The 114,705-nt window shown below is 48.9% G+C and overlaps 3 protein-coding genes across 10 annotated transcripts; 1 reads left to right on the forward strand and 2 right to left on the reverse strand.

The window, feature by feature from the left end:
* The first annotated feature begins 26,262 nt into the window (after nucleotides 1-26,262).
* NR2F6 (nuclear receptor subfamily 2 group F member 6) lies at nucleotides 26,263-57,607 on the forward strand. Its single transcript, XM_083594788.1, has 4 exons — nucleotides 26,263-27,518; nucleotides 42,735-42,829; nucleotides 48,707-49,231; nucleotides 53,517-57,607. Exons 1-4 carry the CDS (start codon nucleotides 27,244-27,246, stop codon nucleotides 53,789-53,791), a joined length of 1,170 nt encoding a protein of 389 aa, XP_083450914.1. The 5' UTR covers nucleotides 26,263-27,243; the 3' UTR covers nucleotides 53,792-57,607.
* A 382-nt stretch (nucleotides 57,608-57,989) lies between these two features.
* Nucleotides 57,990-86,941, reverse strand: LOC310753397 (occludin-like). 5 transcript variants are annotated; one of them, XM_083594681.1, is made up of 10 exons: nucleotides 86,780-86,941; nucleotides 86,440-86,517; nucleotides 80,165-80,917; nucleotides 76,318-76,476; nucleotides 66,934-67,085; nucleotides 64,196-64,405; nucleotides 62,041-62,212; nucleotides 61,065-61,106; nucleotides 59,506-60,369; nucleotides 57,990-58,548 (listed from the first exon to the last, which is right to left on the reverse strand). In XM_083594681.1, the coding sequence occupies exons 3-9, from the start codon at nucleotides 80,843-80,845 to the stop codon at nucleotides 60,268-60,270; spliced, it is 1,518 nt and encodes a 505-aa protein (XP_083450807.1). In that variant the 5' UTR covers nucleotides 80,846-80,917; nucleotides 86,440-86,517; nucleotides 86,780-86,941; the 3' UTR covers nucleotides 57,990-58,548; nucleotides 59,506-60,267. The 5 variants fall into 5 exon arrangements, with proteins under 5 accessions (XP_083450807.1, XP_083450805.1, XP_083450804.1 ...); XM_083594679.1 differs by lacking the exon at nucleotides 86,780-86,941 and having other exon boundaries at nucleotides 59,673-60,369; nucleotides 86,440-86,582; XM_083594678.1 differs by lacking the exon at nucleotides 86,780-86,941 and having other exon boundaries at nucleotides 59,586-60,369; nucleotides 86,440-86,582.
* Nucleotides 86,942-91,758: 4,817 nt separating this feature from the next.
* Nucleotides 91,759-103,138, reverse strand: OCEL1 (occludin/ELL domain containing 1). Of its 4 annotated transcripts, none has more exons than XM_083594558.1 (6): nucleotides 102,926-103,138; nucleotides 100,401-101,689; nucleotides 98,678-98,916; nucleotides 95,872-96,043; nucleotides 95,329-95,396; nucleotides 91,759-92,420 (listed from the first exon to the last, which is right to left on the reverse strand). In XM_083594558.1, the coding sequence occupies exons 2-6, from the start codon at nucleotides 101,556-101,558 to the stop codon at nucleotides 92,093-92,095; spliced, it is 1,965 nt and encodes a 654-aa protein (XP_083450684.1). In that variant the 5' UTR covers nucleotides 101,559-101,689; nucleotides 102,926-103,138; the 3' UTR covers nucleotides 91,759-92,092. The 4 variants fall into 4 exon arrangements, with proteins under 4 accessions (XP_083450684.1, XP_083450685.1, XP_083450687.1 ...); XM_083594559.1 differs by having other exon boundaries at nucleotides 91,760-92,420; nucleotides 100,434-101,689; XM_083594561.1 differs by having other exon boundaries at nucleotides 92,168-92,420; nucleotides 95,346-95,396; nucleotides 100,434-101,689.
* Nucleotides 103,139-114,705: the final 11,567 nt, after the last annotated feature.

A 114,705-nucleotide genomic window follows, 5' to 3' on the forward strand; every position in this document is an offset into this window, starting at 1 on the left:
CCTTCAGCGAAGTGGCAGGAGGCGCTGCGCAGAGAGTGGGAGAATTTTCCCCCTCTTGTTTTCCCGCTCTAAAACAAGGTGCCGTTTAAGGTGCGTTCAGGCGGCTACCTTGGAAGCCTGGAGAGCGAGAGGGGTCGGTGCGCACCGACCCCTCTCGCTCTCCAGGCTTCAGGTTCCTTTCGACCTGCTCTTTGGGGCTGGCGGGGGGAAGCCCACCACCAGCCCCAAAGAGCAGGTCAGGGAGCAGTGGAAAGGCGCAGCGGAGAGGCTGCTGCCATAGTCGCGCGTCACCTCTCCAGCTGGGAGAGGGTCGCGGGGCTATGGCTTCTTTAGCCCCGCGCGCGCTCTCCCGGGTGGAGAGGTGACGCGCGCCTATGGAGGCTCCTGCCATAGCCGCGCGTCACCTCTCCAGCCGGGAGAGGGTCGCAGGGCTATGGCGTCTTCACTCCATAGGACGCACACACATTTCCCCTTCATTTTTGAAGGGGAAAAAGTGCGTCCTATAGAGCGAAAAATATGGTAATAATAAAGAGAGGAGGAGGAAGAGGCCAGACTGCTGACATCCACCAGGGGGCGCCTTTGCACAAGAGTCATACTCCATGTAGACCTACTGAAGTCAATAGGTTTTTAAGCATTTTAATGAATGGGCCTTGAATGAATCCCGTCCTCCAATTTCAGTAGGTGGTTTCAGAGTGTGAACAGCCTTCTACGCAATCCAGTAGTTAACCAAGAACCAAAGATTGAGGTTGCTGATGAGGACATAGAGATTCAGGTTTACTGAACGTGTGAATCCCATAGCGATTTGCAATCAAGAGTCGGCAAGCAAAGACACAGAAATAAAACCGCACAAACGTTCGCAAATGCAGAAATACCGGTTGGAAGAGCGTGAGATTTTTAATCGCAGGGTTGTCGGTTCGAGACCCATGTTGGGCGAAAGATTCCTGCATTTCAGCGGGTTGGGCTAGATGACCTTTGGGTCCCTTCCAACACTGTGAATTTATTTCTCTGGCAACCATACTGAGAGAAAACAGGCTTAAACACAACACACACAAACACACAGGCCTAAGTCCTACGTAGAGTAGGCGCTAGAATTCTAGAAGCATAGAATTGTGGAGTTGCAAGGGACCCCCAGAGGCCATCTGTTCCAACCCCCTGCCACGCAGGAATCTCAACAAAAGCACCCATGACAAATGACTGCCTTAGGTCCATTTTTCTACTGCGAGTCAAGCTTTGCTGGATGAGACCCGATGCAAATAAAACCCTGAAGTCAAGAGAAGATAATAAAAAACAATATATAAATCAATCAAACCCTTGGTTTGATTTTTTTTCTTCTTGCTTCCTAGGAGCTGACCCTTACCCTCCCTTCATAGCTCCTGACCGTTATCATCTGAATTCTCGGACAACCCCCTTCTCCCCCCCAAAAAACAACCCTCTTTTTTGAAAAAAAATGTTCACCGCTGTCAGCAAGATCAAAGGTGAGAGCCAGGGGTTTGATAAATATTCGCTAGACAACGGAGTCAGTGACCCCCACAAAGGAGAAGTTTTCGAAACCAGACTCCTGGCTGGGGACCAAATCCAGGGGTCGTGGCCATACTGACCCCCCCAAAAAAATCCAGTCTGCCTTTCTGTCCCCTCCTCCCACGCTGCTAGACTCGATTCCCCCCTTTCCGGGCTGATTTATCTTATGCTAATTAAAATTCCACGCACACCCCCAAATATAGGGAATCTGATAGCAGAGGTCAAGCTCTCCCCCCTCCCACCCCCAAATTTGGAGGTCAGGTCGAGAGTGAAGGGGTAGGGGGGGTTGTGGAAGGGGGGAGTTGGAGCAGGATAGAAGTCTTGGGAAAGTGTGTTTAAGATCTCACGATAGGAACTGCCTTTCAGCCGAAAGAGATATTTCACATTCTTAAAACATTCCCGATTCACGTATTAAGAAGCCAAGCCTGATGAGGAACGGTTGAAGGAAGCTGGGTATGTTTAGCCTGGAATAGAGGAGACAGAGGAGATAAGAGGTAAAGGTAAAGGGACCCTTGACCATTAGGTCCAGTCATGGCCGACTCTGGGGTTGCGGCGCTCATCTCGCTTTATTGGCCAAGGGAGCTGGCGTACAGCTTCCGGGTCATGTGGCCAGCATGACTGAGCCGCTTCTGGGGAACCAGAGCAGCGCACGGAAACGCTGTTTACCTTCCCGCTGGAGCATTACCTATTTATCTACTTGCACTTTGACTTGCTTTCGAACTGCTAGGTGGGCAGGAGCAGGGACCGAGTGACAGGAGCTCACTCCGTCGCAGGGATTTGATCCGCCGACCTTCTGATCGGCAAGCCCTAGGCTCTGTGATTTAACCCACAGCGCCACCTGTGTCCCCTTTCTCCCACGGGTGAAGGTAAAGGTAAAGGGACCCCTGACCATTAGGTCCAGTCGTGGTCGACTCTGGGGTTGCGGCGCTCATCTCACTTTACTGGCCGAGGGAGCCGGTGTACAGCTTCCAGGTCATGTGGCCAGCAGGACTAAGCCGCTTCTGGCGAACCAGAGCAGCGCACAGAAACACCGTTTACCTTCCTGCCGGAGCGGTACCTATTTATCTACTTGCACTTTGACGTGCTTTCAAACTGCTAGGGTGGAAGGAGCAGGGACTGAGCAACGGGAGCTCACCCTGTTGCGGGGATTCGAACTGCCGACCTTCTGATAGGCAAGTCCTAGGCTCAGTGGTTTAACCCACAGCACCACCTGGAAAAGAGGAGACTGAGAGGAGATAGGAGAACCATCTTTAAATATCTCAAGGGCTGTCATGTGGAAGGGGGGGGGGGGACGAATGGCACAGAGGCTGATTGCGAGAGCATCATTTCCGGAATGCCCTTCCCCTCTTTTCGACTGCAAAGGGCTTTCTCCCTCTGATGCTCCTTTTTCGCCCCCCTCCAGTCCTGTGGGTCATTCCTGATTGTGCGGGTTGAGCTAAATGACCTTCAGGGGTCCCTTCCAACTCCACAATTCTCTGCTTCTACTTTAAGCCTCACAGGCGGCCTGAGCCCTGTCTGCCCATCCCCTGCCTTATTAAGGGAGTCGATATGTCTCTGTCCGTCTCCCCTGGGTGCGGCAGCGTAACGCAGATGTCAGGACAGACGGACTCTGCTCTCCCACCTTGAAGCCCTTGATCGCTCAGGGGCTTTCAGAAATGTAATAATAAGAATAAAATATACTTCTTCTTTATTGCAATCTAGTTTAGGGTGTTCCAGTGGCCTACAGGGGGGTCCCGGTGTCCCTATTTTCTAGGGACAGTCCCGGATTTATAAAAGCCATCCCAGTTCCTGTTTAATCCTGGAACATCCTGCTTTCCCTTAAAAGGTAAAGGTACCCCTGACCATTCTCCTGCCAACCTAGCAGTTCAAAAGCAAAAGCAAAAAAGTATATAAATAGATACCGCTCCGGCGGGAAGGTAAACAGCGTTTCCGTGCGCTGCTCTGGAGTTATGCGATCCCTGAGCCAAGGATATAAGTAATTAGTCAACCTTTAGAAGACATTTGAAGACAGCCCTGTATTTGTTGTTCAGTCGTTTAGTCGTGTCCGACTCTTCGTGACCCCCTGGACCAGAGCACGCCAGGCACTTCTGTCTTCCACTGCCTCCCACAGTTTGGTCAGACTCATGTTTGTAGCTTCAAGAACACCATCCAACCATCTCATCCTCTGTCGTCCCCTTCTCCTTGCGCCCTCCATCTTTCCCAACATCAGGGTCTTTTCCAGGGAGTCTTCTCTTCTCATGAGGTGGCCAAAGTCTTGGAGCCTCAGCTTCAGGATCTGTCCTTCCAGTGAGCACTCAGGGCTGATTTCCTTCAGAATGGAGAGGTTTGTTCTTCTTGCAGTCCATGGGACCCTCAAGAGTCTCCTCCAGCACCAGAATTCAAAAGCATCCATTCTTCGGCAATCAGCCTTATTGATGGTCCAGCTCTCACTTCCATACATCACTACTCGGAAAACCATAGCTTTTACTATACGGACCTTTGTTGGTAAGGTGATGTCTCTACTTTTTAAGTAGATCCCTACACGGATCACTGCCTTGCCGTGGCGAAGGGGCTTGAATAACTCAGAGAAGCTATGAACTATGCCGAGCAGGGCACCCAAGATGAACAGGTCATAGTGGAGAGTTCTGACCAAACGTGATCCACCCGGAGGAGGAACCGGCAAGCCACTCCAGTATCCCTGCCAAGAAAACTCCATGGACAAAGACAACAGACAGCCCTGTATAGGGACTTTTAAAATAAGGTTTAGTGTTTTATTTTATTTATATATGTTGGAAGCTGTCCAGAGTGGCTGGGGAAACCCAGTTAGATGGGCGGGGCAGTGGCGTAGCGTGGGGGATGCAGGGGGGGCCGGCCGCACCGGGCGCAACATCTGGGGGTTAGGGTTAGGGGGTGCAAATTACTTGCCTTGCCCCGGGTGCTGACAACCCACGCTACGCCACTGGGGTGGGGTATTATTATTAATTATTATTATTATTATTATTTATTTGATGACGCAGCTCCCCTTGCTTTGCCTTTCCACCCTCGAGGTGCAGCTTCTAAGTTTTGCAATTGCAAAACTGTTTCTAAGATTCTGCTTTAATATTAACGCCACGTTTTTTTAAAGGGAACTCTGGGTGAAGGGGCAGGTGATTGTTTTAAACGACGACAAATAATCAATAACGATCAGCAATAATAAAAGTTTCAATTATAAAATAAACCGCTTCCTTAAGGAAATGTAAAATGCAACACTCTTTCCCCCGGCTGCTGATGTTAGGAAAGGCTTGGGGAGAAATTCTTGGCTGTCGGGCCTCATAAATGCTTCATCTTTGCATTGTTTTGCCTATGAAATTTGCAAAACGTTGCACGACGGCGTTGGCAAAACTCTGTGTCTCTCTGGGATGTTTCTGTAGGCCATGAAATACCCTCGCCTCCTTTTTTCTTGCATTTGCAAATCCTCATTTATTTATTAATCAAAACCAAACAAAGAAACCCGAAAATTTGTTGGCCTTTTCCGAATTCCCAGGGCAGTTGTAAACTTTGGCATCGCCTGGGAAGGTAGAATAGTTAGGCGGCTTTTGGGAAAGGAATGCATGAGGAGGAGGAGTTGGGGAATGGAATTATACAGGGATGAACAGTGCATACAGGGGGAAATTGCACACAGACCATCATCCCTGCATGTTAGGATGGAATCTGGCTGCCGGTCATGTTTTCTTGACACTCCCTCTGTTTGGCTAGGGTGGCTAGAGAAATCCATCTTCGAGGAGAGAAGGGGGGACGGACAAAAAGCTATTAATTTTCCTTCCTGCAAACATTCTTTGAAGCTTCTCATTGTCGCCAGCCAGGGTCCAAGTGTCAAAGGGCAGCTGATTCGAGGATGGCGTGGCTTTCAGATGGAAATGTGGGCAGGGAAGCATGTGTGTCTCTGTGTTTGTGTGCATGTGTGGGACATGATTGTGTGGTGAACCATCCCTCCCCCCTTTGATGGTCTGCAGAGAGCAGGGCTTGTGGCAAGAGCAGGAGTGGGTTAGATTTCGTTTCTGAGGGAAGGTGCAAAAATGCCAGCGAGGCTTAACTTTGCCATTTCCCAAGAGCAGCAGAGAGCACCAGTTCTCCCTCTTGGCTCAGGAGAAACACACCTTCAGGGCCTGTATTGGTAACAGCTGCCTGGATTATACCCTTACAGATTAAACCGGTTTCAGAGACTTACACCTGTAACTTAAAAGCACTTAAAGTGTTCCAAGCAGTTATGTGCAGCGCTGCAATCCTGCAACAACAAGGCACCGCAGGCCCATTATACCCGTACTGCAGGTCGGAAGACCGAGGCTGGGAGAGGGAACTGCTGGGTGAGTGGAATGGTGGGAGGAACCAGCTGGGGAATCCCCAAGGGGAGAAGGCTCAGAGCCTGGGGATTGGTAGGGGGGGCCAACAATGAGTAGGCAGAGGGAAGAGGACGTGGCGGAAGCTGAGGAGGCAACGGGGTTTAGTGAGCGGGGAGAGTCTGTGGCAGAGAGCAGTCCAGAATCGGAGGCAGAAGCTGAAGCAGGAGAGGAGGGAGGCCAGGAGGCAGAGAGGAAGTCTGGCTGGTAAAAAGTCACAGATTTCTCCCCATCCTGCTGCAACCGGGATTTTTTCTGTACCGCGGTGCGTCCCAAATGCATCATTGAGACTGGAGGCAAGTCTCCCATCAGTAGAAGTATGGACTTGGCAAAGAACTCTTAACTTCTGGATCCGCCTAAACTCAAATCCCCCTCGGTTTACTATCCCTAGTACTTCAAGACTCCCATAAAAGTGCCTGGCTTAAAACCGTCTATCAAAAACTTCACTCTAGTGGCCTGTCCCCGCAACACCTACTCGCTATGGGCCCCACTAAAGCAAACAGTCTAACTGGGCAACGTCTAAAAGATATCGAGCATCAGAACAACCTGGCCATTCTGCCCTTGGTATGTTCATTTCCCACCTCTCCATTTTGATTCTCTGGCCCCATATCTGCACAAACTTATTATCCCAAAATACAGAGGTGCTTTTACACTTGCAAGACTGGATGTTTTGCCATCTGCGGTGCTTGAGGGTCGATTCCAAAAGATCCCGCCTGAGAAACATCTTTGCCCCGTGGGGATGGTAGCACCGAAGCAGCGGCACACGTCCTCCTGTCCTGTACTCTCTACAAAGACCTGAGGAACGAGATCCTCACCCCACTCGTACTAACCATCCCAGGGCGCTCAGCCACTGCCGCAATGTCCTTTCTTCTATCAGATCAAAATGAGCAGATAACAGCAAAGCTTGCTAGGTTCATAGCAGGAGCAATCAGAATAAGGGCCACTAACTGACGTCTGATTCAGGACTTTAAATTGTGCTCTTATATCAAATTTCCTTTTCTGCGTATACTGTAATGTTTTACTCTTGCTATGGCCATTGGCTAATGCAAATAAAGTTTTATCTCTCTCTGCTGAAACCAAGTCCCTTCCCCGCTGGTCTCCCAGAACCAGGAGAGGCATGAAAAGGGCGGAGGAGAGGTTGGCTGCAGGAAGGCATAGTCTCTGATTGCTTGGGGGAAAGCCCTGGAAAGCAGGGAACTTAGATGGATGTGGGGAGGCAGGGACTTCCATCCTCAGCAACTGATCCATGGCGATGAGCTGCTCTGCATGTGTGCAGATTGTACTTGCATGGTGCGATTTGCTGCTGGCTGGCTCCTGGCTGAGAGTTCCTGCCACACTGAACTGAACTCCTTGAGCTCTGACACTTGTTTGTTCATTTGCATTTATACCTCACCTTCCTTTCCAAAGAACTCCAGGTGGTGCGCATGGTTCGTTCCTCCTCATTTAGCCCCAGGGTTGCCATATTTGAGCTTCCTCTCCCCCCAAAAATCCTAACTAAATATATTTTTTTGAGCTATTTTTATTGAAATTCGCCAAAATCAACACTTACGACATGGGTTGCCATCCCTCCGGATTTTCCGGGACATTTCAGCGATTTCCGATGGGACACTGTTTCCGACAGTCGAATCCTGGCAATGTCTGGGGAATTCCAGGCGTATGGCAACCCTCTTTAGCCCCCCACAACAACCCTGTGAGGTAGGTTAGGCTGAAAGGCAGTGATTGGCTTCACCCAATGAGCTTCATGTCCAAATGTGGGGGTTGAACCCTAATCTCCAGGACCTAGCCTGATGGTCTAATCATGATGTCTTAATGGCTCTCTTAGCTATGCTGAAGATCCAGCACGGTGCTGTGACCAGAGAGCTGGATTGAGAGTCACTTGCCAGAAGCCATTGAACGGGATAGGGTTCGAATCCTGGTTGCTGATTTTCTGCAGACATCTCTTTGGTCACTGTGAGAAGAGTTTCCTGGGGATGTCTAGCCTGGGAAAGAGGAGACTGAGAGCCATCTTCAAATATCTCAAGGGTCTGTCGTGTAGAAGGGGGAACCAGCTTGTTTCCTCCTGCTCTGGAGGGCAGGACTCAAACCCGTGACAAGAAAGGAGATTCCGTCAAAACATTCGGAAGAACTTTCTACCGTGGCAGGAGCCTTTTGACAGTGGAACGGTCCTCCTCAGAAAGGTGTGGACTCTCCATCTTTGGAGGTTTTTAAGCAGATGTTGGATAGCCATCTGTCATGGATGCTTGAGTTGAGATTCCTGCTCAGCTGGATAGACTGCATCACCCTTGGGGGGTCCCTTCCTGAAGGAGCGTCTCCACCCCCATCGTTCTACCCAGACACTGAGGTCCGGCGCCGAGGGCCTTCTGGCAGTTCCCTCACTGCGAGAAGGGAAGTTACAGGGAACCAGGCAGAGGGCCTTCTCGGTGGTGGCACCTGCCCTGTGGAACGCCCTCCCACCAGATGTTAAAGAGAACAACTACTACCAGACTTTTAGAAGACATCTGAAGGCAGCCCTGTTTAGGGAAGCTTTTAACGTTTGATGTATTACAGTATTTTAATATTTTGTTGGAAGCTGCCCAGAGTGGCTGGGGAAGCCCAGCCAGATGGGCGGGGTATAAATAACATATTATTATTATTATAATTATTCCAACTCTACCATTCTGTGACTAGGTGGGCCATTGGACTGATCCAACAGCCATGCTTACTGTATGTCTTCCTCTATCTCTTTGGGGGTCTCCGGTCTCTGCATTCCCAACCCCCTCCATTCCCCAGATATCTGCCCCTCCTCTAATTCGCACAGCGCTTCTTTGTCTCCCTTCCTCCCCTAGACATCGGCCACATGGGCGCGCATCGATTGATCCCTGCCCCTCCGGCTATCTGTCTGTCTGTCCCACCCCCCCCCAGCGATCCCTCATTCCACCCCCTCTGCAGAAGCCAGGCTCCCTGCGGACTCCCCAGCTCAGACAGGACAGCCACCAATCCTTGGGGGCTTGTTGCATTCCCTCCCCCCATTCGATCCATCCCCATTCCCCACATCCTGGCTTTTGCGAGGGACGGAAGGGGGGGTTACCATTGCCCTTCCTCCCCCCATCCCCAGGCCCCTTCTCCCCCCTCCCCAAACAATGCCCCCCTTTCCGCAGTAGGTTTCCCAGGGGAACGTGGCCTGGGTCTCCCACCCTGCCCCATCCTGACAGCCGGGATGGAGGGTTTGACCCCCAGGTTGAAGGTCACTGCTCTCTGCTCCAGCTCCCTTTTCTGATTCAAATTGGGGGCAAGAGCTTTGTGTGGGGAGGTCAAGCTTGAGCGAGGGGGGGGGGCGCTGATGAAAAGGGGTTTGCGGTGGAAAAGGGGGAGGGGGGCCAGTCCCCCCCCAGCTTCTGCTCTTCATGGCTGTCAACTTTTCCCTTTTCTGGTGAGGAATCCTATTTGGAATAAGGGTGGAGGAACCCACAAAAAGGCCCCCAGTCCTTGTGTGGGATGCCCTTTAATTGTGCCCCCCCCAATACAAACATTGATGGGTCGCCTTGAAGAGCGAGGATTTCTCTCTGGAAGGACTGGGAATGCAGCCAACATTTGTCCAATGAAAATAATACTAATAATATTTTTATTTATTTATACCCTGCTCATCTGACTGAGTTGCCGTAGCCACTCTGGGCAGCTTCCAACAAATAAAAAAAAATAAGAAAACATGAAACATGAAAAAACTTCCCTGCCTTCAGATGTCTTCTAAAGGTCATATAGTTACTTATCTCCTTGGCTCGGGGGTCGCATAACTCCAGACCCTCCAACATTTTCCCGATGAAAATGGGGACATCCTAAGGAAAGAGCGACATTCCTGGATTAGACCAGAAACCGGGGTGGCTCCAGTGAATCTGGCGCTGCCCCTGGAAAATAGGGGCACCGGGAGAGTCTCTAATAATAACACCACACTGAAATAAAACAGCTACTTAGTCTGAAAAGGAACAGGGACAGAAGGAAGAAACGTAAAAAGTGAAAGAAGAGAAAGAGAGAGAGAAAGAGAGAAATATATCCGGTTCCCTGTCCTGCAGCTAAATATAGTATTAAAAGCCAACCATTCTGTCTTCAGCAAACCAGTATTTTTCCAAATCCAGGTATTAAGCCACTCTGGGAACTGTAGCTGTTGGAGGGCACTAAGAAACCTCCTAAGGGTCTCCTAAGGGACGCAGGTGGCGCTGTGGGTTAAACTACTGAGCCTAGGGTTTGTCGATCAGAAGGTCGGCGGTTCGAATCCCCGCAACAGGGTGAGCTCCCGTTGCTCAGTCCCTGCTCCTGCCAACCTAGCAGTTCAAAAGCACGTCAAAGTGCAAGTAGATAAATAGGTACCACTCCGGCGGGAAGGTAAACAGCGTTTCTGTGCGCTGCTCTGGTTCACCAGAAGCGGCTTAGGCATGCTGGCCACATGACCCGGAAGCGTCCTCGGCCAGTAAAGCGAGATGAGCGCCGCAACCCCAGAGTCAGTCACGACTGGACCTAATGGTCAGGGGTCCCTTTACCTTTAAGGGTCTCCTAAGAGCCCTCAGCACCCTGGACAAACTACAGTTCCCGTGGTTCCTTGGGGGAAGCCTGTCAAAAGCTGCATGATGGTGCAGACAGGGCTTTTGAGCCTGTCTTTCTGCTCCCCGACAAGCCGATTTTGCAAAAGGAAACCTGAGCACTGGCAGGCCTCGGTCTGCAGAAGATCGCTGGCTACTTGCCATTCCCCGTCCTAGTGCCTGGTGTGTCCACCCCCCCCCCCGCCCAGCAACTTCCCCTGCTTGGCAACATCCGAACAGATGTTTCTCCACAACTGCCCAGCCCGGTGGGTGGGTGCCCCCTCCCTTTATCATGTGCCTCTCACCCCCTCCCTTCGCCTGCGTTCCAGAGTCCAGGAAGGTCAAATGGCAACTCCGCTGGCAAGGCGAGAGGGCAGAGGTCGCCACACGCGATGGAGAAAGAGGCGAAGGGGGGGCGAGTTCAAACTTTGGAACTGCTGCTGGAATGAGAGCCTCTCTCTTTCTCTCCTCCCAACTCCTCCAAGCAGCTGAAATATTCTTGCATCCTGGGAAGCCACGAGTGACTGAATCCTCTGTGTTGCAACAGAAATGACTTTTTCCCCTGCTGGGTGTGTGTGTGAAGTGTGCTGTGGGGTCCCCTGAATGCGACGGATGAGAGGCAGTGTGTGTGTGTGGGGGGGTGAGATTTATTGTTTCATTTTATAATGCATATTAAAATAGATAATCATAATCACAACAACAACTTTTTTTAATTAAAGATTTTGTTCATTTACAAATGTGTGTGCAATGTCTCTCTCTCGTATTCCCCCCCCCCCATGTAACATTTTTACAAATCAGTTTCATTTGTTGAGACATTAGGAAGAAAAGGGGGAAAGGGGGGGGTCGGGGGCAATGTTTCTATTTTACTTAATATATGTAGGGTTTGGTGTCAGCGTCGCTTGTGCAGGTTCTCTGCTGTTCGCTTGTGTTCCTTTGGTGGTGAGAGAGGTTGGGGTTGGTCTAGGGCAGCCTCTCTCAACCTGTGAGTCCCCAGATGTTGTTGAACTACAACTCCCATCACCCCTTGCTAGCAAGGCCAGAGCTCAGGGATGATGGGAGTTGTAGTCCAACAACATCTGGGGACCCACAGGTTGAGAACCCCTGGCCTAGGGTGTGGCTGTTCCTTTGTGGTTGGCTGCGGTGGTCTTTGTTTTCACATGTGAGTGGGGTGGGAGGGTCTTTTGGATCAGGTTAGCCATATTGATTTGTATGCTGTTGGTGAATTTTTGTCATTGTCTTGTTGGGCTGTGTGTGTGATAAAGGGGAGCCATACCGGGGTGAAGGCGTCTTCTTCTATTTGTCCCTGTGTCAGTTTCAGTTTATTGGTTAATTTTTCTAGTAAGGCTGTTTCCCATGCTATTTGGTCCCATTGGTCCATGCTTACTCCTGACAGGTCTCTCCAGTGTCTGGCTATGATGCTTCTGGCTGCTGAAAGTAGAAGAACACCTTTTTTCAGCCAGAGCTTGGTTCCTGCACCTTTCAGGTAGGCGCCATTGCCATTATAAGAGATCCAGTGTGGGTGGATCCCAACGAAATATTAAAAACACAATAAAATATAAACCATTAAAAACTTCCCTGTGCAGGGCTGCCTTGAGATGTCTTCTGAAAGTTGTATAGTTGTTCATCTCCTTGACATCTGACGGGAGGGTGTTCCACAAGGCGGGTGCTATCACCACCTCTGCCTGGTTCCCTGTAGCTTCACTTCTCGCAGTGAGGGAACCAGCAGAAGACCCTCAGAGCTGGACCTCAGGGCTGAGGCTGTTTAGGTCTTTAAAGGTCAGCACCAACACGCTGGATTGTGCTCAGAAACATACTGGGAGCCAATGAAGATCCTTTAGGACCGGTGTTATATGGTCCCGACGGCTTCTTGCAGTCACCAGTCTAGCTGCCACATTCTGGATTAGTTGTTGTTTCTGAGTCACCTTCAAAGGTAGCCCCATGGAGAGCGCATGGCAGTAGTCCAAGTGGGAGATAACCAGGGCATGCACTATACTGGTGAGACAGGGAGCAGGCAGGCAGAGTCTCAGCCAGTGTACCGGATGGTGCTGGTAGACAGCTGCCCTGGATACAGAATTGACCTGCACCTCCATGGACAGCTGTGAGTCGAAAATGACCCCCAGACTGCGCACCTGGTCCTTCAGGGGCACAGTTACACCATTCAGGGCCAGGGAGTCCTCCACACCTATTTTTTAAAAGCAGGAAGAAAACATCCTGCCCACTGAAGGAGGCGACAGATGATTAAAAACCACAGTCCCAGCTGCAAATAAATGTTTTTGCCTGGCTCCCAAAGATATGTAACGATGGCACCAGGCAAGCTTCTCTGGGAGAGCATTCTGCAAGTGGGAGGTGCCACCAATGAAAAGACCCCATTCTTGTGTTGCCACTTTCCTGTGGAGGGGGTCCATGGAGAAGGGTGGGACCCTTAAAATGGAGACCCCTCCCCCAGAAGGCGGAGCTACAACTCCTATTTAAGGTTCAGTCGGAGACTGGCTGGTGCTGAAACAACACCTGAGCTCTGCTCTGCTGAACGGAGCTGTCCAAGGTACCGCTGGACCTGAAAACTTTTGCCTCCCCTCAGCCGCTGACTTGCCTCAACCCAGACCTTGCTGCACATTGCTCTAACGTAGACTTTGCCCAATTTTCCCTTGCTACCATCTGTTTGCCCCGATCTGAACTCTTCACTTGGGCCCAAAGCAGAACATCCATTCTCTGCCAACTTTAGCTTATGTCTTAAAAGTCGGATTCAGAACCTCTGAAGGTGCCACTAATCTGAGTGCCTCTCTGCATGTTGTGTTTTTTTTTAACCAACTTAAAGAACCTTCAAATCAATCCTTCATCTACCTAAACTTGAATTGGCAGACGTGAGGTGCTTCAACACAGCCAATTTCCCTTTTAGTAGTTTGAGAAGTGGGATGAAATTTATCTGAGCCACACCAGGACATCAATAAACGACCTGGTTTCCGTTCTGCAGCTAAGCTTTCATTCTCTGTGATATGCCAGGAAGTAGCAGGCAAGAGGTGGCCCACTAGGACCAGTTTTCCTTAGAGCTGGTGTTGGAAGTGGGATGAAATTTATTGGAGCAACACTGAGATATAAAAGATACGCTGGTTTTCTGTCTGCAGTGAGGCTTGAATTCCTAGTGAGAGTTCCGGGAAGTGACAGGCACAAGGTCGCCTGCCAAAACCAGTTTCCTTAAATTTGGTGTCAGGAGTGGGATTTACTGGGGCCACACTGAGTCTTAAAAGCGACCTGGTTCAGTGGCGTAGCGTGGGGGGTGCAGGGGGGGCTGGCCGCACCGGGCGCAACATCTGGGGGTTAGGGTTATGGGGCGCAAATCCATGGGTTAGGGGGCGCAAATCCACGGGTTAGGGGGCGCAAATTACTTGCCTTGCCCCGGGTGCTGACAACCCACGCTACGCCACTGACCTGGTTCCCCACATCTTGTCTTCCAAAGCAGAAAACAGGCAGGGGCCTGAAGGAGACCCATGAAATCGTGCCCTTCCATGCATGAAATGACGAAACGCTGGAGATGGAGGGGACTGGGCTGGGGGTGGGGAGTGAGAGAATGCAGACCTGTTTGAAAGCCAAAATAACAACAAGGACGGAGGGTTGGGGAGAGGGAGACGGTGGAGAGGCCCCTTTTGTATCTCTGAATCCAGCCAAGCAGGCCGGGGGAGAAGAGCCCCCAAATTCCTTCAGAGATCAAACGCCCTTCGCCAGCTGGATAAGAGATGTCAAAACAAACAGGGCGTCTGGCCAGGGAGGGGGGAGAGTCTTGGGGTGGGGGGGGGCAACTGGGCTCGCAGCGGACAGATCCAATATCCCTCCTTTGTGGCGCAGCTTCTGCGATGGGAAAGGAGTGGGAAGGAGAGGGAGAGAGTCATAAATCAGACTCTGGCAAGGCTGGGAGGAGAACAGCCAGATGCTGGGGGGTGGGTGGGGGTCCCCCCAGCCCCCCCTTTGCTATGCTCTTCCAGCAGAATTCTCCAGAAAGAAGTGGCCGTGGCATTGCTGCTGTGGAACAGAATCTCCCCGAGGCTCCTTCAGTCTTGGAAATCTCCGTAGTCACGGTCTTTGGGTGTCTTTTCCCCTCTGTGTATTTTATAGGATCGTGGAATCGTATGGGGACCCTGGGGATCATCTAGGCCAACCCTCTGCCATGCAGGAATATGCCGCTGTCCCGTACCGGGATCGAACCCGCAACCTTGGCATTATCAGCGCCATGCACTAACCGACGGAGCTGCAATTAATAATAATGAATTGTTGTTAATTAGATTTGCTTATTCATTCAATTTGTACGTTGCCCAATACCCACAGGTCTCAGGGCGGTTAGAGCATAAAACCGGAATACAGTGGTACCTCAGTTTACATACACTTCAGGTTACAGACTCCGCTAACCCAGAAATAGTACCTCGGGTTAAGAACTTTGCTTCAGGATGAGAACAGAAATCGTGCTTCGGTGGCGCGGCAGCAGCAGGAGGCCCTATTAGCTAAAGTGGTGCTTCAGGTTAAGAACATTTTCAGGTTAAGAACGGACCTCCGGAACGAATTATGTACTTAACACGAGGTACCACTGTAGGAAAAACACAAATTACATAATAAAAAGATTATGCATGCAGAATATTATTTGCACATACAATGTTATTGGGGCGTTTATACACCATCCTGCTTCCATTTCTGAGCTAGATGGGACTCGGTGGAAGACAGTCGCCTCCATCCCTTCCAACACACATGCACAAGATTTATTCCCACAGAGGATGGCTGCTAAAATATCCAACTCCTTCCTGAAGGCTGTGCACTGACGGAGACAGGATACCTTGGTCCACTGCACCAGAGCTGCCTTAGAAGTATTTTGTAGCACGTTCTCTATATTGTAGAGAGTAATAGTCCCTCTCTGTTTTTCCTTGGTCTAACCACACCTGGAGTCCTGTGTCCATTTCCAGGCACCGCAATCCAAGAAGGATGTTGACAAGGTAGAACATGTGCAGAGGGGAGCCACCAAGATGATCAACCAAGATGACCAAGGGTCTGGAAACCAGCCTTACGAGGAACGGTTGGGAGTTGGGTAAGTTTAGCCGGGAGGAGATATGAGAGCCATCTTCAAATATCTCAAGGTCTGTCACATGGATGATGGAGCAAGCTTTGTTTTCTCCTGTTCTGGAAGGTGGGAATTGAACCCAAGGCTTCAAGTTACAAGAAAGGAGATTCCTTTCAGCAGTGGAACGGTCTCCCTCAGAAGGTTGTGGACTGCCTTTCCTTTGAGGTTTTAAAGCTCTACCTCTCTTTTAAATCAGAACCAGTGAGGGCGGTGAAGGTCCTGTGTGAGTGTCTGGAAGCGGTTGGAGGATGGATGGCGGCTAACAGATTGAGGTTGAATCCTGACAAGACAGAAGTACTGTTTTTGGGGGACAGGAGGCGGGCAGGTGTGGAGGATTCCCTGGTCCTGAATGGGGTAACTGTGCCCCTGAAGGACCAGGTGCGCAGCCTGGGAGTCATTTTGGACTCACAGCTGTCCATGGAGGCACAGGTCAAATCTGTGTCCAGGGCAGCTGTTTACCAGCTCCATCTGGTACGTAGGCTGAGACCCTATCTGCCTGCGGACTGTCTCGCCAGAGTGGTGCATGCTCTGGTTATCTCCCGCTTGGACTACTGCAATGCACTCTACGTGGGGCTACCTTTGAAGGTGACTCGGAAACTACAACTAATCCAGAATGCGGCAGCTAGACTGGTGACTGGGGGCGGCCGCCGAGACCATATAACACCGGTCTTGAAAGACCTACATTGGCTCCCAGTACGTTTCCGAGCACAATTCAAAGTGTTGGTGCTGACCTTTAAAGCCCTAAACGGCCTCGGTCCAGTATACCTGAAGGAGCGTCTCCACCCCCATCATTCTGCCCGGACGCTGAGGTCCAGCGCCGAGGGCCTTCTGGCGGTTCCCTCATTGCGAGAAGCAAAGCTACAGGGAACCAGGCAGAGGGCCTTCTCGGTAGTGGCGCCCGCCCTGTGGAACGCCCTTCCAGCAGATGTCAAAGCGATAAACAACTACGTGACATTCAGAAGACATCTTAAGGCAGCCCTGTTCAGGGAAGTTTTTAACGTGTGATATTTTATTGTATTTTTGGTTTTTATGGAAGCCGCCCAGAGTGGCTGGGGAGGCCCAGCCAGATGGGCGGGGTATAAATAATAAATTATTATTATTATTATTATTATAAAGCAGAAGTTGGATGACCATCTGTCCTGGATGCTGAATTGCAGGGGGTTGGACTAGATGACCCCGGGGGTCCCTTCCAACTCCAGAATTCTATGTTTCTATTACAGTGGTACCTCGGGTTAAGTACTTAATTCGTACTGGAGGTCTGTTCTTAACCTGAAACTGTTCTTAACCTGAAGCACCACTTTAGCTAATGGGGCCTCCCGCTGCTGCCGCAATTTCTGTTCTCATCCTGAAGCAAAGTTCTTAATCCGAGGTATTATTTCTGGGTTAGCGGAGTCTGTAACCTGAAGCGTCTGTAACCCGAGGTACCACTGTACCGGAACTTCCGGGTCGCCATGGGACGCAACCAGAAAAAACGTAACATGAAGCAAACGTAACATGAGGAGCACGATTTCTGTTCTCACCCTGAAGCAAAGTTCTTAACCCGAGGTACTATTTCTGGGTTAGCGGAGTCTGTAACCTGAAGCGTCTGTAACCTGAAGCGTATGTAACCCGAGGTACCACTGTATTCCTTTAAGCCTCTTAAGAGTGGGTCAAGCAACTGGCAAGGCCATTGTGAGTAGGACTGTAAAATCAATGCAATGTTGACAGCAGATGGTGGTGAGATTCCTCTCCAGCAATGCGCAAGAATTTGGGAGTTGGTGTGAAAGTCCAGAAAAGTGTGTGTCATTTTTCTGACTCATCTATACAGCACACACACACACATACACACACACACACAGAGAGAGAGAGAGAGAGAGAGAGAGAGAGAGAGAGAGAGAGAGAAGGAGAAGGAGAGGAGGAGGAGAAGGAGAAGAGGAGGGGGAATAATTTTGCAGACTGGTGTCCAAATTAGTTTTAAAGGTGGCACACCAACTCCCAACCTCTGCCAAGCAAGAACAAGATTCCAAGGGGTTCCAGATGTTCATGTTTTCATTGAGAATCAAGACACAGCAGAAATTGTAGTGACTTTGAGATATATGTTTTGTTCGCATAGACAGTGGTACCTCGGGTTAAGAACTTAATTCGTTCCAGAGGTCCGTACTTAACCTGAAACTGTTCTTAACCTGAGGTACCACTTTAGCTAATGGGGCCTCCCGCTGCTGCTGTGCTGCTGCCACGCAATTTCTGTTCTCATCCTGAGGCCAAGTTCTTAACCCGAGGTGATATTTCTGGGTTAGCGGAGTCCGTAACCTGAAGCGTCTGTAACCTGAGGTACCACTGTATACATATAAACCAGGTAGGACTGGGATAAATTGTGTTCGCTGAGCCCGTATTTTATACAGTCTGTATATGATGTTTGTTTGATAATGTGTGGTGTGCTATGCCTAATAAAGGATTTTGAATGAATGAATAAACCAGGTGAGGGGAGCCAATGGGTGTCACACCCTCAGTGAGTGAGGAGCTTCCTCTGCATGTCAGACCAGGACCTGAGAGAGCCCATGGTTCAAATCCCACCACTCAGCCATGATGCTCACTTGGTGTGGCCTTGGGCCGGCCAGCCACTCACTCTCGGCCTGGCCAACCTCACAGGGTTGTTAAGAAGATTGAATGGGAAGAACTATGTATGTATGCCCCTTTCCCTGGAGGAAAGACAGGATATGCAGTTGATCAGTCAAGGGTGAATATGTATGAATCATGAAGGCCTCACTGGGCAGAGCCCTTAGAGAAACCACTGACCCACAGGCCTCACCTGTGATGGCCTGGGATTCGGACTCGGATGCTGAACCTGAGGGATCCCAGCCTGCACAGGATTCCCTGCCTCCAGAACCAGCTGAGCCGGGGCTGGCGCATGAGCCTGAAGGGTCCTCACCTGTGATGGGTCCTCAGGTGCAGGCACCAGCTGAGTCTGCTCTGGCTCCTGAGGTGATGGAGGACCCATTGCCTGCAGGTGCTCCACTCTCAGCCCCGTCAAAGGAAGCTGAGGTTGCCTCTGGGTCCAGTAACCCTCCAGCCTCTCCTGAGCTGCAGAGGCTCAGGGCAGAGAGGCGGAGGCAACTAAGTTCCCGCAGGAGGAGTGCTCGCCTCCAGGCCAGGAGAGGCGGGTCACCAGAGGATCGGGACCGCCCTATGCCTCAAGGCAGATAAAAGCCGGCCAGCCCCAGTCCCAAGTTGCGGGAGCAACATTGCTGGTTGCTAGTTCCTGCCTGAACCCTGTCCTGCTTTCTTGCCTGAGCTCTTGACCCGCCCTGGCTCCCTGCTTGCAAGCCTGTTCCTGACTTCTCCCGGCTCCCTGCCCTGCACCCAGCTTCAGCTACTACGGACTGCCTCCACGTTGCACCTTTGACCATGGACTGGACTTGGACCTCGCCTCTCGGGTAACCCATGGGACCAGCACATCACCTTTACCTACAATCATAGAATCATAGAATTGTAAGGGTCCCCAATGTCCTCTTTTCCAGGCTACACATATTTCAGCTCCTTCAACCATTCCTCATCAGGCTTGCTTTCAAGGCCCTTGATCATCTTGGTTGCCTTCCTCTGCACACCTTCCAGCTTGTCAACATCCTTCTTAAATTGTGGTGCCCTGAACTGGACACAGGACTCCAGGTGTGGTCTGACCAAGGAAGAACAGAGCGGGACTATGACTTCCCTTGATCTGGTCACTAGACTGCTGTGAATGCAGTCTAGAATAGCATTAGTTTCGCCCACACCTCACCCCTGGCTGTATCACACTTGTTTCCATCCCAGCTAATCATCATCATCATCATCATCATCATCATTTATTATTTATACCCCGCCCATCTGGCTGGGTTTCCCCAGCCACTCTGGGCGGCTTCCAACACAATATTAAAATACAGTAATGCCTCAAACATTAAAAGCTTCCCTAAAGAGGGCTGCCTTCAGATGTCGTCTAAAAGCCTGGTAGTTGTTGTTCTCTTTGACATCTGGTGGGAGGGCGTTCCACAGGGCGGGCGCCACCACCGAGAAGGCCCTCTGCCTGGTTCCCTGTAACTTGGCTTCTTGCAATGAGGGAACCGCCAGAAGGCCCTCGGCGCTGGACCTCAGGGTCCGGGCTGAACGATGGGGGTGGAGACGCTCCTTCAGATATACTGGACTGCGGCTGTTTAGGGCTTTCAAGGTCAGCACCAACACTTTGAATTGTGCTCGGAAACGTCCTGGGAGCCAATGTAGGTCTTTCAAGACCGGTGTTATGTGGTCTCGGCGGCCGCTCCCAGTCCCCAGTCTAGCTGCCGCATTCTGGATTAGTTGCAGTTTCCGGGTCACCTTCAAAGGTAGCCCCACGCATTGCAGTAGTCCAAGCGGGAGATAACCAGAAATGTCATTAGGGATGGAACTTTTTACATGCAAAGTTTGAGCTCTGCCACCAAGCTCTGGCCATTCCCCTTAAGGCAGAGTAAGATTCTGGTCCTCATGGATCTGCATAAATAGTTGCTTTAGGTAGGAATGCAGGACACTCCTTTATTCAGAGACCGAACTTTGTTCAATCTAGCTATGCAACGTCTGTAAGAAAGTGTCTATAGGAATTTTCTGCCCTCTTTAACTGGAAGCATCAAGGGTGTCCCCAAAAGCTGGCGTGTGTGTCAATGTCACATTGCCATGTTGCACACACCCTAGAAAACGTCTGGCCTTTCCACAGAGGCTACCTTAATATGACCACCTTAAAGTCTCAAGTGACTTCAGGGCTGCCTACATCTCCCTCCAGAATCTGAAGCCAGCACAGAGGTCACTCCCCCCTCCCTCTGCGGAAGCAGAGGCTTCTGGGTTGAGCTGACAGGGAATCTTTAAAATTTACGTTCTGGAGGCGTTGGGCGCATGGCTGGCCCGTCCCTCCTTTTGTCTGGCCTGCCCACGCCTCCAGATTTATTTATTTCCCCCCTGACTCAGCAGACTGTTGACCTCGTCTGTTTCCCAGCCGCGGATTTTTTCCTCCGAGAGGCGGATGAGCAAATACTTATATATGCCAGGGGAAAAAATCCAGGAAGTGGCTCAGATGTTTTTGTGGGAAATGGATGAGCTCAGAAGGAAAAGTGCTTGGGAAAGCAAGGAACGCATTCTTGGGTGCACCCAGAGCGTGGGGAGAACTGGTTAGGTGTACTCCTCACCCTGAAAACGATCATCGACTCCCATATTGTCTAGTACGGCTCATTCCATCTTCCTTATAAACTTCATACGTGTCTCCGGATTTTGTTGGGGTGTATCGCAAGAGCAAGGGAGATGGGTGGCGCGGTGGGTTAAACCACAGAGCCTAGGACTTGCCGATCAGAAGGTCGGCGGTTCGAATCCCCGCCACGGGGTGAGCTCCTGTTGCTCGTTCTCTGCTCCTGCCAACCTAGCAGTTCGAAAGCATACCAGTGCAAGTAGATAAATAAGTACTGCTCCGGCGGGAAGGTAAACGGCGTTTCCGTGCACTACTCTGGTTCGCCAGAAGCGGCTTAGTCATGCTGGCCACATGACCCAGAAGCTGTACGCCGGCTCCCTCGGCCAATAAAGCGAGATGAGCGCCGCAACCCCAGAGTCGCTCATGACTGGACTCAATGGTCAGGGGTCCCTTTACTTTACTTTAATATCACAAGAGCGCAATAATATTGGGGAAGCATCGCAGAACGATGAATCAAGCAGAATTATATGTGGATGGTCCAGAACAAATCTGCCACTAATGCATTATGGTTGGGTGGAATCATGGAATTGTATAGTCGGAAGATACCCCAGGGGTCATCTAGTCCAACCCCACAGCAACGCAGGAATCTCAGCTGAAGCATCTGTGACAGATGGCCAACCAACCTCTGCTTAAAATCCTCCAAGGAAGGAGAGTCCTTCACCTTCTGAGGGAAACCATTCCACTGTCAAACAGCTCTTACTGTCAGAAAATGCTTCCTGATGTTGAGTCAGAATCTCATTTTTTGTAAACTTGAAGTCACTGGTTCTCCAGAGCAGGAGAAAACAATATTGCTTCATCTTCCACACAACAGCCCTTGAGATGTTTGAAGATGGCTCTCCTATCTCATCTCAGTCTCTTCTTTTCCAGGCTAAACATACTCAGCTCCTTCAACCGTTCTTCATAAGGCTTGCTTTCCAGACCCCTGATCATCTTCGTTGCCCTCCTCTGCGCACCTTCCAGCTTGTCAACATCCTTCCTAAATTATGGCACCCGGAACTGGACACAGGACTCCAAATGTGGTGTGATCAAGGCAGTATTACTATTACTTCCCTTGATGTGGAGTTGTGGACACTAGACTTCTGTTGATGCAGCCTAGAATAGCATTAGCTTTTTTTTGCTGCTGCATCACACTGTTGACTCATGGTAAGCTTGCGGGTGGCGCTGTGGTCTAAACCACAGAGCCTAGGGTTTGCCGATCAGAAGGTCGGCGGTTTGAATCCCCGCGACGGAGTGAGCTCCCGTTGCTTGACAGATTAGACCTTGACAGATTAGACAACTGGGCCAAAACAAACAAGATGAATTTTAACAGGGAGAAATGTAAAGTATTGCACTTGGGCAAAAAAAATGAGAGGCACAAATACAAGATGGGTGACACCTGGCTTGAGAGCACTACATGTGAAAAGGATCTAGGAGTCTTGGTTGACCACAAACTTGACATGAGCCAACAGTGTGACGCGGCAGCTAAAAAAGCCAATGCAATTCTGGGCTGCATCAATAGGAGTATAGCATCTAGATCAAGGGAAGTAATAGTGCCACTGTATTCTGCTCTGGTCAGACCTCACCTGGAGTACTGTGTCCAGTTCTGGGCACCACAGTTCAAGAAGGACATTGACAAACTGGAACGTGTCCAGAGGAGGGCAACCAAAATGGTCAAAGGCCTGGAAACGATGCCTTATGAGGAACGGCTAAGGGAGCTGGGCATGTTTAGCCTGGAGAAGAGGAGGTTAAGGGGTGATATGATAGCCATGTTCAAATATATAAAAGGATGTCACATAGAGGAGGGAGAAAGGTTGTTTTCTGCTGCTCCAGAGAAGCGGACACGGAGCAATGGTTCCAAACTACAAGAAAGAAGATTCCACCTAAACATTAGGAAGAACTTCCTGACAGTAAGAGCTGTTCGACAGTGGAACTTGCTGCCAAGGAGTGTGGTGGAGTCTCCTTCTTTGGAGGTCTTTAAGCAGAGGCTTGACAACCATATGTCAGGAGTGCTCTGATGGTGTTTCCTGCTTGGCAGGGGGTTGGACTCGATGGCCCTTGTGGTCTCTTCCAACTCTATGATTCTATGATTCTATGCTCGGTCCCTGCACCTGCCCACCTAGCAGTTCGAAAGCACGTCAAAGTGCAAGTAGATAAATAGGTACCACTCTGGCGGGAAGGTAAACGGCGTTTCCGTGCGCTGCTCTGGTTCTCCAGAAGTGGCTTAGTCATGCTGGTCACATATGCCGGAAGCTGCACGCCGGCTCCCTCGGCCAGTAAAGCGAGATGAGCGCCGCAACCCCAGAGTCGTCTGTGACTGGACCTAACGGTCAGGGGTCCCTTTGTTGTTGTTTAGTCATGTCCGACTCTTTGTGACCCCCTGGACCAGAGCACGCCAGACACTCCTGTCTTCCACTGCCTCCCGCAGTTTGGTCAAACTCATGCTGGTCGCTTCGAGAACACTATCCAACTATCTTGTCCTCTGTCGTCCCCTTCTCCTTGTGCCCTCCATCTTTCCCAACATCAGGGTCTTTTCCAGGGAGTCTTCTCTTCTCATGAGGTGGCCAAAGTCTTGGAGCCTCAGCTTCAGGATCTGTCCTTCCAGTGAGCACTCAGGGCTGATTTCCTTCAGAATGGAGAGGTTTGATCTTCTTGCAGTCCATGGGACTCTCCAGAGTCTCCTCCAGCACCATCATTCAAAAGCATCCACTCTTCGGCAATCAGCCTTCTTTAAGCTTGTGGTCCACTAACACCCCTAGATCCTTTCATATGTCCTGCTAGTAAGCCAGCTGTCCCCCATCTTATATTTGTGCTGCTGACTCAGGGTTCTCATTGGATTATTAATCATTAAGGTGCAACTCTGTGTGTTTGTGTATCGGGAAGAGCAGCAGAGTTCTACGGGCCCTTGTCACCAGGTGCTGGGATGACAGGCCTTTCCCCGCCCTGAGTCCCCAGGGATGCGTTTGGCTCGTCTGGCCTTGTCTGGCCTCCTGGACGGGGAGACACTTCCAGGCCAATCAATGCGGGTCTTGATTGATCACCGCAAGAAGGGCTGCAGGGAGACAGAGCAATTATACGTACACACTCACAGGCGGGGAACCCTTTTCCATCCACGCCAAACGGTGGCCTGGGTGACCTTGTCCAACATCCTTTCTGGCTGCCGGATCTCATCCCACCTGCTCAGGTGCTTTGTTCCACCTAAGAACATCCTTCCATACCCCCAAGTACTGTTTTTGGGGGACGGGGAGGGCTGGGTGTGGAGGACTCCCTGGTCCTGAATGGGGTAACTGTGCCCCTGAAGGACCAGATGCACAGCCTAGGAGTCATTTTGGACTCACAGCTGCCCATGGAGGTGCAGGTCAATTCTGTATCCAGGGCAGCTGTCTACCAGCTCCACCTGGTACACAGGCTGAGACCCTCCCTGCCCATGGACTGTCTCGCTAGAGTGGTGCATGCTCTAGTTATCTCCTGCTTGTACTTCTGCAATGCGCTGTACATGGGGCTACCTTTGAAGGTGACCCGGAAACTACAACTAATCCAGAATGCGGCAGCTAGACTGGTGACTGGGGGCGGCCGCCAAGACCACATAACAGTGGTCTTGAAAGACCTACATTGGCTCCCAGTACGTTTCCGAGCACAATTCAAAGTGTTGGTGTCGACCTTGAAAGCCCTAAACGGCCTCAAAGGCCCAGTACACCTGAAGGAGCGTCTCCACCCCCATTGTTCTGCCCGGACGCTGAGGTCCAGCACCAAGGGCCTTCTGGTGGTTCCCTCATTGTGAGAAGCAAAGCTACAGGGAACCAGGCAGAGGGCCTTCTCGGTGGTGGCACCTGCCCTGTGGAACGCCCTCCCATCAGATGTCAAAGAGAAGAACAACTATCAGGCTTCTAGAAGACACCTGAAGTTCAGGGAAGTTTTTAATGTGTGATATTTTAATGTATTTTTAATCTTTGTTGGAAGCCGCCCAGAGTGGCTGGGGAAACCCAGCCTGATGGGCGGGGTACAAATAATAAATTATTATTATTATTATTATTATTATTATTATTATTATTATTATTATTACTACCCTCCAGTGCCCTCCTGAGAGATGTGAAGGAAATAAATAACTATTTGGCTTTTAGAAGACAGGGGAGTTTTTAATGTTTGATGTTTTGCTGTGCTCAACATGTTTAAGTTCTTGGAAGCTGCCCTGAGTGGCTGGGGCACCCCAGTCAGATCGGCGCCATATACATATAAACATCATCACCATCCATGCTGGACTACGTTCTTAAGGCCACCTTTGACAAATGAGATCCGAGGCAGGCCTCCCAAAGAACGCTCTTAATCTCGGGGCCGTGGGTTCGAGCCCCGCGTTGTGCAAAAAGAGGGTTGGACTAGATGACCCTCGGGGTCCCTTCCAACGCTATGATTCTTTGATTCTAGGTAGGCACAAAAAATGTGCATGCTTGTTCTACGCTAAAAAAACATCCAACCTGTGTTTGAAAACATCTGTGGTTGCAGTCCCATTTGTTCTTGCAAGCGTTTTAGAGGCATACAGGGCTGTCTGCGGACTGCCCATATTACAGTGTGTGCCAGGTAATGTGTGAATAGGGGACAGGTTGTGGCTCAGTGCTGGAGCGTCAACCGGACGCGTGCAGAAGGTTCTTGGTTCAGTCTCTGGCTTCCCCAGCAAAGACTTGCAGCCGTAAACATCAGAGGGCTTTGCTTTCTTGCCGAGACTCAGCGGCACAGCCCTTGCTTTGTCTGGTGCTGGGTTCAAGTCTCCCCATCTCCAGGTGAGACTGGCTAGCTATTATCTATTAAATAAAGCAAGAAACAAAAATATAGAGAGACGGCTTGCACTTTGGTAACACTTTCTTCCAGGCAATCACCAGCGACTATGGGATCATTATTTCCCGTTTCAGATGGGTGTGTGTGTGCCTCTGTGTCCAAAGGTCTTTTTACGAGATTCTCCAGTCTCAGCGCTTTCTGCTGAATCACCCAAGCAAGGAAACAAACCAGTTGACCCTTAAAAACAACACAGCAGGCTGAGGGGGAGTCAGGAACAGAGCTAATTTTTCTGGCCTTCCATTTCAGGAGTGATTTTCCTTTGGGTGCGCGGGTTTAATTTTTTAGAATTCTAGAGCGGGCACACTTTTCAGACTCCCCGCTTGAGCCTGACACCCTAGAGACGCCGCAGCCGGCCACAGCAGGCAGTCCTCAGCTCCAGCAACATTTTTTAAAAATGTTGTACATCGCCCTGGGATCTTTAGATAAAGGGCAGTATATAAATTGTATTAATGCAGGAGCAATAACTCCCAACTCTGTCGAAGGCAGCTCCTCCAGGCTTTGCCCATCCGTCCTGGCTGGGTTGTTGTTGCGAGGCTGGGAAGCGGGAGAGGCAAAAGCCCCCGGCGCGCCCTGCCGGCTGGGTGGCGACGCGGCCCTCTGCGCGCGCTCAGAGACCCTCTGGCGCGCCTCGGGGCTGGGCAGGAAGCGGCGGGCGAGAGGGAGGCGGCCTCGGCAGGCGGGCCGGCCGGCGGAAGGGGAGGGCCGGCGAGGGAGGAGCGAGCCAGCAGCCAGGCACGGAGCGAGCGAGCGAGCGCCGCCGCGCCAGCCGCTCCAAGTCCTTCCTCGCCGGGGCCTGAACTTTGCGCGCCGCCGCGATGCGCTAAGGCATTTTTGCGCACGGCGGGCGCCCCCTTGGCAGCCTCCCCGGCCACAGATCGGCGCCCCCCGGTTCTTCGCAGGAGACCAGCCCCCCACCTGGAGCCCCCGAGAAGCCCCCGCACCGCTTCGCGTCGCGCCCGCCCGCCCGCCATGGCCGCCGGGGAGCCCCGGAGCGCCCCCAACCCTCTCCGGAGCGCGCCAGGCAGGGCCCCCCAACCCTCTCCCCACGGGCGACCCTCCTGAAATCCCGCCCCGAAAAAAACTTGCCTGGCTTTTTTCTCTTTTCCCTTTTCCTCCCCTCTCCTGTTCTGGGGGAGTTTCTTTCCAGGACCCCCCTTTTAACAAAACCTTTCCAAAACTTGGATACCCCCCAACCCCTCTCCAACACTTTCCCCCCTCGATCTGCAAAATAACTTTGGGGAGGGTGTCTTTTTTCAGGGTCCCTGTTCTCCCTCTCCTAAGACTCTCCCCAAACGCCGCCCCCTTCTTGCCCCCCCCCATTTTAAGGAATATTTTTTACCAGCCCGAAGTGACCTGGATTTAACTTTTTTATCTTTTTCTTTTTTTACGCTTTCCACCTTGAGCCCCCTAACGTGGGCGCCAGGCTGGTGACCGCTGGCTCCCTCCTCCCACGAAATTGCTCCCCCCTGAAATTCCTCTTTGGGGGGGGAGCCAAGGCTTAATAACAACAATAATTATAATGCTGTTGGTGATCTATTAAGGAGACATTTTTGTGCCTGACTTGGCCGCCGTCTGGAAGGAGAGAGCGCCCCCAACCCGCGGCTGGCGGCCGGAGCCGTGTTTGGCCCCCACCCCGACCCCTCCTGCCCCCCACCACGGACACCCCCACCGCACCCCTCTTCCCCCCTCCGGGGCGCTATGGCCATGGTGACCGGGGAATGGGGCGACCCTAACGGAGGCGAGGCCAACGGCTTGGAGAAGGGCTACCCCCGGCACTCGGAGGACGACTCGGCCTCCCCCCAGGGGGGCACCAGCGACCAGGAGCCCCTCGACGACGACAAGCCGGGCATCCAGGTGGACTGCGTGGTGTGCGGGGACAAATCCAGCGGGAAGCACTACGGCGTCTTCACCTGCGAGGGCTGCAAGAGTTTCTTCAAGCGCAGCATCCGCAGGAACCTCAGCTACACTTGCAGGTGGGCCTGGAATTTTGATTTAAAATAAAAAAAATCTTTGGGGGGTGGGGGGGGGGAAAGGGGGCGCACCTGGGCATCACTTCCATCCATCCATTTATTTAACATCACGTTTCTCCCTGAATCCCCCCTAAACCCTCCTTTCTGTCCTGCCAGGCCTTTCCGGAGAAGTCGAGAAGTAGGGGTGCTCTCCCACGCATGAGACTGGGAGAAGGGGTGCTGCTGCACCCATGGGTGAGAGAGGGTGGTCTGCCTGTTCATGAGATGGTTGGGGTGCTGTGTCCGTTAGAGGGGGTGCTGTGCCCATGGGTGAGAAGGGGTGCCCTTTTTGTTGGTGAGAAGTGGGTGCCCTCTCCATGGGTGTGGAGGGGTGCTGTGCCTTCCTGTTCATGAGAAGGGCATCCTCTGTCCATTTGCGGGGAGAGGGTGCTGTGTCTGTGAGAAGGGGTGCTGGCTGACCCCCTTTTCCGCCTCTGGGGAGTCGGGGCCTTCTCTGCTCTCTGGCCTTACAGCCTTGGAGTCGCCTCAAAATCCAGGCCGCCTTCGGGGTCTGTTCCTCTGCCTGCTCCTTCTCGGATTGGGGCTTCTTGCTTTGAGATGGAGTCAGGGACATCTTTCAATTCCCATTGTTGGTGTCCCTCGAGGTGGGTGCCAGGAAACGTGCCCCCCATCTCCTGTTCCCAGTGCAGGGCTAGGCACCCCGCTCACTGCCAACACACACCCCAAATTATTTTGGATTTCCTTTCCCAAATCCGCCTCTGTATCCTATTTCATTTCCTTCGCTTGTATCCACCCCCTTCCTTCAAGGAGCTTGAGGCGGTGGGCACGATTCTCTCCCTCCCTATGCAGTCCTCACAACAAGCCTACAAGGTTGGAAGATGGGTGCATGGTGGAATTTGAACCTAGGTGTTTGATGTTTCTGCAGGCGGATTGGGTTTTATGCAGCAGTCTTGCATTTTAAGGGTCACAGAATTGCAGAATTTTAGAGTTGGAAGGCACCCTGAGATTTATATTGTATTGCGTCCTGTTCATTCTTATTTTTAAAAATTGATTTTCCAGTGTTAGAAACTCAAATATATAAGCTAGGGGCTAAGTGACTCCATCAACCAAGGTTGCCAAAGCCAAAACACAATGCCTGGTTGCGCTTTTGGGAAAGACGGCTCTAAAGTCCTATTTTCCAAATGATGGACTGACTGTGATGGATTCTCAGTTAAACATCTGGCTAGAAGACAACCTTGGGCCTGGTTAAGAGCTTTGAGAATTTAAAAGAAGGAAAGTCACTTAATCCAGGGACAGTATGCACATCTATTGGCCTATTCTGACCTCTTTTTCTTAATGGTGACATTCATAACGCAGGAATATTCTTCCCAACTCTGAGCAGGGCAGTGGGGGAAGCAAAGACAAGTGACAACGATTCACTATAACGCTCTTCACTGCTCCTGCTCAGGCTGCACTGAAAAAGCATTTTGGTTCCTGAAATTCATTCCCATTGTGCAGATAAAATATAACGGATAGAATTTTACAGGATGGAGCCTTAGTGTGTGTAAATGGTCTAGATCCAAGGATCCCCGGATGGAGGAGAGGTCAGGTGCCTTGCTCTCAGGCACCATCACTTAGTTAAAAGTGGCCGAAAGCCTGGTGCAAATTGTGCCTGGCTATGTTTGAACACTGGCTGGAGTGTGTTAAATCCCTTGCTTTACCTGAAAAGAGAAAGAGAGATCGTGTGTGTGTGTGTGTGTGTGTGTGTGTGTAGAAATTAGCAACTTTTAAAAATATATATTTTATTAGTTTTTTTAACGTATCATTTCGAACAATCATATAACATAACTTCTTATCTTATACTATACTTCTGTCAACACCTCTGATGATTTTCCGTTCTTTATAACTTATCCTGCATTTCTTAATTTCTCTGTTACATTTACCGGTAATTATCTTAACTCATAATTTTCCTCATGGTCTTCCTTGCAATATTTCAAAAAGTTCCCCTTACAAAACTTGTTGCAGTCCTACTAGCGTAATCTGTTCATTACAGTAGCTTTTCAAATAGTTTGTATATTTACTCCGGTCTTCTAAGAATCTCTGGTCCCGCAGGTTTCGAATCCTTCCTGTTAGTTTATCCAGTTCTGCATAGTCCATAGAAATCAGCAACTTTTTCCTGGCTTGAGTGTTGTCTCCTCAACAAAGGGGAGAGCCCCTTCTGTCCTCCCCCCCCCCAACTTTTTGCCTCCAGCCTTGCTCACTACGACCCCCACCCTCAGGAGGTTCCCCCACACCTTCCCTCGGTCCCGGGTGTCAGTGAAACCAGCTAGCCGCAGACTCCTCAGTCCTCCTTAAGAGATTCAGCTTTGAAATGGGCCTGGGAATGAGAGCCGGCAGTGGGGAATAGTGGTTAGAGCGCTGGACCAATACTTAACATGGGAAACCAGGGGTCAAATCTTGCTGCCCAGCCCATGAAATTCACTGGGCGACCTCGGGACAGTCGCTCCCAAGGACTCCCCTTCCTAGCAGAGGTCAGTTAGGGATTCTTTACCCGCCATTCCTGCATTGCAAGGGGTTGGACTAGATGACCCTTAGGGGTCTCTTCCGACTCTACAATGCTAGGATTCTGCAAGGATGTTAATGGTCTGCTTTGCAGGGCTGCTGTTGCAAAGATTTCAAACAAACCCCTGTGTTGCAAAAGAGAACATCAACAATGTTTAGGCAACACGTAATAGACAATCTTTATAGAATTCCTTCAGTGTGGTGGGAAAATATAGAATTGTTTCATAAACCCATCTTATTTCAAATGAATATGTGTGAATGAAAATATCAAATGCTGTGGAGCAGTGCTGACGAAGATCTACAAAACAGCAGTCAATATCCGGAATCTCTGTTCAGTGTTGGACATTATATTTGCTGAATACACAAAGCTTCACAGCTTATCTTTCATCGTACAAAGTTTGGTACCTCACTTCATTTAAAGATATTCGGAAACTAAGATTTCATTTTGAACTTGTTATGTTTGAAGGGTTTCTATAAGGATTGTCTATTATGTATGCATATGGTCATCGTTGTTGCCTAAATGTTTTTGACGTTGCAAAGATTTCAGCAGTGCTGAGGAAGTGTTTGGAATCATAAACAGGATTTGTTCTTTTCTCAGCTCTGCTTTCCAGGAATCCTTCGAATGAGATTTATTGCAAGAACTCTGGGACGGATCCTGAACTGGCGGGGGGGGGGGGGAAGGGTGCCTCGTCATCCCCTCTGTGACACCCGTGAGAGGTAGTCAAGCCGGGGCTTGTGTGAATCGCCCGTGTTGGGGCCTGTGGTGCTGTTGCGATAACCTTGGATTTTTGCTCCGTTCAAAACAAGCGCTCAAGTTACAAGCCCTCAAGGCTGTTGAGAGTTGGCCGCCTCCACCGCACTCAGTGCTCTGCCCTTCCCCGTGAGTGGGAAAAAGCAGACGATCCGTTGCCAAATCCTTGCCAAATTTGCTGCAGCCCTCGGGGAAGAGGGGTTGGGTGTGAAATATTGGCTGCCTCCTTTCACACCTGGCCAGTTTTCTCACTGGGAGTCGGGTGTTTAATTCTGCGGCTTGGGGCTTTGGCGTGTATGTATAAATCCTCCTTTGGGGGTTTGTGGCGTGAACTTCCTGCGATCCGGAGTCGTGCCTAGCAGGTGATTCGAATCCAGGACCAGAGGTTGACAGGTGCTTTCCCTTAGTTTGGGGCAGCCCATGTCCCCCCCCCATCTAAAGTTGGACTAGATTTCCCTGGAGGTTCCTTCACTTCTATGTTTCTGTGATTCGGATCTAACATTTCTCTAGCAGTTGCAAATAGGCTGCCAAGCAGTGTTAGAAACTAAGATATATAATAAGCTACAGGCCTACCCGAAGGGACGCGGGTGGGGCTGTGGGTTAAACCACAGAGCCTAGGACTTGCCGATCAGAAGGTTGGCGGTTCGAATCCCCGCGACGGGGTGAGCTCCCGTTGCTCAGTCCCTGCTCCTGCCAACTTAGCAGTTCGAAAGCACATCAAAGTGCAAGTAGATAAATAGGTACCACTCCGGCGGGAAGGTAAACGGCGTTTCCGTGCGCTGCTCTGGTTCGCCAGAAGCGGCTTAGTCCTGCTGGCCACATGACCCGGAAGCTGCACGCTGGCTCCCTCGGCCAATAAAGCGAGATGAGCGCCGCAACCCCAGAGTCGGTCAGGACTGGACCTAATGGTCAGGGGTCCCTTTACCTTTACCTAGGCGCCAAATGGCTCCTTAAACCAAGGTTGCTGGTGCCAAAACGGAAAGCCTAGTTACCCTAAAGTCTTACTTTCCAAATGATGGACTGACTGTGATGGATTCTCAGTTAAAACGTCTGGCTAATTCAGAGGACAGCCTTGAGCCAGGTTAAGAACTTTGAGAACTGAAAGAAGAAAAGTCTACAAATATTGGCTTATTCCAGCCCCTTTTTATCAACAGTGACATGGACCATTCGTAACGTAGGAATATTCTTCCCAACTCTGAGCAGGGGAACTGAAGACAAGCAATGACCAGTCACTAGAACGCTCTTCACTGCTCCTTCTCAGGCTGCACAGAAAAAGCGTTTTGGTTCCTGAAATTCATTCCGATTGTGCCGATCAAATATGGCAGGATGGGGCCTTAGTGTGTGAAAATGGTCCAGACCCAAGGATCCCCAGATGGGGGAGACGTCAGGCGTCATCCCGGCAGCCAGGTATCTTCACATAACTGTCAAGCGTCCCTTATTTGGCGGGACAGTCCCTTATCCTAGCGCCATGTCCCGCTGCTGTCCCTTATTGATGATGTCCCTTAAATAAGCTACTGAAGGTAATGGGGCCCTTTCTATGTCCAGCTGTCCTTTGTCAACAACAAATTGTTGCTGTTTTTTTGTGTTGAATATATGCTATATGGTAATTTATGGACCTAATAGGTATCTCAAGCCATTTGCACGCAACAAAATATGTATTTTATCAAAGTAATTGTTGATCCCTTATTTTGGCTGCTGATCCCTTATTTTCGAGGCTGCTGGTCCCTTATTTTCAAATCTGTAAGTTGACAGCTATGGATCTTCACTTGGTCGCAGGTGGCCAATAGCCAGGTGCAAAATGCGCCTGGCAAATTTCGAACACTGCTGCTATCCAGGTTTGAGTCATAAAGAGTCATAGAATTGTAGAGTTGGAAGGGACCCAACTCGCTGCAACGCAAGGTTCTTGCATTAATCCACAAAGCCCAAAGTAACTCTGGCTCAAAGTACCTGCAGGACCACTTATTTCTTCCGGCCCACTTTTACTGGCATCTGAGCCTTGTGCCCTGTGTAACTCACTGCCACTGGAGGCTGGGAAGGAATTTTACCTGGCTTTTTTGTTTTTGTTTTTTTACATCTCCTAAAAGCTGTGTTAGTCAGATGGGCCTCCTCACTGTGGATTTTTTTTTCTTACCTGTACTTCTTTATTTATTGTGGGGGAGACTTATTTAACCAAATGTGTACAGTCGTACCTTGGAATTTGAACAGCTTAGTTCTCAAATGTTTTCGCTCCCAAACATCCAAAACCCGGAAGTGAGTTCCGCGGCTTCCGATTGGTTGCAGGATCTTCCTGCAGCCAGTCAGAAGCCACGCTTTGGTTTTCGAATGTTTTGGAAGTTGAACGGATTTCCGGAATGGATTCCGTAACAAAACCTCTTATCGATTTCGGGAGGGGGGGGGGAAACTATCAGCAGAAACGGTTAAAAGTTAGTATTTTTAAAAATCCAAAAGACAGTTGAAAAATGACCATATATATAAGTAATGTTGTTGTTGTTAAAATTTGTATACCACCCTTTACCTGCAGGTTTCCGGGCAGTTCACAGGATTAAATAACGATTTAAAAACACGAAAAGCATAGTCAAAATAAAAACAAATTATAAACAAAAAGAAACCCAGTAACTCACGAAAAGGTTAAGATTAGCGACAAAAAAGCAGTTTCAAACAGGTATTTTAAGAAACATTCAGGAGGTATTTAAAAATCAACAGTGTATTTACTTAAAGAACAAAATATCCACAAAAAGCAGTTAAAACCGGTATTTTTTATTTGATCAGACGATAAGTACAATTGACCATGTATTTATTTAGCAAAATTCTAAGCCCTTCGCTGATGTTTTTATTTATCTGATTGCGGTTTTATTTGCTGTGTGTCGCATATACCACACCACAGCCAATCACCACCACCATCTCATTTTTTGGTTTTTTTAAGCGCCTGGACTTTCCATTGTGATGACCGTAACCCAGGCTTAAGGTTGCCATTTGGCGATTAGCTTATACACCTGAGTTTCTAACACTGCCTGGGAGAATTCCCTCCAGGCCTGATCTTCTGCACTCAAAGCAGATGTCCTAACCTTGTGGTTCCCTACCTTTCTTTTGGGCCAAACCACCACCACCACCTCGCCTCCATAAACGTTTCCCCGGTGTCCTCCGTTACAAAAAGCAGTTGTTCCGCTCAGGAAGATACGAGTGCGAAGAAAGAGCAGCAGCAATTAATTGCGCGCTTATTCCAAATCCAATTAAAACCCCTTCGTTCAATTAATGCAGCAAGACGCAGGGACTCGCACCCGGTCCCCGGCCGCGAGGCCCTTTGTGTGACATTAGGAGGACTTGCGACTGCCTCTCTCTGTGCCTCACGCTCTTTGTGGCCGGAGTAATTGAACCCGTAATTTATTTATTTCCCTTGTATAAAACGGGGTGTGTTTGTGTGTCTCTGTCGCCTCCACAAGGGAGCCTTTCATGCCTTTTTTCTCCCGACAGTTGGACGGCGCCCAAAGCCTTATTTAACACACACTCCACTTTGGTGGCAAATTAACTGGCCCCCTAATGACATAATTAGCGGGACCATCCCCGCCCCATCAGAGTTCATTCACATGGGTGTTGCTATCGTACTCAGAAGCTGATTTCTCTAATTTGCAGATTTCTCTTACAGTGGTACCTCAGGTTACATACGCTTCAGGTTACATACGCTTCAGGTTACAGACTCCGCTAACCCAGAAATAGTACCTCGGGTTAAGAACTTTGCTTCAGGATGAGAACAGAAATCGTGTTCTAGCGGCGCAGCGGCAGCGGGAGGCCCCATTAGCTAAAGTGGTGCTTCGGGTTAAGAACAGTTTCAGGTTAAGAACGGACCTCCGGAATGAATTAAGTACTTAACTCGAGGTACCACTGTATTTGCTGAATGTCGGGAGATTCAGGGCAGATTTTTTTCTCTTTTAATTAAAAAAGCACACCCTCCTCTTCATTTGGCACGTGGTTAAACTGTGGAACTCTCTCCCACTGGAGGCAACCGAGATGGCTTTCTCATGAAAGAGGAGGAGGAAGGGAGGGTTCTCGACTCACCACGATGACTACCCAGATCCTCAGCTCAATGGCTTCAAATGACAAACAAGATGAATTTTAACAGGGAGAAATGTAAAGTATTGCACTTGGGCAAAAAAAATGAGAGGCACAAATACAAGATGGGTGACACCTGGCTTGAGAGCAGTACATGTGAAAAGGATCTAGGAGTCTTGGTTGACCACAAACTTGACATGAGCCAACAGTGTGACGCGGCAGCTAAAAAAGCCAATGCAATTCTGGGCTGCATCAATAGGAGTATAGCATCTAGATCAAGGGAAGTAATAGTGCCACTGTATTCTGCTCTGGTCAGACCTCACCTGGAGTACTGTGTCCAGTTCTGGGCACCACAGTTCAAGAAGGACACTGACAAACTGGAACGTGTCCAGAGGAGGGCAACCAAAATGGTCAAAGGCCTGGAAACGATGCCTTATGAGGAACGGCTAAGGGAGCTGGGCATGTTTAGCCTGGAGAAGAGGAGGTTAAGGGGTGATATGATAGCCATGTTCAAATATATAAAAGGATGTCACATAGAGGAGGGAGAAAGGTTGTTTTCTGCTGCTCCAGAGAAGCGGACACGGAGCAATGGATCCAAACTACAAGAAAGAAGATTCCACCTAAACATTAGGAAGAACTTCCTGACAGTAAGAGCTGTTTGACAGTGGAATTTGCTGCCAAGGAGTGTGGTGGAGTCTCCTTCTTTGGAGGTCTTTAAGCAGAGGCTTGACAACCATATGTCAGGAGTGCTCTGATGGTGTTTCCTGCTTGGCAGGGGGTTGGACTCGATGGCCCTTGGGGTCTCTTCCAACTCTATGATTCTATGATTCAGGGCAGATTTTTTTCTCTTTTAATTAAAAAAGCACACCCTCCTCTTCATTTGGCACGTGGTTAAACTGTGGAACTCTCTCCCACTGGAGGCAACCGAGATGGCTTTCTCATGAAAGAGGAGGGGTCTCCTTCCTTGCAGTTTTTAAAGCAGAGTTTGGGTGGCCGTTCTGGTCAGGGATTCTTGAGCATTACTGGGGGCAGGGTTGGACTAGATGAGCTTCAGGGGTCCCTTCCAGCTCCACGTTTCTGTGAAAGAAAAGGGAAAAGTGCATAAGGAAGTGTGGAAGAGGCCGTTGCTTAAGGCACACCTGCGTTGCCAAACTCGAATCTTCAGATTGTACGGATCTTTTGCCTTTTGCGGGTTTGATGAGCTCGGCCCGATGTCTGCAAAGGGTCCATGGGGCTGGGCGCTTTTGCGCCTTCGCCTTTGCTCTGCCCCTTCCGTTGCGTGGACTTTGGATTGTTTACATTCCCCCCCCCTTTGTTCCAATGTGTGTAGAGGAGCCCTCCGTGCTCTTTTTCTGCATATAAAATATATTTCTGTTTCTGGCATTTATAGGCATTGAGGGATCTTGCTCTTGCCCCCTCTGCAAACCCGGAGTTTGCAGAAGTTTACTTATTTGCTTTTAAACAAATAAGTAAAAAATAAAGACATGGCATGTGAGGGAAAAGGGAGGGCAAAAGCTGGAGGTGTTGGTGCTGACCTTGAAAGCCCTAAACAGCCTTGGCCCGGTATACCCAAAGGAGCGTCTTCACCCCCATCGTTCAGCCCAGACACTGAGGTCCAGCTCCAAGGGCTTTCTGGCGGTTCCCTCCCTGCGAGAAGTGAGGTTACATGGAACCAGGCAGAGGGCCTTCTTGGTGGTGGCACCCGCCCTGTGGAACGCCTTCCCATCAGATATCAAGGAAATAAACAACTATCTGACTTTTAGAAGACATCTGAAGGCAGCCCTGTTTAGGGAAGTTTTTAATATTTGATGTTTTATTGTGCTTTTAATTGTGTTGGGAGACACCCAGAGTGGCTGGGGAAACCCAGCCAGATGGGTGGGGTATAAATAATAAATTATTACTACTACAGTGGTACCTTGGTTCGCGTATGTCTTGGATTACAAATGTGTCAAACTTGGAAGTGCATATCCTGCTTTGCAACCTTTTTTTGATTACAACCCATTTCTTTTGGATTGCAAACAATTTGCGGGGGGGGGGGGGAAGGCCCCATTGGTGAAAGCGCGCCTTGGGTTACAACCTGTCTTGGTTTACAAACAGACCTCCGGAACGGATTATGCTTGTGAACCAAGGTACCTCGCGTTAAGAACTTAATTCGTTCCAGAGGTCCGTTCTTAACCTGAAACTGTTCTTAGTCTGAGGTACCACTTCAGCTAATGCGGCCTCCCGCCGCTGCCGCCGCACAATTTCTGTTCTCATCCTGAAGCAAAGTTTTATTTTTATATATATATATATATATATATATATATATATAATAAATACATTTATGAGAAAACAGACGTACATACAAGTAAACAAACGTACAATCAAGCAAATAACAGAAAAATCAAACAAGCCACCACACTATAAGATACAAGATTAATATAATTAGCATCATATATACTCCTGATACTGAACACAATTATAAAACTTACAGATTTATAAATTTAAAACTGACTTCCAATTAATCTCATTGTACTTTTATCTATCCATTACTTTATACTGCACAGTTACGTATTTCTTATATAATTTCTTTTTACCTCCCTACGAACTTATATTTATACAATACAGGGGGATCAGTCTAATTCTGCCAAGATGTTTCCTTTTATTCCATAGTTTTCTAAATATTCTTTAAAGATTCCCCAGTCCTTATAGACTTTTTGTTTTGGTTGGCCTCTTAATCTTCCTGTCGCTTTCGCTGGCTGCAAAGCAAAGTTCTTAACCCGAGGTACTATTTCTGGGTTAGCGGAGTCTGTAACCTGAAGCGTCTGTAACCTGAAGCGTCTGTAACCCGAGGTACCACTGTACTATGAAGGAACGGAATAACCCACATGTAAAATGTTGGGCCGAGGTTGCTCTCGTTGGGGCAAGGCAGCCTGTGGTGTGTTGTGGTTGTCCCAATTTGTTACTGGTGCTCAAGAGCTGACAGCGCGACTGAGGTCTCCACTGCCGCCGGATCTGGCTTGGTGGACAATGAGGACTGGAATCTTAGCTTGCCTTTAGGAGAAAGGTTGCACAGCTCAGTGGCGGAGCAGGGCAGAAGGTCAATGCGTGCAATTCCTGGCATCTTATAGGGTTGGGGATGAATCCTTTTTGGACCTCAGTCCGTGGGGAGACACTGCCGGTCAGAGAAGGAGGTGCTGAGGAAGATGGACCAGTGGTCTGACTCAGAAGGAGGCAGTTTCCTGCATTTGCTGTTTACACCAGTCCTTTATTCCCAGCCACGGAGACTGTGATCTTGCCGTATTTCTTCTCCCTCGTATTTACGGGACCAGCTCTCCTGGTCTGCCCCGCAGAGGACCTGAAGGTCCATGAATAATCATAGTTTAGAGGTCCTAAGGAAGTCAGACTATCCTCCACCAGGACCAGGGCCTTCTCAGTGATGGCTCCGACCTGGTGGAATGCTCTGTCCCATGAGACTAGGATTTAACATCCTTCCGCAGGGCCTGTAAGACAGAGCTATTCCTACTTACTTACTTATTCAAACCTTTATTAGGCATTATACAAATAAAACGATAAAAGAAAAAGTAACATATAAAAGCCTTGAGATCAGAGCTATTCCACCTGGCTTTCAATTTGAACTTAGCCTGATCTCCCCCCCCCCACCTTCCCTCCCCCTCCCCTTTTATGAAGATTACCCTTTCTGGGATCCCACAGCTAATTCTCCCCTGGTCTCCTCGCTGGCCCAAACAGGACTTCTTGGCATTCACTCTCTGTTTTTATATATATATACATTTTTATTGATTTTTTAACATATCAGTTCCAACAGTCATAGGACATATCTTCTCATCTTATACAATGTTTTAGACTTCTGTCAACACCTCTGATGATTTTCCGTTCTTTATTACTTACTCTGCATTTCTATATTGCATTTAATTATCCTTAACTAATAATTCTTCTCGTAGTCCTCCTTTTGAAATATTTCAAATAGTCCACCTTACAGAACTTCTTGCAGTCCTACTAGCGTAACCTGTTCATCACAATTACTTTGCAAAGAGTTCATATATTTACTCCAGTCCTCTAAGAATCTCTGATCCCACAGGTTTCGGATCCGTCCTGTTCATTTATCTAATTCTGCTGAATTATTCCCACATTCTAATTCTGCAGAAATATGCCCACATTCACTCTCTGATGTCTCCAGGTACAGCTGGGGAAGACCCTGGCTGAAACCCTGGAGAGCATCTCCTGCTACTCAGTGCAGAATCACAGAGCTGGAAGGGACTATAGAATAGTAGAGTTGGAAGGGGCCCCTGAGGGTCATCCAGACCAACCCTCTGCAATGCAGAAATCTCTGCTAAAGCATCCTTGGCAGATGTCCCTCCAACCTCTGCTTAAAAGCCTCCAAGGGAGGAGAGTCCACAGCATCTCGAGGGAGACCATTCCCCAGCTGAACAGCTCTCAGTGTCAGGGAGTTATTGGCCACCCTCTTCTGCCCGCATTCATGTGTACCAGTTTTAAATCATGAGGACTAGATCCCTGCTTCATTTCTAAATGAAAGGACCATAGCTTAAGGGCTCAGTCCCCAATAGCATGTCCCCAATGCTGGGCCCAGAGTCCTGAAACCTTGGAGCAGGGGTAGGCAACCTAAGGCCCAGGGGCCGGATGCGGCCCAATCGCCTTCTAAATCCGGTCTACGGACGGTCCGGGAAGCAGCGTCTTTTTACATGAGTGAAATGTGTCCTTTTATTGAAAATGCATCTCTGGGTTATTTGTGGGGCCTGCATGGTGTTTTTACATGAGTAGAATGTGTGCTTTTATTTAAAACGCATCTCTGAGTTATTTGTGGGGCATAGTTCATTATTTTTTTTCAAAATACAGTGGTACCTCTGGTTGTGAACGGGATCCGTTCTGGAGCCCCATTCGCAACCTGAGAGGAAAACAACCCACGCCTGCACGTCTACGCATGTGCGGGTCGCGATTCGTCACTTCTGCACATGCGTGTGGCGTCATTTTGCGCGTCTGCGCATGCTCAAGCGGCGAAACCTGGAAGTAACCCTTTCTGGTACTTCCAGGTCGCCGCGGGACGCAACCCTAAAGACGTAACCTGAACTGAACATAACAAGAGGTATGACTGTATAGTTCGGCCCACCACATGGTCTGAGGGACGGTGGACCGGCCCACGGGTGAAAAAGTTTGCTGACCCCTGCCTTGGAGAGCCGCTGCCAGTCAGTGCAGGCAGTCTTGAGCTTCAATGGACCAGCCTTGTGATGCGGTATAAAATGTCTTTCCGGAGATACTGAGGCAGTCCCGCCTTCTTGCCTGCTTTATCCCTTCTGCCCTGGCAACCCTCTCCTCAGAGGCCCTTGTCCGGGGAGGAGGGAATTTTTGGGATTCCTGACTCCTTCGCCTGCTCATGCGCATTGACCTGATGGGCCCCAAAGAGAGAAATGGTCTGTGTGCATTTGGAGAAGCGAGAGGGTTTCAATTCTTTGCTGGTACAGAAGGCAAGTGTCCAAATGGGATGGGCAGGAATTGGAAGAGGTTCATCAAAACCTATGCGGAGTCCAGAATTCTCTTCTCCCTGTGGTTAGAAACTTGGATATACAGTGGTACCTCGGGTTAAGTACTTAATTTGTTCCGGAGGTCCCTTCTTAACCTGAAACTGTTCTTAACCTGAAGCACCACTTTAGCTAATGGGGCCTCCCACTGCCGCCACACAATTTCTGTTCTCATCCTGAAGCAAAGTGCTTAACCTGAAGCACTATTTCTGGGTTAGCAAAGTCTGTAACCTGAAGCGTATGTAACCTGAGGTACCACTGTATAAGCCAATCACCAAATGGCACCTTAAACCCAGGTTATAGTTGCCACAATAGAATGGCTAGGCACTATTCCCCCCCCCCCCCAAGTGGGATGATGATGATGATGATGATGATTTCTATACCACTTTATATTTTAAAGAGAGAAAAACCCTCAAAGTCGTTTACAACACATTAAAATATCCAATCAGCATAGACACCGAGAGACAACAGGACTGCTCAAGGTGCCCCGACTATAAAAATTGGAGAAATCGAGAGATATATAGCCACACTGGCAGCATATCTCTTCTTTCTCGTATCCAAAAATTCAAGAAGGGCTTTTACACTCGCCAGAAGCTCCGCTCTGCCCTCGCCGGTCCTGGAAGGAGCCTTTTAAAAAGCCCCATATGCTCAGAGACTTTGCGCCTGTTCATTGGGGGAGATAGGAAGCCCAGAGCACTTGCTCTTTAGATGTCCCTTTTAGGAAGAGGCACGGAGTGAGACCATTGATCCCCTGCTGGTGAGGCTCGCTGACCTCCTGGAAAAGCAAGAATTCAACCTTTTCCCATTAGGCAAAGATCAGAAGACGACCCGGATGGTTGCCACATTCTGTGTACAGATCTGTAGGCGCAGACCATCCCCCGACCCAAACTAGTTTGTTAAGAAAACCCCCAAACTCGGTTCCATGGGTGACTCTGGTCCTCTTCGGTAGCTTAAAGTTTTAAGTGTCTATACGCTTGTTGCATTTATAAATTCTAAATTTACTGTTGTACATTGTTTTAAATGTTTGTTTTCCCTCTGGGATTTTACCCCCAAGTGTGTTTTATAAGCTGGTCTCCGACCGTAATAAATTTTCTATCTATCTATATCCTGTCAAACAATCCAGAATAAAACGAATTCAGGCTTCCGGGGAAATATTTCTGATTCTTCTCTAAGTGACATTTTGATTCCCATTTACTTACTTACTTACTTACTTACTTACTTACTTACTTACCTAAAAGGTAAGGTAAAGGGACCCCTGACCGTTAGGTCCAGTCGTGGCCGACTCTGGGGTTGCGGCGCTCATCTCACTTTATTGGCAGAGGGAGCCGGCGTACAGCTTCTGGGTCATGTGGCCAGCAGGACTAAGGCGCTTCTGGCGAACCAGAGCAGCACACGGAAACGCCATTTACCTTCCCGCCGGAGTGGTACCTATTTATCTACTTGCACTTTGACATGCTTTTGAACTGCTAGGTTGGCAGGAGCAGGGACCGAGCAACGGGAGCTCACTCCGTCGCGGGGATTTGAACCGCCAACCTTCTGATCGGCAAGTCCTAGGCTCAGTGGTTTAACCCACAGCCCCACCCGCGTCCCTTACTTACTTACCTACCTACCTACCTGCTTAATATATAGAGCCTCCCCCTAGCAGACGTGCTCTAGGAAGGCAGGGTGGTGTAGCGGTGAGAACGGCAGACTAGGACCCGGGAGACCAGGGTTCCAGAGTTCAAATCCCGACTCAGTCATGGAGCTCACTGCGTGACCTTGGAGTCAGTCCCAGCCTCTTAGCCTACCTCACAGGGTCGTTGTAGGGATTAACTTGGGGGCAGGGTGAACCGTGCAGTCCTTGGAGAAAAAGGTGGGAGAAATGCAATAAATCAGCTCTTCTGCATATCTGCTTAAGAACGCTGGAGGGGCCAGCCAGGTGGAGATGTCAGTGGCCAGCCTGGGCACCCAGAGATCTCCACGTGGTTGCAGTGGGACCCGTGCCAGTTGCAAAACGCGCCTGGCACCCGGCTAATTTCTAACACTGTTCCAAGGTAGGAATAGGAGAGATTCCCCAAGTCCGAAACCTTGGAGAACCACTTCCACTCAGTTTATTTTTCTGTGGCTATTTGGCTAACGTTGCTAATGTTGTTTCATAGATTATAAATGCTGTATTGATGTGTCAATCATATAACACAACTTTTGCATGAATTCTAGCGCTTAGCTTATTTATTGTGGCTGCTGCTTACGGAAAGGTTCATCTATTATTTTTAAACAATATGTGCATTTCCTCAAAGAGACGGGACGGCCGTGTGTGTAAACGGGAGGAAGGAGGCAGCTTATCTCACAATTTTTGTTTTAACCTAGGTCGAACCGCGACTGCCAGATCGACCAGCACCACCGCAATCAATGCCAGTATTGCCGTCTGAAAAAGTGTTTCCGCGTCGGGATGAGGAAAGAAGGTACTCTCCAGTTCTGGGGTGTGTGTGTATGTGTGTGTGTGATATTTGGAGAGATACAAACTCCAAAGAGGATGACACATATGTCTGTTAACCGAGGTCCCTTGCAGGACCTCGAAACCTGCTGAATTTATTTCCTGCTGCATCACACAACTCATGTCATCAGATGTATCACTTATTTTTGGGTTTATTTTCATCCTCATGTTTCTTCATCCCATCTTTCCTTCCCCTCCTCTCCATTCCCCCCCAAGATCTTTATTGAAACGTAACATAGATGCATAATAACCAAAATTCCCAATGATTCCCTCACATAAAATATAATACAATGGTACCTCGGGTTAAGTACTTAATTCGTTCCGGAGGTCTGTACTTAACCTGAAATTGTTCTTAACCTGAAGCACCATAATGGGGCCTCCTGCTGCTGCCGCACCGCCGGAGCACGATTTCTGTTCTCATCCTGAAGCAAAGTTCTTAACTTGAAGCACTATTTCAGGGTTAGCGGAGTCTGTAACCTGAAGCGTATTTAACCTGAGGTACCACTGTACCTAGATTAAAACAGCTACTTAATTATACACTTAATTATAAAACCCACCACCCACCCGCTACTTCCCTCCACAGCAATTCAACTTCTTTATATTTCTTTCTACCTTTTCCCCTTGCATTCTACAATAAATTATTTTTGTTACGTTCTGATTTTTCCTTCTTTCGTTACTGGTTTTGTTATTGCTTACATTTTTTTATTCTAAGCCTATTAGCGTGTCATTTTTAGAACAATATTTTGACATACAATCTTCGAAATACTTCCACGCCATTCTTAACTTTTGATTTGATTGATATCTTATAATTGAAGTTAATTTTGCCAATTTTATATACTCAATTTACAAATCCACTCTTCCTTTGTTGGTTTGTCCTGAGAATTGCTACCCTGGCAGCTGTTGTTGCATATAAAAAGTTTTTCCCCCCTATAAGTGGTATGTCTTTGCCCACCAACCTTAACAGATAAGCTTGGATTTTTTTATCCTCTCCTCTCCATTTTTATCCTTACATCAACCCTGTGATGTAGGTTAGGCTGAGAGGCAGCTGCTGGCCCCCAAGGAGAAAGCAAGAGAAAAGGAAAAGAAGGAAAAAACGAAAAAAGTTTTTGTTGTTTAGTCGTTTAGTCGTGTCCACCTCTTCGTGACCCCCTGGACCAGAGCACGCCAGGCACTCCTGTTTTCCACTGCCTCCCGCAGTTTGGTCAAACTCATGTTAGTGGCTTCGAGAACACTGTCCCACCATCTCGTCCTCTGTCGTCCCCTTCTCCTTGTGCCCTCCATCTTTCCCAACATCAGGGTCTTTTCCAGGGAGTCTTCTCTTCTCATGAGGTGGCCAAAGTCTTGGAGCCTCAGCTTCAGGATCTGTCCTTCCAGTGAGCGCTCAGGGCTGGTTTCCTTCAGAATGGAGAGGTTTGATCTGCTTGCAGTCCATGGGACTCTCAAGGGTCTCCCCCAGCAACAGAATTCAAAAGCATCCATTCTTCGGCGATCAGCCTTCTTGATGGTCCAGTAGAGTAAAAGGACTCCTGGCTCTCTGCAGCTACATATGATGTTCATTCTTTAAGTTCCAACCATTCTGTCTTCTATAATGTATTTTTAAATTTTTGTTCCGCTGAGCGTCTGGCGCAGCTGGCATCCAGTACCCGCTGGATGGCAGAAGGGGACTCAACTGGCAGGACTCAGTTTTGCAGATGGTCTGACCTTTGGTGAAATCTGCCAGCCACCCACAGACCCAACCTGAAAGAGAGTTGTGTCAGGGAATCAATGCTTAGGAGCTGCCATATGCCAGCAATGCAAAGGGGTCAAAGGTCCAACACTGGCACGGATAACCCTGGATCAAAGTGCCTGGTGCCAACTGGAACGCAGCAGAACCAGGGTTCAAAATAAGCCAGGAGCCAAACGCATTATGCACCTGACCACCAGCCATTTAGGGAAGCAGGTGGCGCTGTGAGTTAAACCACAGAGCCTAGGACTTGCCGATCGGAAGGTCGGCTGTTCGAATCCCCACGACGGGGTGAGCTCCCATTGCTCAGTCCCTGCTCCTGCCAACCTAGCAGTTCGGAAGTACGTCAAAGTGCAAGTACATAAATAGGGAAGGAAAACGGCGTTTCCGTGCGCTGCTCTGGTTCCCCAGAAGTGGCATAGTCATCCTGGCCACATGATCCGGAAGCTGTACGCCAGTTCCCTTGGCCAGTAAAGCGAGATGAGCACCGCAACCCCAGAGTCGGCCACGACTGGACCTAATGGTCAGGGGTCCCTTTATCTTTCATCCACTTGCGACTGAGTGAAGATGCCTGGGAGCCAGGTTGCACAATCAGAATGAATTTCAGGAACCAAAACGTTTTTTCTGTGCAGCAGGAGCAGGCGCACTGAACAGCGTCACAGCGAATTGTTGTTGCTTGTCTTCGCTTCCCCCACTGCCCTGCTCAGAGTTGTGAAGGCTCAAGGTTGTCCTCTGAACTAGCCAGATGTTTAACTGAGAATCAATCACAGTCAGTCCATCATTTGGAAAATGAGACTTGTCCCAAAATGCCAACTAGAAATTCCATTTTGGCGCCTGTAACCTCAGTTTAAGAAGCCATTACATATCTGAGTTTCTTTTTTAAAAAACATGATACATTTTCCTTTTTCCTTTTTTATTTTTTCAATATAAATTTTTATTAATTTTTCAACACATCATTTTCAACAGTAATTAAACATACTTTCATTTCTTACACCATTTTTTTGACTTCCATCAATCGCATCTGAAAATTTTCTAGTCTATTCACTTAATATACATTTCTTACTTCCACTATTAGATTTAAATCTCTTAACCAATATCTCTATTCTTTCTCTAGTTTGCAGTATTTCATATATTTCTCCTTACAAAACTTCTTGTATTCCTACTAGCGTAATTTGTTGATTACAGTTGCTCTTCAAATAGTTCGTATATTTCTTTCAATCTTCTGTAAATCTCTGTTCCCGCAGGTTTCGAACCCTTCCTGTCCAATTCTGCACAGTCCATTAATTTCGCCTGCCATTCTTCTTTCGTCGGAATTTCTTCTTGCTTTCATTTCTGGGCTAACAATACTCTTGCCGCTGTTGTTGCATATAAAAACAATTTAACATCTTGCCTATTAATATCTTCACCACTTTTTATTTTATTTTTCAAATATATATTTCCACAAATTTCACATATATTGGCGACTGAAACCTTGGTTTTAGGAGCCATTTGGCACCTAGCTCATCTATCTTGCGTTTCTAAAACTGCCTGCATCCTAGTCTGTTTAGGTCAGCGCGAAGGGGAATTTGAGGTCTAGCAGCGTGAGATGGCTGGGGAGGCAGGTTAACGTGGGACCTGGTGCGGAGTCAAGAGGCCCTGGCTTTTGCAGAATGAGCTGCTTGCCTTCAAGGCTGCCGGAGGGCCCAGCGGGTCGCTGTCAAACCGGTAAAACAGGTGGTGTTTGTTTGGAGAGCGCAGGATTTTACAGGCGGGTGAGGAACGGAGCCTGCAGGCTGGCAGGTCATATGACTCAGTAGCAGTAAAGGTCACAGCTGGAGAGCCAAATACCATCTTGAGAGCGAGCGAGCACCAAATTATTCCTTTGTTTGGATTTTTGGCCCCGTTTCCACAGGTCTCATGATTGTGCCCCTCACTCGCCACCTCCTCGGGTTTCTAAGGTCTCCGGGGGAGATCATGCCCTCGGATCCTGCCTACGAGCTCCTCCCTTCATTGGGAACGGGATAGAGTCATAGAATTGCAGCGTTGGAGAGGGTCCCCACAGGTCATCCAGTCCAACCCCCCCTGCGATGCAGTTGGAGAACCTTTAGCTGCCTTTGCTGGATCAGACCCCAGAAAGTTCCCTTTGGCCCAGAGGATCCTGCTGAGCCAAAGATTCTGGCATTTGCAGGATGACCTCAGGATCCCTTCCAACTTTACAACACTGTGATTCTGTGGCTCCTGGGAAGGGTAGCTACTGCTGCAGAAGACCCTGAAACGAGAAGTAATCGACTATAAAGTTAAATTAAATAACAAAAATCAAAAAGTTTAAGGAAAAAGTTAACCTGGAATTAAACAAAGACTTAACGAGATGCCGGCTACAAAACTCGTTTCACTGAACTAATCAGGAAATAAAGAAATTATAAACCTTAAATGATTTTAAACAAACTCAAGAGCAAGGCTGAAATGCTTCCCTGAGTTTTGTAGCCGGCATCTCGTTAAGTCTTTGTTTAATTCTAGGAAAATATTTTCCTTAAACTTTTTGATTTTTGTTATTTAATTCAACTCTATAGTCGATTACTTGTCATTTCAGGGATTTTCACGGCATTTCATTTGTTTTCTGTAATTTCTTGGTTTCGTGACTGTCTTTTTTCCACTGACTGCTGCAGAAGAAAGCTTGTCAACGCCCTCCTTAATTTGTGGTGCCCAGAATTGGAGACAGTATTCCAGTTGTGGCCTGACCAAGGCAGAATAGAGTGGGACTGTTTTCCCCCTTGATCTGGACACTGTACTTCTGCTGATGCAGCCTAGTATAGCATTAGCTTTTTGGCTGCTGCATCACCCTGTTGGCTCATGTTCAGTTTGTGGCCCACCAAGACCACTAGATCAGCCTTTCTCAACCTGTGGGTCCCCAGATGTTGTTGGACTACAACTCCCATCACCCCTAGCTAGCAAGGCTCAGAGCTCAGGGATGATGGGAGCTGTAGTACAAGAACACCTGGGGACCCTCAGGTTGAGAACCGCTGCCTTTTCACAGGTATTGCTAGTAAGCCAGGTGCCCCCCAATCCTATACAGTGGTACCTCGGGTTACATACGCTTCAGGTTACAGAGTGGTGGTGGGTTAGTGGAGTCTGTAACCTGAAGCTTATGTAACCTGAGGTACCACTGTAGTTGTTTATCTCTTTGACATCTGATGGGAAGGCGTTATACAGGAAGGGCGCCACTACCGAGAAGGCCCTCTGCCTGGTTCCCTGTAACTTGGCTTCTTGCATCGAGGGAACCACCAGAAGGCCCTTGGTGCTGGACCTCAGTGTCCGGGTAGAACGATGGGGTGGAGACGCTCCTTCAGGTATACTGGGCCTTTGAAGCCGTTTAGGGCTTTCAAGGTCAGCACCAACACTTTGAATTGTGCTCGGAAATGTACTGGGAGCCAATGTAGGTCTTTCAAGACCAGTGTTATGTGGTCTCGGCGGCCGCCCCCAGTCACAAGACTAGCTGCCGCATTCTGGATTGTAGTTTCCGGGTCACCTTCAAAGGTAGCCCCACGTAGAGCATATTGCAGTAGTCCAAGCAAGAGATAACTAGAGCATGCACCACTCTGGTGAGACAGTCCACGGGCAGGGAGGGTCTCAGCCTGCATACCAGATGGAGCTGGTAAACAGCTGCCCTGGACACGGATTTGACCTGCGCCTCCATGGACAGCTGTGAGTCCAGAATGACTCCCAGGCTGCGGACCTGGTCCTTCAGGGGCACAGTTACCCCATTCAGGACCAGGGAGTCCTCCACACCAGCCCGCCCCCTGTCCCCCAAAACAGTACTTGGGGGTATGTAATGATGTTCTTAGGTGGAACAAAGCACCTGAACGGGAGCCCTCCTCCTGTCCCCCAGAAACAGTACTTCTGTTTTGTCAGGATTCAACCTCAATCTGTTAGCTGCCATCCATCCTCCAACCGCCTCCAGACACTCACACAGGACCTTCACCACCTTCACTGGTTCTGATTTCAAAGAGAGGTAGATTAGTTGTAGTTTCCGGGTCACCTTCAAAGGTAGCCCCACGTAGAGCGCATGGCAGTAGTCCAAGCGGGAGATAACCAGAGCATGCACCACGCTGGCCTTAACCAGTTCTCTCTGCTTGCTTCCCTCAGCCGTCCAGAGGGGCCGGATCCCTCCCACCCACTCCAGCGCGAGCCCCAACGCCCTGCCCAGTGGCGAATACTACAATGGCCAGCCCGTCTCGGAGCTGATTTCGCAGCTCCTCCGCGCCGAGCCCTACCCCACCGCACGCTTCAGCTCCCAGTATGCCCAGCAAGGCAGCGTGATGGGCATCGATAACATCTGCGAGTTGGCGGCACGGCTCCTCTTCAGCACGGTGGAGTGGGCGCGAAACATCCCCTTCTTCCCTGACCTGCCCGTCTCGGACCAGGTGGCGCTGCTGAGGCTCAGCTGGAGTGAGCTCTTCGTCCTCAACGCTGCGCAGTCTGCTCTGCCGCTGCACATGGCGCCGCTGCTGGCTGCCGCCGGTTTCCACGCGGCCCCCATGTCGGCCGACCGCGTGGTCTCCTTCATGGACCAGATCCGCATCTTCCAGGACCAGGTGGAGAAGCTCAACCGGCTGCAGGTGGACCTGGCGGAGTACAGCTGCCTCAAAGCCATCGCCCTCTTCACCCCAGGTGAGCACACCGGCCGGACCCATTCCCGGCTGTATTGAGGCAGCTCGAGCGAGTGAGCCAAGCTGCGTGTTTGGCTGTTGCAGAATTGCTCCCTGAATTTGGAGGTTTTTCTCTCTCTGGATGAAAATGCTTTGTTGAAGTAAATCAAAATGGCATAAAATCACAGAAGTACTAAGAAGCAGAGCAGTAACAACGACGTTTTATTGTATAGCATTATTATTATAATATGATAATTATCATCATCTAACTATTTTCACAATTGTGCAATTAGTTATAAGTATTAGGTAATAATTATATAATATAATATAATAGTTGTTTAAGATATTATTTGATTATTTCTTTAAAACATTTAAATGAACTTTTCAATTTTTGGAAATTCTTTTAAACTCAAAACAAATCTCTCATATCCTTTGACTTCCATTCCGTGGAGCTCTTTCCTTTCCTCATTAAGCGGCTATATGACTTACATTTTACCCATTAGATACATTAATTCTAAATGATTAACCTACCAATTCTCTCATCTGCTGCTATACTTCAAATCCTACATACGTTTTCATATAACCATGATATATATTTTTTCAAATACAGTGGTACCTTGGTTCTCAAAACGGCTTAGTTGCCGAACAAATCGGCTTCCGAACGCCGCAAACCCGGAAGTGAGTGTTCTGGTTTGTGAATGTTTTTCGGAAGCCGAACGTCCAACGTGGCGTCTTGCTTGTAGTGCAGCCAATTGGAAGCCACGCCTTGGTTTTCGAACGGTTTTGGGAGTCTATCGGATTCCTGGAACGGATTAAGTTCAAAAACCAAGGTACCGCTGTATTCCACAAAATATTTCCAAAGACTCCTTATTTCCAAAAAGGACCAGAGGAGTTGGTCTAATTATAATATTATAATATTATAATTTAATTATTTATACCTTGCCCATCTGGCTGGGTTGCCCCAGCCACTCTGGGCAGCTCCCAGCACATCTGGAAACATAATAAAAGTCAAACATTGAAAACCTCCCGATACAGGTCTGCCTTCAGATGTCTTGTAAAAGTTGTGTCGTTCTTTGATCTCCTTGACATCTGATGGGAGGGCATTCCACAGGGGAGCTGCCACTGAAGGATAAAATAAAATAATGAGACCATGAATGAACCATTGATAATAAATTATTATTATTATTATTATTGGATATAAATTATACGACTTTCTGTAGACCTCCGAAGGCAGCCCTGCATCATGAAGCTTTTAATATGTGACTGTAGAATCATAGAGTTGGAAGGGACCCCGCCGGTCATCTAGCCCAACCCGCCCGCAGTGCTGGAATCTTTCACCCCACGTGTTTCTCGAACCCACAACCCTAACAGTCTCAGCTACTGGTGTTTTGAGGTGTTCTTGATTGGAAGGCACCCAGAGTGACTGGGGTCATGGTGAGTTTGCTCCCTGCAGCTCAGCTTTTTACTTCGCTGGCTCCCTGGGTTTGGCAAAACCCCGGTGCTTAGATGACCGTTGCGGAAGCCGCAAAGACGCTGAGGAGCAATGGGACCCTCTGCCGGCCACAGAGCTTGCGATTCATGCTCCCTCTTCGCCATTTCTCGTCTGTGAGTGGCGCGCATGGAGGCAGTGCCACCTTGTGGCGAGGCAGAGTGCGAGCCTGCATGCCCAGTGGCAGTCTATCTGGGTTCCTAAGGGTAATTGTGTTGTTGTTGTTTAGTTGTTGAGTCGTGTCTGACTCTGGACCAGAGCACGCCAGGCACTTCTGTCTTCCACTGCCTCCCGCAGTTTGGTCAAACTCATGCTAGTAGCTTCGAGAACACTGTCCCACCATCTTGTCCTCTGCCGTCCCCTTCTCCTTGTGCCCTCCATCTTTCCCAACATCGGGGTCTTTTCCAGGGAGTCTTCTCTTCTCATGAGGTGGCCAAAGTCTTGGAGCCTCAGCTTCAGGATCTGTCCTTCCAGTGAGCACTCAGGGCTGATTTCCTTCAGAATGGAGAGGTTTGATCTTCTTGCAGTCCATGGGACTCTCAAGAGTCTCCTCCAGCACCAGAATTCAAAAGCATCCATTCTTCTGCGATTAGCCTTCTTTATGGTCCAGCTCTCACTTCCGTACATCACTACTGGGAAAACCATAGCTTTTACTATACGGACCTTTGTTGGCAAGGTGATGTCTCTGCTTTTTAAGATGCTGTGGGTAACTGTACACTGTGCAAAAAGGATTCCAGATTAGATGGGCCGCTCTCTTTGGCTTGATCCAGCGGCCAGCCTCTTCTGGTATCTTTGTGGAACCTTTACGTCCAGAGGCAGTCTATCTCGGTTCCTAGTTTCTCAGGGGTATTCAGCCACTGTGAGGACAGGATCATAGAATTGTAGCATTGGAAGGGACCCAAGGGTCATCTAGCTCAACCCCCGGCAGTGCAGGAATCTCTTACCCAACGTAGGGCTTGAACCCGCCACCATGATAGAGTCTCTACTGTCGGAGCTTATCAGGAGTAGAGATGTGTCTGTATACCCCCCTCACACTTTGACTTTTTTTAAAAAAAATTAATCATTTTTTCAATACAAACAACAACCGCAAAAACCATAATAACACAATTTAACAGTTCAGATTTGAATACTGATATACCTATGACTACACCTTTTTAACAATATTTCCCCACCTCTCTCTCCTCCCCCTACTTCCCACCATTGTCCGCCTTATCGCTTAAATATTCCTTCCAGATTTCTTCATATTTATCCATTCTTAATTTACTTCGACATGCAGTTCGTTCGTATGTAGCTAGTCTGTCCATATTGTCAATCCATGTGCTCAATGGAATCTTTTTGCGGCTCTTCCAATTCATCAAAACAAGTTTTTTTGCTTCTAATATGGCATGGTACATCCTTTTTTTTTTTACCCCTTGTAATCTCCCACGTTTCCGGAATATAATTTAGAATTAAATTCAATTCGCCTAAATAACTATTTCTTTTTATTACTCTTGGTATAGATGTCCTCACCTTGCACCAAAATGACCTTATCATTGGGCAGTTCATCAACATATATACTAAGTTCGCACTTTTACTCCCATATCTCTAGCAGTCGTCTGCACTTGTTATTTTCCTCTGGTAGAGTTTATGCTGGAGTCCAGTGGACTCTGAATATTATTTTCTGCTGAATAAGTCTTAGTCTTAGATCCACAGAGGCTATTTCTGTTGATTTTATACTTGACTCCCATATATCATTTGTTATATGTGCCCCTAACTCTTCACTCCATTTTTGTCTATCATATTCTAAATCATATTTCTTCCTGTTGGTCACACACTTTGGCTTGATCCAGCAGCCAGCCCTGTCCTTGTGGAGCCTCCAGGCCTATGGGCAGTCTATCTGCGTCCCTCGGTTCTCAGAGTTATTTGGGGACAGGATGGGGCTCTCGCGAACGCTAAGGAGGATGGATGACGGCTAATGGATTGAGGTTGAATGCTGACAAGACAGAAGTACTGTTTTTGGAGGACAGGGGGCGGGCTGGTGTGGAGGACTCCCTGGTGCTGAATGCGGTAATTGTGCCCCTGAAGGACCAGGTGCGCAGCCTGGGAGTCATTTTGGACTCACAGCTGTCCATGGAGGCACAGGTCAATTCTGTATCCAGGGCAGCTGTCCACCAGCTCCACCTGGTACGCAGGCAGAGACCCTACCTGCCCGGAGACTGTCTCGCCAGAGTGGTGCATGCTCTGGTTATCTCCCGCTTGGACTACTGCAATGCGCTCCATGTGGGACTACCTTTGAAGGTGACCCGGAAACTACAACTAATCCAGAATGCAGCAGCTAGACTGGTGACTGGGAGTGGCCGCTGAGACCACATAACACCGGTCTTGAAAGACCTACATTGGCTTCCAGTAGGTTTCCGAGCACAATTCAAAGTGTTGGTGCTGACCTTTAAAGCCCTAAATGGCCTCAGCCCAGTATACCTGAAGGAGCGTCTCCACCCCCATCGTTCTGCCCGGATGCTGAGGTCCAGTGCCGAGGGCCTTCTGGTGGTTCCCTCATTGTGAGAAGCAAAGCTACAGGGAACCAGGGAGAGGGCCTTCTCGGTAGTGGCACCCGCCCTGTGGAACGCCCTCCCACCAGATGTCAAAGCAATAAACAACTACCGGACATTTAGAAGACATCTGAAGGCAGCCCTGTTCAGGGAAGTTTTTAATGTGTGACATTTTAGTGTATTTTTGGTCTCTGTGGAAGCCGCCCAGAGTGGCTGGGGAAACCCAGGCAGATGGGTGGGGTACAAATAATAAATGATGATGATTATTATAACCGTCTCCTCTGTTTCAGACGCCTGCGGCCTCTCGGACCCGGCGCACGTGGAGAGCCTGCAGGAGAAAGCGCAGGTGGCGCTGACGGAGTACGTCCGCTCGCAGTACCCCTCTCAGCCCCAGCGCTTCGGCAGACTCTTGCTGCGCCTCCCTGCGCTGCGGGCCGTCCCCGCCTCCCTCATCTCGCAGCTCTTCTTCATGAGACTGGTGGGCAAGACCCCCATTGAGACCCTCATCAGGGACATGCTGCTCTCGGGAAGCACCTTCAACTGGCCCTACGGGACGGGGCAGTGAGGAGACGACGAGCGCGCGGAGTTGCCGGGACCTGCCTTCCCGCCCCACATCTGCCCTGTCCGTTCCCGCGGCCGCCGCACCGACAGCCTGGATGTCCCCCGGCACCACCCGATTCCCCCGGATCGAGGCGGCGAACTCTGTGCAATTCTTTTTCCGTTTCAGGGGGTGGGGTGGGGGGACCAGCCTCCCTGCTGTGACTCCCTCTACCCCCACCACCCCAGTGCCAAGAGAGGGGCAGGGCGGGCGTCCGTTGGGAAGGTCTCCTTTTCCGTTCCGTTGTGGGCGCGGGAAATGTAGCGTCCTTGGTTTTGTTTTCCTGGTTTCGTTTATCCACTCCGGCTTCAAGCAGACAGACAGTTGCCCCAGAGGCTTTGCTGGGGGGCTTCTGCCCCCCAACTTCCTTTATTCTTGGGCCTCAAGAGAGGGGGGAGCCGGCCCCCTCTCCCAACCTCCCCTCTCACCCCCATTTCTCTCGATCCGCCTTCTGCCACCTGATGCCCCTCCCCAGATGTTGTGTGACACCCCACCCCCCCAACCAGTGTGGCCAAGGCGCCTGGGGTGACGGGGAGCCCCAAAGCAGCCGTGAACCGAGACAGAGGTGGATTGGGTCCCCAGTGCAGATTTGCAAGCCGTTTCGCCTGGAAGTAAGCCAGATTTCTGCTTACTTTGAAGTGGGGAGGTATTTTGAGAGAGAAAACCTTTTGTTGCAATGAGGTGAGGTGTGGGGGCGCGTTAGTTTAGGGTGCACCTAACGTTCAAACTTCCCAGATGTCAGGGTGCAACCCTGCGTGGAACCAAGGCAGATAGGAGAATTTTCTTTCCCGCAAGCAGAGAGCGCCCCTAGGCGCGTGCAGAAAGCCCCGGGTCCAGCCTCTGGCATGTTCAGCTTAAAGGACCTGGGGGGGGGGCAGAAGACCCAGGCAGTTGCTCCCCCAGGTTACGTGGACTCAGTATAATTTCCTGTGCTCCTGTTTAGATCGGCCCGCAATTCAGACACACGAGGACCAGAGTATTGATTCACTGCCAGTAACACTAGGACTAGAATCTTGCATTACTGTCCGGGTACTGCCAGCCTTCCAGGGTGGGGGCACAGCTCAGTGATGGGGCATCCCCTCTGCACCCTGAATAATAATAATTTATTATTTATACCCCGCCCATCTGGCCAGGCCTCCCCAGTCGCTCTGGGCGGCTTCCAACAGGATATTAAAAACACAATAAAACATCAAACATTGTAAACATCCCTAAACAGGGCTGCCTTCAGATGTCTCCTAAAAGTCAGGTAGTTGTTGTTGACATCTGACAGGAGGGCGTTCCACAGGGAGGGTGCCACCACCAAGAAGGCCCTTTGCCTGGTTCCCTGTAACCTCACTTCTCGCAGGGAGGGAACCACAAGAAGGCCCTCGGAGCTGGACCTCAGTGTCTGGGCAGAATGATGGTGATGGAGACATTCCTTCAGGTCTCGGGCTGAGGCCATTTAGGGCTTCAAAGGTCAGCACCAACACTTTGAATTGTGCTCAGAAACGTACTGGGAGCCAAAGTAGGTCTTTCAGGACCAGTGTTATGTGGTCTCGGCGGCCTCCCCCAGTCACCAGTCTAGCTGCCACATTCTGGATTAGTTGTAGTTTCTGGGTCACCTTCAAAGGCAGCCCCACGTAGAGTGCATGGCAGTGGTCCAAGCGGGAGATAACCAGAGCATGCACCACTCTGGTGAGACAGTCCGTGGGCTGGTAGGGTCTCATCCTGCGTACCAGATGGAGCTGGTAAACAGCTGACCTGGACACAGAATTGACCTGCGCCTCCATGGACAGCTGTGAGTCCAAAATGACTCCCAGGCTGCACACCTGGTCCTTCGGGGCACAGTTACCCCATTCAGGTCCAGGGAGTCCTCCACACCTGCCCACCCCCTGTCCCCCAAAAACAGTACTTCTGTCTTGTCAGAACTCTTGATTTAGACTCCATGAGGACTAGAATTTTACATTAGGGGCAAGGACCAAAACTCAGAAAGACCCAGGGGTCTCAAACGGGGTGTGTGCTGTGAGCCGCCTCTTCTCAGGGGCTCCTGGACAGAGCGTAAAACACCAGGCTGGATAAACAAGCTGCTTGGACAACACTTGGGCAACAAACCTGCAGAGGTGGACTTGGTTGCTAGCAGGTTTCCGTCCACCACAAACACCAGACACATTTTGACATGCACAGCACCGCTGCCCCCTTACTTGTGATGGAAGCTGCCTGCGCCTTCTCCGTCCGCAGTGGGGGAAATCTGCCTCGGCTGGGGGGCGCTCCCTCCATGTTGAAGATGCTATGCAAAATAATTTTGAGCTGCATGCAATTTGAAATATACTGACGACTTTGAAAAAACAGCGATCTCCCTCTTTTTGCAACTGGATTCCGGCTTCCTTTGCCGGTCAGATCAGTTTCGACTGAAACACTAAAAAACGAAAACAACCCCCCCCCCGCTGCTATTTTTCTCATGGATCATTCTTTTCCCTCCAGCCTGTAGACCTGCTCTATGGATCTCCGCTTGGCTTGTGTGTCCTCTCAGTGACGCCAGTATGAATTGCCCTCAAACCCATTTTCCGGATGGGGAAAACTGAGGCCAGAGGACTATTCCCCTCGCATTCTACAAGTCCATGGGAGTGATGTGCCTCTAACTCAGGTCTCCCAGATCCAAAGTACCGGTTGTAATCTATGCAATCTATCCCCAAATTCTGCATCAAGGAAATTCAAATTCTGCGCTTGGAATAAAATTATGTTTTTGTTTTTTTTAAAAAAAATGGCGAAAATCGGATGTGCTTTTTTAAAAAAAAAATCCCAGTTGTATGATGTGAGGTTCCTGAAGAACGTCCTGGATCGGGAAGGACACAGGTGAGGTGTAAAGAAATTTGCTTTTTTCATAGAATTGTAGGGTTGGCAGGGAACCAATGGGTCATCTAGTCCAACCCCCTGCAGTGCAAGAGTCGCAGCTAACCCGAGCAGAGCTAGGCCCGGCCCGGCTGGGTGTGTTGAATCTGCCACCTGACCCGCACTGGCCAATCCCGTGCCCCCGAGCATCAGAGGTAGACTGCGCTTCAAACTGGAGGCTCCATTGAACTACCATGGCTTAGAGCTGCTGCTGCCCCTCTTATTCTTCAAGCCCCCCTTGAAGGCAAATTTCTTAAGAGGAAGTTTTGCCAGGGGCTCCATGCAGAAATTGCCTGGTCCAATCTCTGAAGAGGGTGTGCACAGAGCTGCTGCCTGCCTGTGTTCAGTTGCGAGCCAGCCCTTAGCCCAGAACCATGAGGTCTATAAACTTAATGGTCTCTTTTGAGAAAAAGGCCAGAGCATGGGCTCTGTATAGCAAAACGTTTCCAGGTCCCCCCCTTCCCCCAGTTCCATTAAATCCCAGGTTTATTCTCTGTCTGAAACTCACGGGCAGTAAGTGGACCCAATTTAAAACTAAAAACTATGCACTTTGAGGTCTCTCTGATTTCCGTGGGAGTTTGGGTACCGCTCTTAATTAAAAGCCATAGAGAGAGAAATATCCCCCCAAAGTTTTGATTCAGTGGGGCCGTGTCCAGCATCTGTGGCTAGTGGTCCCGAGTTCAAGGTCCCTTGGATATAAATCCTACTCATTAATTCTCCTTCCCCCGCCCCGTTCGTAGAAGCCGGATCTGGATGTCCGGATGGATGGAGAGGGTGACTTGTGCCAACCAAAATGTCGAAAAGAGGGGAAGGAATGGCTGGCGGGTTTGATTTTGTTGCAGACGCCTCCTTTTCTGATTTAATGCACAGCCAATGAAACAATAAATAATGTTTTTCTTAGGAAAAAAAAAAGGACGGCAGTGGTTGGTTTGTGTTTATTGGAGGGGAAAGGGTTTGGAGGGGGTGGGGAGAAGTGATGTCATTGTTTTAAGACAATTCACAGGTAAAGTCCTTCCTGAGGCACAAAGTTAAACTGTGGAACTCCCTCACACAGGAAGCAGCCGAGATGGCTTTTAAAAGAGGATCGGACAAATTCACGGAGGAGAAAGCTATTTGGAGACAGCGATGTTTCTGAACAACCAGCGCTCCCACTTGCAAATTTTAATCCAAAGAAAGCTGACATCTTTCGGGGATCCTCCATAATTACAGGGTGGGGGTTGGTCTGGATGACCCCTGGGGGGCCCTTTCAGCTCTGCAATTCGATCTCAAACTGCTACAAAACACACCTGGATCTCCACAGCTTTCCCCACTTTTATTAAAGGAACGATTAAAAACACACACATACAACTGGTTACCCCCCTCCCCAGCCCCTCTGAAACCCCCAGCTGCCCCACACTCAAATCGAAAAACCCCACAAACATGCATAAATGGGGTCGTATATTTACAGGGCTGAATGAGTCAGTAGATGGGTCACTGGACGGTTGGTTTTGAACCTGCGTCAATGGGAGTGAATATTTGGGCATCTGCCGCCTGATAGCTGGGGGTGTCTCTCTGTTTTGGAATCGGACGCCCCCCTACCCCCTATTCACACTTTGACTTCTCTGTGTTTTTACTCTTTTGTGTGCCAATTAATTCCCCCGGGTCTGAGAGTTTTTCTCGCCGTTCGCTGCCTGCCTTGCCAAAACCCAATTTCCCCCCGCTGAGTTGAAACTTGGCTAAGCAAAGCCCCTCTCTGGATTTTCTGTGCATGTGAAATCGCAACGCCCCTCTGCGTTTTCGGATGTGCGTCAAGAACGTCCCGTTCCCCCAAAAAGTTTTAGCAGCAGGTATATTGGTGTGCGGAGGTAATGATGAAACTGCCAAGATGTTGGGTGATGGGTTTTTCAGTACACCGGCTTCACTTGGGAAGGGAGAACAAATTCTATGAAAACCCGGCAGAAATGCTGGCAGAAAGTTTCAGAATTACTTTTCAGTAATTTCAGAAAGACGCACACACATTTCCCCTTACTTTTTAGGAGGGAAAAAGTGCGTCTTACGGAGCGAAAAATACGGTATTCTTGGCTGCTGTTTAACTCCTTTGCCGCTCACGGAAGTGCGAAGCACACAATGGCATGAAATCCTATCTTTTGCGGTGGGTGGGACCTGATTCAAGATTTGCCTAATGTTGAGCTGGAAGGGACCCCTAGGGTCATCTAGTCCAACCCGCAGCAATGCAAGGATCTTTTGCCCAACACAGGGCTCGAACCTACGAACCCATGCTCTTATCAATTGATAACCCAGGCATGGGAGATCGGTGAGCCTCCATCTTCACCCCTGGGCTGCGTTCTGCGCAAGCAGTGCATTGATGGCTACGCAACCCTTGTTTAAAGTAATTTTGTACAGTGCTTTTTAAAGAGCACAGGTTCAGGGTTGCGTCCAGCTATGCCTCCTTCGTGAAAGGGATGGGCATGGCCGATGTAGGGCCATTGATTTCAGTGGGTCTACTCTGAATACGTGGGCGATGGGAAAGGGTTGTGGCTCAAAGCTGGAGCACGTGCTTTTCATGCAAAAAGTTTCACGGCAGGCCTGGAGATAGACCCTTGCTTCTGCCAGTCAGTGTAAAAGGTAAAGGTAAAGGGACCCCTGACCATTAGGTCCAGTCGTGGCCGACTCTGGGGTTGCGGCGCTCATCTCGCTTTATTGGCCAAGGGAGCCGGCGTACAGCTTCCGGGTCATGTGGCCAACAGGACTAAGCCGCTTCTGGCAAACCAGAGCAGCGCACGGAAACGCCGTTTACCTTCCCGCCAGAGTGGTACCTATTTATCTACTTGCACTTTGATGTGCTTTCGAACTGCTAGGTTGGCAGGAGCAGGGACTGAGCAACGGGAGCTCACCCCGCCACGGGGATTCAAACTGCCGACCTTCTGATCGGCAAGTCCTAGGCTCTGTGGTTTAACCCACAGCGCTGCCCACGTTCCTTGCCAGTCAGTGTAGGCTACACTAGAGGGGCTGCAGTGGCTTGGCTCACGATAACGTAGCTCCCACAAGGAACTTGCTTTTGTAGGAAGGGTTACCTCTTACATTACAGAGCACCCACTTTGCCTGCAGAGGGTCTGGGTTCAATTCCTGGCATCCCCAGGCACCTGCCTAAACCCCTGGAGAGCTGCTGCCAGTCAGAGTAGGCAATACTAAACTAGATGTACTCCCATGGCCTGGCTTGGGGCGGGGGGTGGGAAGGCAGCGCCCGAAGTTCCTTGGGCTTAGCTGGGTACAACCCACGGTTTTTAAAAAATCTCTTTGGCACCCAAAATAAGAAAGTGCTCTGTCTAAATGAAGATTTGTAAGTTCTGTTTCTTCTACTTCCTGGCTTTTTTCCCATCCATGTTCAGAGTTCCAGGGTCCCAAGAAAACAGAGTTGTTTTTTTTTAAAAAAAGGTTTTGCAAAATTGGCACGGGAATGGATAAAAGAGGTCATCTTGACATATGTACAGTTCGGAAGAAAGCATCCCTGCTTGTTTGGGGGGGGGGTCAAATTCTGCAGAAAAGGGGAGCGTTGATCTGTCCCCGCAGCTGCCTGCCTGGTCCCCCTGTCCCGGTTACGCCCGACTCTTGTCGTAGTCGCTGACCATCCGCTTGATGTGGAAGAGCTTGTTCCGCAGAGACTTGCTGTCCATTTTCTTGCTCTGGTAGTCGGGGGTCTGTGGCGTGAATTTGCGAGGAAAACGCGTTAGAAAACAAAACACAATTCGCAGTATTCTCGCTCGGGCCTCAGATTAAAATATATTTCTCAACCCAGCTTTTCACAGAATAGTAGAGTTGGAAGAGACCTTCCTAGTGTCATAGAATTGTAGAGTTGGAAGGGACCCCAAGGGTCATCTAGTCCAACCACTGATTCCACTGCAATGCAGGAATCTCAGCTAAAGCATCTGTAAAACCAAATTCCAGGAGGCCACCAACTTGGGTGGATTCAGTTTCTCAGGAGTATTTGGCCACTGTGGCTGCTGGCCTATTGTGGGTGCTGAATCCAGCAGCCTTCTGACGTTCTAATGGAACTTCCAGGTCCTGGTGCAGTCTACCTGGATTCCTAGGTTCTTTGGGGTATTTGGCCACTGTGAGGACAAAAACAAAGGCTCTGTCTTTTCCCCCACATCCCAATCCTCTTTTAGTGCACAAGGAGCCTGTGGGTGTTTAGGGGCCACACACAAATCTGGATTTGGCCCTAAGAAGCATAGATCAGGAGTGGTGAAGCCACTGTCCTCCTGGTATTGCTAGCCTCCACCTCCACCACTCTGCCATCGTCGCTGACCATTGGGCATGCTGGCCGCTCTAACATGCAGAGAACCACAGCTTTTCCCCCGGCCCCTTTTGGGATGCAGGAAAATGGGTCACTTACGCGCTTCAGGTCCTTCAGCCGGTTGTATTCTTCAGCCACCCCCTGCGGGAGAAAGATGTCAAAGTCAGGAAAGTCCTGTAAATGGAACCTCCCTGTTCATGAGAAGTCTATCTCAGGGCATCCCTGGTAATGCACTCTCGGTCCCTCTCTGTTTTCACCATCCTAAATTCAGCTCTCCACATTTCCACGTCAGTCTGCAATCATTATTATTCTAAAGCAGGCATAGGCAAACTCGCCCCTCCAGATGTTTTGGAACTACAGTTCCCACCATCACTAACCACTGGAGGGGCGAGTTTGCCTACGCCTGTTCTAAAGGAAGCCCTGGTGGGAAGGTGTCGGGTCCCAGTATCTCAGGTAGAGCATGAGAGTCTTAATCTCAGAGTTGTGGGTTCAAATCCCACGTTGGGCATTAAGACTCCTGCATTGCAGAGGGTTAGACTGGATGACCCTTGGGGTCCCTTTTAGCTCTACGATTCCTCCCGCTCCACACATTTCTGCAAAGCAATTTCACCCAACAGACCCTGTTTCGCAAGGCAACCTGCCCCTGTATAATCCACCTTTGCCGTTTTCACGAATATACGAATTTATTCCTTGTCTGCATTTACCGTATTTTTTGCTCTATAAGACTCACTTTTTCCCTTCTAAAAAGTAAGGGGACATGTGTGTGCGTCTTATGGAGCAAATGCAGGCTGCACAGCTATCCCAGAAGCCAGAACAGCAAGAGGGATTGCTGCTTTCACTGCGCAGTGATCCCTCTTGCTGTTCTGGCTTCTGAGATTCAGATTTTTTTTTTCTTGTTTTCCTCCTCCAAAAACTAGGTGCGTCTTGTGGTCTGGTGCGTCTTATGGAGCGAGAAATATGGTATATCCCTACATTTTCTGTCTCCGCAGAGCTGAGTGCTTGCCCATATTGCCTTTCTTCCTTATTTCTACCCACAATCCTTTGCTCCAGGTGCAGTTGGGGGGGGACAACCTACCTGGTACTGCAGGCTGTCTTCAGGCAGATGGTCCAGCTGTTTGCTCAGTTGGTTGATCTGGTCATTGATGGCGTCCATCTCGGCGCACAGCACCTTGTACCGCTTGAGGTCGGCGGCAAACTCTTGCTTGTAGTCCTGGCGGACGCTGTCCGACGTGATTGGCGGATACAGGCTATGGGGGGATGGAAGAGAAACCCACACGGTGTGGTGGGGTTGGTGAGGAATGCCTTGCTTTGAAAACATACACATGGCCCTATTGTGGTGTGGCGACCCTTTGGGAACAGCAAAGTGTTTGCCAGCACAGAGGAAAACTTTAATTTAGTGCAGGGGTCAGCAGACTTTTTCAGCAGGGGGCCGGTCCACTGTCCCTTAGAGCTTGTGGGGGGCCGGACTATATTCTGAAGGGGGGGAAAAGGAACGAATTCCTATGCCCCACAAATAACCCAGAGATGCATTTTAAATAAAAGCACACATTCTACTCATGTAAGAACACACTGATTCCGGGACCGTCGGCGGGCCGGATTGAGAAGGCGATTGGGCCGGATCCAGCCCCCCGGGTCTTAGTTTGTCTACCCATGATTCAGTGCCCTCCTTCCCTTGATGGGGGCACACCACTACTAATTTTATTATTTGTAGCCCGCCCACCTGACTGGGTTGCCCCAGCCACTCTGGGCAGCTTCCAGCACATATAAAAACATCAAGAATCCAGCTTTTAAAGCTTCTCCAGAAGGCTCAATCCCCAGTGGTAGGGCTGGGAGCTGCTTCCAGTTAGCGTAGACAATTTTGAGCTGGTTGGACCTGTACTCTAACAGCTTCCTATGTTCATTTGAAGAGCAGAAAGCGCTCAGCACATCATGGCTAGTACCTGTAACATCACCAACCCAACCTTCTCTCACCCACCTTGACCTCCAGAGCAATTTTGTCACTGGTGGAAAAGGGGGCGAAGGTGTGCAATGAACAACCGTTCATATAACAGGTGAGGGTAATAATAATAATAATAATAATAATAATAATAATAATTATACTCCGTCCATCTGGCTGGGTTTCCCCAGCCACTCCGGGCGGCGTACAGCATAATCTAAAAACATAATAAAAACAGCAAGCATAAAAAAACCTCCTGGTACAGGGCTGCCTTCTGAAGTCTTCTAAAGGTTGTGTAGTTACTCATCTCCTTGACATCTGACAGGAGGGCGTCCCACAGGGCGGGCGCCACCACCGAGAAGGCCCTCTGCCTGGTTCCCTGTAGCTTCACTTCTGCCAGTGTAGGAACCACCAGAAGGTGCTTGGAGACGGACCCGGGGTAGAGATGCTCCTTCAGGTATACAGGGCCGAAGCTGTTTAGGGCAGGGGTTGGCAAACCATGGCCCGGGGGCCAGATGCAGCCACCAGGCTTGCAAATCCAGCCCGCCGACCCTGCCGCGGGGGCTGACTTCCGCGATGTTGGCATGGCATCTGGGCGGGCGGTGATGCTGCCGTAGCTTTGGATTGGCTGCATGAAGTTCCTGCAGCCAATCCGAAGCTGCGACATTTGGATTTGCACTCAGGGGAGGTGACGGCGTGGAGCAGAGCAGAGGTGGTGCGCGGAGCATGCAAAGACGGAATCGTCACAAGAAGATTTGTGTGGCGCTTGCACGGAGCCGGCGATTACGCAGAGACCTTGCCACAATATTGTTGTGATCTCTGCATGGTGCACACTTACCCAGGAGTTGTTGCGCTCTGTCGGGATGTGATGTCAACTTAACTTTTACGCGGAGGGCAGGCCCCGTTGGAATGAACGGACCCGGGTTAGGCCTGGCCACTCATGTCAACGGGTCTACCCTTGAGTAAAAAAATAGGGGAGCGACTTCCGCGTAAATAAGCATTTTTAAAAAACTATAGTCCGGCCCCCGGCAGTGTTTGAGGGACAGTGAACCGGCCCCCTGCTTAAAAAGTTTGAGGACCCCTGGATTAGGGCTTCAAAAGTCAGCATCAACACTTTGAATTGTGCCTGGAAATGTACTAGGCGGAAACATCACTGGAAGTCAACATTGACTTGGAACGGACGTCCGGTGGCAGGTGAATTTTGGCGCTGTGCTGGGTGCTGCTGGAATTCGGAAGCCCCAGACCCACCCCTGGGTGCTGCACCCTTTGAAAACAAATAGATATTGCAGCTCACCTCTTCCAGTCGTCCTGGTCTCGCTCGTCTCCGGACTCCACGGCCGTGGTGTAGTCAGTCTCGTACTGCGATTCCTCGAGTTCGGGGTTCCTCCTCCGTCTACGCCCTTTGCGGCCGGAGGGCTTGTTGGTGCTCTCCCTGGCGTTCCCTTCCAGCGTGCTGGAGCTGAAAGTCCAGGCGGGGTTGGCGGTCGGCGTGTAGGAAGGCGGGCTGGAGAGGAAACCCCAAGGTTACACATGAGTAGAGCTCGAGTCAGCTGGGAAACGGTGGCTGCCCTTTGGGGACTCATAGGGCAGGAGGAAGGGAGCTCGACAGCAGGGGGCGCCAGAGCCTACGACAGGCTTGCTAGCAATTTCACTCCTTCGAGGCTGCATTTTGTGATTAGTGGAAATCACACGGTCTGTCTGAGAGGAAGAGTGAGAACTGGATATAGTCCTCTCTATATGTATTATGTGATGTACTTTCACTTTTACCTGTTCTCTGAGCTGGATGAGAGAGCTCCGTGATTCTGTGTCTGTGTAATACAGTGGTACCTCGGGTTACAGACGCTTCAGGTTACAGACTCCGCTAACCCAGAAATAGTACCTCGGATTAAGAACTTTGCTTCAGGATGAGAACATAAATCGCACAGTGGCGGCGCAGCAGCAGCAGCGGGAGGCTCCATTAGCTAAAGTGGTGCTTCAAGTTAAGAACAGTTTCAGGTTAAGAACAGACCTCCAGAACGAATTAAGTTCTTAACCCGAGGTACCACTGTATAGTGTAAATAAAGAGTAGTTTAGAAACGGTGACTGCCCTTTGGGGACTCATTCTTTGGGGACGCGGGTGGTGCTGTGGGTCAAACCACAGAGCCTAGGATTTGCCGATCAGAAGGTCGGTGGTTCGAATCCCCGCTACAGGGTGAGCTCCCGTTGCTCGGTCCCTGCTCCTGCCAACTTAGCAGTTTGAAAGCACGTCAAGTGCAAGTAGATAAATAGGTACCGCTCCGGCGGGAAGGTAAACGGCATTTCTGTGCGCTGCTCTAGCTCGCCAGAAGCGGCTCAGTCCTGCTGGCCACATGACCTGGAAGCTGTACGCCGGCTCCCTCGGCCAATAAAGCGAGATGAGCGCCGCAACCCCAGAGTCGGCCACGACTGGACCTAATGGTCAGGGGTCCCTTTACCTCTAGGGCAGAAGGAAGGGAGCTCAACAGCAGGGGGCGCCAGAGCTTACGACAGGCTGAGCCAATTTAATTCTGCTCTCTTTCCCATCCCATACCCTCCAAGTGTCCCGGTTTTCCAGGCACAGTAGCGGAATTACAGAAGCTGTTCTTGTTTGTGATTTTATCCAGGAATGTCCCAGTTTTCCTTTCTCATCCCCTCCCCATCTCGGAAAGTGGGGGAGAGATCAGATTGTCCCCATCTGTCCTTTTTGGAAACAGGAGTCTTTGGTGTATATGTGTGTGTGTGTGTGTGCAGGTGCAGAAACATAGTCTTATTTATAATGATAATGAAATCCCTGCACCAAATGAAGTAAATGTTGAAGCTGGCATATGAAAACCTTCCTATAATTTTGAAGGAACACTGTAACAAATCCACTGGACACATTTCATTGCAGTGCTTCCTCAGCCAGCCAATTATTAGGAAACGTGGAGTGTTGATCCCTTTATCGTAAATGGAGCCTCACGCTGCCTACTCAGAAGTAAGTCCCACTGTATTCAATGGAGCTTACTCCCTGGTAGGGGCGTGGGTGGCGCTGTGGGTTAAACCACAGAGCCTAGGGCTTGCCGATCAGAAGGTCGGCGGTTCGAATCCCCATGACGGGGTGAGCTCCCGTTGCTCGGTCCCTGCTCCTGCCAACCTAGCAGTTCAAAAGCACATCAAAGTGCAAGTAGATAAATAGATACCACTCCAGCGGGAAGGTAAACGGCATTTCCTTGCGCTGCTCTGGTTCGCCAGAAGCGGCTTAGTCATGCTGGCCACATGACCCGAAAGCTGTACTCCGGCTCCCTCGGCCAATAAAGTGAGATGACCGCCGCAACCCCAGAGTCATCCGTGACTGTACCTAATGGTCAGGTGTCCCCTTTACCTCCCTTTACCTTTACTCCCAGGTAACTGGGTAAAGACTGTGATGCAATTCAAACCATTTTTATTCAGAACTACTGTAAGTCACGCTGAGTTCAATAGGATTTACTCTCAGGTATGTACCTGATCATTCTCACAGTTTCCGTTGTTCTTGATATCATAGAATCATAGAGACAGAAGGGCACATGAAGGGCATCTATCCCAACCCCCGAAATGCAAGTTTCTTTTGCCCAACGAGAGGCTCAAACCCACGACCCTGAGATTAAGAGTCTTGTGCTCTACCCACTGAGCCACCCAGCTAATAACAATAACAAATCCTACAAGCGTTTTTTAAGTGCAGAGTTAAACGGCATGCGGGACCTGAACCCAAGACCTGAACACACTCCCTTCCTGTGCCTGCGATTCAGAAGTGTCACTGCTGCCAGATGACGCAGCGGAGCCATCCTGGCTAGTGGCTCTTGATGGCCCCCTCCCCCCCCCATGACTTTGTCCAATCCTCTTTTACAGCCGTCAAGATCGGGGACGGTTGCTGCCTCCTGTGGCAGAGAGTTCCACAGTTTAACAATACATGTTTAACCCCGTTATTCCGCCGCAAATCTAGCATTATGCAAGAGGGTGAAAAACAACCTCTTCTCTTCACAATGCACCACTCAAAACAACTCTGTTTTCTCTGCTCACCTGCTCTGGCTTTCACCTGGGTCGTAGCCATTCCCGGAGACCTTGTAGTTGTAGGGGCTGGCTGGGGCATGGGTGGGGCTCATTGGCTTTTCGGAGTAGTTCAGGGTTGCTGTCTCATCATGGGTGCTGGCCCCGTCAGTGACATTCTTCACCTGCGAAAGGAACGAAAGACGTTGTTTTGGTGCCGGCTAAAACCTTCCCCTGGATCGGGGCCCTTCTGGGACGTGGTTTTGCCTCTCAGGTAATAATAATAATAATAATAATAATAATAATAATAATAATAATACAGTGGTACCTCAGGTTAAGTACTTAATTCGTTCCAGAGGTCCGTACTTAACCTGAAACTGTTCTTAACCTGAAGCACCACTTTAGCTAATGGGGCCTCCTGCTGCCGCCACACGATTTCTGTTCCCATCCTGAAGCAAAGTTCTTAACCTGAAGCACTATTTCTGAGTTAGCAGAGTCTGTAACCTGAAGCGTATGTAACCTGAGGTACCACTGTAGTAGTAGTAGTAGTAATAATAATAATAATAATAATAATAATAATAATAATATATACCCCGCCCATCTGGCTGGGCTTCCCCAGCCACTCTGGACGGCTTCCAACAAAACACTAAAATAAAATAACCTATTAAACATTAAAAGCTTCCCTAAACAGGGCTGCCTTCAGATGTCTTCTAAAAGTCTGGTAGTTATTTTTCTCTTTGACATCTGATGGGAGGGCGTTCCACAGGGCGGGTGCCACCACCGAGAAGGCCCTCTGCCTGGTTCCCTGTAACTTGGCTTCTCACAGTGAGGGAACCACCAGAAGGCCCTCAGCGCTGGACCTCAGTGGCTTAACGATGGGGGTGGAGACGCTCCTTCAGGTATACTGGACTGAGGCTGTTTAGGGCTTTAAAGGTCAGCACCAACACTTTGAATTGTGCTTGGAAATGTACTGGGAGCCAATGTAGGATGGGTGAATAATTCCAAATTTTCACATTTCCCTGCCACAACCTGGTTAGAGTATTGGACTAAGGAGCTGGCAAACCATGGTTTGAATCCTTACTCGGCCATGAAGGCCGCTGGGTGACCTGGGTGTGAGCGGTCCCTGACTCTCATCCTAACCTTCCACACAGGGTGGTTGTGGGGATCAAACGAGGAAAGGGAAAACCATGATATAAATGCAACAAATAGATAAAATAAAATTACCATCGCTGCTTGTGGTTTGTTTTTTAATAAAAAGTTGTCATGAAAATTCACCAGAATTTGGGTGCAGAGTTCTCTGTATCCAGACACTTGTTTGTTTGTTTTTCCTTTTTGCAAAGCAAGTTCCCTAATACAATGCATATTTTTTTAAAAAAATTGTTTAAAAATGCATTCTTTGACACACTTCCCCTCAGTGTATGCATTTCCGTACAGATTACTTGGCTGTGGAACCGCATGACAAAATCTGGAGAGGTGTGGATTTGCCTGTTCTCAACAACCCTGCAAGTTGGGTTAAAGGTGACAGGGACTAGTTTGCATGGTCCAACTCTGTCAGGGATTCTTTAGCTGCAGTGCCCGCAGTGCAGGGGGTTGGAATGGATGACCCTTGTGGGTCCCTTTTTTCTTCCTGCTTTTTAGCTGCTTCTTCCATGTGAAATAAAAAATTTAAGGTCATATATATACACTGTATTTTTCGCCCTATAGGACGCACTTTTTCCCCTCCAAAAATGAAGGGGGAATGTGTGTGCGTCCTATGGGGCGAATGCAGGCTTTCGCTGAAGCCTGGAGAGCGAGAGGGGTTGGTGCGCATCGACCCCTCTCGGTCTCCAGGCTTCATAGAATCATAGAATCATAGAGTTGGAAGAGACCACAAGGGCCATCGAGTCCAACCCCCTGCCAAGCAGGAAACACCATCAGAGCACTCCTGACATATGGTTGTCAAGCCTCTGCTTAAAGACCTCCAAAGAAGGAGACTCCACCACACTCCTTGGCAGCAAATTCCACTGTCGAACAGCTCTTACTGTCAGGAAGTTCTTCCTAATGTTTAGGTGGAATCTTCTTTCTTGTAGTTTGGATCCATTGCTCCGTGTCCGCTTCTCTGGAGCAGCAGAAAACAACCTTTCTCCCTCCTCTATGTGACATCCTTTTATATATTTGAACATGGCTATCATATCACCCCTTAACCTCCTCTTCTCCAGGCTAAACATGCCCAGCTCCCTTAGCCGTTCCTCATAAGGCATCGTTTCCAGGCCTTTGACCATTTTGGTTGCCCTCCTCTGGACACGTTCCAGTTTGTCAGTGTCCTTCTTGAACTGTGGTGCCCAGAACTGGACACAGTACTCCAGGTGAGGTCTGACCAGAGCAGAATACAGTGGCACTATTACTTCCCTTGATCTAGATGCTATACTCCTATTGATGCAGCCCAGAATTGCATTGGCTTTTTTAGCTGCCGCGTCACACTGTTGGCTCATGTCAAGTTTGTGGTCAACCAAGACTCCTAGATCCTTTTCACATGTACTGCTCTCAAGCCAGGTGTCACCCATCTTGTATTTGTGCCTCTCATTTTTTTTGCCCAAGTGCAATACTTTACCTTTCTCCCTGTTAAAATTCATCTTGTTTGTTTTGGCCCAGTTCTCTAATCTGTCAAGGTCGTTTTGAAGTGTGATCCTGTCCTCTGGGGTGTTAGCCACCCCTCCCAGTTTGGTGTCATCTGCAAATTTGATCAGGATGCCCTTGAGTCCATCAGGAAGTTCAGGAAGCTATCCGCAAGCCGTGGGAGAGCTGTGCGACCTCGCGCAGCTTTCCCACGGCTTTTGGAGTGCTGCCTGAACCCCGAAGCCTGGGGGTGCGCTGAGCTCAGCGCCCCCCAGGCTTCGGGCTTCGCGCAGCTCTCCCATGGCTTGTGGAGAGCTGCCTGTTCTGGGGGCTGGGGTCGGGGGAAGCTCGGGCTTCCCCCACCCCAGCCCCGCGCCTGGGGGGGGAATAATTTTTTTTCTTTATCCCCCCCCCAAAAAAACTAGGTGCGTCCTATGGGCCGAAAAATACGGTATATTAAATGTTCATAAATGTACCAACCAAGCGCATACATAGATGTGTGGACCACAGGTCTGGATCAGCACAGGAGGACCGCCCTGAAACCATTTTGACTCCCCAACTGACCAAATATTTTCTCTGCAAGGAGGGAGGGGGTGAGGGAACCTTCCCATTGTCTCAGGAATTGGGTAATCACCATCTCAAAGAAATGGCCAGACTACCAGGAAAGGCAATCAGATAAGGCATTATCAGATAACCTGGCAGACAGGAAAAACAACAACACACTCAAATTTCTGTTGTAGACCGCCTTTTCTGTGATGTAGGTATGATGTTTGTGGGGGGTGGTCTGGAGCTCCAGGGCGGGCAATTTAAAATGTCTATATAAGGGGGGGCACACCTGGGTTCTGGGTCCTTCTCCTTTCCTGCGTGTGAGGGGAGCACCCTGTTGCAACAGATCAATAAAGATCAGGCTTACCAGCTGCTTTGCTTCTCAATATTCTCTGGTTGGCCTCTGTTATTTTCTCCGACCGATGGAGAACCTACAAAGGACTCTATAAGGGCTCTTGTGTCCCCCATAGGGGAATACTGTGGACGCCCGGGTTGTGAACGTGATCCATGCAGGATGCACGTTCACAACCTGCAGCCTTCGTAACCCACATCTGCGCGTCTGCACACTCGTGGGTTGCGATTTGGTGCTTCTGCGCATGTGCAAAGCGCAATTTAGCGCTTCTGCGCATGCGCGACCGCCGAAAGCCGGAAGTAACCCGTTCCGGTACTTCCGGGTTTTGGCGGTGCGTAACCTGAAAAAAGGGACGCGGGTGGCGCTGTGGGTAAAACCTCAGCGCCTAGGACTTGCCGATCGCATGGTCGGCGGTTCGAATCCCCGCGGCGGGGTGAGCTCCCGTCATTCAGTCCCAGCTCCTGCCCACCTAGCAGTTCGAAAGCACCCCAAAGTGCAAGTAGATAAATAGGTACCGCTTTATAGCGGGAAGGTAAACAGCATTTCCGTGTGCTGCGCTGGTGCTGGCTCGCCAGAGCAGCTTCGTCACGCTGGCCACGTGACCCGGAAGTGTCTGCGGACAACGCTGGCTCCCGGCCTCTAGAGTGAGATGAGCGCACAACCCTAGAGTCTGTCAAGACTGGCCCATACGGGCAGGGGTACCTTTACCTTTACCTAACGTGAAAAAACGCAACCTTAAGAGGCTGTAACCCGACGTATGACTGTAATGTAAGGGCAGATTTTTGTTTATTACACATGCCAGGGTTTTTGCTAGAAAACCTGCAGGCCGGATCACACCCGTGGCATTTGCTCACGAGGAACGGCCTGGGCTGGGGGGAGGCGTGGGTGCATTTCAAGTCTCGTGCTGGACTTCCCTGACCAGGCAGAGATCTGCATCTGGGGGGCAGACTATTTGCTCAGCAATGACTTCAACTGGGGGCAGAGGGTGCAGCTGCTTCTCTCCCCCCCCCCACGCCTTTCCTCCTTTCCTTCCGGGCTTTTTTACAGAGCCACGACCACCTGGGGCTCCAGAGGCTTCAAAGGATCTCCTGCCAGTCTAAGGAAGCCGTCTGTCAAAGCAAAATAATGTTGCAGAGAAGACCCAGCGGAACCAACAGACATTATTCAGGCCCCACCTGCCCTATTGCATTTAAAGAAGCATTGTACCACTTTAAACATGGCTCCCCCCTCCCCGCAAACAATTTTGGAAACTGTAGTTTCCTTAAAGGGTGCTAGAAGACGCCTCTTCTGCCTCCCAGAGCTACAGCTCCCAGAATGGTTCAACCATTGCTTTTTTTTCTAAAAAAAAAATGTTTAGGGGTTACTCTCATTTTGACTCAAGAACACCACCATTTTATAGTTCAGATTGGGAACATAGGGAAGCTTTTAATGTTTAATAGGTTATTGCATTTTAGTGTTTTTTTGGAAGCCGCCCAGAGTGGCTGGGGAAACCCAGCCAGATGGGCGGGGTATAAATAAATAATAATAATAATAATAATAATAATAATAATAATAATAATAATAATAATAATTATAATAAAATAAATACAGTGAATGGACAAAAGTACAAAGGTTCACAAAAAGTTTAGGGGTATGTGTACCCCTGTGTCCCCCCCCAGAAAAAAAGCACTGGGTTCAACCATCAATCCCTCTCCTTAGGGAGTTCTGGGAATCGGGTGAAGAGGCCGGATAGCTCAGTCGGTCAGAGCATGGTGCTGGTAACGCCAAGGTTGCAGGTATGGGACAGCTGCATATTCCTGCCTTGCAGCGGGCTGGACTAGATGACCCTGAGGGTCCCTTCCAGCTCCACAGTTCTGGGATACTATGAGAATCCAAGCCAGAGGTACATTTTCAAAGACCGCAGATCACCAGATCTTCCAGCAAAGAGCGTGTGAAGTCTGTTCCACCCGTCTGTCCTTGAGTTCTGAAACATCTTTGACACATGCAACCCCTTTCCCTGTACGCTGCACCCTGCTGGCCTGCGCTGTGCAGACCGTGTCCCTGACTCCCTGCTTATCTCTGCCCCTGTTGTACAAGGTGTCACGGGATGTCCCGATGCGTGCCTTATCTGTTCCGTGTCCCCGTGGCCATCCTTGAACCACGAGGAGGCCCCTTTGGCAGGGAGGAAAGGGTTAACTGGCTCCTTGCCCGCTGGACTCTGGGACTGAGCCCCTTCCCCAAAAAATGAGATGGGACTCCCCTGTCCCAGCTCTCCTCCAGGAATGTTGCAAGCTCTGTCTAGCAGATCTGGAACGAAATATCTCAACAACAGTTGCTTTCCATTTCTTTCTTTTGACCCCCCAGTAGAAGCTGTCAAAATCTGCAGTCATTTGAAAACTAGGAAATTAAAATTTAAAAATCAACATCAGGGAGTATCTTTCATGCCGTTAATGAGTCTATTTTGCAAAATTACAAAGAATGCACCTTTTGCATTTTTAAAAAATCTAAACTAACGCAGGTTTTCTTGGATTTGCTGAAAAATCTGTTCAGCACTTCCTTCTCAAATTCCTCCTTTGCCCCCCCCTCCCATGCACACTCAGTAAGGATAGCCCATTGAGGTCTTTACTCTCCTCAAGGTACTGAGTGACCGCTCTACGGTACAAGCAGTGCATGGCTGAGCAAGTCTTCTGATTATTTCTGCTGAGCCGGTGGGAAACCGCAGTCAAACATAGTTATACACAATTCCCCCTCTCTCACCGAACTGACCAAGGCAGATGTGCCTAAGCGAGCTCCAAGCTTTGAGCATCCGTTTGAAGCTCTCCTTCTGTCTTTTCTACCCAAGAGTATTCTGCCTGTGTTCTCCTTGCTGCTGCTTAGATGAACGCGTGAATCTGACGTTTTGTAAGTAAAGTGCTTTAAACTTACTTTACCGTTGTGGTCTTTTCACTGCAAGCGAAAGAGAGGAGCGCTGTTTGCATGTATCCAAACAGGATATGAAAAGGGTTTAGTATTCCCATGCTATACAGCTTTTGTGAGTTTAAACGCTACTCCTGCTGGTGAGTAAATTAAGTAAATTTTGAATCCAGGCACCCAACCAATCCTTTTCTCACCCCCCGCCCCATTTCACAAGGATTCACTATTTTCCTCCCCTAGAGCCATTGCGGCCACTAACCATCAATACCCCTCTCCTCCTCCAATCTTCTTTTAAGCCATCTTGCTTGGTGGCCATTTCAGTCTCCTGTGGGAGGGAGTTCCGCAGTCTAATTATGCACTGTGAGGTTTATTATTGTGCTGTAAACAGTGGGGACAAGGAGGCTTTCCCACCCCTCCATCATGAGGGCCACATTCCCTTGAGGAAACCTTTCTGGGGGCCACTCAGCAACTCACTGCCTGGAATTATTTCTGTTCTAAGAATTTTAAGGTCTTAGATATGTAATAAATGTTCATAAATGTACCAAGCAAACATGTACATAAATATATAAACCACATGTCTGAAACCCCACAGAAAAAAAGTCCTGAACAAATTGACCTCAAATGTTTCTCTGCAGGGTCAAATCGGGAAACCTCCCCATTGTCTCTTTCCTCACAAATCCTGTCTTAAGGGCACATTTAAGATATGAATAGGGTGTGAGCCTGTGACATGGCCCAGGAACTAAGTATTTATCATTACAAAAGACTGGCCAGGCTCCCCAGGCAATCCAATCAAGTAAGCATTAATAGGTAACCTGCCAGACAACGCACTCAGATTTCTGTTGTAGAGCGCCCTTTCTGTGATGTAGGTATGATGTTTCTCGGGGTGGTCTTGAACTCCAGGGTGAGCAATTTAAAATATATAAGGGTGGCCACACCTGGGTTCTGGGTCCTCCTCCTTTCATGCGTGTGAAGGGGACACCCTGTTGCAACAGTTCAATAAAGATCAGGCTTACTAGCTGCTTTGCTTCTCAATATTCTCTGGTTGGCCTCTGTTCTTTTCTCCGACCGATGGAGAACCTGCAAAGGACTCTATAAGGGCTCTTGCATCCCCCATAAGGGAATAAGGGCAGGTTCCGTTTATTACATTTCCAAAGGAGATCCCGGGGGGAGAGCAAACCTGTGGCGCACTGCATGCGAGGCAGGGGCTGTACCATTCGAGAGCTATGGTACGGGCGTCTCTGCTCTAATCCTGACTCGGCACTCTTGAGGCTGCAGAAGTTTGGGGTCCGCCTCGTCCAGCAATTTGCTGCAAGGATCTCAACAACTGGGTGTGTGTGTGTGTCTGCCGCCTCCCCACCCCTCCTGAAATGGGGCAAAAGTTTCCTGGACTTGCTCTCCACTTTGGGGGTGCCCCAAACCGTAGGGTGTTTGGCAGGCGTGAATTCTCAGAGCATGAAATTGTGTGTAAAGTGTGCACCAGGGCCTGGTTAATCATTGACGCAACCGAAACCAGAGGGTATCGCAAGCAAGAGTCTCTTTCACACACACACAGATTTCCCTCCCTGTTGAACGTCGCAGGCCGAAATCCCGCCAGGTGACGCCTTTGCAAAACAATTTAACAAGACGTAGTGACAATTTAACAAGAGGCCAGCGACTTGCATGGTTTTTAAAAAGGATTGGTTTTCAAAGGGGGAGTCTTGGGGGTTAAACATGGGACCTTGTGCACGATTGGCTGTGGAGCTGTAACCCTATGTTAAAACAATATAAGCTTCTAGTCCTCATAGGAAATTTAATAGGAACAGGGGCCAGTTCCGCCACTGGATCTATCTGGCTCAGCCTCGCTGATGAAAGCCGTCGAATGAGCTTTCCAGAGGTCACACGCCACTGGTGGGCGGGGAGAGAAGGGGAAATGGGCGGAGCAATGAAGCTGGGCTGGGGAGGGGTGTGGTCTGAGGAGAGAGGGTGTGGCCTGAGGAGAGGGGGTGTGGCTGGAGGGGGTTTCTGCGGGCCAGACGGAGAGATCAGGAGGGCCACATTTGAAAGAGCAAAAGAGCCGCCCTTCAAACAATGCCGCTGTGGCGGAATGGGTCAGTGCATCTTGCTGCTGACCAGAAGGTTGGTGGTTTGAGCCCCCCCAGGAACGGCTGTGGGTAGGATCCTGCCTTGCAGAGGGTTGGGCTAGATGACCCTCGTGGGTCCCTTCCAAATATTATTGTAACTTGCTCTATGTGGGGCTGCCCTTGAGACTGACCCAGAAACTCCAGCGGGTGCAGAATGCCGCAGCGAGATTCCTTACGGGGTCCTCGCTGTGGGATCACATTCACCCAGTGCTATACCAGCTGCACTGGCTCCCGGTGGAGTACAGGATCAGGTTTAAGGTGCTGGTTTTAACCTTCAAAGCCCTATACGGTTTAGGACCCTCGTACCTACGGGACCGCCTCTCCTGGTATGTCCCACAGAGGAACTTACGGTCTTAAAACAAAAACATCTTGAAGGTCCCAGGCCACAGAGAAGTTAGGCTGGCCTCAACCAGAGCCAGGGCCTTTTCGGTTGTGGCCCCGATCTGGTGGAACGCTCTGCCCCAAGAGACTAGGGCCCTGCGGGACTTGACATCTTTCCGCAGGGCCTGCAAGACGGAGCTGTTCCACCAGGCCTTTGGCCAGGGCACAGCCTGACTCCCTCCTTTGGCAATCCTCACAGAACTTCTAGCCCAATGGTTGCCATTAATTTGATTGGAATTAATTTTAGAATGAAATGATTTTAGAATGTTTTATTGTTTTAGTGTTGCTAGCCGCTCTGAGCCCGGCTTTGGCTGGGGAGGGCGGGATATAAATAAAATTTATTATTATTATTATTATTATTATTATTATTATTATTATTATACAATTCTATGGTTCCTCTCCAGCTTTTCTCCACTTGAATTCGCTACTGTCCTTTGGAAGAGGAAGGAGAGAGAGAGAGAGAGAGAGAGAGAGAGAGAGAGAGAGAGAGAGAGAGAGAGAGAGAGGAGGCAAACACAGCCCCACACTCACCCATTCCTCCACGTTGGGTCCTTCTTGGAACGCCAAGGGCTTGTCCCAGTAGACGTTGGGCTTTCCGTACTGCCAGATCTTCTGACGCGTCTTGTGGGCGAAGAAGCAGATGACACACAGGAGGATCACGAGGAGGAAGCCACAGACGATGGCGATCGCCTGGTGTGTTGTTTTTGTGGGGTGGGGGGGAAAAGTGTGTATAGCATCAAACACCAAGGTTCTCAGGCCTGGGAGATATAACAGCACATTGGTCTCTGAGCGTGTGCAAAGCGCATTTCACTCCCCCCCTCCATATTTGGGATGCACATAGATTTGGAGACGTGACTGTTCTTTTGCTTGCTAAAATGTACACCCCACTTGATTGTGAAAAAACAAAGCAAATCTCAAAGCAGCGCTAAAAAAAAATTCAATTAAAACAATAATAATAATAATAATGACTTTCAGGAAGTTGAGATGACAATAAACTAAAAACAGATTAGAACTCACATCAGCTTCTCTGAATATATGGGCAGGCTTTTCCAAGCAAGAATGTTTTCAGGCGCCGAAAGGAGCACAGCGAAGACGCTTGCCTGAAATCAATCGGCAGGGAGTTTCAAAGTTTGGCTGCTGCCGTACTCAGTGGCCGAGTGCTTACAATTGTGAAACAGGTATTTTATATGGCACCAATAATAGGGTCGGTTCCGCAGAATGAAGTGGCCAAGGGGGCAAATGATAGATGATGATAGATGATAGATTCTTTATTGTCATTACACACGTGCAACATTGCACAAGTGCAACGAAATTGGATGCCATCCCTTAAAAACAACAAAAGCAAAACAACAACAACAACCCACAAACCACATTCCAGCCACACCCACACCCCCACCCATCAATCTCCCAAGTCACACTATCGAGTTACAGCATTCAAAAGGGCCACAGCTCTCGGGTAGAAACTGTTTTTCAGTCTATTTGTCCTTGACTTGATGTTTCTATATCTCCTGCCAGACGGCAGTAGTGCAAACAGACTGTATCCCGGGTGAGATGAATCCTGCAGGATGTTGTTTGCTTTCCTAAGACAACAGGAACCGTACAATTCTTCCAAGGATGGGAGAGGTTGACCAATAATCCTTTGTGCTGTGGTTATGACCTTCTGGAGCACCTTCCTCTCCCTAGCTGTACAACTGGAGAACCAAGCACAAATACAGTATGTAAGAATGCTCTCTATGGAGCCTCGGTAGAAGGACACCAGCAGTCTCTCACTCAGATTGTTCTTCTTTAAAAGTCTGAGGAAATAAATTCTCTGCTGGGCCTTCTTCACCAGAGCAGTGGTATTTGCGCTCCAAGTCATGCCCTGATCGATAGTTACTCCCAAAAACCTGAATTCCGCCACCCTCTCCACCCGTTCCCCATTGATATACAAGGGCTGAATATCCGCCTTTTTTTTCCTGTAATCCACCACTAATTCCTTGGTCTTAGCCGTATTAAGAGCCAGATTGTTCTCTCCACACCAAACACAGAGCCGCTCCACCTCGTCCCGATAGGCGGACTCATCCCCTCCTGAAATGAGCCCTACCACCGTAGTGTCATCAGCAAACTTGATGATTTTGTTGCTGGAATAGATGGCTGTACAGTCATACGTATAGAGAGCATAGAGCAGGGGACTCAACACACAACCCTGTATGGGGCAAGGTGACCTCGCAGGTAAACAAAATGAGGTCATGACTCATGGGAATGTGAGAAGCTCTGATTGGACCAGAGTGTGGCTGGTACCCACTGCGAGTGGGAGGATGGAAAGCAAAGGAGCCCAATACTAGGCGGAGCCAGTCAATGAAAGGCGGAGCCAGAGCCTGTGAAGGGCGGAGCCAAATGACACACATTTTCTCCCACTCACTCCTCCCAGGCTGAAGAGGAGGAAGCTGATTGGCTGAAAGCAGACTCTTGGGACACAGCCCTTTCGCCCTAATGGTTCAGCTCCATCTGGACTGTGTGAAACCACTGGGCGACTCACGGGTCCCCCATGGCCGTTCGCCCTGCATTGGGTGCGGATCGCACCCAGACGCTCTTATCTTATCTGCCCCACTGGGCAGTTTCTGGGTGTGCCCAGTTTAATGGACCGATTGTTTTGCTGCCCAGCCCTGAAACCGACCTCTCCGGTTTGTCCTTTTGCTTTGAAACAAAATAGATTCCTGGTGTTTGCTTTTAAACCAGCCTGCCTCTTTTTCCTAGGCCAGCACCTCTGAGCAATACAGAAAAGCAACAGAGCAGAGGCAGCTGGGGCAGAAGGTATCAAGGCCTCCCCACATACCCAACTCCCCCCCATCCTTCCTCCCTGGGAATCTTCCTCCAGCCAGAAAAATGGGCTTCTGGAATCCTACAGGTGCCATCCAAGCACTCATGAGGTCTAGCAACTTGCCTGCATCAAGACAAGCACCAAAAGGCTGGGGAGAATGAATGGAGGGGGAACCAGCAGCCCCAGGGATGCTGTTGGACTCCAACTCCCAGAAACCCCAGCCAGCTGTCCCCAGGGGTCAGGCATGATGGAAGAGGTCCAGGCATATCTGGAGGGCATCAGGGTCAGGGAAGTTTGCTTAGAGCAGGGATGAAGGCTCTCCAAATGTCTCTGGACTACAACTCCCAGAATCCCCTGGGTCCAGCATGGCTGGTAATCCTGGACGAGGTCATCCTCCAGGGGCCCCTCTCTGTCTGTTGCTCACACCAGCTCATTCTGCTGGGAATTATAATGACTATTATTAGCTAATTTTATTGGCTGCTGCTTCTGCCGTGGTGACTCACAGAATGACTTACAAAAAACAACAACAACATACACACCTTAAAAGCGGGGATGGGGGAAATACATCAAAACAGCCCACCCACTCTAAAGGGCCATGCAGATAGCTAAAAGCCCAAGGCCGGTGTGAAATGGAAGGATTTTGTTAGGTGCTTGAAGATATCTAGCATTGTGTCAAGGCTGGCTGGATGAGGGGTGGGAGACACCAGCTGGGGAACCCCCAGGGGAAGAAGGCTCAGAGCCAGGGGATTTGTGGTGGGACAACGACGAGGGCTCAGAGGTGGGTTAAACCACAGAGCCTAGGGCTTGCCGATCAGAAGGTCGGTGGTTTGAATCCCTGTGACGGGGTGAGCTCCCGTTCCTAGGTCCCTGCTCCTTCCAACCTAGCAGTTCCAAAGCACGCCAGTACAAGTAGATAAATAGGTACCACTCTGGTGGGAAGGGAAATAGCGTTTCCGTGCTCTGCTCTGGTTCGCCAGAAGCGGCTTAGTCATGCTGGCCACATGACCCGGGAGCTGTACGCCGGATCCCTTGGCCAATAAAGCGAGATGAGCGCCGCCACCCCAGAGTCGGTCACGACTGGACCTAAGGTCAGGGGTCCCTTTACCTTTACCTTTACCGGGGTAGGAGGTGTCAGAAGCTGAAAGGGTAACAGGGTTTCGTGAGCAGGGAGAGTTGGTAGCAGAAAGAAGTCCAGAATTAGAGTCAGGTTGGAGAGGCCAGAGGCCAGAGATGAGACAAGCTGTCAAAGAAGCCAGGGGTCTCCCCCTCCTGCTGCAACCAGCTCCCCTTCCCTCTGCTCTCCCAGAACCAGAAGAGGCATGAAAAGAGCGGAGGAAAGAATAACAAAGTGAAAAAGTCTCAGATTGCTTTGGAAGAGCTGCTGTGATCACTAGGCCTGCACCGTTTTGGTTTCTTTGAATGAAAGAGTTCACTTCACTGTTTTTTTTAATTGCTGGCCTGACTCTGGCTGCTGATAGAATGGCGCCAGGCAAGCCACTCCAGGGAGTGTCCCACAAGTGGGGAACCTCCACAGGAAAGGCCCTGTTTCCATGTTGCCGCCCTCTGGACCTCCCTTACCTCCTGAGGGTCCACCATGCAGTAGTGGTAGAGATACTGGTTGGTGTAGACCCCCGTGGAGTAGACCGAGTTGCACATGGCCAGCATGGGGTTGACGTAGTAGCTGCTGGACATCTGAGCCCGCGGGTTGACCCCCACGACGTAGACGATGGAGGCAATCAGCATGACGAACGCCATGATGGCGCACAACACCAGCACCACCAGGTAGAACCTCCGGGAGCGAGAGCCGCTGGACTTGGTGAGGCTGGTGATGGCGAGAGCCAACAGGGCGATGAAGCAGAGGATGGACATGGCGAGCATGAAGCCGTTGGCCGAGCGCGGGTTGGCCATGCCTCCGTAGTACCCCATGCCCATCCCGCCGTAGGTGCTCCCGCCGTAGACTCCCATGCCTCCGCCGTAGTAGCCGCCCATCGAGCCCCCGTAGAGATTGCCATAGCCGTAGCCGTACTCCCAGGACAGGGTGGAGGCCACACAGGCAAAGATGGCGACACAGAGGAGGACCCCCACGCCCTCCAGGATCCTCACGATCCCGGGGGGAGAGTTCCATTTGTAGAAGTGTTGTGGGACGTCTTCGATGTAGTAGGAGCCCGGTGGAGGGGAGTGGATGTAATAGCCGTAGTCCTCGCCGGGGGGCCCATAACCGGTGGGCGGGCTGTTGTAGGGCTTCTTGGTGCTATACATGCTTCGGGGGGGGGGGGGCTGACAGCCAGAGAGTCACGGCCCCCTGGGAAGGACCTTCGAAGAGGAGGAGACCTGGAGAGGAACGCAAAGGGATATGGTGAGCATCTCTGACAGCTTTTCATACAGTTATACCTCGGGTTACAGACGCTTCACGTTGCGTTTCTTCGGGATACAGACTGCCGAAACCCGGAAGTACCGGAACGGGTTACTTCCGGGTTTCAGCAGTTGCACATGCGCAGAAGTGCTAAATCGCGCTTTGCACATGCGCAGAAGTGCTGAATTTGCAACCCGCGTGTGCGCAGCTGCGGGTTGCGAATGCTGTGGGTTGCGAATGTGCATCCTGCACGGATCATGTTTGCAACCCGAGTGTCTGCTGAATTTGAATACACAGCCTAATATTAATAATAATGGCAAATCTATTACAAAAGTGTATTTGAATACACAGCCTAATATTAATAATAGATTTTTTTCCCAGCAGGAGCTTGCTGGAACTCAGGTGGGTGCCATTGCCATTATAAGAGAACAAGGGAGGCATTCATGGTGAGTTGCAGCACCTCTACAAAATAATAGTAATAATAATAATAATAATAATAATAATAATAATAATAATAATATAATATGCCACTCATCTGGCTGGGTAGTCCCAGCCACTCTGGAAGGCTCCCCATGATATATATATATATATATATATATATTAAAAGGTGGTGGATTGATTATTTATTATTTGTTCCCTGGTGCAGTGGGGTCAGCAAGGTTTGAGCCCCCCCAGGGCAGGATCCCTGCACGGGTTGAGCGAGATGATCCTCTGGATCCCTTACACCTCTACAATCCTATGTTTCTATTAAGAAAAAAAACCACGAACCGATGTGGAAACGTGGGTAGCTGAACTTTCACGAGGGAAAAACACCCTTATGGAAATCCGTCCGCATTTTAGCATATGCATCTAGATTCAGGTAGGTAGCCGTGTTGGTCTGATGCAGTCAATATAAAATAAAATAAAAAAATTGTCCAGTAGCACCTTAGAGACCAACTAAGTTTTTTTCTGGGTATAAGCTTTCGTGTGCATGCATCGGAAGAAGTGTGCATGCACACGAAAGCTTATACCAGAACAAACTTAGTTGGTCTATAAGGTGCTGCTGGACAATTTTTTATTTTAGCATATGCAATTTTGCTTGGCGAACACGTTGGGGTTTTTTTGCAAGGCAGTTCCCTGCTACTCTAATTCATCTTTCAGTTTCACTGATACATCATCTCTCTCTCTCTGTGTGTACATACATATACATACAATGCATTTTTCTACACCTCGCTTTGCTGCAAATTTGGAGAGGGGCAACTTCTCAATGACACTGGTGTTGCTGTTCGCGTATTGCTTCAACAACGAGGTGACTTGGCGAATCGAGTCCCTCCTCCCACCCCCAAATCGCTGCTTGGAGATGCTAGAGATCAAACTTGAGACCCTTTCCTCCTCCGAGACCCTTCAGACACTGGCCATTGCCTCCCCCCACCCCCACAACAGACTAAGACCTGGGAGACCAGGGTTCAAATCCTCTCACTTGGCCATGAAGCTCACTGGGTCACAGCACCTCTTGCAGCCTAACCTACCTCACAGGGTTGTTGTGGAGAGGAGAAAGCCACGTCCAGCCCAGCCCAACTTCTTGGAAAGAGAGAAAAAGGGGGGAATACAGATGCCGCAAAGAATTGAACGGAAATCCCGACCACTGATCCTGATGGTTGCAAGAAGGGGGTCGATTTCCCCCCTGCGGCAGCTCAGAGCTCCCCAGCCTCAAAAAAGAGTTCGTCTGCAGTCTCTCTTACCCCTGCCAGCCGTCCCGCCGGCGACCTCAGCCCCAGAGCGCCAGTCGGGCCGCCCCCTCGGGGTCCCTTTCCTTCCTCTCTCTCCACCACCTGGATCTCAAGGCCGTTCCTTGCGAAGACAAAGCCGGACACCGGAGCCTGGCTCTCGCCTTTCGCCTGCTAAATAAATGATCCCCTTGCTCTTGTTTGCGTCCCCTGCTGTCGTCCGCCCAGCGCATGCCAGGACAGGAGCCGTCTCTGAATGGGACGAGGCTTCCTCCCTAGGGACTAGCGGCCGGCGACACCTCCCAGCATTCAGAAGTTCCTTCCTTCCTTCCTCCCTCTCTCTCTCCCTCCTCCAACCCTCCACCAATGGAAGGAGGCACAACGGCGGCCTTCCACCGACCGAATCTTCGAATTCGGCCCCCAGACAATTCGTCTTCCGGGGCCTGGTTTTCGTCAAGCGAGGCTGTACAATTAAAGGCCATTCGCAAAACTGTAGCCATCAACCTCGGTCACCTTGTGCCAATGGTAACCTCTCCGCCTCACCTACCTTGCAGGGTAGTCGCAAAGGAAAAAATAATAACGTGCGAGGGAAGGGATTGTGTGCAATGCCTCCCTCAGATAAACAGAATTGGAATAATTTTTTAGCGGTAAGCTGAGTCCCCGTCAAGGAAAAAGGTGGGAAATTAATAATAATAATAATAATAATAATAATAATAATAATAATAATACAGTGGTACCTCGGGTTACATACGCTTCAGGTTACAGACTCCGCTAACCCAGAACTAGTACCTCGGGTTGAGAACTTTGCTTCAGGATGAGAACAGAAATTGCATGGTGGTGGCGCGGTGGCAGCAGGAGGCCCCATTAGCTAAAGTGGTGCTTCAGGTTAAGAACAGTTTCAGGTTAAGAACAGACCTCAAGAACGAATTAAGTACTTAACACGAGGTACCACTGTAATGGCGGAAATTCTGTGAATGATCAGGAACATACCAGAGAAAGAGGGCAGAGATCCTGATGGTGAGGGGTGAGTGTGTCTCACTTTGCCTGCCCGAAATGTTAGAGGGTATGTGAATTTGTCTACTCCTCTTTTAATGCCGCCCAGGCCATCACTGCCTCCACAATTTAACCATGCTCTGCATGCACTTTCTTTCACCGCCTTGATTCTTCCAACATTAGATGCCCACCAGCTCTGGTCTTATGAGAGAGGGAGAAAAACTCTCCCCTATTTGCTTTCTCCAGGCCACACACAATTTTGCATATTTCTATCATGGTCCTGGGGAGACGGGTGGCACTGTGGGTTAAGCCACAGAGCCTAGGACTTGCCGATCAGAAGGTCGGCGGTTCGAATCCCCACAACAGGGTGAGCTCCCGTTGCTCGGTCCCTGCTCCTGCCAACCTAGCAGTTTGAAAGCACGTCAAAGTGCAAGGAGATAAATAGGTACCGCTCCGGCAGGAAGGTAAACGGCGTTTCCGTGCGCTGCTCTGGTTCGCCAGAAGAGGCTTAGTCACGCTGGCCACATGACCCGGAAGCTGTATGCCGACTCCCTCGGCCAATAAAGCGAGATGAGCGCCGCAACCCCAGAGTCGGCCACGACTGGACAAAACGGTCAGGGGTCCCTTTACCTTTACCATGTTCCCACTCACCTTTTGTCTAAAACAAAAACACTGCCAACTTTCTTCACCGGGGAGTCTCTCCATTGCTGCCTAAGAACAAGCCTCACTGAATTAAATATGATTTACTCCGGAGTAGACATGGTTAGTGCTTAGGATGGCTCTGTCGCTTTCGGCTCTCCCAGTTCCAAAGGCCACATTTCTCTCCCAGCCTTGAGACTTCTAATTTACTGGCATTCACAATTTTTCAGTTTGAGAGAGAGAGAGAGAGAGCGCAGAACATTTCCTCCACGAATGCAAACTGGCGATAAGGAATGTTTCTTTTCAGACCTTGCAAGCTGGGCTCTCCCCGGCCGCCTGGCTGAGACCCGAGGTCCCCAAAGGCAACAATCATTGCTCAGAGAAGGGAGCAATTTGCCAAACAATGGGTGCATTTCTGGGAGCTTGAGATACGCTCCCTGAGCTTGTTTGAAAGCTGCATTCTTTGCAGTTGCAAGGAATTTTCCTTGTGTATATGCATGCATGGGTTTTTAAATTTAATTGTTTTTAAAAGATGCCTCCCGTTCTGCTTTGCGGCCCTTGGATTTCTGAGCCGCTTTGTGGTTCAGCATCAAGTTTGGGAAAAGGAAATGAGAAAAGGATAATCAAAACTCCCCAGTTTAAAAAGTCGCTCAGAGCGAAGAAGGGACAAAATCGGGTTTTGGGTGGCTGCAGCTCAGAGCGTGGGTGCTCTGTTTAGGGATTGTATAAAGCGCTTTCCCTGATTACTTTCAAGCTGGAGTCTCTCCCACTGATCTAGGGTCCTTCGCCCTGAAGAGAAATCAAGATTCTAGTCCTCATTGAGTTTAAATAGGGCTCTTTGCCCTCCTTCACAGCAGCTTTCCAGCATTTCAGACTCAGTTTGTGATAGATTTGTAGAAGTCATTGTGAAAACTCAACAGCATTTTTTAAAGCACGAATTGTTCCTAATACAGTGGTACCTCGGGTTAAGTACTTAATTCGTTCCAGAGGTCCGTTCTTAACCTGAAACTGTTCTTAACCTGAAGCACCACTTTAGCTAATGGGGCCTCCTGCTGCCGCCGCGCCACCGGAGCATGATTTCTGTTCTCATTCTGAAGCAAAGTTCTTAACCTGAAGCACTATTTCTGGGTTAGCGAAGTCTGTAACCTGAAGCGTATGTAACCCGAGGTACTACTGTATTAGTTTTGAGAGTTAAATGTAATAGTAGAAGTAAGAAATGTATATTAAGTGAATAGACTGGAAAATTTTCAGATGTCACATGGCCCAGACTTGCACCCCAGGGACATCACTTGAGTGGTTTGAATTCACCCCCGGAGGCGCACTCCATTGTCTCTCGGATGCCAACAACAGCAAGAACTCAGCTGGAGAACTGCATTGCAAAATTCAGAGGTGTGTTTTTTTTTGCAGGCAATTAATGTGGGCCCATCAACCTTAGTACTTCCTGCACTGACTGGCAGCCGCTCTCGAGGGTTTCAGACCGAAAGTCTCCCCCAGCCCTATCTGGGGATTTGAACTCAGGACCGTGCGAAACAGGTGTTCTGCTTACTTCCCTCGGATGCTCCCCAAATTGTAGCAGGATGAGAGGAGGAGGAAACGCATCACTCTGACCACTAGGGATGGGTGAGGAATCTCAGTTTGCATTTAAACAGGAACCTACTGAATTTTCACTTTTTAAAAAAAGATGCCTGAGCTGAATCACAGCTGCCCTTCAAAATTAAAAACCAAATTTTGCAATGCGGCTCTCTGGCCAAGGAATGTGCCCCCCCCCGCCCCCAAAGGCATATAGGAGCTTATACATCTACATGCATATATTAGTGAAAGCAATATACCCAAATGCCATTGTCTATGGGTGCTCTACCACTAAAAAATGAAGCAAGGTCCTAGTCCTCATTGTTCTAAACAAAGAGCTGGTTTGAATAGGAACCGAGGAGGTGTCCTTCTACTGAGACAGACCCTCGGTCCATCTAACCCAGCCTTGTCCACACTGGCTAAGATACACTATTATTCGAAAGCGTCTACTCTGAGTAGTGCTTAATGGCACGCACCCTTCTGTGCACCAGGACCCGCAAGGTTTTCGCTGCAAAAAGCAAACCCTCCCTTTCTGGATCCTTTCATCAAGGGTGAGGAGCACCCACAACACAAGTTATTTCTCTCTCTCTTACCTTGATTTTCGTCCCTCCTGGATCCCTGGACGGCTCCTATTCCCTTGCCTCCGGGGAGCTCATGATTGCAAAGGTTACCTTAATCACCACAACTTCCTGTTACCTTTGGAGCAGTGAGTCATGTGACCCTCTCTCCCCCCCCCCCAACCAGAAGGTGTTGGCTGCAGAGGTGCCCCTGCCCGCTCCCTGAAGCACACACCTTTCTATTTATTTTATGCCCCTTCCTTCGCTCCTCCGAAAAGGAACAGATTAATCATTGCCAGCTCCGTGCAGTTGTTAAATCTGTTCCCGTGTGTGTACAACAACACCCCCCTTCTCCCTCCCCAGAAACACTCCTTGCCTGCTTCCTCAAGCTCCGAGCCAACTTTTCAGACTCCGAGTCGTGCTTGGTACAAGACTGGACGCAGAAAGGCCTGCTGCCAAAGGGATTTAAATCTCCACTCCCTCTCCAGACTGTTTTCCAGGGCCCAGTGCCAATTCCAGACCTCACTGGGTTCTGCTTCCACCGCTTAAGGTGACCGTGGAGACCCGATTCCACCTTTCTGTCTCTGCAAATCGGTCATGGCAAAAAATGCGAGCCAAAGGTCTGCCAAACCACTGCCCAGTTATCGTTATTCTTCTTCCTTTTTTTCCAAAAAGGTGTTATCGAATAATGCGACTGGATTCCAGGCTTCTTAATCCCCTGAATGCTTGTTCCTTGCAAGCCTTCAGCACCATGACAGGCCGGTGGGGTCCCGGAAACCTGCGTCAACCAGAGCAATTTGTACGCTTAACATTTAAGTGCCCCAAAATTGCAGCCTAGGATTCGGGAGACTCCCCAGGATTGGATCGGATTTGTTTTCTTTCATGGCACATAGCTTGTTTATTTTTTTGCTTTTTGTTTTAAATGGTTTACCAAAGGGAGACTATCACAATAATTTAAAATGAACAAGAAGAATTTCATGGCGTTTGAAAAGTTTAAATGACCCTTTGCTTTGGTCAGCGGAAACGGGCACTTTTACTGTTGATACACACAACTGCATAAGTAAGAACTCGATAGTTCAGTTTAGCAGCAATGTAGAGCATGAGATGAGGGATGCGGGTGGTGCTGTGGGTTAAACCACAGAGCCCAGGACTTGCTGATCAGAAGGTCGGTGGTTCGAATCCCCGCGACGGGGTGAGCTCCCGTTGCTCGGTCCTTGCTCCTGCCAACCTAGCAGTTCGAAAGCACGTCAAAGTGCAAGTAGATAAATAGGTACCACTCCGGCGGGAAGGTAAATGGTGTTTCCGTGCACTGCTCTGGTTCGCCAGAACCGGCTTAGTCATGCTGGCCACATGGCCCGGAAGCTGTACGCCGGCTCCCTCGGCCAGTAAAGCGAGATGAGCGCCGCAACCCCAGAGTCGGCCACGACTGGACCTAATGGTCAGGGGTCCCTTTACTTTTACTTTTACCTTTACCTTTAGAGCATGAGATCTCGGTGAAAAGCTTCTGGGAAATGATATATAATGAGATGAAAAAGATGTTGAAATATACATTTATAAAAAACCCAGAAGCATTTTTACTTGGCGTTGTAGGGGAGGATATTAACAGACAGGATAATTAACTGTTTTTATATGCAACAACGGCAGCAAGAGTACTATTGGCACAGATATGGAAACAAGAAGAACTACCAATGAAAGAAGAATGGCAGGCAAAATTAATGGACTATGCAGAATTAGATAAGATGGCAGGAAGGAGTCGAAACCTACGGGATCAGAGATTCTCAGAGGACTGGAGTAAATATGTGAATTATTTGAAAAGCAATTGTCATCAACAGATTACGCTAGTGGGGTTGCAAGAAGTTTTGTAAGGAGGACTATGTGAAATATTGCAGAGGAAAGTATGAAGAGAACTATTAGTGAAGGATTATTAAAAGTATTAGTGAAATTAATGAAACGCAGATTAATTGATAAAGAGTGAAAAATCTTCAGATGTGGTTGATGGAAGTCCAAAACATTGCATAAGATAAGAAAATGTGTGTGTGTGTGATCTTGGGGTCATGGGTTCGAGTCCCACGGTGGGTGAAAGATTCCTGCCTTGCGGGGGCTGGACTAGATGACCCTCAGACCCCCTTCCAACTCTACAATTCTATAATTCTATAACATCAGGCAACCACCTTCCCTATATTCCTTTTGGTGCCTGCTGAAGATGTTTTTATATAGACAAGCCTTCCCAGATATCTAGAAATCCAGCCCGTGGCTGGTCCCGGAATCAGCGTGTTTTTACATGAGTAGAAAGTGTCCTTTTATTTAAAATGCATCTCTGGGTTATTTGTGGGGCATAGGAATTTGTTCAATTTCCCCCCAAAATATATTTCCGCCCCCCACATGGTCTGGGGGATGGGGGACCGGCCCATGGCTGAAAAAGTTTGCTGCCCCCTGCATTAAAGCATAATGAAATTAATAATAATAATAATAATAATAATAATAATAATAATACATTCAGAGGTCTGAAACTGCAGTGGATTTCCCCCTTCCAATAACGGCGGCTTCACAGCCAACATGGGAACAGGGCTCCACCGACCGAGGCCCCTTGCTCAGGAAGGAGGCCGCCAGGGCCTTTGCCAAGATCATTCCCGCCCCCGTAATCTCTGTGACTTCAAGGCTGGAATGTACCATCTCTGCGGGACACCAGCTTTGAAGACGGAGAGAGAAATTTGGCAGGGGAGGCACTGACCCTGCCAGGGCTCTCTGCCAAGGAAGATGGCGGCATTCTGTTTCCCAAAGGCTAGAGAGGTAGCTTTTAGCTTTTAGCTTTTAGCCTTTAGCCCTTCCCACGATTCCTGAGACAGCCTCTCTCCTGAGCGTAACTGTCAGGGAATCAGGAGCAGGAGCACTGGGGAGAGAGGAATTGGAGAGCGAAGGGGAAGAATCCGAGGGCAGCGTAGGGGAGTATGACAGTGGCCCGAGAGATTCCATGAGCTTCTCCAGCGAATCAGAAGATTCCCAGAAGGGGGCGCCGATGGTCAGGGCAAGGGGGGTCCCAGGGGGGACGCACCAGAAACAAGGGGCCAGCGGGGACCCCCAAAGCAGCAGCGGGGGATCAGGACCAGTTTCCCCACCAGAGCGTAGTGGGGGGGAAGAGTCACATGTGTCAGGGCCAGCGTCTCCTCTAGCGGGGAGAGAAGGTGAGTCAGGGCTGACCACGCCTCCATCGGAGAGTGGGGGAACGGAGGGGAGGTCAGTTGCAGCTAGCCTCCCCGAAGGGGGAAGCAGTGACAGCAGTAGTGAAACGGTCAGGAGGAAAGTTGCCGGCTGGGCGCGCGCGCCAAGTTCAAATGTACAGGCGCGGGGGACAGCAGGAGACCCGGATGGGGAACCAGCTCCTAAAGCCCGCCGGAGGGAGGGGGAAGGCTCAGGGGACTCAGCGTCAGAAGAGGCTAGAAAGGGCGAGACCCTGGCGGGCAGGCGGAACCAGAGGCGGAAAGAACAGAGGAAAAGGTGGAGCAAGGCAAGGGTCTTAAACTGGTGTACGGGGGGAGGAGATTCAGAGGGATCATCAGCGGTCTGACAGTTGAGACGTAGAGCTGCGCGCTGCGGCTCTGGAAGTGAAACTGAACTTCAATAAAGACTTTTGTACTTAACAGCGAAGCAGCGTTGGTCCTTTGTGAGCTGGGACCTTGGGCAGCTCTGACAGTAACAATTGCCAGCCAAACCTTCCCTTCAAAACGATGCCCCCGCAAATAAAGATGCTAGTCCTCTTGGTTCTGAATCACATACTGCGCCATGATTTAAGAAGGATGTTGGCAAGCTGGAAGGTGTGCAGAGGAGGCAAGCAAGACGATCGTGCGTGATCATCACCATGCGTGATGAGGAAGGGTTGAAGGAGCTGGGGATGTTCAGCTTGGAAAAGGGGAGACTGAGAGGAGATATGAAAGCCATCTTCAGATATCTCAAGGGCTGCCATGTGGAAGAGGGAGCAAGCTTTTCTCCTGCCCCGGAGGGTAGGACTCGAACCCGTGGCTTCAAATTACAAGAATGGAGATTCCCACTAAACATCAGGAAGAACCTTTTGACAGCAAGAGCTGTTTCCCCCACCCCCAAATTTTTTATTCATTTTATAATCCAACTAAACCACACAAACAGAAAAACAAACAATACAAACAAATTCTTGTCTTATCCTTATTTTTCCTAAACATTGTTTCCCTCATCTTTAAAGGTTAAGGGACCGGTCCAGTCGTGACCGACTCTGGGGTTGCGGCGCTCATCTCGCTTTATATGCTGAGGGAGCCGGCCTACAGCTTCCGGGTCATGTGGCCAGCGTGACTAAGCCGCTTCTGGCAAACCAGAGCAGCGCACAGAAACGCAGTTTACTTTCCCACCAGAGTGGTACCTATTTATCTACTTGCACTTTTGACGTGCTTCCAAACTGCTAGGTTGGCAGGAGCAGGGACCGAGCAATGGGAGCTCACCCCGTCACGGGGATTCGAACTGCCGACCTTCCGATCGGCAAGTCCTAGGCTCTGTGGTTTAACCCACAGCACCACCCGCGTCCCCACCTCATCTTTAGCAGTTTCATATATCATAATTTTAAACCATTTTTTATCACACTTTTACCATAAAAACCTTCACATTTTATCTCTTACAAATAATACTATTTTAAAATACACTATCTTCTACAGCCCTTCTATAACCCTACAGCCTATATCCACTTCCAAAGCTATTCTAAAATTTAAATATTAACATATTTTTTCAAATATTCTTTAAACTTCTTCCAATCTTCTTCCACCGTCTCTTCTCTCTGGTCCCAGAGTCTCCCGGTCAGTTCGGCAAGTTCCATATAGTCCATCATCTTCATCTGCCATTCTTCGACTGCTGGTAAATCTTGTTTCTTCCAATTCTTCACTAGTAATATTCTCGCAGCTGACAGTAAGAGCTGTTTGACAATGGACCCAACTCCCTCAGGAATGGACTCTTTTGTGGAGTCTCCAGTAGCGGTTTAGTCATGCTAGCCATATGACCCAGAAAGCTTTCTGTGGACAAATGCTGGCTCCCTTTGCCTGAAAAGCGAGATGAGCACCTCACCCCATAGTCACCTTTGACTGGACTTGACCATCCAGGGGTCCTGTACCTTTTACCTTACCTTCCTTGAAGGTTTTTAAGCAGAGGTTGGATGGCATTATCTGTCATGGATGCTTTAGCAGAGATCCTTGCATTGGGGTTGGACTGGATGACCTTTGGGGTCCCTTCCAACTCTCCAATTCTATGATCCCCAGAAATAATAATAATAATAATAATTATTATTATTTTATAATCCACCCTTCCCGGTTCAAAAACTGGGCTCAGGGCGGCTAACAACAAATTAAAAACACTTAATTGTAAAAGCAGCATAAAATACAGTATAAAAACATGAATAACAATAAAATTCAGAATTCAAAAATCAATTTAGGGGGGAAATCCATCCAATAAGCATTAGATAATCCCCAGGGCTAGCTGGCTGAATTGGTCCTACTTGGGCCAGTGAGGAGGCCAGGGGAGAATTAGTTGTGGGGTCTCAGGGCGGGTGATCTTCATAAAAAGGGAGGGGGAGGGAAGAGAAGGGAAATAAAAGATCAGGTTGAATTCAAATTAAAGGCCAAATTAAATTGCCATCCTATTTGGAAAACCTCAGAGCAGGTGCTCACTTTTTTATTTTTCAGCAAAAACTTAGGAACGCTAACCAGTTTAGCCCTTGTTCCTCCTTGTGGAGTTTCGCGGGGTGTCCAGGGATTTTGCAAGAGACCAAGGAGGAGATCTTGACCACCCCTGTAAAAAAAACTAACCACACCCAAGGGATGCTGCTGTCTCCTTGCAGAAGAAACTGCAAGTCAAAGATGCAGCTAGTAGGCATCTTCACACACTCTTTAGAAGTACACAGAGCCCTGGCTGGTCTTCTGGTCGTAGGCTTGGATCTGTGCCTTGATGTGGGTGAGCTTCCTCTTGAGGTATTCGCAGCGCTCCTGCTTCTCCAGGAAAGCCGGGTCCTGAAATTTGCAGGGTGGGCAGAGAGATGGGGAAAACGGAAACACGTCAAAATGCATTTGCAGTGTGAACCAAATACCCACCCAGTTTTCCAGGCACAGCGCCGGAGTTACGAAAACCATCCCGACTCCTGATTTGATCCCAGAATGTCAGGTTTAAGGTGCTGGTTTTGACCTTTAAAGCCCTTTGTGGTTTAGGGCCCTCGTATTTATAGTGGTTTAGGATGTTGAAATATATTGTTAACGCAGGGCTGCCCTTGAAGCTGTCCCAGAAACTCCAGCGGGTGCAGAATGCTGCAGCGAGGCTCTTCACGGGGTCTCTGCCATGGGAGCATATTCACCCAGTGCTTTTCCAGCTGCACTGGCTCCCAGTGGAGTATCGGGTCAGGTTTAAAGTGCTGGTTTTGACCTTTAAAGCCCTTTATGGCTTAGGGCCCTCGTTTTTACAGGACCAGCTCTCCTGGTCTGCCCTGCAGAGGACCTTAAGGTCCATGAATAACCATAGTTTAGAGGTCCCGGGCCCTAAGGAAGTCAGACTATCCTCCACCAGGGCCAGGGCCTTCTCAGTGATGGCTCCGACCTGGTGGAATGCTCTGTCCCATGAGTATAGGGCCCTGCAGGATTTAACTTCCTTCTGCAGGGCCTGTAAGATAGAGCTATTCCGCCTGACTTTCAACTTGAACTTAGCCTGATCTTTTATTCCCCTTCCTTCCCTCCCCTTCTGCTTTTTATGAAGATTCCCCGCTCTGGGATCCCACAGCTAATTCTCCCCTGGTCTCCTCGCTGGCCCAAATAGGACTAATTTAGCCAGCTAGCCCTGGTGATCATCTAATGTTTATTGGGTGGATTTCCCCCCTAAATTGATTTTTGAATTCTGAATTTATTGTTATTCACGTTTTATACTGTATTTTATGCTGTTTTTTGTAGCATCAATTAAGTGTTTTAAATTTGTTGTTAGCCGCCCTGAGCCCGGTTTTCTGAACTGGGAAGGGTGGGGTAAAAATAATTTTTTTTAATTATCATTATTATTTCCCCCACCAGTGCCAAGCTTGGGGAGGAGGATGAGAAAGCTGCGGCTGCAAGGGAGCACCCCCTTGTTTCTCTCTCCATGGCTGCTGCTGCCAGCCTCTTCCCTCGAGTAGCTCGTACTCATGCTCCCCCCCCAAATAATCCTGGGAACTATAGTAGGTCAGAGTCCTCTCACAGAGCTACAATTCCCAGCGCTGTCTGGGAAAGTGGGATTGACTGTTAAACCACTATGGGAATCGTTGCTCTGGGAGGAGAAGTTGTCAGGAGCTTGTCCTACACTCGAGTAGGACCCTGGCAGAGACACATGCCCGACTGGCATGTTCTCTCCCTCCTGGTCTTTCGTTTGGGAGCATCAAAAGCATTCTTCTGCCCAAACATCACAGCGACCGATGCCAACAGACACTGGCACACTTAGGGATCCACAGAGTTTGCACACCTTGCGTGACAGACCTCAGCAATTCAGCATTTTGGCTAATCTACTTTATTTACCTATAAACACACACGGAGCACTGCAACATGGCTCCTTCTCTCTCTAGCATCAGACAGCAAAGAGAAAAAGAACAAAGGACAATAGTCCCACTTCACAGAACACAGCAACACAAACATCCTGTCTCCGTCACTTCCCACTCTGTGGAGTCAAAACATACACCATCATGTGATAGACAACAATCCCATGACTGCAATCATGGAGCAGGAATTCTAACAGAAATGAGGTGTCTCCTAGCAAATCTCAGCATCTTTAAGAAACTACAGTTCCTAACAGGGCTGCTGACAGGGAGGAATGTACACATGTACAGGGCCCCGTTCCAGCAGGGGCCCCAAACTGATAGCTCAGTCAGTAGAGCACGAGTCTCTTAAACTCAGTTGTTCTGGGTTTGAGCCCCACATTGGGGCAAAAGATTCCTGCATTGCAGGAGGTTGGACTTGATGACCCTTGTGATCCCTTCCAATTCTATGGTTATTATCTTTCAGTCAAATACCCGAAGGGCTGTCCCATGGAAGATGGAACGAGCTTGCTTTCTCTTGCCCTGGAGGGGAGGACCTGAACCAATGGGTTCAAGTTACAAGAAAGGAGATTCTGAATAAGAATCTGGAAGAACTTTCTGGTGGTATGAGCTGTTCGACAATGGGACGGTTTCCTTCGGAAGGTAGCAGACTCCTTGGAGGTTTTTAAGCAGAGGTTGGATGGTCATCTGTCCTGGATGCTTTAGCTGAGATTACTGCATTGCAGGGGGTTGCTCTGGATGACCCTTCCAACTCTACAATTTTAAAGGTAAAGTAAAGGGACCCCTGACCATTAGGTCCAGTCGTGACCGACTCTGGGGTTGTGGCGCTCGTCTCGCTCTATAGGCCGAGGGAGCCGGCGTTTGTCCGCAGACAGCTTTCGGGTCATGTGGCCAGCAGGACTAAGCCACTTCTGGCGAACCAGAGCAGCGCACGGAAACGCCGTTTACCTTCCCGCCAGAGTGGTACCTATTTATCTACTTGCACTTTGACGTGCTTTCGAACTGCTAGGTTGGCAGGAGCAGGGACCGAGCAACGGGAGCTAACTCCGTTGTGGGGATTCGAACTGCCAACCTTCTGATCGGCAAGTCCTGGGCTCTGTGGTTTAACCCACAACGCCACCCGCGTCCCTTGCCTATATTAATTAGACATTCCAAAAGAAAGTTATAAAACAAAAGGTGGAGAAAACACTAATGCTTTGGTACTTGGCAGGCAGCACCAATGGCATACGGTGTGCTGGGCTCAGGAAACCTGCTGCCACAACTGGTTCTCAGGATACTTTGAGGGAAGCCTTTGCTGTTTAAAGTGGTGTGATAGGCTTTAAATAGGAGTTAGGGATCCATTTGCAGCCTTAGGGAAATCTTGAAACGACACTCACTTCTGACTTGTATTTACCTCCTTCTTGCTTTGGTAATCTCTCCAAACAGTGGAAACCCGGCTTTCCTCCTGCAGAGAAAAGAGAAGCATTTCAAACCCCTCACTGAAACAAGCCAGCAAAGGAACCTCTCAGAATCATTGTTCCAAGCTAAGGATGGACGGATCTCTCACTTTTGGTTTTTCTTCACCTCCACAAACTTAAATTCAGCTCTCCACATTTGCAACAACAAGGTGCATATATATATTTTAAACTTCATGAAAGTTCGCCATCATTTAAGTGCGAAGTTTGCATGCAATTTCTCCTCCTATGCACATTTCCACCAATACAATGCACTTGCAGTAAGTTATCTTCATTAATAAATTCATTTTCATGGATGTTTTGCTCCACTAGATACACTTCTGTCCTCATGATTTGCCTGGAGAACTGCATTGCAAAATTCAGAAAGGGGTTGTTGTTCGACGTACTTTGCAAACTTAATGCCTGGTTAAGGTTTGTTGTTTATATATATATATTAAAAATGCATCAATGTGTATTAAGAACTACCTTCTGGTTCTGATAGTGGCGAGGAAGCTTGGAGAGCATCGCCTCCAGTTCCTTGAATTTTCCCAGCGCTGTGCGGACTTCATCGTACAGCTCCTTGTATTCTGCATACTGGTCATTGAAGACGGCCTTGTATTTTTCACGCTCATCCCTGCTTCTGATGGCTGGGTACTTTCTACGTCGTGCAGCAAAAAGTCAAGAAGGAGAAAAGAAGTGGGGAGGAGAATCAAAGCCAGACTCAGAGTAGACCCACTGAAATGAATGAACACAATTCACTTGGGCCTGTTAACTTCAATGTATTGTGTCCAACTCAGTCAGAGGAGACCCAGTGAAATGAATAAGCACAATTCTCTTTGGCCTGGTTGAAGAGGAACGTTTTTGCCAGGCATCTAAAAATATATAATGAAGGCACCAGGTGAAACTCCCTGGGGAGAGCATTCCACAAGCGGGGAGCCACTGCAGAAAAGGCCCTGTTATCGTGTTGCCACCCTCTAGACCTCCGGCCTGGTGGAACGCTCTGTCTCATGAGACCAGGGACCTGCAGGATCTGATTTCTTTCCGTAGGGCCTGTAAGACAGAGTTGTTCCGCCTGGCCTTTGGCTTGGAGCCAGTTTGATTCCCTCCCCCTCTTTCTTTTTTCCTTTCTCCTCCTGTGATGAGGCTGCATTTTAATATTTTAATGTATTTTAATTTTTTTTTTAAGTTGTATTCATTCAACTTGTTTTTATTATTGGTTGTTAGCAGCCCAGAGCCCGGCTGAGGAGGGCGGGGTATAAATAAAATTTATTATTATTATTATTACAGTGGTACTCTGGTAACCCAGAAAAAGTGCTTCAGGTTAAGAATTTTGCTTCAGGATGAGAACAGAAATTGTGCTCTGGTGGCGCGGCAGCAACAGGTGACAGCCACCTTGGGGTTTTATTTTCAAGCAAGTCCTTATATCTTATCCAAACATTAAATAGTGCTTTTCTGGCAATATGGTTTTTAAACGCTTTATGTGCTTTGACCTTATTATACCACAAATATGCATGCCACCCAAAAACATTGTTAAAGCCTTCTAAATCCAGCACGTCAGTGTTCTCAAGAAGCATCCATTCTCTCAGCCAGCAAAAAGCGGCTGATTCGTAATAAAGTTTTAAGTCTGGCAGGGCAAATCCACCTCTTTCTTTAGCATCAGTTAATATCTTGAATTTTATTCGGGGCTTCTTGCCCTGCCAGACAAATCTAGAGATATCTCTCTGCCACTTCTTGAAACACTCCATTTTATCCAAAATTTGCAATGTTTGAAACAAAAACAACATCCTTGGCAATACATTCATTTTTATCGCAGCAATTCGGCCTAGCAATGATAGCTTCAGGTTTGACCATATTTCTAAATCCTTTTTCACTTCCATCCAAGATTTTTCATAGTTATCCTTAAATAAATTCACATTCTTAGCAGTCATGTTAACCCCTAGGTATTTCACTTTCTTAACCAGTGTTAGACCTGTCTCCTTCTGAAACCTTTCTCTCTCCGGGCGCGGCAGCAACAGGAGGCCCCATTAGCTAAAGTGGTGCTTCAGGTTAAGAACAGTTTCAGGTTAAGTACAGACCTCTGGAACGAATTAAGTACTTAACCCGAGGTACCACTGTAGTATTATTATTATTATTATTATTATTATTATTATTATTATTATTACAGCGGTTCTCAACCTGTGGGTCCCCAGATCTTGTTGGACTACAACTCCCATCGTCCCTGAGCTCTGGCCTTGCTAGCTAGGGGTGATGGGAGTTGTAGTTCAACAACATCTGGGGACCCACAGGTTGAGAAAGGCTGCTCTAGACCTTTTGTGGGACGGGAACCCAAAGAAGGGTGTTGGAGGATCTCAGGGTCCGGGTACGTTCATATGGAGAGAGGCGAACCTTGCGGGATTGCAGTCCTGAGCTGTTTAAGGCTTTATAGGTCAAAAGCAGCACTTTGAATGGGGCCTGGAAGCTCATTGGCAGCCAGTGCAGTCAGACCAGGATCAAACCGTCTTGGCCAGGTGAGCATCCTGGCCACCGAATTCTGCACCAGCTGAATAATAATAATAATAATAATAATAATAATAATAATAATAATAATAATTTATTTATACCCCGCCCATCTGGCTGAGTTTCCCCAGCAACTCTGGGCGGCTCCCAATCGAGTGTTAAAAACAATACAGCATTGAATATTAAAAACTTCCCTAAACAGGGCTGCCTTCAGATGTCTTTTAAAGATAAGATAGCTGCTTATTTCCTTCACATCTGAAGGGAGGGCGTTCCACAGGGTGGGTGCCACTACCAAGAAGGCCCTCTGTCTGGTTCCCTGTAACCTAACTTCTCGCAATGAGGGAACCGGCAGAAGGCCCTTGGCGCTGGACCTCAGTGTCTGGGCTGAACGATGGGGGTGGAGACGCTCCTTCAGATATACTGGACCGAGGCCGTTTAGGGCTTTCAAGGTCAGCACCAACACTTTGAATTGTGCTCGGAAACGTACTGGGAGCCAATGCAGATCTCTCAGGTTATGTGGTCCCGGCGGCCACTCCCAGTAACCAGTCTAGCTGCCAGATTCTGGATTAATTGCAGTTTCCGGGTCACCTTCAAAGGTAGCCCCACGTAGAGCGCATTGCAGTAGTCCAAGCTGAAGCTTCTGAACCGTCTTCAGAGACAGCCCTATGTATAAAGCATTGCAGTAATCTAACCTAGAGGTTCCCGGAACATAGACGACAGAAGTTAAGATATCGCTGTCCAAACCGGGGTGCAGAAAAACCTCCTGAGCATTCGTGGACCATTGCTGCTTACTTACGACACATAATCCGGGACGATGTGAGGTTTGGGGTGGTGACCCGTCGGAATGGCGAAGTTTAACACCTCTGGGTCCCCTCCCTTCTCTGAGAACTCAACGCGTCTTGCAACTTTCTCCTTGGGCGTAACTTCGTCCTGGTCTATGACTTGCTGAGGCGTACCTCGTAAGAGGATGGGCTTTCGCTGAGACGAAGGGAAGGAGACAAGGCGAGAGGGAGGCTCGTAGTTCATTTGCCCAACCTTCAATGGGGAAAGAGGGTGTTGTGGACATCATTATTGTTGAGGGACTCAACCTGTCATGAGCACAAGAAACTGCCTTTTATTAAATCCCACAATTGGTCCAAGCATCCCAGCAGTCCCCAATCTGATGCCCGACAACAGCTCCCACCAGCCCTAGCCAATGAATGAGAAAAAATAATCTAGAAGAGGCTGGGTACATCCTTCCTTTTCTTTGATGGGGTTCCCACGTCATGCTAGCAGTTTGGACGGCAGCAAGGTGGTTTGCATTTCTAATTTTAAAACAAACAAACAAACAAGGCCCACAGTTTGCATTCCAGCTTGCCGAAGATATTCTGTGAAAGTCAGACTCACAGTAGACCTACTGAAATCAATGGACTTAAGTCTACTTTCAGTTTGACTTAGCCAAAGACAACCCACTGGAATTCAACATCACACTATGGTCAAAGGCCTGGAAACGATGCCTTATGAGGAACGGCTAAGGGAGCTGGGCATGTTTAGCCTGGAGAAGAGGAGGTTAAGGGGTGATATGATAGCCATGTTCAAATATATAAAAGGATGTCACATAGAGGAGGGAGAAAGGTTGTTTTCTGCTGCTCCAGAGAAGCGGACACGGAGCAATGGTTCCAAACTACAAGAAAGAAGATTCCACCTAAACATTAGGAAGAACTTCCTGACAGTAAGAGCTGTTCGACAGTGGAATTTGCTGCCAAGGAGTGTGGTGGAGTCTCCTTCTTTGGAGGTCTTTAAGCAGAGGCTTGACAACCATATGTCAGGAGTGCTCTGATGGTGTTTCCTGCTTGGCAGGGGGTTGGACTCGATGGCCCTTGTGGTCTCTTCCAACTCTATGATTCTATGATTCTATGATTCTATGATTCTATGACTATGGCAAAACATTTCGCCTGCATGAGCATTTCAGCTGGCCAGGTGCAACGGTTCCTCTCTCCTCCTCCAGGGTGCTGTACTGGGGGGGGGGGTACTCTTTTGTCCCATTAGTGAATTTTCGGTGGGGGGAAACATGGGGAGGAGGGGGGAAGTCCCACTGTGCAAGTATCCTTGCACAGAGATTCTGCTGATGGGGCTTGTTCAGTGAATCCTGCAAAACACACACACACACACACAGAGAGAGAGAGAGAGAGAGAGAGAGAGAGAGAGAGAGAGAGTGTTGGAGCATAGAATTGTAGAGTTGGAAGAGTTGCAGTTCAGGATCAACACAACACAAACATAGGAGCCAACTCCTAGGAGCCATGGTCCCTTTGCCCCCCATAAAATATTTGAGGGACAGGTCCCCCAAAATTTGATGGGCATTGCCATTTAAATGACGTGGGTGTGCCGTGTCATGTGATGCATTATGTGGGGTGGGACTTACCTGCCCCCCAATATTTTATTCAACACAGCTGCCTTTTTTTGACTCTCTCATGGGTCATAACTCTTGACTGTTCTGGAGGCCATGACTATAGGGGAGGTCATAAGGAGCCTCTGCGTGCCAACATTGCCTTCTCCCAATGGTGGGGTCTTACCAGAACTCTTGCGTTCTTCTGGGCAGCTTGATGTCTCCACATCCTGAGACAGACGAGGGAGCCGACCAGATAGAGCAGCATGGTGAGGAAGAGGAAGGCGATGGCAGCCACTTGCCCCCCTTCGACTCGGCACAAGGCAACAACGAGCGGATTGTTGGCAAATACGGAGTAGCAGAGTCCTCCACGGTTGACGTCGTTGACGTAGGCGATTGCAGCAGCCATGTATAGGAGGGACATGACGAGGTTGAGGCCAAACTCTGCCAAAGGCCACCAGTGGGAATCAAGAAGGATTGTCCTGTAGTACATGGTGACCCCCAGGCCTAGCAAGATCACCGTCACCAGCCACACCAGGCTGACCACCACGAGCACGAATGGGGTCATTGGGCCGTAGTAATTGTATCCATACCCTCCGCCCAAGACACCATTGTAGGGCAGAGAGTTGCCACCATAAAGCGCTGACCACTGGTAGTCCTTCTGGATGTAAGCGGCTGTGCAGGCAAAGACCATCCCTCCCAAGATCAGCTCCAGACCAGCCACCAGCCTCAGGAGGCCAGGCCATGACTTCATGTAGGAATATTTGTGGTCGTAGGTCTCCAACTTCTCCTTATAGCTGGGTGGACCACTCGACAAGGCACCCTGGCTCTCAGCAGTCAGCGTCTTCCCAGGTTCCAAAGGGGTGGCAGGAGCTGAGAGGGGTTCCTTAAAATCGCCATCGTTCCCATTGTCAGTGGAGCTCTCCTCACCATCGAAGGTGGTTCTTTGAGGGGGCTCAGAAAACTGGGTGTGTTTGAAGTCTTCTGGAGCGTAGGTCAAGAGAGAAGTCTCAGTCCAGGGCTGTCTCTGCCAGCGGTGGAAGAAGTTCTTCCAAGATGGTGGAATGAAGCGTCTAACGGGCTTCATGGAAGATGGCTCTTGGTCCTGAGGTGTGTCAGTGAAGGCTGGTTTGGCTGGTTTGGCTGATGGAGATGAGCAGAAGCCATCTGAAGACCTAGAACCCAATGACTTCCCAGAATTCTCTGACCAGGTTCCCATTGGATGAAGTTGCCTGGAGGTGTTTAGAAGTTCCTCCCCTCCATCCATCTCAGGAGGCCTCTTCTCTTTGACTGATGTCTCCTCAGAGCTCATGTCCACAAATGGCTGGCAGAGAAAGTCTTATCTGCAGCCTCCCGTGGGCGCCTTTTGAGTGGGTGATTGAGGGACACCCCCCATTCTCCTCTGTGCTGTTTTGCCAAGTCTGGTGGTTGAAAGTTTGGGAACTGAAGGTGGAAGAGAACCAAGTGTTTCAGAATAAACGGGGTCCTTTTTTTAAAAATAGAGAAAATCGACAGCGGTTTAGTTTTTACAGTAATGAAATGTGGTGAGAGGAGAGGTCAACAGCACTTTAGGAAGGGACTATAGCACGTCAATGAAACCTTTCATGCCCCTCCCACCTTAAGAGTCTAATTCAACAGTGCAGAAACTAATCTGTATAAGAGGTGATGTCATCTTCAAGAAACATTTTGAACAGGTTATTTCCTTCATTGTAACTTAAGAGCTTAATATAGCGGGAACAACCAAATATGGTTTGAGGTGGGACAGTCCCTCCCCGAAATGTTACACACACACACCCTCTTTTTCAACTTCCCTTGACCCTGGCTTTCGATGCATAGTTTTTGGATGCACCTCATTCCTGTAGTTCTGAGTTGTTTTAAACTGTCTTTTAACATTGTGTTTTGATTGTTGTAACCCTCCCTGGGACCTTGGGGTGAAGGGTGGATAAAATAAGAATACAGTGGTACCTCTGGATACACTCGTCTGCATGTGCACGGGTCGCTATTCGCCGCTTCTGCGCATGACGCCATTTTGACCATCTGCACATGCGCGAGCGGCGAAACCCGGAAATAACATGTTCTGTTACTTCCAGGTCGCTGCGGAGCGCAAAACGAAAACACTCAACCTGAAGCAACTTCAACCCGAGGTATGACTGTAATAAGTAATAAGAAGACTGGCTATTTTTCTAGAAAAAGAGGAGCTGGAACTCACCATGAACCCTTATAATGGCCATGGTGCCCACCAGAAAGGTGTTGGAACAGAGTTCCAGTGAATTCTGGTTGGGGGAAAAGCCAGAAGACGAAGACGAAGACGAAGACGAAGACGAAGACGAAGACGAAGACGAAGACGAAGACGAAGAAGAAGAAGAAGAAGAAGAAGAAGAAGAAGAAGAAGAAGTCTCTCCAGTGGTGAGACTCTGTTAGCCAACAAGGGTCCTTCTTGTCCATCTCAGGCATTCTCAACACCCGAATCCTGCCTCCACAAGCAGTCATCTGGAAAAGCCACCTACTGAATCCCCCAAACCCTTGCATTCTTTTCTGCCCCCCATCTTTTCATCTCCCTTGCGCTTGCTTCCCAACGAACCCCGCACACCCAAGGCGTTGGCCCTTGTCCACAATCTGGATGGAAGTTCTCGATCGCCACACATCTCTCGCCCTCCCCAGAAATGCTTTTCATGGTACCTTCAACGGCCACGAAGTCCGCAGTGTAGGCTGCCTTCCAGAGAGGGGAATCTGGCTCGGCTGGGTTCAAAGCCTCTGTCGAAGGAAGCAGGTCACTTCCTCCTGCTGGTCACAGCATGGTCTCCAAAAGACGTCGGGATCTTGGTTGGCCTCTGCTGGGAGGTTGCAAATGACCACGGGCAGGCGGGGGAATTGATCTGCGGTGTACAGAAGGCTCTAGGCTCCGAACCCAGCACGTTATCAGCCCCTGGCACAGTTAAATATTAACTGTGGAGCGGGCAGGAGGAGGGAAATGTCACACGCAGATCGCATTATTAGTAAGGCTAGATACCCAGTCAGCTGGCTGTCTTGCGACAGATGTGTAATAGCTCGAGCTACAGGGTCGCTTGGAATAATGACTGCTGATATCTATCAGGCGGGATATACCGTATTTTTCCGTGTATAAGACTAGGTTTCTTCCCTAAAGAATAATGTCGGAAATTTTGTTGTTGTTTAGTCGCTTAGTCGTGTCCACCTCTTCGTGACCCCCTGGACCAGAGCACGCCAGGCACTCCTGTCTTCCACTGCCTCCCGCAGTTTGGTCAAACTCATGCTGGTAGCTTCGAGAACACTGTCCCACCATCTCGTGCTTTGTCATCCCCTTCTCCTTGTGCCCTCCATCTTTCCCAACATCAGGGTCTTTTCCAGGGAGTCTTCTCTTCTCATGAGGTGGCCAAAGTCTTGGAGCCTCAGCTTCAGGATCTGTCTTTCCAGGGCTGATTTCCTTCAGAATGGAGAGGTTTGATCTTCTTGCAGTCCATGGGACTCTCAAGAGTCTCCTCCAGCACCAGAATTCAAAAGCATCAATTCTTCGGCGATCAGCCTTCTTTATGGTCCAGCTCTCACTTCCGTACATCACTACTGGGAAAATCATAGCTTTAACTATACGGACCTTTGTCGGCAAGGTGATGCCTCTGCCTTTTAATATGCTGTCCAGGTTTGTCACTGCTTTTCTCCCAAGAAGCAGGTGTCTTTTAATTTCATGACTGCTGTCACCATCTGCAGTGATCATGGAGCCCAAGAAAGTAAAATCTCTCACTGCCTCCATTTCTTCCCCTTCTATTTGCCAGGAGGTGATGGGACCAGTGGCCATGATCTTTGTTTTTTTAATGTTGAGCTTCAGACCATATTTTGCGCTCTCCTCATACACAGGGCCTTCTTCCCCCATTTTCTTAAATATGAATCCCTAAAAATAGGGGGCGTCTTATACATGGGGGCGTCTTACAGACGGAAAAATACGGTACAAAGAATAAATAAGGGACTCTCCTAGATTTTCACATGGAAAATGCAGGAATCTTTTGCCCAACATGGGGCTCAAACCTGTGATCCTGAGATTAAGAGTCTCATGCTGTACAGACTGAGCTGTCCCAGCTACAAGGTAGGAAGAGGCAAGCCAGGCAAGTGAAGGGCCTCCCTCTCCTGCACCACTTTTCTCCCAGAACCAGAAGGGGACTGAAAAGGGCAGAGCAGAGGGAGTTGCCATGCAGGCACAGTTCCCAGTGTGGGGGGGAGGTACATAAATTGGTGGAGGGAGAGTGGTCCCTGGTTGCTGCAACTGCTCCCCAGAATATGGACCTGGGAACAGCTGCCTAGACACTAGATTGGTGTGCTGTAGAAGCGACTGTACAGTCATACCTCGGGTTGAATACGGTTCAAGTTGAGCGTGTTTGAGTTGCGCTCCGCAGCAACCCGGAAGTAACGGAGCACTGTTTCGCCACTTGCGCATGCACAGACGCTCAAAATGATGTCACGCGCATGCGCAGAAGCGGCAAAAAGCAGTGTGCGCGTGTGCAGACGTGCCGTCGCTAGTTACGTTTACCTCTAGGTGCGAATGGGGCTCCGGAATGGATCCCGTTCGTATCTAGAGGTACCTCTGTATATGTTGTTTTTGGTAATAAATTCTTAACTATCTGCCGTGTGCATTCCATTGGCTGGGAAGTTCCCTTGAATTCTGACGATGGGAAAGCTTTTTTCAGAATACAGTGGACGCTCGGGCTGTGAACGTGATCCGTGTGGGATGCACATTCGCAACCCGCAGCGGCACGTCTGCGCACGCATGGGTTGCAATTTGGCGCTTCTGCGCATGGGCAAAGTGCGATTTAGCGCTTCTGTGCATGTGTGACCGCTGAAACCCGGAAGTAACCCTTTCCGGTACTTCCGGGTTTCGGCAGGTGCGTAACCTGAAAAAACGCAACCTGAAGCAGCTGTAACCCGAGGTATGACTGTATTTAAAGAAATATAGTCTGGTGAATTCACGAGCAAGTCCTGAACTATCAGCAACAGAAGGAATTAGAGATTATTGTGTGGTGGTTATGATATAAGAGACAGAAAACTGGGTGCAGCAAGGGAGAACAGGAAGGGAAGTCGAAAAAACGAAAGCAAAAATTGTTATGTTTTGGAGTGTATGTGCGATTTTTTTGTGTGAAATTTCATAAAATATAATAATGAAATGAATTCTGTTGGTGTCTCTTGCTTGTGACAATGCAGGATACAGGTGTGTTGAGAGTAGAACCCAGTTCAAAAAAGTGAAATTCACCTGTGATGCCCCGCCCACTTTTCCTCAGGCCCCACCCACCTTTGGAATGTGCCCCGCCCCCAGACTTCCCACGTGACTCCCCTCTCACGCTTCCCCCACTGGTCAGAGTTAAAGGACACATCCCGGCAAGGCGGGTGCAAGAGGCCAGGCGAAAAGGCTCCAAGGGCCACATTCTGACCCCCAACCCTTGTCTGAGGCTCCCCATCTTTCGGTCTAGAACAGTGTTTCCCAATGTCCAGTTCTGGGCACCACAGTTCAAGAAGGACACTGACAAACTGGAACGTGCCCAGAGGAGGGCAACCAAAATGGTCAAAGGCCTGGAAACGATGCCTTATGAGGAACGGCTAAGGGAGCTGGGCATGTTTAGCCTGGAGAAGAGGAGGTTAAGGGGTGATATGATAGCCATGTTCAAATATATAAAAGGAGGGAGAAAGGTTGTTTTCTGCTGCTCCAGAGAAGTGGACACGGAGCAATGGATCCAAACTACAAGAAAGAAGATTCCACCTAAACTTTAGGAAGAACTTCCTGACAGTAAGAGCTGTTTGACAGTGGAATTTGCTGCCAAGGAGTGTGGTGGAGTCTCCTTCTTTGGAGGTCTTTAAGCAGAGGCTTGACAACCATATGTCAGGAGTGCTCTGATGGTGTTTCCTGCTTGGCAGGGGGTTGGACTCGATGGCCCTTGTGGTCTCTTCCAACTCTATGATTCTATGATTCTATGATTCTAAATTGGGCGATACCACCCTGTGGTAGTGTGTGTGTGTGTGTGTGTGTGTGTGTGTGCTGGAACGATCCAGAGGGCCGGTAGTCTCCTCGGGTGCAATTCGCGGGTGTTGAATAGGAATAACGGGGCGGTGGAAGCATAAAGAAGAGAAGAGAATTTTGAAAAACCATTTGTACATTTTGCATCTGTTGGTGCAACGTAGAGTTGAAGTTGCAGTAATTATTTTCCAAAATAAGCTGATAGCTGCACAGCAGGTTCATAATCCTTCTCTTTAGGATTATTTTTAAGGTTATTCATAATGTTCATTTTAAAATGATCCCTTGCTATCCTAATTTTTGCGTGTAATGTGAATGCTATCAGGGTTGATTTTAATAAATTTTAATTTCAAGCTTCTTTTTTTAAAAATCATTTTTATTGATTTTCCAATTTAAAAAATCCAATTAATATATCTAATCATAATACAGCCATATCTCAGGTTTAATGTGCGTCAGGTTGAGCGCTTTTGGGTTACGCTCCACGGCAACCCGGAAGTAACGGAGCGTGTTACTTCTGGGTTTCGCCACTCGCGCATGCGCAGACACTCAAAATGACGTCACACGCATGTGCGGAAGCGCCAAAACGTGACCCGCGCATGCGCAGATGCGCCATTGCATCTTACGTTCCATTCAGGATGCGAACGGGGCTCCGGAACGGATCCCATTTGCATCCCGAGGTACCACTGTACTCCAATTAAAATAAAAAACCAAAATAAAAAAAGATCAAATTATAATCCAAATTATAATTATTAATTTTTCGGGGCTCCTCACAGTCTGGATCTCTGAAGCATATCTCCACATCTCAGCCCTGCCTCTCCTCACAATTTCAAGCTTCAAGCAGTGGCGTAGCGTGGGGGGTGCAGGGGGGGCGGGCCGCACCGGGCGCAACATCTGGGGTTAGGGCAAATCCATGGGTTAGGGGGCGCAAATCCACGGGTTAGGGGGCGCAAATCCATGGGTTAGGGGGCGCAAATTACTTGCCTTGCCCCGGGTGCTGACAACCCACGCTACGCCACTGGCTTCAAGGTCTTTCTTTTACTATGTTTCAGGACGTAGGTAGAAATAGATGCGTAAAAGAATGCAAATTTGTCGTCGCATCTTTCTGCTTGTTCTAGTAAAGAAGGTAGATTTTTGGGGGGAGTTGCGCTGAGTTTTTTTTTCTTCTGAAAAGGGGGTGGTTGACCAAATAACTTTGGGAACCTCTCGTCTAGAAGAAAAGGCTGTTCTGATATGGTTAGACCACAAGATGGCAGAAAAGAGAAAGGTTGGTGGCTTCTCAAGCCTTTCCAACACACCAGCCTCGATGGAGACCTGCAGACCTGGAGGATTAAATTCTACAGCATCCTTTCCCTGGTCACCCCTCTCTGTGAGTTTGGAGGAATTCCCACAATAGCCCCCAAGGGTGGGGAGAATGTCTGGAGAGACCTCTAAGATCCCATTCATCAAAACGGCCACTACAGCGGTACCTCAGGTTACATACGCTTCAGTTAACAGACTCCGCTAACCCAGAAATAGTGCTTCGGGTTAAGAACTTTGCTTCAGGATGAGAACAGAAATCGTGCTCCGGCGGCACGGCGGCAGCAGGAGGCCCCATTAGCTAAAGTGGTGCTTCAGGTTAAGAACAGTTTCAGGTTAAGTACGGACCTCCGGAACGAATTAAGTTCTTAACGCGAAGTACCACTCTTATTTGGCTTAACCATGTCTGAAAGTAGAGCAAAATCATACACATTACCATCTGTATAGCAGCCTGCATCAGGCAGGTGCCCTCCAGGTGTGGTTGGGATTAGGAATGGTGGAGTCTGGAATAGTAGACTCATAGAAGATGGAAGGATCCCAAGTATCATCTGATCATAGAATCATAGAATTTTATAGAGTCGGAAGGGACCACGAGGGTCATAAAACTGAGAAGATCTATAATTGAGAAGATCCATTGGGGCTCACCAAATTTTGGGCTAGCATAGGGTGCTATAGGGACGCAGGTGGTGCTGTGGGTTAAACCACATAGCCCAGGACTTGCTGATCAGAAGGTCGGTGGTTCGAATCCCCGCGACGGGGTGAGCTCCCGTTGCTCAGTCCCTGCTCCTGCCAACCTAGCAGTTCGAAAGCACGTCAAAGTGCAAGTAGATAAATAGGTACTGCTCCGGCGGGAAGGTAAACGGCATTTCCGTGCGCTGCTCTGGTTCGCCAGAAGCAGCTTAGTCATGCTGGCCACATGACCCGGAAGCTGTACGCCGGCTCCCTCGGCCAATAAAGCGAGATGAGTGCTGCAACCCCAGAGTCGGTCACGACTGGACCTAATGGTCAGGGGTCCCTTTACCTTTACCTAGAGTGCTATATTTTGAAAAATTGGCAAAGTCCACCCTTGCTCTGAGTTTTGCTGAAACTCGCCTTAACTAAAAGCGAGACCGGGGAACGCTCTACGAGCAAACAAGAGAAATGAATGGAAAGTTTGCAGCCTAAATAAATGACCAGCCCTTTTATCCATTTATCTTTCAAACGTTTTATTTAATTGTCTGCCTAATACAAAAGTATCCATATCCCCACAGCTGAGCCCTTAAAAAGGCGTCCCCCAAAATTGCATACATGAAATATAAAAGACAGAAACAATCCCACCCCCAACACACACACAATGACGATGACGATGAAAGTGCTTCATCACACATAGTCTCTTGTTCTAATCATTACACTGGTCCTGCAAGGTAGGCTGGTGCGATCACTCCCATATTATGCTCAGGGGAAACAGAGGCTGAGAGTGCATGGCTTGCCAATGTGGCTCCTTTCCAGGTGTTGTAGATCATGGCTCGCATCAGGCGCCAGAGATGATGGGAAGTGTAGTTCAACACCTCTGGAAAGGGTAGCAGATGAGACAGCCACCCTAAGCCCCATTGACCTGGAAGTTAGCCCCACCAAATTCAGTAGGACAAGCGTCTCAGTCGGCATGGCTAAGATTCAATTGTGAGGCTTTTCTGATCTCTGGCTCATCTACAGATGCTCCCTTGACATTTGCCTCAGATTTTGGAGTCCCAGATGATCTGGCCTCATTTCCAAAGTGGAACAGGCCTGGAACGTCCCTTCTTTGCTATTTCCAGAGTTTCTGCGTGTGCCTTGCTTGCAACCACGTCTGGTTCTTTCCTGCCCGGTTCATCCCTCCCTTCTCCATGCACACTGACCGTGAAACACTACAATAAAGCAATCCTGGTGCAATTGTGTGCTGCTCTTTTTTTGGGGGGGGGGGTGATTCTCCTCTTACTGACACCCAGGTGCAGTCTGAGCACACTAGAAAAGCGCCGCACCAAAAACCGTCTCAGTGCAACGGCATTTGCGCCTCCTCTGCAATGTCTCGTGGATGGGGTGCAAATAAACTGGGGCTGAGCTTAAAGATGCACTGGTCCCAGTTCCAAATTGCGGAGGAGCTGAATGCATAGCAGAGCAGGGAGAAAACAGGAGCCACTCAGGCAACTGATTCTTTTTTTGCCACCATGCTATGTCCAGCTTTCAAAATAACTGTTTTGCAACACCGTTTGCAGGAAAGAATAAAAACGCGAAGGAAGATCTCCTTGACGTATCTAAGAATAGCCCTATGAACTAAACCACAGTGTTAAATGCTAAATTCTGTAAAAGTCTGGATGGGGCGTCATTTCGTATGATTTATTATTTTGTGGTTTTATGTTGTAACTGCACTGAGACCTGCAGGTATAGGGCAGTATACAAATTTAATAAAATAATAATAATAATAATAATAATAATAATAATAATAATAATAATAATAACCAGTGCTTTTTTTCTAAAAAATGTTTAGGGGTACTCTCATTTTCCTACTCAGATTGAAATACTGCCCCTCAATGAGGCCAAACGCGGATTCACAAAATGTTTAGGGGTATGCGTACCCCTACGTACCCCCCAGAAAAAAAGCACTGAGAAGGAGGAAGAGGAGGAGGAGGAGGAGAAGAAGAAAAAGTTGGTAGCCATTAATCACCAAAACAGCTTTCCACGGTCTTGCTTTCTCTCTCTCTCTCTCCATAGCTGTCAACTTTTCCCTTTTCTTGCGAGGAATCCTGTTCAGAAGAAGGGAATTTCCCTTTAGAAAAGGGAAACGTTGACAGCTATGCTCTCTCACATGCAAGCAAGCAGGCAGGCAGGCAAGCATACAAGTCTAAACAGAGCTGCTCTTCTAATGATCATATCCAAATTCTTCCCAGTTCTTTTTAGAGGACCCTGGGCAATTATGACTATTTATTTTTTTTTGAACATCAGTTTATCTGCAGAGCTGGCGAACTCTGAGATGCCAGACGAGTGCAGGGATCGCCAATACGGCGTCTTCCCAAAATGGTTCGGCTACAACTCCCATCAAATGGCTTTAAAAGATGATTAGACAGAGGAGGAGGAGGAGAGGCGCAAAGAAGGCTCCTGGCTATGATGGCTGTGCTCTGCAATGCTTCTGAAGACCAGTCTCTCTGCACCTCATGAGGAGAGAGTTGCTCCTGTGCTTGGATCGTGCTTGTGGGCCTCTGAGACGAGGATGCTCGACTATTTTAAAGTAGTGGTTTCCTAGAAACCTGAGGCCTTTCTGTTAGGTATCATTGGACCACAGCTGAAGAAGGAATTGTTCAATTTGTTTATGTATGCCGTGGCGGCGGCAAGAATAGTCTATGCACAAAATTAGAAAGAACAGGAAGCCCAACAGAAGAAGAATGGCTTATGGCTTACTATCCTTGGGATAGTAGGTACTGAATTGCCCAAAAAAGATGTGAAAGTATTTTTGTATGCCACAACAGCTGCTAGGATTTTAATAGCTAGAAAATGGAAAACACAAGAATTACCAACGGTAGAAGAATGGCAGATGAAGATGATGGAATTTATGGAGCTGGCTGATCTCACCGGGAGAATCTGCGACCAAAAAGATGAGGACTACCAAGAGGACTGGAAGAAATTTAAAGACTATTCGAACAAATATTCTAATATTAAAGATATATAACCACTTGAAAGAACCAATCAGGCCTAGGATTAAATTAGACTTAAATATATAAATAAGAAAAGGTATTATAAGAAAGGTAAAGAAATTGGAATACGACTGTAATATTGTTTTATGAAATAATGATATTGGAAACTGCTACATTCAAATTAAGAGGAAATTCAGATGGAGATTAGAGGAAGTCAACCAAAATGTTTATGAAAATGGATTCTAATTAATTAATTGAGTTTCTTTTTTTTCTATTTAGGTATTTTAAGTTTGTTATTTTTTCTTCTTCTTTTTCACCTTTCTATTGTGTTCTTGTATATTTTCTTTTTTGTTATGTCTATTGATGAAAATTAATAAATATTATTGTCAAAAAAGAATGGCTTATGAAGACGGGATATGCTGAGATGGTTAGACGAACCGTGAGAATTAAAGAACAGAACAAAGAAAACACTTCTTGAAGAACGGCAATGTTTTGTGGAATATTTGAAAAAAACATCACGGTTTATGTTAAAGCGTATGCTTGATGGTTGGGTGGGAAGTCAACGGAGACGAGATATGTATTCTGACGGTTGTGTAAAAGAATTGGTAAAATTTGAAAAGTTAATAGATGGGCCCTGATCCAACAGGCTCTTCTCATGTTCTTATGGACTGCACTACTCTGGACAAAAGTTGTGCACCTTCAGCCTTGACGAAAAGCTGGGAAATGATTTATAATGAAATGAAAAAGGTATTTAAGTATACCTTTCTGAAAAAACCAGAGGCTTTTCTCTTGGGCATAGTCGGCCATTTGGTGCCAAAGAAGGACAGAACTTTTTTTATGTATGCTACAACGGCAGCAAGAATACTTATAGCAATGCACTGGAAGACTCAAGATCTACCCACTCTGGAAGAATGGCAGATGAAGTTGATTGACTGTATGGGACTGGCAGAAATGACCGGCAGAATCCGCGACCAGGGAGAAGAGTCAGCAGAAGAAGATTGGAAGAAATTTAAGGACTATTTACAGAAACACTACAAAATTAATGAACTTTGAAAAGATGTTGGATTGAACTTTTGTGGTCTCTAGCTGTTATGATAAAGATAATAGGGATTAAAATTGTTTAAGTCACTAAATTTAAAAAAGTTGAGTGGAAAATAAGGTGTTATTTTAAAAGGAATGTTAAGAGATTAGGATTTGCTGGATTAACAAGTTGAATTAGAAAACAAGAAGGGGAGGTATGAGGAAGTCAAAGAAACATGTTATTGAAAAATTGTTATTGAAATTGACTTGTTTTTAATATTTTTCTTTTTCTTTTTCTTTTTGTGTTTATATAAAATTGGAAAATCTAATAAATATTTATATATAAAAAAAGAAAAGCTGTGGTTCATTCAGGGCTTCTCAATGGTGTTCTTGTGCAATAGAAACCTTGGAAACTGGCTTATTCAGAGATGCCCTTGTTGCATCCAGCTCAAGCATGGTCTGCACTGTCTGAGTGGCTACGGTTTCAGACAAGAGCGTCTCTCAGCCCTAGTGGCGTTCAAGCTCCTTGCAAGAAGGGCAGCAGGTGGGCTGTGCTGTGCCTCTGCGGCAGTTGCTCCTAATGGACGTCACCTGCTTGTTGCCGCGTTCTCCCTCTCGTTTCATTATTAGCCTGGCGCAGGGCCTTCTTGGTAGTGGCGCCCTCCCTGTGGAACGCCCTCCCTTCAGATGCCAAGGAGATAAAAGAGTTATACACAACTTTTAGAAGACGTCTGAAGGCAGCCCTGTATCGGGAGGTTTCTAATGCTTGATGTTTTTAGATTGCGCTGCAAGCCGGCCAGAGTGGCTGGGGAAACCCAGCCAGATGGGCGGAGTATAATAATAATAATAATAATAATAATAATAATAATAATAATAATAATAACTATCACCGGTTATATTAATGGTTGTTCATTGCACACCTTCACCCCCTTTTCCACCAGTGGCAAAATTGCTCTGGAGATCAATGGTGGGTGAGAGAAGGTGGGTTGGTGATGTTACAGGTACTAGCCATGATGTGCTGAGCTCTGCCCGCTCTTCAAATGAACCCAGGAAGCTGTTAGAGCACAAGTCCATCTAGCTCAGGATTGTCTCTCCCACTCCTACCACCAGGTATTGAGCCTGAAAACTTCTGCCATGCCAAACGGGTGATTTGCCACTGAGCTATGAACCTTTCCCTGATGGGAGAAGTCTATAAGGCTGGACTGTTCTTTTCCAGGACTCGCACTGGGGCAGAAAATGGTCCATGTGGTTTAGGTTGGCAAAAGCTCTTTCCAAGGATACTTAAAAACATGGAAATCTCCAGTCTTCCTTTCCAAGTGGGTCACTGTGTGTTAGCCCATGACAAAGAATAACAGGGGCTGCTGCAACTATGATGTAGAAGAAAAGGCGAGAGGGGTGTGTGGGGGGGAGCCCCTGAACCTCGGTGTCACAAGGGGCACAACTGAAATTTGAGACCCCCAAGTCTGCCACTACTCCCTGTTTATAAGTAGTCTACCACTGATGCTGGAATGAGTTGAGGACAACAGGATATAAAAGGATGTCACATAGAGGAGGGAGAAAGGTTGTTTTCTGCTGCTCCAGAGAAGCGGACACGGAGCAATGGATCCAAACTACAGGAAAGAAGATTCCACCTAAACATTAGGAAGAACTTCCTGACAGTAAGAGCTGTTTGACAGTGGAATTTGCTGCCAAGGAGTGTGGTGGAGTCTCCTTCTTTGGAGGTCTTTAAGCAGAGGCTTGACAACCATATGTCAGGAGTGCTCTGATGGTGTTTCCTGCTTGGCAGAGGGTTGGACTCGATGGCCCTTGTGGTCTCTTCCAACTCTAGGATTCTATGATTCTATTCTAGGAAGGGAGGGCTACTGCCTGCATTTCCCCTGATGCCACTTTGGAAGACAGGATTCTAGAAGCCAAGCCTGATGAGGAACGGTTGAAGGATCTGGGTATGTTTAACCTGGAAAAGAGAAGACTGAGAGCCATCTTCAAATATCTTCAAGGCTGTCACATGGAAGAGGGAACAAGCTTGATTCTCCTGCTCCAGAGGGTAGGACTCGAACCCATGGCTTCAAGAGATTCTGACTAAACATCTGGAAGAACTTTCTGACAGTCAGAGCTGTTTGACAGTGGACTGGACTCCCTTGTGGACTCCCCGTATTTGAAGGTTTTTAATCAGATGTTGGATGGCCATCTGTCATGGATGCTTTGGCTGAGATTCCTGCATTGCCGGGGGGCTGGATTAGATGACCTTCGTGGTCCCTTCCAACTCTACCATTCTGTGATTCTATGATTCCAGAGCAAAGGGCCCTTTGGTCTGATCCTGCAGGACTCGTCTTTCCAAAAAGGGGAGTGCACAATATCACAGAGAAGGAAAAGTCTTGCAATGGTTGCCAGCCGTGACAGCTGAGTAGAGCCTCTACATCCAGAGAGGGTCTACCTTGAGATAAAAGGGGAGGTTTATCACCTTTGTGGGCCTCCCCAAATCCCACCAG

Source organism: Podarcis filfolensis, assembly GCF_964270895.1.
Source record: "Podarcis filfolensis genome assembly, chromosome: 18".
Classification (NCBI taxonomy): domain Eukaryota; kingdom Metazoa; phylum Chordata; class Lepidosauria; order Squamata; family Lacertidae; genus Podarcis; species Podarcis filfolensis.

Excerpts from the sequence above, each read along its gene's own strand:
- NR2F6 (XM_083594788.1), top strand. The coding sequence starts at position 27,244 with ATGGCCATGGTGACCGGGGAATGGGGCGACCCTAACGGAGGCGAGGCC. Across the intron at positions 27,519-42,734 it reads AACCTCAGCTACACTTGCAG|GTCGAACCGCGACTGCCAGA; the intron begins GTGGGCCTGGAA and ends GTTTTAACCTAG. Across the intron at positions 49,232-53,516 it reads CATCGCCCTCTTCACCCCAG|ACGCCTGCGGCCTCTCGGAC; the intron begins GTGAGCACACCG and ends CCTCTGTTTCAG.
- LOC310753397 (XM_083594681.1), bottom strand. The coding sequence starts at position 80,845 with ATGTATAGCACCAAGAAGCCCTACAACAGCCCGCCCACCGGTTATGGG. Across the intron at positions 76,477-80,164 it reads GCATGGTGGACCCTCAGGAG|GCGATCGCCATCGTCTGTGG; the intron begins GTAAGGGAGGTC and ends ACAACACACCAG. Across the intron at positions 67,086-76,317 it reads GACCCAACGTGGAGGAATGG|GTGAAGAATGTCACTGACGG; the intron begins GTGAGTGTGGGG and ends TTCCTTTCGCAG.
- OCEL1 (XM_083594558.1), bottom strand. The coding sequence starts at position 101,558 with ATGAGCTCTGAGGAGACATCAGTCAAAGAGAAGAGGCCTCCTGAGATG. Across the intron at positions 96,044-98,677 it reads ATCGTCCCGGATTATGTGTC|AAAGTACCCAGCCATCAGAA; the intron begins GTAAGTAAGCAG and ends TGCACGACGTAG. Across the intron at positions 95,397-95,871 it reads GCCACTATCAGAACCAGAAG|GAGGAAAGCCGGGTTTCCAC; the intron begins GTAGTTCTTAAT and ends TTTTCTCTGCAG.